Source organism: Theropithecus gelada, chromosome 7a, assembly GCF_003255815.1.
Source record: "Theropithecus gelada isolate Dixy chromosome 7a, Tgel_1.0, whole genome shotgun sequence".
In the NCBI taxonomy this organism is placed as follows: Eukaryota; Metazoa; Chordata; class Mammalia; order Primates; family Cercopithecidae; genus Theropithecus; species Theropithecus gelada.
Window position 1 is genome coordinate 39,428,550 of NC_037674.1, and position 110,742 is coordinate 39,539,291.

The 110,742-nt window shown below is 45.5% G+C and overlaps 5 protein-coding genes across 18 annotated transcripts in view; 2 read left to right on the top strand and 3 right to left on the bottom strand.

Moving 5' to 3' along the window:
* Positions 1-6,907: 6,907 nt before the first annotated feature.
* CIAO2A (cytosolic iron-sulfur assembly component 2A) lies at positions 6,908-29,785 on the bottom strand. 2 transcript variants are annotated; one of them, XM_025390143.1, is made up of 5 exons: positions 29,425-29,785; positions 24,204-24,368; positions 15,924-15,973; positions 10,166-10,211; positions 6,908-7,367 (listed from the first exon to the last, which is right to left on the bottom strand). In XM_025390143.1, the coding sequence occupies exons 1-5, from the start codon at positions 29,546-29,548 to the stop codon at positions 7,270-7,272; spliced, it is 483 nt and encodes a 160-aa protein (XP_025245928.1). In that variant the 5' UTR covers positions 29,549-29,785; the 3' UTR covers positions 6,908-7,269. The 2 variants fall into 2 exon arrangements, with proteins under 2 accessions (XP_025245928.1, XP_025245929.1); XM_025390144.1 differs by lacking the exon at positions 15,924-15,973.
* A 1,925-nt stretch (positions 29,786-31,710) lies between these two features.
* SNX1 (sorting nexin 1) lies at positions 31,711-75,129 on the top strand. Of its 3 annotated transcripts, none has more exons than XM_025390432.1 (15): positions 31,711-31,994; positions 46,662-46,773; positions 52,547-52,674; positions 53,214-53,280; positions 57,914-57,957; positions 60,108-60,249; positions 61,188-61,266; positions 61,733-61,808; positions 63,915-64,028; positions 64,222-64,315; positions 65,679-65,884; positions 68,946-69,089; positions 70,938-71,018; positions 71,402-71,473; positions 72,584-75,129. In XM_025390432.1, exons 1-15 carry the CDS (start codon positions 31,836-31,838, stop codon positions 72,737-72,739), a joined length of 1,674 nt encoding a protein of 557 aa, XP_025246217.1. In that variant the 5' UTR covers positions 31,711-31,835; the 3' UTR covers positions 72,740-75,129. The 3 variants fall into 3 exon arrangements, with proteins under 3 accessions (XP_025246217.1, XP_025246218.1, XP_025246219.1); XM_025390433.1 differs by lacking the exon at positions 72,584-75,129 and adding an exon at positions 72,111-72,551; XM_025390434.1 differs by lacking the exons at positions 52,547-52,674; positions 53,214-53,280; positions 72,584-75,129 and adding an exon at positions 72,111-72,551 and having other exon boundaries at positions 31,818-31,994.
* An 11,492-nt stretch (positions 75,130-86,621) lies between these two features.
* On the top strand, positions 86,622-89,697 carry SNX22 (sorting nexin 22). Of its 2 annotated transcripts, XM_025390440.1 has the most exons (7): positions 86,622-86,753; positions 87,146-87,229; positions 87,573-87,677; positions 88,180-88,274; positions 88,592-88,624; positions 88,875-88,942; positions 89,327-89,697. In XM_025390440.1, exons 1-7 carry the CDS (start codon positions 86,679-86,681, stop codon positions 89,446-89,448), a joined length of 582 nt encoding a protein of 193 aa, XP_025246225.1. In that variant the 5' UTR covers positions 86,622-86,678; the 3' UTR covers positions 89,449-89,697. The 2 variants fall into 2 exon arrangements, with proteins under 2 accessions (XP_025246225.1, XP_025246226.1); XM_025390441.1 differs by lacking the exons at positions 87,146-87,229; positions 89,327-89,697 and having other exon boundaries at positions 86,626-86,753; positions 88,875-89,091.
* A 716-nt stretch (positions 89,698-90,413) lies between these two features.
* PPIB (peptidylprolyl isomerase B) lies at positions 90,414-97,908 on the bottom strand. 5 transcript variants are annotated; one of them, XM_025390437.1, is made up of 5 exons: positions 97,559-97,908; positions 96,749-96,862; positions 95,001-95,094; positions 91,339-91,523; positions 90,414-90,744 (listed from the first exon to the last, which is right to left on the bottom strand). In XM_025390437.1, exons 1-5 carry the CDS (start codon positions 97,691-97,693, stop codon positions 90,622-90,624), a joined length of 651 nt encoding a protein of 216 aa, XP_025246222.1. In that variant the 5' UTR covers positions 97,694-97,908; the 3' UTR covers positions 90,414-90,621. The 5 variants fall into 5 exon arrangements, with proteins under 5 accessions (XP_025246222.1, XP_025246223.1, XP_025246221.1 ...); XM_025390438.1 differs by having other exon boundaries at positions 90,414-90,741; positions 91,335-91,523; XM_025390436.1 differs by having other exon boundaries at positions 90,414-91,523.
* A 3,190-nt stretch (positions 97,909-101,098) lies between these two features.
* The window catches only part of CSNK1G1 (casein kinase 1 gamma 1), a 230,780-nt gene continuing 221,136 nt past the window's right edge, over positions 101,099-110,742 (bottom strand). For 4 of the 6 annotated variants that reach the window (XM_025389538.1, XM_025389539.1, XM_025389535.1 and 1 more), the window contains one exon: positions 104,938-107,692. In XM_025389538.1, coding sequence (XP_025245323.1) covers positions 107,638-107,692 — 55 coding nt within the window. In that variant the 3' untranslated portion in view covers positions 104,938-107,637. Of the gene's footprint in view, positions 101,444-104,937; positions 107,693-110,742 lie in introns of those variants that run through there. The other 2 variants (XM_025389534.1, XM_025389537.1) reach the window with 1 other exon arrangement.

The window sequence follows — 110,742 nt, forward strand, 5'->3', positions numbered from 1 at the left end:
AAAAAAAAAAAAAAAAAAAAAAAAAAAAAAAAAAAAAAACCCAAAAAACAAATACACAAAAATTAGTTGGGTATGGTGGCTTGCACTTGTAGTCCCAGCTATTCAGGAAGCTGAGACAGGAGGATTGCTTGAGCCCAAGAGTTAGAGGCTGCAGTGAGCTATTATCTTGCCACTGCACCCAGCCTGGGCAACAGAGCGAGATCCTGGTATCTTAAACAAACAAAAAACCTGAATAGGGTTAAGTTTACACAACAAGAAAATAGGAAATATATTTGAAAGTATATGTGACAGAAAATGCTAATATTTGTATTGTATAATTAGCTTTTTAAAACATGAACATTCCAGTAGAGGCCAGGCACAGTGGCTCACACATGTTATCCCAGCGCTTTGGGAGGCTGAGGCTGGAGGATGGCTTGAGCCTAGGAGTCTGAGGCTGTAGTGAGTATGAAAGCACCACTGCACTCCAGCCTGGATGACAGAGCAAGACTCTTATCTCAAAAAAATTTCTACATGTTTAACCTTACAAATAGATGCTAACGAAAAACCTTTTTAAAATCCTCCACCTTGGGCAATTTTGTTTAAATAATAATACCCAATATTAGTGTAGGGCAGGAACACCTACCCAACTCTTGGTTGGGTATCAATCGGTACAATTTCTCCAGAGGCCAATTCAACAATATGTATCAAAGCCTCAAAATCATTCACAATCTTTGGCAAAGTAGTTCCACATCTAAGAAAGTCATCAATGATTGGCCACACGTGGAGGCTCACGCCTATAATCCCAGGACTTTGGGAGGCTGAGGCAGGCGGATCACTAGGTCAGGAGATCAAGACCATCCTGGCTAACACGGTGAAACCCCGTCTCTGTTAAAAACACAAAAAATTGGCCGGGCGTGGTGGCTTATGCCTGTAATCCCAGCACTTTGGGAGGCTGAGGCGGGCAGATCACGAGGTTGGGAGATCAAGACCATCCTGGCGAACATGATGAAACCCCGTCTCTACTAAAAATACAAAAAAATTAGCCGGGCGTGGTGGCGGGCGCCTGTGGTCCCAGCTTCTAGGGAGGCTGAGGCAGGAGAATGACGTGAACCTGGGAGGCGGCAGAGCTTGCAGTGAGCCGAGATTGCGCCACTGCACTCCAGCCTGGGCGACAGAGAGAGACTCCGTCTTAAAAAAAAAAAAAAAAAAAAAAATTAGCCGAGCATGATGGCGTGCACCTGTGATCCCAGCTACTCAGGAGGCTAAGGCAGGAGAATCAGTTGAACCTGGGAGGTGAAGGTTGCAGTGAGCTGAGATTATGCCACTGCACTCCAGCCAGGGTGACAGAGCAAGACTCCCTCTCGGAAAAAAAAAAAAAAGTCTTCAGTGATAATCACCCCGGTCAGAACAAAGGTGCAGGCTGCAATGAGTCCATGGTAGTCTGGTACCATTTAGCAGAGCCTGGTTAGAGCGGAAGTGAGTGTGCCCTCAGGGTCTTTGGGAAAACCCAGGGCAGCTGATGCAAAGTGGGGATGCTCTATCACCAGAAAATAATGCTTTGCTGCCATCTGGTGTTCTCCCAGGTCATCGCACCAACCCCAGAAGAAAAACTCTCCAAGTTAACTTAGCACCAAGCAGCCCTTTCCTCTATTCTTTCCTACCCCGGAAGTCGGGGGCCTCGCTCTGTCACCCAGGAGGGGGAGTGAGTGGCACGATCAGAGTTTACCGTGCCTCAATATCCTGGCTTTAAGCGATGCTCCCATCTCAGCCCCCCAAGCAGCTGGAACTACAGGCGTGCAACACCACGCCGTGCTAATTTTTTGATTTTTTGTAGAGACAGGGTCCTGCTATGTTGCCTAGGCTGGTCTCAAACTCTTGAGCTCAAGCCATCCGCCCACCTTGGCCTCCCAAACGTTGGGATTACAGGCGTGAGTCACTGCATCTGGCCTTCTCTATTTTTAACAAACCCTAATAAAGCATTTACTAGGTTCCAGGCATTGTGCTCAGCACTTTACAAGCATTCCTTTTTAGTTATCATAAGGGCCCCATGAAATAGGTTAATTTTATCATCCCCATTTTACAAATGAGGGAACTAAAATATAGAGAGGCTAAGTAACTTGCCCAAAGTCACACAGCTACTAAGTGACTGAGTATTGGATTAGAACAAGATGGCATTTTGGCACCAGTTTCTGTGCTCTTGACCGCAGCCTTTGTGAAGAGGATCCAGAGTCTGTGTGCTGCTAACAGCACTTGGAGAGAACCTCACCGCCCATACAGCAGCATCCTCTCCACATCCAGTACATCTGCCCCAAATAAGTCCACACCAGAACTGGGTTCACCCATGCCCTATAGGCAGTCTAACCTGAGTCATGGACAACCACCAGTTCAGGCTAAATCCAATGGAGTTTTTTGGAAAAATCTTTATTTGTATTTCATATATACAAAAAGATATCAGAAATAATGTGGCTGAGCGCAGTGACTCATGCCTTTAATCCCAGCACTTTGGGAGACCGAAGTGGGAGGATCACTTGAGCCCAGGAGTTTGAGACCCCCTAGGCAATATAGTGAGACCTCATCTCTACAAGAAATTTAAAAATTAGCTAGCTTTAGTGGTGTGCATCTGTAGTCCCAGCTACCCGGGAGGTTAGGGTGGGGTGATAGCTTGAGCCTGGGAGATACAGCCATGATCGTGTCACTGCACTCCAGCCCCGGTGACAGAGTGAGACTGTGTCTCAAAAAAAAAAGTATTAACAGTAGTGGTGCATCAGTAATGAGTTTGAACCCCAACAGTTCACTGGCTTGTTTTCTACCATGGTATTAACACATATGTGGAAAACCACCTGGGATATGAGTGCAATGAGACTTTTATAGCAATCCTGCCCCTTCCTAGTAAACTGTCCCCCACTAACTATAGTTAATTGTGTCCTGCTGGACCCATCTACAGTTTTGGTAGCAGTTGCTTCATAGTGGAGCTGAGAAAGCTGCCTTTTTTTTTTTTTTTTTTTCTGAGATGGCGTCTCGCTCTGTCGCCAAGACTGGAGTGCAGTGACACAATCTTGGCTCACTGCAACTGCCACACCCTAGGTTTAAGCAATTCTCTGCCTCAGCCTCCCGAGTAGCTGGGATTACAGGTACGTGCCACCATGCTCAGCTAATTTTTGTATTTTTAGTAGAGATGGGGGTTTCACCATCTTGGCCAGGCTGGTCTTGAACTCCTGACCTTGTGATCCACCCACCTTGGCCTCCCAAAGTGCTTGGATTACAGGCATGAGCCGCCATACCCAGCCTAAGCCACCAGGCCCAGCCATAAGCTTCTTATTTGTAATGGTCTAAGAAAGTAGTTGATAAGGCCGGGCGCGGTGGCTCAAGCCTGTAATCCCAGCACTTTGGGAGGCCAAGACGGGCGGATCACGAGGTCGGGAGATCGAGACCATCCTGGCTAACACGGTGAAACCCCGTCTCTACTAAAATACAAAAAAAAAAATTAGCCGGGCGAGGTGGCGGGCGCCTGTACTCCCAGCTACTTGGGAGGCTGAGGCAGGAGAATGGCGTGAACCCGGGAGGCAGGGCTTGCAGTGAGCTGAGATCCAGCCACTGCACTCCAGCCTGGGCAACAGAGGCAGACTCTGTCTCAAAAAAAAAAGAGAAAGTAGTTGATAAATAATTAGCTGAGCCTGGTAGCTCTCATCTGTAGTCCCAGCTTCTTGGGAGGCTGAGGTGGGACAATTGCTTGAGCCCAGTAGTTTGAGGCTGCAGTGAGCCCTGATGGTGCCTTTGCACTCCAGCAAGGGTGACAGAGAGAGACCCTGTCTCAAAAACAAAAACAAGAAGGTAGTGGCTCCTACTGGGGCTCAGAAAGCAATAATCCAAAATATGGCTCCTTGGCGTGCCATGAATTAAAGGAGAATAGAAAGCCTCAGAAGCAGCATCAAAAGCAAAGACTCTCTCTCACCATATCCTGCCCTCCTGTCTCCTGCCCCTTCCTCCTCCAAAGGGAGTCACAGAAAACAGAATCTCCCTTCCTCAAGGGAGGTAACAGAAACCAGAACCTCTTTCCAAAGCAAGCCATGCCAGTCTGGGAAACATGGGAGAATCCCATCCCTACAAAAAAAAAAAAAAAAAAAAAATTAGCTGGGCATGGTGGCATGCACCTGTGATCCCAGCTACTTGGGAAGTTGGGGTGGGAGGATCACTTGAGCCTGAGAGGTTGGGGCTGCAGTGAGCCGTGATTGTGCCACTGCACTCCAGCCTGGGCAACAGAGCAAGACCGTCTCAAAAACAAAAACAATGATGACAACAAAAAGCAAGTCATAAAACCTAGAAATATTACTCTAAATTACCCCCGCCTTTCTGTGCATGAGCTGGCCATAAAGAAATTCTCTGGGCCGGGCGCGGTGGCTCAACCCTGTAATCCCAGCACTTTGGGAGGCCGAGGCGGGTGGATCACGAGGTCAGGAGATCGAGACCATCCTGGCTAACATGGTGAAACCCCGTCTCTACTAAAAATACAAAAAACTAGCCGGGCGTGGTGGCGGGCGCCTGTAGTCCCAGCTACTCGGAGGCTGAGGCAGGAGAATGGCGTAAACCCGGGAGGCGGAGCTTGCAGTGAGCCGAGATCGCGCCACTGCACTCCAGCCTGGGTGACAGAGCGAGACTCCGTCTCAAAAAAAAAAAAAAAAAAAAAAAGAAATTCTCTGACCTACCTTATCTAACAATGGGTCGGTCATAAGACTGCTCCATACCCAGGAGGGAGGAATGCTACATAGAAAGGCCAAGAAGAATCTGAAGAGACAGGCCTTGCTGGGTTTCCCCACTTAGTCCATTACCATTAGATCACACTCTTTTTGTCCAATCACATTTCTACACAATTGTCCACTCTTCATCCAACGTAAGCAGAAAAACAAGGCAGTTTTCCCTGGGTCTTTGGATTCTTCCTATCTGAAGCCTGCTGTGTCACATAAAACTTGGATTGACTACATTTGTTATGCTTTTCTCTTGTTATCCTGTCTTTTGTCACGGGGGTGTTGGTCATGACCTTTATGATGGGTGAGGAAAGGTATCACACCTTTCTGCTCCTACACTCCCAGCCAAAGCTGTGAACCCGCAGGGCTCTGAGGGGTTATTAAAGGAGGGGGAAGCCCAGTGACCAGCTAGCATTACTTGTAAAGCAGAGTTATTAACCCGGATCCACTGGCTCCTTAGCAGTCTGTGAATGTCCTGGAGTCACATGCAGAGTTTCATGTGAGTGCCTTTTTCCCCCTACGGACAGGGCCCATTCCACATCTTTTATGTGATTTTCCAATTGGTCTGACTTTCCAGAAAGGATAATCATTCTTGTAAATCAGGAGTTTGCTAATGGCACACAGGCCAAATCCAGCCCAATGTTGGAATTTTGTGCGACTCACAAGCTAATATTGTTTTTATATTTTTAAACGGTTGAAAAAATCAAAAGGAAAATAGTAATTCATGGCACATGAAAATTATATGAAATTCAAATTTGTGTCCATAAAGTTTTCTTGGAGTGCAATCACGCTTATTTGTTCACAGACTATCGGCTGCTTATGTGCTACAAGGGCAGAGTTGAATAGTTACAACAGAGCATATGGCTTAAAAAGTCTAAAATATTGCCTATGTGGCCCTTTTCCAAAAATATTTCCTAACCCTTGCCAAAGATGGACTATTAATGCAATAGACATTAGTTTTTTGATCCCTGTCACTCTACTATAGAATTCCCACCATGTGAGTCTTTCTAGGGGGACAGAGTCCACCTCTCCACACCAAAGGTCAGATTTTCTTTTCTCCTACCTCCTTGGCAGCCAGGACATGGACATGTGACTTGAGATCAACCAACTAGAGATCTCACCCAGGACTAGCAAGCTGGAGTGAGTCACACAAAAATGAGAAATCATTCTGGCAGTAGCAGAGACAACAGAAGTCACATCTAGCTTCCAGGAGCAGCAGGACCAGCAGCTCAGGTGACTCCTGTAGCAATAATCCACTTGGAGTTGCATGTCAGTAGCGTCCTCACCAGACAGTCCCTAAGGCATGGTTTTGTCTTTGGACCTGCTGCCTGGCTTCTGTTTCTACTTGGCCAGGGCTAACTCAGGCACCAGATAAGACTGAGCCTGAATCACTCACTGCCTAGAACAGAGAGAAGCTGAAGGTATAGGTTGATAAGTATGAACTCCAGGGCAGACAATGGCTGATTTATCTTTGTGTCCCTGGCACCCAAGACAGTGCCTGGGTCCAGACTTTGGGAGCCAGGCAGTTCTGGCTCAGGAGTTCACTCACATGGTTTGCAAACTGGCGCTGGTTGTTGCTGGGAGACTTCAGTTGCACTCCACGTGGAACTCTCCACAGGGTGGTTTGAGTTCTCTGACATAGTAGCTGGATTCCCACAGAATGAGCAATCCAACAGACTAAGGTGAAAACAGCAATACCTTTTATGATCTAGCCTCAGAAGTCACCCACTGTCACTTCTGTTATTCTGTATTAGTCACACCCATCAGCTCTAATTCAATATGGAAGGAAACTATACAAGGGCATGAATACCAGCAAGTGAGGATCATGGGGGCCATGTTCGAGGCTACTATACGTCACATAACCATTAACCCCTAAAACAAACCAAATGAAGTACAAATAAAGTGCAGACCATACATTTAGGTTGGTTTAATCAAAACTTCTTTGGTGGACTTCTTGATCTTCAAAACTGTGTATGCCATCTAGCCTTCTCCACATTTGTTCCTTATCTATGAAGGGGTCCAGGACTCTCCTTGGAAGGAAGGTAGGCCCAATCTTAAGGGTTCCTTTTGGTTCTCACATCTCTGATTCTACAAAATAATCAGCAAAAATAAACCTTTGAAGATATCTTTTAGGAGTTGACATTTACACTGGAATTTACAATCCAATAAAAACAGTGAGTCGTTACAAGAATCATCTGTTTATTTTACAGAGTAATGATTTAAATTGAGTACATTTGCGCACAGTAGATATTTGACACGAAAAGTAGTTGTATCAGAATGAGCATCAGAAAAATAGCAACTCATCTTACACATAATAACTAGAAAATATTATTCTGTCTGATCATTTAAGTGTTACAAATCCTGAGAATGTTATACATTGAACAAATTAGATACTACCTTATAATTAAATCTGGCTTGGAAAGAATCCTTTAAAAAAATGCTCTGAGGTACAAATCACCTATGTATTAAACATGAGTCTTTGACATTATACAAAGAGTTTAAACAAATATATCAAACAATTACAGGCCAATGGCTCTTAAAACAGCTATCAGTCAGGTTCAAGGACACACTGTTCCACAATTTCCCGTAAGTTGGGGTTTTCCATTGCAGCTGCCACTCGCTCTTTGTCATTTATCTGCTTATTGACTGAAAAATACACAGACAAAAGTTAGCAGAAGAACTGTGTCAATATACAGCGCCAGACAGTATTTTTATTAGTCTGCTGAAACAAAAACTTGAACTCCTTGAGAACTTAAAGCTGTCTTTGGCTAATTACTCATAATGTAATTTCCCATCTAGAAGGCAGACTTAAGAGAAAAATATCTACTAGAATTCTACTACTTACCACATCTATTTTTTTCTTTCTAGTCTTTGTCCATACATATATTTTTATACAGTTATATTCAGAGTAAATACAATTTTGAAAATTGCTATTTTTCATCCCTTAAGCCTGTATTTTAAACTGCAGGGTTATTTAACATGGTAAAAGTCTTTTTTTTTTTTTTTTTTTTTGAGACGGAGTCTCGCTCTGTCGCCCAGGCTGGAGTGCAGTGGCCGGATCTCAGCTCACTGCAAGCTCCGCCTCCCGGGTTCACGCCATTCTCCTGCCTCAGCCTCCCGAGTAGCTGGGACTACAGGCGCCCGCCACCTCGCCCGGCTAGTTTTTTGTATTTTTTTTAGTAGAGACGGGGTTTCACCGTGTTAGCCAGGATGGTCTCGATCTCCTGACCTCGTGATCCGCCCGTCTCGGCCTCCCAAAGTGCTGGGATTACAGGCTTGAGCCACCGCGCCCGGCCAACATGGTAAAAGTCTTAAGTGTTCTAAAGTAATTATGAACACTATGCTACAATGAATACCTTTAAACATATAGCCTTCTTTTTGGAAATATTCTCAAAAATGGGATTTTTTTAAGAGTATGAATATTTTTATGGTGTGATTCATATCAATGATTTACTTCCCAAAATTACTCACCAATTTATATTGTCAACACCAATACATGAGCTATCAGTTTGGCAGCAATACCTGGTAGTATTATCATTCTTATTATTATCCTTTGAGACAGGGTCCTGCTCTGTCATCCAGGCTTGAGTGCAGTGGTGCAATCATAGCTCACTGTAACTTCCCACTCCTGGGCTCAAGAGATCCTCCTGCCTCAGCCTCCCACAGGCATGAGCCACCACACGTGGCTAATTTTCAAATTTTTTTGTAGAGACAGGGTCTCACTATGTTGCCCAGGCTACTCTTGAAATCCTGGCCTCAAATTCTGGCCTCAAGGCATTCTCTCGCCTTGGCCTCCCAAAGTGCTAGGGTTACAGGTGTGAACCACCATGCCCGGGCAATAGCTGGTATTATTTAATAAAAACAAATACACACATATACATACATAAAACAGGAGGTAGAAAACGGCTCAATGTTATTGTTATAATTTGCATTTCCTTGACTAATAGGAATATAGAACATTTTCCATGTGCATATATTAATTCTTCTTGCATGAATTTCCTGTTCATGTCTCTTTCTGTTAATCTACTAGATCTTTTTTTAAAATTAGTTTGAATGGATCTTCATATAATAAAGGTATTGGCCCATTACGTTTTCTGTAATTAGCTAACAGCACTCTTAACAGAAGAGTTCAAAAGAGAGACAACTATATTCTTAATGTGGATTGAGTTTTCTGGGATGCTGCTAAAATGTCTCATGTAGAATACACACAAACATACACATATTCCTGTGAAAATATTTTCAATTTAGTTTCTTCCTACTACAATGTAGGCTCCACAAAGGCAGGAATGCATCTCAAAGGCTGAACTGTACCCACACATAGAAGGCACTTAGTAAATATTTACTAAATGTAAAACAAGAATCATAAGGTTTAATATTATTGCTGTTGTAAAATCTCATCATTCAAGGAATTTCAAAAGGATAACCTGAGTGGATTTACGGTACCTAAATTCTTATTTTCTAAATCAGAGGTAGAAGCCCTCAGCTCATGGGGTTTAAAGAAATTCAAGTCACAAAGAGTATAATAATCTACATGTCTAGAACTATAGATAGGACATGGTTTTTAATAGTTTTCATGACAGTACCTAAAAAGTTTCCTGGATGGGCTGTTCCTCTGGAAGCAGCAGGCTTCCCTCTCTAGAGCTCTCTTTTATGTAGGAGATTTTGTGTGTCTCTCTCCAGCCCTGTGCATGCCTTTCTGAGTCTTCTGGGTATCTATCTCACTGTCGCCCTTCCTCTATTATCTCTTTCTTCCATTCCTCTGCTATTTCTTCCCACCTTCTCAATTTACTTAGTGATGAAACTTAAGTATAATGTGCCTTTTAAATGTATTTCTCATTATTTGCACTCTATCATTTGTAGATTAAAAACATTAAAATTCTGTTTTTAAGGTAACACATGGCTCATACAGAACATTTTGTCTTTTGCTTTTCCCAAACCCCACTTCTGCTATTTTTAAGTAGCTACTGATTGATTTCTCTCTGTAGGCCAGAGGTCCTCTATATAAAACCCACTCCCATTCTAATATACTAACCCAGAGAGACAGCACCTACCCCAAGATTCACTAAAGCTCTACTTGCTAGACTTTCAATTTCAAGTACACAGCTCTTTCTATCCTGCCACCAAAGAAAAGAAGCCTACTTAGAGCTCGTAAGTCATGGTCCCTAGCGCTGGATATTCTTTACAGATGTGTAGCCACTGGCCCAAATCAGTCAACATCCATGGGCTCCAGCGCACTCAAGAGTCCACTGCAAAAATTACTACTTTGAAATGCCTAGGTTTCCTCACCTAGGAAGGAAGAGCTAATAACTAATTATGTACTTTTTTAAAAGTAACCCAGTAGATACTTGGCTGGCGGAAGAATCCAATATCCAAGATATTGGATCCAAATACTATCTGAAGTTGTTTTTCAATTATTTTTCAATTATGTTTTAACATTTACTTACTGTCTTCTTCTGTTGAATGGGTTCCTTCAGAAATGTAGATTTCCAACTGGAAAGGGAAAAAAAAGTAAAAGAAAAAACATTAGCGCATTCTAAGATAAGAGAGTGAAGTGGAATGTACAGTAAATTCACACATCTAGGGATGAGGGCCCAAATCCTGTTTTTTTGTTTTTTGTTTTTTTTTCTTTTTGAGATGGAGTCTCACTCTGTTGCCCAAGCTGGAGTGCAGTGGCGTGATCTTGGCTCACTGCAACCTCCACCTCCTGGGTTCAAGCGATTCTCCTACCTCAGCCTCCCAAGTAGCTAGAATTACAGGCGCATGCCACCACACCCAGCTAATTTTTTTTTTTTTTTTTAAGTAGAGATGGGGTTTTGCCATGTTGGCCAGACTGGTCTCAAACTCCTGACCTCAGGTGATCCACCTGCCTCGGCTTCCCAAAGTGTTGAGATTACAGGCATGAGCCACTGTGCCCAGCAGCCCCAAATCTTGTTTCTAACATCAGAGACTTAGGGACAAGCCTCCCACATCCTTCTCTAAAAAAAAAGGACCAAAATGAGTAGGATTTTTTATTTTGGTCACCTGGGAAAGGCCTGCCAGTGGTACTTCCATTAATTTTTTTATGAATACACAAAAATACCATTTTACACAAATGAGATCTCATATATGTTGTTTTACTTAAGAATATCCCTCTTTGCACTCTACTTCTTCCCAACTCGGTATCTAAACTTCCTGCTGCCCTGCGACTGACCCAGGAAATCTACAATAATGATCTAGTGTGGTTTCTTCCATATTCTTCTCTATACCCACATAATCTTACACAGATTTTACATACACACACACACACACACACACACACACACACACACACACCAGGGTTGGATGTTTCTTCACATTGCTTGTTTTACAAAAATGGGATCACAATATACAGTTTTCAGCATCCTTCTTTTCTCATTCATTATTATCTTGCTAAATTTATTCTCAAGTATAATACTGGTTAAGCTATCCCTCCTGGCCCTGCTGCACCCATAGACATGAGCTACCCTCCAAGACCCAGAGCTTCTGAGACAACCTACAAAATTATTGCAAATCCTGTGGTAAAGACAGTATGCTGGAATAAAGACATCTACTTTCCAGAGAACACTGGAACAGATGAACTAATTTTTATTTACTTATTTACTACTGAGATATTTCTCATGAGTGAGAAAAATCATAACTTATTATAGTTAAAAGGGACCTTAAAGGTCATCTAGGTCAATCTTTTTTTTTTTTTTTTTTTTGAGACAGGTCTTACTCTGTCACCCAGGCTGGAGTGCAGTGGCGCGATCATGTCTCACTACAGCCTCGACTTCCTGGGCTCAGGTGATCCTCCCACCTCAGCTCCCACACTCCCTCCCCTCTCCTCCCTCGTCTCCATTTTTTTTTGTAGAGATAGGGTTTCGCCATATTGCCCAAGCTGGTCTTGAATTCCTGAGCTCAAGTAATCTGCTCACCTAGGTCTCCCAAAGTATAGAGATTACAGGCGTGAGCCACTGCACCTGGCCCCAATCTCCTTAAAAAAACAAAACAGGCCGGGCGCGGTGGTTCACGCCTGTAATCCCAGCACTTTGGGAGGCCGAGGCAGGTGAATCACGAGGTCAGGAGATCGAGACCATCCTGGCTAACATAGTAAAACCCTGTCTTTACTAAAAATACAAAAAATTAGCCAGGCCTGGTGGCATGCGCCTGTAGTCCCAGCTACTCGGGAGGCTGAGGCAGGAGAATCCCTTGAACCTGGAAGGCGGAGGTTGCAGTAAGCTGAGATTGTGCCACTGCACTTCAGCCTGGGTGAGAGAGCAAGACTTTGTCTCAAAAAAAACAAAACGAAACAAAACAAAACACCTTTCTCCTACTCTTATTCTAGACCGCAAAGCAACAGGTATAGAATCACTCTATACCGATTTACTTCAGTATAAATTTATGCAGGACTCATTATTCTAAAAATGATAAAGGGGAAGAGGCAGCATTTATGCAGCTATTCCTATATGAACTATATTTTGGGGTAACTAAACAATTGATGAGGGGAGCTGTCACCAATAATGGAACAAACTGAATTTATAGGCCTCTGATGTGATGCAATGAGAACACATTTATTCAGTATTCTTGCCAAAAATGCATAAACTGAATCTAACCGTAAAATGCAATTTATGCATTTCAATGCATAAATTGAAAACTCAATTTGAGGGACAATCTATAAAATACCTGGTTTACATTCTTCAGAACTATCAAGATCATGAAACAAAGGCTAAGGAACTACTCCAAAATAAATGAGACTAAAAGACATGACAACTAATGCAATGTGTGATGGGTAGAGGACCAGAGCCAGGAGGAGGGACCACCATGAAGGATGTTACCAGACAACAGGGGAAATTTGAATATATGCTGTAGATTAGATGACAGTACTGTATCAATGTGCTGGTTTTGAAATTTATACTGTGGTAATGTAAGAGAATGTCTTTGTTTTCAGGAAATACATCCTATGGTATTCAGAGTAACGGGGCATTACATCTGCACTCAAACATTTCCAAAAACTGTGTGTGTGTGTGTGTGTACATATATAGACAGAAATTAATGATAAACCAAATGTGGCAAAATGTTAACAATTAGTGAATCTGAATCTGGGTGAAGGATATATGTAATTTCTTTGTACTATTCTTCACTATTTTATTTCTTTTCTTTCATTATTTTAATTCCAAATAAAAAGTTAAACACTGTAATTAAAACAGTTAAAAATGCAAAGTAAAATAAAATTCACAGGGCATCATAAACCACTAGTATTATAATTTATTAATTTACTCAATTTAAGACATATTTATTGAGCTGCTAATATGTATAAGATCATAGCAGGAACACAGAGATGTATCATTTATGAATCTTGACTTCAAGAAGCTGACAGCTGGTCAGGTGTGGTGGCTCATGACTGTGATCCCAGCACTTTGGGAGGTTGAGGCAGGTGTATCACCTGAAGTCAGGAGTTCGAGACCAAACTGGCCAACATGGCGAAACCCTGGCTCTACTAAAAATACAAAAATTTGGCTGGGTGTGGTGGTGTGCGCCTGTAATCCCAGCTATTTGGGAGGCTGAGGCAGGATAATCGCTTGAACCCAGGAGACAGAGGCTGCACTGAGCCTAGATCGTACCACTGCATTCTAGCCTGGGCAACAGAGCGAGATTCCATCACAAAAAAAAAAAAAAAAAGCAGCAGCAGCTGACAGTCCAGGAGGGAAGATGAAAATTAAACAGTTAGAACACAAGTTAGAAAATAACACTCTCTACATCAGAAGACAAAGAAAGAGCCATGGGGCCAGGTGCAGTGGCTCATGCCTATAATCCCAAACACTTTGGGAGACTGAGGTGGGAGGACTGCCTGAGCCCAGGAGTTCGAGACCAGCTTGGGTAACATAGTGAGACTCTGTCACCATAAAATTAGCTGGGCATGGTGGCATATGCCTGTGGTTCCAGCTACTTGGGAGGGTAAGGAGGGAGGCTCACTTGAACCCAGGAGATCAAAGGTTCGGTGAGCTGTAATCATACCACTGTACTCCAGCTTGGGCAACAGGGTGAGACTCTGTCTTTAAAAAGAAAGAAAAAAGAAAGAGCTATGGCAATTCAAAAAAAGAAATAGGTTTAGTTATGGAAATCAGGACTAGTAGTATGGAAAGGTGAATACAAAAAAATTTAAAAAAAAATTAAAGATAAAAAAAGAAAGAAATTTAAAAAGATAAATAAAAATTCATTTTAAAAAAGAGAAGAAATCAGGACTGACATCATGGAAAATAAAAAAAGTATTTCACTGGGCCTTAAAATGTGGGTAGGATTTGGCCAGGCCAGTGGTTCATGCCTATAATCCCAACATTTTGGGAGGCCAAGGCAAGATGATCACTTGAGCCCTGGAGTTTGAGATTAGCTTGGGCAACAAAGAGAGACCTCATCTCTACCAAAAATTAAGAAAAAATTAGCCAGGCATGGCGGTACATGCCTATAGTCCTAGCTACTTGGGAGGCTGAGGTGGGAGAATCACTTGAGCCTGGGAGATAGAGGCTGCAGTAAGCAGTGATCACACCACTGCACTCCAGCCTGGGAGACAGAGCAAGACGCTGTCTCAATAGCAAACAAAAAAGATGTGTAGGATTTGAACATATGAGATGGGAGGAAAGGAACTCCAAGTTAGACAGGGTACTCTGTGTAAAGGCTTGGCAGCAGCAAGATAGAGAAGGCATAATTGCCCAGCAATTACAAAAGGCAGTAAGAGACAAGCCTGAATCATTCATGAGTTATAACCAATTACTATGAATTAACTGTGATATCCATATTCTTGCTCAATAGTAGGGTTAAAAACATTTTCCTCAGATATCACACCAAAAGCACAAGTAAAAAAATTAAAAACGAATGAGACTTTATCAAAATGTAAAGCTTTTGTACTGTAAAGGACACCTTCAAGAAACTGAAAAGACGACACAGAGAATGGGAGAACATATTTGCCAATCATATCTGATAAGGGATTTGTATTTAGAATATATAAAGAACTCTTATAATTCAATAATAAAAACACATCCTTATTTTAAAATGGGCAAAGGATCTGAATAGACAGCTCTCCAAAGATATACAAATGGCCAAAAAGCACATGAAAAGGTTCTCAACATTATTAGCCACCAGAGAAGTAAAAATCACAACCACCATGACAGCAGGGTGTGGTGGCTCATGCCTGTAATCCCAGCACTTTGGGAGGCCGAGGCAGTGGATTACTTGAGGCCAAGAGTTCAAGACCAGCCTGGCCAACATGGTGAAACCCTGTCTCTACTAAAAATAAAAAAAAATTAGCCGGGAATGGTGGTACATGCTTATAATCCCGGCTGTCTGGGAGGCTGAAGCATGAGAATCACTTGAACCCTGGAGGAGGAGGTTACAGTGAGTCGAGATTGCGCCACTGTACTCCAGCCTGGCAACAGAGCGAGACTGTCTCAAAAACAAAAACAAGGCTGGGTGTGGTGGCTCACCCCTGTAATCCCAGCACTTTGGGAGGCCGAGGCGGGTGGATCACGAGGTCAGGAGTTGGAGACCAGCCTGGCCAATATAGTGAAACCCCGTCTCTACTAAAAATACAAAAAATTAGCCAGGCGTGGTAGCGGGCGCCTGTAGTCCCAGCTACTCAGGAGGCTGAGGCAGCAGAATCGCTTGAACCCAGGAGGCAGAGGTTGCAGTGAGCTAAGATGGCACCACTGCACTCCAGCCTGGGTGACAGAGTGAGACTCCGACTCAAACAAAAACAAAAACAAAACAAAAAACCATCACTTCATACTCACTAGAATGGCTATAATCAAAGATAATAATAAATGTTAGCAAGGATGTAGAGAAGTGGGAACCCTCATACAGTGTTGGTGGGACTGCAGAATGCTGCAGCCACTGTGGAAAACAAACAATTCCTCAAAATGTTAACCACAGAGTTACCATAGGACTGGGCGATTCCACTCACAGGTGGAAAAGAAATGAAAACATATGCCTACACAAAAACTTATACATGAATGTTCATAGCAGCATTACTTATAATAGACAAAAAGTAGAAACAACCTAAATGTCCATCAACTGAATAACAGATAAGCAAATGAGTAACAGACAAGCAAAAACCACTGAAATGGTACACTATAAATACGTGAATTGTGTGGTATGTGAATTATATCTCAACAAAGCTGTTTTACAACAACAACAAAAACACATCTTTCTTACCTTATGTTTAAATGGTAAACATCGCTGAAGTTTTACTCTTAAGCACAGCCCTGTGGAGGGAAAAAAATACCTCCAGTAATCTCTTTATTGCTTCTTATTGGTTCTTGAAAAAGCATATAGCTTCGTTTATGTGCCCCCATACAACATAGTCGCTGAAAACAGCTTTGGCTCAATCCAGAGCAGAGCTCCTTTGAGTCTGGCACCACACAAGGACATTTACTATATAATCTTACATATTCCTTAGGATAATCCAATAAACTATTACTAACCCCCTTCTACAAATTTTTAAACCAAGGTCACAATGTAACTTCCTCAAGGTCACTGAGTTACAATAGTGGCAGAATTGGGATTGGAACCTATGACCACTAGAAAGCCCAGGCCATTTTTACTACATTAGTTGGCCTTCCAGCAAAAGTCAATTAACTCATTAAGCTTTTTTTTTTTTTTTTTTTGAGATGGAGTCTCACACTGTCACCCAGGCTGGAGTGCAGGAGTGCGATCTCGGCTCACTGCAACCTCTGCCTCTCGGTTCAAGCAATTCTCCTGCCTCAGCCTCCTGAGTAGCTGGGATTACAGGTGCATGCCACCACACCCAGCTAATTATGTATATTTTTGGTAGAGATGGGGTTTTGCCTTGTTGGCCAGGCTGGTCTCAAACTCCTTACCTCAAGTGATCCACGTGCCTCAGCCTCCCAAAGCGCTGGGATTACAGGCATGAGCCACCCCACCTGGCCAATTCAATTAACTTTTTAAAATGCCCCACAACAGGCCAGGCCACACAAAAAAATAAAACCAAGTCAAAGCCATTTTAAAAGGGCCATATAAAAGCTCTCAAATTTGTAATCCTTTATGCCTGCAAGGTACAAATACAGTAACTTCTTTAAAAAAAGTTCCACTGAAGTTCAGTTTATCATCCCATGCTAAGACACATCAACAAAACCTCAAACCATACAGCAATACAGCAAGATATAATTGTTAGACTACTTATCTTTTAGGGAGGTAATAACTTGGTTTTGGTTTTCTAAGTACCATTTCGTTTTCTAAGAGAATTTTTTTAAAAATCCCTGGCCGGGCGCGGTGGCTCAAGCCTGTAATCCCAGCACTTTGGGAGGCTGAGACGGGCGGATCACAAGGTCAGGAGATCGAGACCATCCTGGCTAACATGGTGAAACCCCGTCTCTACTAAAAATACAAAAAACTAGCCGGGCGAGGTGGCGGGCGCCTGTAGTCCCAGCTACTCGGGAGGCTGAGGCAGGAGAATGGCATAAACCCGGGAGGCAGAGCTTGCAGTGAGCTGAGATCCGGCCACTGCACTCCAGCCTGGGCGACAGAGCGAGACTCCGTCTCAAAAAAAAAAAAAAAAATTCCCAAAACAGGGAAAAGGAGTAGATGAGATATAATGAGGTGGTGCTTGCCACGGGGTCTTTATTTACTTATTTATTTTTTTTGAGACAGAGTCTTGCTCTGTCGCCCAGGCTGGAGTGCAGTGGCAAGATCTCAGCTCACTGCAACCTTCATCTCCCGGGTTCAAGAGATTCTCCTGTCTCAGTCTCCCGAGTAGCTGGGACTACAGAAGCAAACCACCACACCCACTAATTTTTGTATTTTTAGTAGAGACGAGGTTTCATCATGTTGGCCAGGCTGGTCTCGAACTCCTGACCTCAAGTGATCTGCCCGCCTCGGCCTCCCAAAGTGCTGGTATTACAGGCGTGAGCCACTGCACCTGGCCTCTTACAGTCTTGAATACAGTAGTTCTATAATAAATATTAGAGAATTCTAAAGAAAATATATCATTTCCTTAAGAGGGTGTCTCTTCAGAGGATCTGCCTTAAAGCATATTTGGGAGAGTTCCTCTTCGCCTGGCCCCACCATTGTCTCCTTAATTTGTTATCTGTGTACTGTCTGAATATCCTCATGTATTTTAGTCACTGTTGGTAGGTGTTTTACAATTCACAAAGCACTTTTTTGAGCATCATTATCCTCAAGAGAAGTAGTACAGCATAATTGAGATACTTTAGGTTTCAAAAGTAGCTTCACTACAGACTCGCTATGATCCTGCATAAGTTACTTAACCTCTCTGAGCTTCAGTTTCCTTATCTGTAAAACAGGTATTATAGTATCAGCTGGGCAAGGTGGCTCATGCCTGTAATCCCAGCACTTTGGGAAGCCAAGGCAGGAGGATTGCTTGAGCCCAGGAGTTCAAGACCAGCCTGGGCAATATAGCAAGACCCCATCTCTAAAAGTAATAATAATAATAATAATAATAATATTAAAAAATATAATAATATCACAATATATAGGGTTGCTATGAGGAATAACTTGTTATATAATGTGTTTAAAACAGTACCTGACACACAAGTGTACAATAATAGTATAAAAACAGCTAATACTATTTTATACTATTTTATAATTTTCATTTTACAGCCAAGAACCCAAGGTAAGTGATTTGTTTAACATTAATTAGTTAACAAGTGGCAGAGGTAGAACCCAAACCTACACCTTCTGACCTCCAAACCCTATGACCCTTCCCATTGGACCACAGCTGCCTTCAGCCATTCTTATCTGGAATAAGTCACCACAAATGATTATCAACTTGTTTCCCTGCTTTACCCCTCTTGTTCCCTTGGAGTCTTGTCAATCACATACCAAGGTAACACTGAATAGGTGATACTCTTACTCAGGCACCTTTCCGGGCTAGGACTACCAGCTCGGGAGGAGTATCTCTTAACACATCAGAGACAAAGGGCTCTCTCAAGTTTTCCAGCTGTGTTGACTGAACATAACTACTATGACACACTATTATACAATTCTCTAAAAAGTCAATAGGCTGGGCGTGGTAGCTCACACCTGTAATCCCAGCACTTTGGGAGGCCAAGGCGGGTGGATTACTTGAGGCCAGGAGTTTGCATGGGGAAACCCCGTCTCTATTGAAAATACAAAAAATTAGTTGGGCATGGTAGCACGTGCCTGTAATCCCAGCTACTTGGAGGCAGAGGCACGAGAATTGCTCGAACCCAGGAGGCGGAGGTTGCAGTGAGCCAAGATAGCACCACTGCATTCCAACCTGGGCAACAGAGCAAGACTCTGTCTCAAAATAAATAAATAAATAAATAAAAATAAAAAGCCAATGGTCTTAGCTGAAATCCATAACAAAAGGGCTAAGACAAAACTTTCTTCAGGAATTGTACATATCTGAAATACCAACCATAATCTCATGTTAGCACCCTTACAGAACAGTTATTTTTATTTCATGCACTCTCCTGATATTTCTATAACTGCAATCATGATGCAATTTGTACTTATTCAAATTTTTTTCATGTTTTTTTTTTTTCTTTTTTAGAGATTGCTGGTTTCAAACTCCTAGGCTCCAGTGATCCTCTCACCTCAGCCTCCCAAAGTGTTACAATTACAGGTGTGGGCCACCACGTCTGGTGAATATTTTCTTCTATAAAATTATTTCCTTAACTCCTGCATCAAAGAGTATAAACTTCCAAATAGGGATTTACCAATATATACCATAAGGCTTCAAAATACGTACATAATCTAACCCAATTATTCCACGTATAGGAATTTATCCTGAGGCAATAATGAGATATATAAAAATATTTATACAAGGCCAGGCACGGTGGCTCACCCCTATAATTCCAGCACTTTGGGAGGCCGAGGTGGGCAGATCACCTGAGGTTGCGAGTTTGAGACCAGCCTGACCAACATGGAGAAACCACATCTTTTTTTTTTTTTTTTGAGACGGTGTCTCACTCTGTCGCCCAGGCTGGAGTGTGGTGGCGCGATTTCGGCTCACTGCAAGCTCTGCCTCCTGGGTTCATGCCATTCTCCTGCCTTAGCCTCCCGAGTAGCTGGGACTACAGGCGCCTGCCACCTCGCCCGGCTAATTTTTTGTATTTTTAGTAGAGATGGGGTTTCACCGTGTTAGCCAGGATGGTCTCGATCTCCTGACCTCGTGATCCACCCGTCTTGGCCTCCCAAATTGCTGGGATTACAGGCGTGAGCCACCGCGCTCGGCCTGAGAAACCACATCTCTATTTTAAAAATACAAAATTAGCTGGGTGTGGTGGCACATGTCTGTAATCCCAGCTGCTCAGGAGGCTGAGGCAGGAGAATTGCTTGAACCTGGGAAGTGGAGGTTGTGGTGAGCCAAGATCGTGCCATTGCACTCCAGCCTGGGCGACAGAGCAAGACTCTGTCTCAAAAAAATTAAAAAAAAAAAAAAAAAATTTATACATAAAGTTGTCCGGTCAGGCGCGATGGCTCACACCTGTAATCCCAGCACTTTGGTAGGCCGAAGCGGGCATATCACTTGAGGTCAGGAGCTCGAGACCAGGCTGGCCAACATGGTGAAACCCCATCTCTACTAAAAATACAAAAATTAGCTGGGAATGGTGGAGGATGCCTGTAATACTAGCTACTTGGGAGGCTGAGGCAGGAGAATCACTTGAACCTGGGAGGTGGAAGCTCCAGTGAGCCAAGATTGCACCACTACACTCCAGCCTGGGCGATAAAGTGAGACTCCATCTCAAAAAATAAAATAAAATAAAGTTGCTCATCACAGTATTATTTATAATTGCAAAAGGCTAGAAGTAGTCCAAATGGTTACAAAACTTACGATGTATCAATATGATTAGCATGTAACCTATAACTATATAATTAAATAATATTTAATGATGGCCGGGTATGGTGGCTCATGTCTGTAATCCCAGCACTTGGGGAGGCTGAGGCATGTGTATTGCTTGAGCCCAGGAATTTGAGACCAGCCCGGGCAACATGGCAAAACTAGCCAGGCATGGTGGCGCCTGCCTGAAGTTCTAACTTTTCAGGAGACTGAGGAGGGAGGATCACTTGAGCCCGGGAGGTGGAGGCTGCCTGCAGTGAGCCGAGATCATGTCATTGCATTCCAGCCTGGGCGAGAGTGAGACCCAGTCTCAACAACAAAAGTTTAAAAAAAGAAATATTTAATGAGAAAAATAATTCAGATATTTCATGTTATTACTTAACTCTTACAACTCTACAGATATCCTTATTATTCCTATTTTACAGATAAGGAAACTGGGTCTTAGAAAGGTCAAGTAACTTGCCCAAGCCCACAATACAGGACAGCCAATAGATCTGGAATTTTAGCCCAGAGCATATATTCTTTTTTTTTTTTTGAGACGGAGTCTCACACTGTTGCCTGGGCTGGAGTGCAGTGGCATGATCTCGGCTTCCTCCGCCTCCCGGGTTCAAGCGATTCTCCTGCCTCAGCCTCCCACATAGGAGTCCAGCCACATTCTTTCATAATAGCTAATTTTTTTCTTTATGTTTTTGTGGGGTATCAAAATTACTGCCAATAAACATGTTACTTGTATAACTGAAATAAATGTTAATTTAACAAATGAATTTGCTGGCTGGGCATGGTGGCTCATGCCTGTAATCCCAGCACTTTGGGAGGCTGAGGCGGGTGGATCACCTGATATCGTAAGTTCGAGACCAGCCTGGCCAAAATAGTGAAACCCCATCTCTACTAAAAATACAAAAAATTTAGCCAAGCGTGGTGGCAGGCGCCTGTAATTCCACCTACTTGGGAGGCTGAGGCAGAAGAATCGCTTGAACTCTGTAGGTGGAGGTTGCAGTGAGCCAAGATCACACAACTGCACTCCAGCCTGGGCGACAAGAGTCAAACTCCATCTCAAAAAATAAATAAATAAATAAATTTGCTATAGGTTCTTGAACTCTCTATTTAAGAACTCTTGCTCATATGTCAAAATATTTTAAGACACCCCCTCCACAACACCCACAGCAGTACTTTCAGTATCTGCTCATTCACAAATTGTCCAATGACCAAAAATAATCATGCATTCAACATTTAGTAATGTTTTTTTCTAGCAATGAGATTTTTTTTTTTTTTTTTTGAGACAGAGTCTTGCTCTGTTACTTAGGCTGGAGTGCAGTGGCGCAATCTCAGCTCACTGCAACCTCCACCTCCCATGTTCAAGCGATTCTCCTGCCTCAGCCTCCTGAGTAGCTGGGATTACAGGTGCGTGCCACCATGCCCAGCTAATTTTTGTATTTTTAGTAGAGATGGGGTTTCACCATGTTGGCCAGGCTGGTCTTGAACTTCGGACCTCAAGTGATCTGCTGCCTCAGCCTTCCAAAGTGCTGAGATTATAGGCGTGAGCCGCCATGCCAACGGGAATTTTTTTTTTTGAGATGAAGTTTTTGCTCTTGTTGCCCAGGCTGGTGTGCAATGGCATGATCTCAGCTCACTGAAACCTCTGCCTCCCAGGTTCAAGTGATTTTCCTGCCTCAGCCTCTCAAGTAGCTGGGATTACAGGTGTGAGTCATCATGCCCGGCTAATTTTTTTTTTTTTTTTTTTTGAGATGGAGTCTCACTCTGATGCCCAGGCTGGAGTGCAGTGGCGCAATCTCAGCTCACTGCAAACTCCGCTTTCCGGGTTCATGCCATTCTCCTGCCTCAACCTCCCGAGTAGCTGGGACTACAGGTACCCACCACTATGCCCAGCTAATTTTTTGTAGTTTTAGTAGAGACAGGGTTTCACCGTGTTACCCATCTCCTGACCTCATGATCTGTCCGCCTTGGCCTCCCAAAGTGCTGGGATTACAGGTGTGAGCCACCACACCCGGCCTAATTTTGTATTTTTTTTAGTAGAGACAGGGTTTCACCATGTTGGTCAGGCTGGTCTCGAACTCCTGACCTCAAGTGATCGACCCACCTTGGCCTCCCAAAGTGCTGGGATTACAGGTGTGAGCCACCAAGTGCAGTCAGCAATGGGATTTTAATAACCACAATAATACCTATGGATTCACAGACCTCAAGATGTGGCCTATACGGTGGAAACCACTAATAGAGGGAACCCAGGTCAACCAGTGAGAAAAGACAGAAATCACAATAGTGGAAATAATAATGAAATAGTGACCTTTTCAATATTTTTTATAAACTTGTTGATTTTTAATAGGTGAGATAGTCCCATGGTTCAAAAATGTAAAAACATAAAATGGTATAAAGTCTCCCTCCCACCCTTTCCCCCATCTGCCCGGCTCCCACCACCACTATTACCCGCTAACACCCTTATAGCTATTCATTTATGTATTAATATTATTCAGGCATATGCAATCAAATACAAATGTATATTTTTGCTTTTACACAAATGATAGCAAAATGATACTTGCTTTTATTTCTTCTTCTTTTTTTTTTTTTTCTTTTTTTTCTTTTTTCTTTTTCTTTTTTTTTTTTTTTTTTGAGACAGAGTCTCGCTTAGTCGCTCAGGCTGGAGTGCAGTGGCGCGATCTCGGCTCACTGCAAGCTCCGCCTCCCGGGTTCACGCCATTCTCCTGCCTCAGCCTCCCGAGTAGCTGGGACTACAGGCGCCCGCCGCCTCGCCCGGCTAATTTTTTGCATTTTTAGTAGAGACAGGGTTTCACCATGTTAGCCAGGATGGTCTCGACCTCCTGACCTTGTGATCCGCCCGCCTCGGCCTCCCAAAGTGCTGGGATTACAGGCGTGAGCCACCGCGCCCGGCCGCTTTTATTTCTTAACAGTATGTCACAGAGATCTCTCCATATCAGTACATGCAGAGCTTCTTCATTCTTTATAGCTGCATAGTATTCCACTGTTTACATTCACTATCACTGATTATTTAATCAATCCCCTACTCATGAACATTTGGTTTGAAATAAAATCCCTTTATAACAAAGCATATGTTTAAAGACACTTACTGTACCTGCTAACAAGTCCAAAATACTGGGAATCCAGCCTCCTAACAGGACTTCTGCCCATACTATGTAGAAGGCAGAAGAGTCACTGAAAGGAGATGGTGATGGCAGCAATGTTAGTCTGACACCACCGACTCCAACCTCCACAACTGAGGAAAAGCACTGGCCCATATGCACTCTCCATTAATTGTGAGCATGTATACCTGGGAGGGGCAACCTGACATAACTAAAGGAGAAGCAGATTTGGAGTCAGGAAATCTGGGTATGAGCCTTAGTTTCACCATTTCCTGGCTACCTGATTCTGTGCAAGTCACTTAAACTCTCTGAGCTTCAGGTTCCTCATCTGCAAAATGAAGATAATAATATTTTAACTCAACAAGCTAATTGTGAGGACTACAGAAGATGAATACACAAAAATACTCTGTAAACCATAAATGTAATACATACACTGTATGATTTTTCAACAATGACACAAATTGTTATTATGGGTCAATATCAGCAAGAATAATTTACAATTTATATAAATATACATGTATGCACATAAAAACTTACCAATAAGAGTCGCCAAAGAGCAATGAGGTACTGTTGGCGTGAACCTGATAATAACCAGATATTCTTCTTCATTTATCTCCTGAACTTCCACACAACTTTCCGAGACCACTTCCAGTTCTTCTAAAGTATTGGGCTTTTCTGGGTCCCGGATAGTTCTAATCAAATCTAAAGAATCATCAGAGATAAGATATTCTATTAAAAATGACTATTCTAAATAAAGATGATTTTGCCAGGCCTAATTTAAGCACTGACTTCTCTTACATTTAAGCCAATACTACAGCAACTCCCAGGTTTCTGACAGAAATTTTCACTACTGGTTTCCTCTTGAGAAAACTGTTTTCTTGGATTACTATAAGACCATATCCAGTTTCTCTAATTGGACATTGCAGAGAAAACATAGTAAGAATGGAAACAGTGTCATGGAAGCTCAAGAGGAAGAAATAACTTTCAGCTTGAAATAATGTGGTATCAGGCTTCATAGGAGTGGAATCTGAATAAAACCTTGAAAAATAGGTAACATTATATTTGACATTTAAAGTGAAGGAAAGTAGCTGGGCATGGTGGCTCACACCTGTAAACCAAACACTTTGAGAGGCAAAGGCAGGAAGATCACTTGAACTCAGAAGTTCGAGACCAGCCTCAGCAACATAGTGAGACCCCCCCCCCATCTCTACAAAAAATACACACAAAAATTAGCTGGGTGTGGTGGTACAGGCCTGTGGTCCCAGCTACTCAGGAGGATCGCTTGAGCCTAGGAGGCGGAGGTTGCAGTGAGAGCAGAGATCATGTCACTGCACTCTAGTCTGGGCAACAGAGCGAGACCCTGTCTCAAAAAAAAAAAAAGAAAAAAAAAAGGCTGGGTGTGGTGGCTCATGCATGTAATCCCAGCACTTTGGGTGGATCACAAGGTCAGGAGATCGAGACCATCCTGGCTAACACGGTGAAACCCTGTCTCTACTAAAAATACAAAAACAAAATTAGCCAGGCATGGTGGCGGATGCCTGTAGTCCCAGCTACTCAGGAGGCTGAGGCAGGAGAATGGCGTGAACCAAGGAGGCGGAGCTTGCAGTAAGCCGAGATCTAGCCACTGCTCTCCAGCCTGGGCGACAAGAGTGAGACTCCATCTCAAAAAAAAAAAAAAAAAAGAAAAGAAGTGAAGGAAAGTAAAGAAGAAGAACCCTAGTTTGCCTGGAAGTAGGCATAAGTGAAAGGAGTATTAGAGTATGAGATTTGGGTCTGACCATCAAGTGTCTTTTACAGCCAGCTACTGGCAATAGGGAGTCCTCAAGAGGTTAGAGACAAGTGACATGGACAACACTGTGCTGTCAGTTGGTAACTCATCATCAGCTGCTAGACTCAGACTAAAAAGCAGAACCAATGATACCAGCTAAAAACACCAGGCCTAAAATAGCACCTAGGAGAACACTGGCAGAATTAAAAGAAACAGAACAAGGGAGACATCTGGGTGGGGCATAGGGCAAATGAGTTCAATTTCATACAGAATGATTTTGAGGTGCTTAAGGGGTTATCCAGTGGAGTTTTCTAGCAAGCGGTGAACTGTAGCATAGGGTTTAAAACAGCACCAAAGCTAGAGTGGTTGTTAAATCCACAGGATTCACAAACAATAAGCAGAACCTTGGCTGAACATTGGAATTACCAAGAATGTTTCAAAACAAACAACAAGGCCCGGTGCAGTGGCTCAGGCCTGTAATCCTAGCACTTTGGGAGGCTGAGGCTGGTGGATCACCTTAGGTCAAGAGTTCGAGACCAGCCTGGTGAACATGCTGAAACCTCGTCTCTACTAAAAATACAAAAATTACTCAGGCGTGGTGCTGGGCACCCGTAATCCCAGCTACTTGGGAGACTGAGGCAGGAGAATCACTTGAACCCAGAAGGCAGAGGTTGCAGTGAGCCGAGATCCCGTCATTGCACTCCAACCTGGGCAACAGAGCAAAAACTCCGTCTAAAAAACAAAAACAAACAAACAAACAAAAACTGATGCTGGGCCCCAATTCCAGAGACTCTGATTTAATTGGTTTGCTGGCCTTGAGTTTTAAAAATTCCTCAGGTTGTTCTTAGGTACAACCCAGTCTGAGAATCAGTGGTATAAAGAAAAAAGAGACCCAACAGATCCATGCGAAGCACCTAATTTAGGGATCAGAATGAGAAATAAAAGCAAAAAGAACTAGAGAAAGAAAGACAGGGATGGTTAATAACATTAAATGCTGCAGAAAAATTCAGGCTGATGAGAGCTAAAACAGGTCTTTCATTTGTCACCCCAGTCAGCTGTAAGAAAGCAGTTTCAGTAGAGAGGGGGTAGGCTGAAGCTGGATTGCAAAAGGGGAAGCAAGCAGGAACTGAAAATGTCTTCCTAGGGCCTTAGCTGGGAAAGGAGGGACAGGAAAAGGACAGTGACTTTATAAGGAAGCTAGAACAATGACAAGTATAAGGGCAACTTTGAGAAGAGAAATTGAAAATATAAGTGGGGAGGAAGGGAGACTGGTAAAATAAGCAGAAGGGAATGGGATCAAAAATTCAGGAGTCTGGGTTGGCCTTGGAAAAGACAAGATTTCTTTCTTACTCTGAGGCTGGAGAAAAAGATGAAGGAAAGGAGAACAATAAGGAGAAATGGTGAGGTAGAAAGGAAAGAAGCAGAACTTTACATAGAACATGCTTGAGGTTCTCAAATCTGAAGTTTTGCTCTATTATTTATCACACAAAATTATATGTAATCAGAAATGCAACTGGGAAAAACAAGAACAAACTATTTTCTCTTTAAGTTGCTCCTGGGCTTGTCACTTGATTAGAAACAGAATTTTGCCAAGCATGATGGCTCATGCCTGTAATCCCAGCACTTTGGGAGGCTGAGGCAAGTGGACCACCCACCTGAGTTCAGGAGTTCAAGACCAGCCTGGCCAACACGGCAAAAACCCGTCTCTACTAAAAATATAAAAATTAGCCAGGTGTAGTGGCATGTGCCTGTAATCACAGCTACTCAGGAGGATGAGGTAGGAGAATCACTTGAACCCAGGAGGCTGAGGCTGCAGTGAGCCAAAATTGTGTCACTGCACTCCAGCCTGGGTGACAGGATAAAAAAAAAAAAAAAAAAAAAAGAAACAGAATTGGAAAATACAGGAAAGAAAGTGGATAAAGTTTCTCTTTCACAGAGCTGTGTTATCATGGGACTTAGGGAAACAGAGTTTTCTGAAAAGGAATTTTCTGCCTCTCATACTAGGCTTTCTCCCCATAAGGCTCATTTAACTGTATTATATTCTTTATATGCCACTAAACCCTGAAATTAAATCTCATCCTTATTACATTTCTCTAGTTTTCTAGTTTCTAGATTTGAGAGGTTTGGCTTTATTTCTTTAAAAAGAAAGAAGGGTCGGGTGTGGTGGCTCATGCCTGTCATCCCAGCCTTTGGGAGGCCGAGACAGGCAGATCACTTGAGCTCAGGAGTCCAAGACCAGCCTGGGTAACATAGCAAAACCTCATCTCTACAAAAAAACACGAAAATCAGCTGGGCATGGTGGTGCATGCCTATAGTCCCAGTGAGTCAGGAGGCTGAAGTGGGAGGATGGCTTGAGCCTCGGAGGTCAAGGCTGCAGTGAGCTGTGATTGCACCACTGCACTCCAGCCTGGGCACCAGAGTGAGACCCTGTCTCAAAAAAAAAAAAAAAAAAAAAAATTAAAAGAAAGCTCTCCTCATACTCCCCAGACTAACATTCTTCCACAGCCCTGCACTGATATTAAAATTCTTCATTTATATTTAAAACCTTCAGTATCCAATTGTATCCCACTACCTAAAACAATATTCAACCACATCTCCACCTTTAACCACAAACCCTATCCTATAGCCCCATCTATCTGTCATTTCCTATCTTCTTATCTCCATACTTTTAAGTTTCCTCTTAGTATGCCCTCTGACCCTCTACATATCTAGATCCTAATTATTCTTTGAGGCCCAACTCAAGTGACTCCTCTTTATTTCAAAGTCTTTCCAGATTCCCTCAGTCAGAGACTAGTATCTCCCCTTCTCTGAATTTCTGTATCTCTTTTTCAGTCTACGGCCTTCTATTACATACTCTATTTTTGCATAAATAGGTTTCCTTCAGTATCAGTTTGAAGACTAGAGTCACTCTCTTCCAAAGTTGTATCTCCACTGCCCTACCATCCCTAGATTATGTGGACAGAGATCTGGCACGACAGGGATGTGGTCTGTCTGCTTTGTGGAGATCATTTCACTCATAATTATCATCTGCCTGGGGGTTGATTAGGTAAGTCCTGCCTCCATTAAGAGAGGTCAACCAGATTAGCTCCCAAAGTATTCCCTAACCCTGGCGTCCTTCTACTGGCCTATAATCCTTACTTGAATTATATTTGTATTCTATGTTTAGATCTCTCAATATTATATCCAGTCTTTTCGGTTTTCAAAAACAATACAACATAATTTAAAAAACAAAAAACAGTTGTAAGTCAGTCGTGAATGGTGGAAAGTGCATTAAGTTTAGAGCCAGAAGGCACAGTCTTCGCTTTTTTGCGCTGCTCCTTACTGGCAGTGTGACCTCCAGGTAGTTCTTTAAACCTTCGTTTCCTTGTTTGTACAATAAAGATGGCCCCAAGGGTTAAACAGAAAATATTTAATATACAATATGTAAGAGTGTGTATGTGTGTGATGTGTGTGTATACAAGGCCTCGCTACATGAAGCCAATCTCGTTCTCTTCTTTCGGGGACCTCTGCTTACTGACTTTGCCGGAGAGAGAGACTGTGACCTTGGGCCAGTCCCCAACTCGACTGTCACCTATAAGTGCCCTCAGCGGTAGCAAAAGTGTGTGTCCAGGAGTCAGAGAACGAGGCTCTAGTAGTGCAATCAGGCCAGTTTTGCTTCCTAACCAAGCACCCTAGACTTGTGCTCTTCCCACAAGTCTTGGAATGGTCACTAAGACGTAGGCCACACGTGGAGAATGAAGCTCTTAAGACCTCCGGAGTCGGCTTGCCCCAGGTTTACTTTCAGAGTCCAGTTCCCAGAAAGACCCACACTCCCACGTGACTTAGGACCCCGAAGAAAGTGCCTGCTACGCCCCGGACAAGAGCTGGCCAGAAAAAAAAAAAAAAAACTGGTCTCCCCTCCCAGCCCTCAGGTGAGGCCATCATCCCCGCACCCCTCAGCTCTGGCCTGCACCTATAACGCCAAATGCTGAGCCGGGTAAAATTAATTACCATAAACCTCTAGCGCTTTCTCTTCCATGATCCGGGGCTGCCGGGCAGCTCCCGGCTCAGAGAGGCCCGAGAGCCACAGGACTCTGCTCAGCGTCCAGGAGAGCAGCCCGGACACCCGCTGCATCCTCACGCTCAGCCATCCCTGGCGACTGTCCCACTCGCGCCACCGTCTCTCAGCAGCCTCGGGATTGATCAACTTCCTGGTCTTCAAATGGGCCGAGATGAGCCTAAAGGTTCAGGAGAGCAGAGAATAGGCGGGGCCGGACGGAGTAGCTTGAAGGACCTAAGGAAGGGGCCTCAAGGACTACAAGTTCCAGCGTGCTTTGCTCGGTTTCGGCGGGACAAAAACAATCTTCGCTGCCTCGTTAGCGCATTGCATGCTGGGATGCGTGAGCTATTTTCTTCGGAAGGCAGCGAACTGTATTCTGGGTCTTGTAGTGTCTGCCGGGTAGACGTGGATGTAACGGTCTGTTAACCGCGACTATCTCACTCAGTATCCATGATAAGTTAAAGATGAATCCCGAAGAGGTAGGGGAAAGGAGATCTTGAGTTCTAGTGTTGGAGGAGGTTTCCAGCACGGGGACTCTTTACAGTTATTTCTCCGCGGGAGCCGCTAACAGCCAAAATCTTTCTTACTTCCTGATCGGACAGGAAGTGGGTTTCAGTTGCTGTGAAAAGGGACGTCAGGGGAAGCCAGTAAGGTCGTCAGGCATGGCATGGGGAAGGCTTTTTGGCTTTCTCGTCTCCTAAGGAACTCAGTCCCGCCCAGCACAGCTTCCCACCTTCGAACGAATATTTCTTCTAATGGCCTCCAAAGACAACTTAGAACAGGAGAACTTTTCCTGTGTCTAATGTGTACAGTGGTGACATAATGGAGATCGTCATCCTTAAAAGTGTATCTTGGCCCGGCCCAGTGGCTCACGCCTGTAATCCCAGCACTTTGGGAGGCCGAGGCGGGCGGATCACCTGAGACCAGGAGTTCGAGACCAGCCTGGCCAACATGGGCAAACCCCGTCTCTACTAAGAAATACAAAAATTAGCCAGGCGTGGTGGCAGGGACCTTAATCCCAGCTACTTGGAAGGCAGAGGCAGGAGAATCGTTTGAACTCGGGAGGCGGAGGTTGCAGTGAGCAGAGATCGAGCCATTGCACTCAAGCCTGGGGGAGAAAAGCGAGACTTCTCTCGAAGGAAAAAAAAAAAGTGTATCTTAAGCCCTCTGGTGTTCGTGGGTGTAATGGATGCCAGTAACAAAATCGATTTTATTTCATCCATCCCTCCGATTAAATTTATAGGTACTAATTTGTCATAGGTGATCCATAGGCATGGAAGATACAAAGATAAAACGCTGCCCCTGCCTTCAAACAGCTCACTTGACCTGTGAGGGAGTCCATCCCTGAATTTGCAGTTACAACCAAACTAACTAAACTTCTAGTCAAAGATGGTGACAAATGTCATCTCTATTGAGAAGACAGGATTATCTTGCAGAATTGTCCCATGCTAACATGCCCATTTATCTTTAAACTCCAGTCCTGTTTGTCTAGTTAATATAGGCTTTAGGATCACCAGACAATGAATTGCTTAGGTCCCAGGGAAATTTTGATCAGGGTCTAATAATTTCCCTGCTGTCTATGCCACTCCACTTACTCCACAGCAATTGAGAGGATAATCCTAACATTTTTCCAGCCAAATCTAGGACACTGAGGTCTAACTTCCTCTGTGAGGCCTCCCGACTTCTCCAAGTAGAATTGATAATCTCTTTCCCTGTGCTCCCACAGCACACCATAGCATTGAACATGTTGAACTGTCGATTAAATGCCTTCCTTATTTCTGTATCTGAAACTCAGCAAGTTGCCAGTAGATGCTCAATATCTGTATTTCTTAATGAATTAACTGAATGTTGCTCAAGGAATAAATGGTGAAGCTTTCTTCCAGTCTTGTTCAGATACCTCAATCGAAATATTTATTTTTGGGGTCGAGGAATCTAAGGCCAATTCGTGCTGACTTCTGTGAGGGCATTGTGCTCGGCATGGGTAGATGGCATGTAGAGGTTTTCAAACATTTTAGTTACACTCCTTCATTCAGACGAACTCTTAGAAGCCTGTTGGATAAAGCTATCCAGAGCACAAAGGGCCCTAGGAACCAGAGCAGCCCCTAACTCCTACTTTTCTGCCCCTTTGGCCCCACTCATTAATATCTCAGCATCGCGATCCAGGCCTCGGATTTGCCGGGCAGCCTCAGCTGGCCGGGTGCCGCCCCGCCCCCGGCGCCTAGGCCCCGCCCCTGCGCCTCCGCCCCTTGGATCCCACGGGTCCCTTGCGGCCCTCCCACTCCTCGCACCGTTGGATCGCTTTGCTCACGGCGCTATCTCTCGATAAAGTTGTTGTTGCGGCTTCCGCCGCGGGTGGAGGAAGATGGCGTCGGGTGGTGGTGGCTGTAGCGCTTCGGAGAGACTCCCTCCGCCTTTCCCCGGCCTGGAGCCGGAGTCCGAGGGGGCGGCCGGGGGGTCAGAACCCGAGGCTGGGGACAGCGACACCGAGGGGGAGGACATTTTCACCGGCGCCGCGGTGGTCGTGAGTTCGCATCCCTCGGGGTAGCAGGCGGGAGGGCACCCCGAAAGGGAAGAGAAGCTAAGCGAGAATCGGGGAGGTTGGGCAGAGTGGGCCTGGTGAGACCTTGCCTCGGTGTCAGCAGTGCGGGCCCGGGGACCCTGGATGTGCTCAGAGCGGTAGGCTTGGCTTCCCGGCCCCTAGGCGGGAAGAGTAAAGAATGAGGGTTGTGGTGCCTTCCGCGGCTAGGTCCCTAACAGCGGAGAGCCGCCGACGCCGTCCTTTGACCCTGCAGTATGGTGACTCCACGGATCCACGGGGTTATTTTGCAGGTCGTGTCCTGCCAAGGCTGATTTAGTAGGACCGAATAAGCAAATGGGATGCAAACCTTTCCCCCGTCTTACTGCTTCTAAGATGAATAGCGTTGTGTAGAGTAGCTGGGGTGGTGACCCGCCCACCAATTCTTTCTTTAGCGCAGCATTTACTGATAATAACCAAAGGCCCTTTCTGGATCTTAGTTTACAAAAGTTATGTTGATTCATCTGATCTTCAGGAAAATAAGGCCAGAGGCTGATGGAGAGAAGGCACTGCCAGATAAATCACTACATAGATCAGAAAGCTTTCTCCTTTTTAAAGGGATGCGTTCAAGTGCCCAAGTACCTACCTTACTGGAAGCAAATCTGAAATGTGAGGAGGAAATGGTGTTTCCCGTAATGTTACCGGTAGGAGGCCCTTGAGTGTAAGTTGTCGAGGTTCTTGGCATTTTGAACAAATAATTGGACAAAACGCACAAAATAACAAAGGAATGAAACACAAACGAAGCAGCGAAAGCAGGAATTTATTAAAGCGAGAAAGCACCCCACAGGGTGGGAGTGGCCCGGAGCAGGGGGCTCAAGAGCCCACTTACAAAGTTTTCTGGGTTTTGAGTGCTCCTTTTGTGGTTCCTATGGGTTACCCCTTATCTGGATGAAGGATTTGGTCTGTGGCTAATTAAAGGCCGAGGTGAACTGGTGTCCTGTACAGATGAACGATGGTCCCTGCTTGGCCTGTGGCCAGGCTAAGGCACTCTCCCTTTCCATCTGAGATGTGGAAGGGGAGGGTTGCAGGGATAGTAGCCTTTGATCCTTTGCCACTCCAGCGTGGGGAGATGGGGTTTTTCCTTTTGGTTTAGCTTTAGGAAGTTGGCCTTAATTGGCCCTAGGTTCCCTGCCCCTAGACCCAGGGGGTTCCTTTTGGGAATTCAGCTTTGGGAAGTCAGCACGAATTGGCCTTAGATTCCTTGCCCCCAGACCTTGGTGTTTTCTCTTTTAGAAAGTTAACATAAATTGACCTCAGATTCCCTGCCCCCAAACCTTGGTGTTTTTCCTTGATTCAGCATGAATTGCCCTTAAGTTCCCTGCCTGCTGACCCTATTCTTCTGCCTCAATAATAAATATCCGGGTCTCAAAAAAAAAAAAAAAAAAAAAAAAAAAAGAGGTATTGGAAAAAACTAATCTTTGTGATGTGGAAATCAGTAATCAGTTATTGGAACCAGTGGAGGTGTTTTGGGCTGTTTGATGAGAATATTTACTCATACCACTTGGTATAGGTTATTCCAGGCTGTAAAATTCATTGCTGGGTCTGTGAATTTATCTATTTGGATGCTTCTCATGATAGTACTCAATGTGTAACCAACGAAATAAAGCAGCTGTAAATTCGTTATGCAACATGTGGTCTGAAAAAGTTTGAGGCTTTCCTCATTTATGTCAGATTTTCCCTGTCCTGTATTCAGAAATTGAGTCTGTAATCTCAGCTCATAAGATGCTTGATAATTCTAATATAACAACTAAAACTGTCAAATGAAGTCTGTTATTCTGAGAAATAATAAATCTTTGTGACTGTCACAAAACAGGAAAAACTTTTTGTTTGTTTTTAGAGACATAGTCTCCCTGTATTGCCCAGGCTTGTCTTGAACTTTTGGGCTCAATAGATCCTCCCTTCCTCCTAAGTAGCTGGGATTGCAGGTGAATTCCTGAGAAATAATTCTTGCTGCTAATTTAGTCTTTCTGTTGTTATTTAAAATAAATATTTAGTCTATTCCTTTAGTAATTCTCCTATAAGTCATGGAAGACAGCCACTGTTGGCAACTGCTGGAATGATATACAGACTGAGAATATGAAAACAGAAACTCTGACACTGAAAGTGATTGGTCACGTAGGCAAATGTTGATTTATTTTCCAAAAAGGAACCTGGAAGGGTGAGGAGTTACTTTCTAGAGTTACCTAAAGCAGTGGCCAGGTGCCGTGGCTCACACCTGTAATCCCAGCACTTTGGGAGGCCGAAGCCGGAGGATCACTTGAGGCTAGGAGTTTGAGACCAGCCTGGCCAACATGGCAAAACCTCGTCTCTACTAAAAATACAGATATTATGCGAGCATGGTGGCACGTGCCTGTAATCCCAGCTAGGGAGGCTGAGGCACAAGAATCACTTGAACCCGGGAGGCAGAGGTTGCAGTGAGCCGAGATTGTGCCACTGTGCTCTACCCAGGTAACAGAGCAAGACTCTGTCTCAAAAAAAAAAAAAAAAAAAATAGAAATTTATAAAATAAATGTAAGAGGCTTCAGTTTGATTCATCTTACCATACTTTATGGAGTTATCAATACCTCTTTTTTGTAAGACTGTAAAAATCCTTTGCCTAATTTCCAGCCAAAAGGGGGGTGAGGAGGTCAGAATGACCTTGTTCTACCGCAGAAAGCATAATTATTTTTATTTAGGTATGACCTAGGAAAATTGAGTTGCTAAAGAAACTAAAATGCCACCTGTAAGCCATTTTTCAAGCTGCCCATCCTGATGTTAATCTTCGGGATGCCAAGACCCCAAGATAACTCACTAGTTTAACTGTCTTGTTAAACAACCATAAAGAACAAATTGTAATCCAATAAATACTTTAGTTGTGAGCCAAAGAAGATAGAGGATTGTAGCACTTGTGGTATTTTAAAGAACAACATTGAAGAACAAAGTAAGAGTGTGGGCTTTGAAGTCTGTTTTAAATCTAGGCTCTACGGCAGGCTAGCTTATCCCTGGACATGGTACTTAATTACTCTCTACAGTTTCCTCACCTGTAAAAAGTGAGTAATACTAGTATTCACCTCTACCACTATTGTGAAGATTAAATTAAAGTGCCGTAAAGTGCTTAGAAGAGTTCCCTCCATAATAAACGTTTAAAGAGTGCTTACTTTTTGAGGGCATGAGATGTATTTGTTGGTGAGCATTTTGTAAACTGGAATTACTCAAAAAAACCCCACAACATCTAATAGTGGATTAGAAAAGTTAACCTTAAAAATGGGTAACACAGTTGATCAAAGTCAAAACTATTAATAACCTGGCATGGTGGCGTAAGTCTGTAGTCCCACCTACTTGTGAGGCTGAGGTGGGAGGATCACTTGAGCCCAGGAGCTTGAAGCTGTAGTGAGGCAGAATTGCACCACTGCACTCTAGCCTGGGCGAAAAAGTGAAGCCCCATCTCAAAACAACAACAAAACTGGTAACATTTATTTGATTAGCTAAAAGCCATCAAATAGACACTTAATGACTTCATTTTTCTGAGACGGAGTCTCACTCTTTTTGTTCAGGCTGAAGTGCAGTGGTACAATCTCAGCTCACTGCAGCCTCTACCTCCTGGGTTCAAGCGATTCTCCTACCTCAGCCTCCTGAGTAGCTGGGGTTACAGGCACGCACTACCATGCCTGGCCAACTTTTGTATTTTTAATAGAGACAGGGTTTTACCATGTTGGCCAGGCTGGTCAGGAACTCCTGACATCAAGGGATCTGCCCGCCTTGGCATCCCAAGTGCTGGGATTACAGGCGTGAGCCACCATGCCCGGCCGACTTCAATAGCATTTTACTAATTTAAGTTAATCTTCATCTTTTATTTTGTTGCATGTTGGAGACAGAGAGGAGCATTGAAGAATTTTGAAGTTGAGGCATGTAAAGTTAAAACTAATTTATGGTATGCCCGTAATTTCCTGGGCATTGATACAACAACTGCTGCTGTTAATCATCCCATCTGCTCTTTTTTACAGCCCAAGAGGCTTTGTTAGTTCAGTAATTAAAATGTGGTTTCATTATAATTGAAAGAGCAGCCTTAGACATGCATCTCAGAATCTATAAACCAGTTACTTCAATTGGAGAGACTTGACCAGGCGCAGTGGCTCATGCTTATTATCCCAGCATTTTGACAGGCTGAGGCAGGCAGATCACAAGGTCAGGAGTTCTAGACCAGCCTGGCCAAAATGGTGAAACCCTGTTTCTACTAAAAACACAGAAATTAGCCTGGCGTGGTGGCACATGCCTGTAATCCTAGCTGCTGGGAAGGCTGAGGCAAGAGAATCGCTTGGCTTGAACCTGGGAGTTGGAGCTTGCAGTGAGCCGAGATCATGCCAGGGCACTCCAGCCTAGGCAACAGAGCAAAACTCCATCTCAAAAAAAAAAAAAAAAAAAAAGAGAGACTCAAAAAAATTGCTGAAATAAATTTGAAGTCATTGCTTTAAAACTACAAATAGTTTAGAGAGTTATATAAGTTATGTATTAGCGTTTAGGCAGGAAAGGACATGGTCTTTTCAGAAACTACTCCTAAATCTGTGATCACTGTAACATCTTGCGAGAGGAGGCGAAAGCTTTTTATTTGTTGATAAATACAAGGTTTTTGTCTGTCTCCCAGGCTAGAGTGCAGTGGTGCAATCATGGCTCCCTGCAGCCTCTACCTCTTGGGCTAAGTGATCCTCTCACCTCAGCCTCCTGAGTAGCATGTGCCAGCATGCCCAGCTAATTTTTCATTTATTTATTTTTTTGTAGAGATGGTGTCTCCCTATGTTGCCCAGACTGGTCTCTTAACTACTGGGCTCAAGTGATCCTCCCACCTTGGCCTCCCAAAGTGCTCGAATTATAGGCGTGAATCACCACGCTTGGCCCAAAAAAAAATCTTTTTGAAAAAATTGAGGTAGAATTCACATAACAAAATTTACCCTCTTAATCATTTTTAAGTGTATAGTTTAGCAGCGCTAAGTATATTCACATTATTGTGAAACAGAGATCCAGAACTTCCTCATTTTGCAAATTTGAAACTCTATACTTATTAACAGCTCCCACAGTCCCTGGTAATCCATCACCATTCTGACTTTGTTTCTGTCAATTTGTATGTTTTCGATACCTCATATAAGTTGGAGTCAGACAGTATTTGTTTTGTGACTGGCTTATTTTACTTAGCACAGTGTCCTCAAGGTTCATCCGTGTTATAACATGTGACAAGATTTTCCTCTTTTTAAGGCTGAATAATATTGCATTGAATGTATATAGCACATTTTATTTTTCTGCCAGTGGACATTTGAGTTTGCTTCCTCCTCTTGGCGATTGTAGATAGTGCTGATGTCAATATGAGCGTGCAAATATCTCCTCAAAATCCTGCTTTTAAATCTTTTGGATATATACCCAGAAGTGCAATTCCTGGATCTTGTGGTAGTTCTATTCTCAATTGTTTGAAGAACTTCCATACTGCTTTGCATGGTAGCTGCACCATTTTATGGTCCCACCTCAGCTTTTTAAAACCTGTTTAATTTTGTATCCTAATCAACCTCTGGTAACAGATACCAAATTACCGCTAGATAAGAGAAATGAGCTCTCTTGTTCTGTAGCACTGTAGAGTGAATGTGGTTAACTATATTTATTGTATATTTTCAAAAAGCTGAAAGAGAGGATTTTGAATGTTTACAGCACGAAGAAATGATAAATGTTTGAGGTGTTAGATACACTCATTATCCTGATTTGATCATTGTACATTGTATGCATATATTGAAATATCACTCAGAATCCCATAAACATGTACAATTTTCAACTAAACATAAAAATAAAAAAAAAATTTTAAGAATGATGCTTGTTAAAGATTTTTTGTAGATATCACGTTTTTTAAAAAAGTTTCCTTCTGTTGCTGTTTTGATAAGAATTATAAAATATCGAATTTTATTATTTTTTGACATCCCTTGGTTATGGGGTTTCTGTCTTAAATCTGTTATACCGTGAGCTGCTTTACTGGAATGGACTCAACATGATTATGGTATATTGTCTTTTTTGTATTTTTTATTGATATCTTTTTATTGTACATGTTTTTGGGATACACATGGTATTTTGATACCTGTATACAATGTGTAATGATCAAATCAAGGTATTTGGGATATTCATCACCTCAAGCATTTATCTTTTTGTTGAGAACATTAGAATTCTTCTCTTCTAGCTCTTGAAATATACGATAAATTATTGCTAACTATAATCTTCTTACTATGCTATCAAATACTAGAACTTATTCCTTCTGTCTAACTGTATTTTTGTACCTATTAACCAACTTCTCCTCATCCTGCCCTGCCTTCTCTTCTCAGCTTCTGGTAGTCACCATTGTACCCTCTATCTCCATGAGGTCCATGATTTTGGCTCCCACAGATGAGTGAGAACACTTGACATTTGTCTTTTTGTGCCTGGCTTCTTTCACTTAATGAATGACCTCCAGTTCCATCCATTTTGCTGTAAATAACAGGAGTTCATTCTTTTTTATGCCTGAATAATAATCCATTTTGTATATATACCACATGTTCTTTTTTTTTTTTTTTTGGCACAGGTTCTTGCTCTGTCTCCTAGGCTGGAGTGCAGCGGCGCAATCATGGCCCACTTCAGCCTTGACCTCCTGTGCTCCGGTGATCCTCCCACCATAGCCTCCCAAGTAGCTGGGGTTACAGGTGCATGTCACTATGCCCAGCTAATTTTTGTATTTTTTGTAGAGACGGGGTTTTGCCACATTGCCCAGGCTGGTCTCAAACTCCTGGGCTCAAGTGATGCGCCCTCCTTGGCCTCCCAAAGTGTTGGGATTACGGGTGTGAGCCACCATGCCTAGCCTATACCACATATTCTTTATCCATTCATCCACTCATGGACACTTAGGTTGATTCCATATCTTGACTGTTGTGAATAGTGTGCTGCAATAAACATGAGCATGCAGAAGAAATATATATACTTTGATATATTTCCTTTCTTTTGGATACATACCTAGTAGTGGGGTTGCTGGATGCTATGGTAGTTCTATTTTTAGTTATTTTAGTAATCTCCATACTGTTTTCCATAATGGCTGTGCTACTTCACATTCCCACCCACAGTGTATGAGTGTTCCCCTTTCTCCATTTCCTTGCCAGCATTTGTTGTTTTTTGCACTTTTAATAATATATTGTCTTTGCTGGGTTTGGATTGCTGTTATATATTCTTTTATATCTATGTTCATAAGATAAACCTATAGTTTCTTTCACATGAAAATTGTATGGTTTGAGGAATTAAGATTATATGGTACTCTTTCTATTTCAAGAATGTTTATATGACTGGAATGATCTGTTTCTTAAAAATTGGTGGTACTCACCTGTAAAACTGTTTGGGCTTGGTATTTTTCTTTATGCTTTATGGAAAGATTGTTAACTATAAACAGTTTATTTCTTTTTGAGTGTTTACAGGATAACTTCTTTAGATCTGGACAGTTTGGTAGTTTTATTAAAAGCCATAAGAAAATTGATGGGTCAGCTTTCTCTGTTCTGTGAAACATGCATGGTGGTTGTTCCCAAATATGTAACACATCCTCATTAAGTTTCTTGATATTAGCCCTTCTCTGGTCTTAATCAGACTTCTGAAAGTGAATCTATGTAACAGTATCTTTAAACAAAGGTGTATCACTTAGTTTGTTTCCTTACTAGTTTAGTCACTTACAGCTAATATTAGTAAAAAAGTCTAGTGTGTAGTGTTTTCTACAGGGATATTGCCTCAAACACTTGTTTTTGGAGTTAACATTACATCAAGTGGTCAGATCTGGTCAAATGATCAGAAGTTGAAATTCTACCATATGGTAAATATATTCTTAAAAAAAGTAATAGGTATATGCAGAGACTCAGTGCTCAGCTCAAATAGTAAAGTTTTACTCTTCATAAGTTTAGATTTCCCAGAAGTACATAAACTCATTAATTTCTTGATCATTTTGTTGTACTAGCAGTTAACTTAGCTTTCAGAATTATGGAGGAGAAGCTAATAAAAGTAATTATAAAACACTACTTTTGGAGTAAAGGGAGAAGACTTTTAAAGATGGCTAATAAGCCAGGTGCTGTGGCTCATGTCTGTGATCCCAGCACTTTGGGAGGCCGAGGCAGGTGGATCACCTGAGGTCGGGAGTTCAAGACCAGCCTGGCCAACATAGTGAAACCCCGTGTCTACTAAAAATACAAAAATTAGCTAGGCGTGACGACGCACGTCTGTAATCCCAGCTACTTGGAAGGCTGAGACAGGAGAATCCCTTGAACCCGGGAGGCAGAGGTTGCAGTGAGCCAAGATTGTGTCACTGTACTCCAACCTGGGTGACAGAGCAAGACTCGGTCTTAAAAAAAAAAAAATGGCTAATAACAACCTGACTTAAAATTTATTTAAAATTAGGGTTTGGTGCCGGGCGCGGTGGCTCATGCCTGTAATCCCAGCACTTTGGGAGGCTGAGGTGGCTGGATCACCTGAGGTCAGGAGTTCGAGACCAGCCTGGCCAACATGGCGAAACCCTGTCTCTACTAAAAATATAAAAATTAGCCGGGTGTGGTGGTGTGTGCCTGTAATCCCAGCTACTCAGGAGGCTGAGGCAGGAGAATCATTTGAACCTGGGAAGCAGAGGTTGCACCGCTGCACTCCAGCCTGGGGGATACAGCGAGACTTTGTCTCAAAAAAAAAAAAAAAAAATTAGGGTTTGGGGCTTATGAGAGAAACAATAAAGGTTGCAGTCAGACTTCCGGTTTCTGTAAGGGGTTGCCAACCCTTCGTTTACTTAGGCGGTAAGGCCACTCTGACAACTTAGCCATTTGCAGTTCATTAGGTTGGACTGGAGAAAAGAAAAAAAAAATCTGATATCTCTTCCTTGGTCCTCAAACTTCTCAGCACTCTTAAGTAACTTTTGACATAAATAAATCATGAGTAGTTGGTAGTTACTAGAGCAAGTAGCCATAAGTATCTCATCTCCAGGAAAAGCTGTTGCTCAACTTTTTCTGGCTTATTCTTGTGCTTCGTCACATGGACAGCTGGAGCTTCATTCTGCTTTCACAGCAGATTTGAACTGGGTTTGCTTTTTCAATTTAGAAGGTAATCCACCCATTAGTACTGTGACTCTTCTGCAGTTTTCTGGGCCCTTCTAAGTTTTGTTAGGTTGAGACCCAAAAAGTTTAGTTGGGAAATTAAACCAGAGAATTCAGTAGAATGTGAGGCTAAATTTGGGGGCTCATGAGGTCTCTAATGGCCTTGCTTATGGTTTTCCTTAACTAGCTCAGTGGTCAGCTTCATGCTATTTTCCCCATCCTTCCAGCTGTCCCTTTTCCATTTTCATTAGTCCCTCTACTCTGTGTCTCAGAAGTTCTTTACCTTATTTGTGCTGTGGGCCAATTGGCAGGCGAGTAAAGCCTGTGGACACATCTCCAGAATAATGTTTTTAAATGTATAAAATAAAATACATTAAATTATGAAGGAAACCAATTATATTGAAATACAATTTTAATACATTAAAACAATTTTACATTAATAATGTACTTAAATAGAGATGAGCATAAATGAGATTTTGAGATCTATAAAAACCATAATCTCATGTAAAAATACCTAATATCAGTTACAGTCTCACGTACTGCTATTACTATTATGATTTGTTGACTGTGATTATTGGAAATGCCAAATTTCAGTTCAAGGTTAATGAAAATGAAATTATAATAATTTTATTCCCATCCAAGTTCATAGATTACCCCCTGAAGTATGTGGCTAATGGACCCCAAGATAACCCCTAGTTTAACTCTTTAAGCTATGGAGTTAAACTCTAATTTGTAGAGTTAGATACACCCTATTCTGAAGTCCAGTGGACATTGAATGTCCATTCTCCCAAGCACAAATACTTGTGCATCTGTGCCAGTTTTGAAACGTGGTGGGAGAGGAGTCACTGTCTGCTGTAGGCTGAATAATGCTCCCTGTCCTTTTCCCAAAGAAGTCCACATCTTTTTTTTTTTTTTTTTTGAGATGGAGTCTTGCCCTGTTGCCCAGGCTGGAGTGCAGTGGCGTGATCTTGGATCACTGCAACCTCTGCCTCCCGGGTTCAAGCGATTCTCCTGCCCCAGCCTCCCGAGTAGCTGGGATTACAGGTGCACGCCACCATGCCCAGCTAATTTTTGCATTTTTAGTAGAGATGGGATTTCACCATGTTGGTCAGGCTGGTCTCGAACTTCTGACTTCCTGATCCACCCGCCTCGGCCTCCCAAAGTGCTGGGATTACAGGCGTGAGCCACTGCACCTGGCTGAAGTCCACATCTTAATCCTGGAACCAGTGAGTATGTTAGGTTATGTAGCAAGCGGGAGTTAAGGTTGAAGATGGAATTAAGATTGCTAATCAGCTGATCTTAAGATATGGAAGTTACCCTGGATTATCTGGGCGGGACAGTGTAATCACAAGGATCATTAAAAATGTAAGACAGGCTATGAAAGATGATATGGAAGAGACACAAAGAGATGCAGTGTTGCTGGCTTTGAAGATGGAAGAAGTGGTCCGTGAGCTAAAGAACCCTAGAAGCCAGAAAGGGCAAGGAAACAGATTGTTTCCTAGAACCTCCAGAAAGGAACACAGCCCGACTGACACCTTGATTTTAACTCATCAAAACCCACTGGACTTTTTCAGAACTGTAAGATAATTTGCATTGTTTAAACTGTTAAATTTGTGATAATTTGTTGCAGCAACAATAAAAACTAATAGGCTGTCCCGCCTCACTCATTTCTTCCTAGAAGTAAAGGTGGCAAAACCAACAGTATTTCATGCTAAGTTCTTCCAGGGTAATTTTTAAAGACTCCATGGCTGCTCCCTTATCATCTGGCTTTAGCTCCTGGGACAGACTTACTCCTAATTGTTCTTGTCTTATTACGTTAGTGTGATCACACAAACTCCTTAACTCTATCTTGCCTTACTATAAAGTATACTAATTTTCCCTCCAAAAATTAGTTACCTCATCCTCCAAGAGCCGTGTTACCTTACCATTTAATTTGGATTTGACCTCTAAATACAGTTGAGTTTTAACAGTACCTCCCCTTTTGAGATCCTTTGACTGTAATGTAAGGGTTCTGTGTGAGCAGAGAGCAGTTAAGCAACATGAGGAAGAATCACAACTGGACAACCTAAAGGGAAGTTGCCCAGAATCACAGCAGTACTTCAAATAGTGAATGGCTTCGTCAGCTCTGAGGGGCAACAAGCCCATATCTGTCCTTCTCTGAGTTAAGAAAATGGTGCTAGTGGCCTAGAATGGCTTGAGGCTGGTAATTGTGGAGAAATACCTGCTCTTAACAAAAGTGCTCTCTCTTTCTGGCATACCTTTCTAGTACCTCTCTGCCAAGACCACACCACTACACAATTTTTAAAAAGAAAAAGAAAAATGCACACCTAACTAAGTAATGCCAGCTTAGCATAGAAAAATAGGTGAAGAACATCAAGACAAGTCATAGGTTCAAATGACCAGCAAAATGAGTGGAAAGAAATTTTCACTACTCAATCTAGTGAAGATTTTTTTTTTTTTTTTTTTTTTGAGATGGAGTCTCACTGTGTCATCCAGGCTGGAGTGCAGTGGCTCGATAGCTCACTGCAACCTCTGCTTCCTGGATTCAAGCAATTCTCCCTGCCTCACCCTCCCAAGTAGCTGGGATTACAGGCACCTGCCACCACACCCAGCTAATTTTTGTATTTTTAGTAGAGACAGGGTTTCACCATGTTGACCAGGCTGGTCTCAAACTCCTGACCTCAGGTTATGTGGGCGCCTCTGCCTCCCAAAGGTTATTTGCTCACCTCTGCTTCCCAGAGTGCTGGGATTACAGGTGTGAGCCACCGTGCCCAGTGCAAAGATTTTTTAAAAGAATGCTTAGTGTTGCTGTGGATGCCTCACTCATACTCGCTTCTGGGGGAATGTAAATTGTTGGTCTTTCTGGAAGGGAGTGTAGCAGAGCCTTTGAAACTTTTATGTCCAACAATTCTACTTAAGAATCTATCCCAAGAAAATAATCAGATGTGGATTTATATATAGGATGGGACTTACAGTAGTATTTGGTGGAACCTGGAAACTGTCCAGCCTTAGGGGAATGATTATGTCGTATATCCATATAATGGAGAGTTAAATAACTAAAAGTGGGATTTTTGTACACTTTTTAATGACATGAGAAAATGCTCAGGTAGTAGAGGGGAAAAAACAGGATACAGAGTTTTACATAGGTAGATTAATTTTGTAAGAGAACTATAGAAAAAAGATTAGGATAGTAAGTATGGTCATGTCTATTCAGCTCTCTTAGAACTCAGCCATGTGTGATTTTTGGGATGGAGTCCCAGAGGATATCTGAGAGCAGTTTTCTGTTCTCACAGGTAGTTGTTATCTAGCTTACTAAGGGAACATAAGTCTGTTTTAATTACAGTTCGGGTTTGTTTTGTTTTTGAGACGGGGTCTTGCTCTATCACCCAGACTGGAGTGCAGTGGTGTGATCATGGCTCACTGCAACCTTGACTTCCTGGGCTCAAGTGATCCTCCCACCTCAGCCTCCAGAGTAGCTGGGGCTACAGGTGCACACCGTCAGGCTAGGCTACTTTTTAAAAAAATTTTTTCTAGGGACAGGGCCTCACTGTGTTGCTCAGGCTGGTCTCCAACTCCTGGGCTCAAGCAATCCTCTCACCTTGGCCTCCCAAAGTGGTAGGTTTATAGGTGTGAGCCACCACATGTGGCCACAGTTTGGGCTTTTGAAAAGGGTTAGGTGAAGGAAAAGAGGTATTAGTACTCTAGTTTTCACTGCAGTATCCCATTCGTGTGAGTCTGTCTCTTGAGGGAAAGATAGACTACTGTTCTAACACTGCTCCAGAAAATATTCGTAGTCATTAACCTTCCAAGTTAAATGGTGGATCAGAAATGGAAAGTTGGCTTTATTCATATTCATATCACAGGAATGGGTCCTTCTAGGCATTTTTTAAATGACTATATTCTAACCTATGCCTTTTTCTGTTGTTTTAGTCTCCCCCGTGAGCTACTAGTAAATTACATTTGTATACATGTATCCTTAATGTATACTGGATTTTAATCTCTCATAGATCTCCATTTGGAGATGACTGGTGTCAGTGGGAAGTGAATGAAATCAGGTGGCTTCATATAAGATCTATGTACTGTACAAGAGTGTAGGAAGGAAGTAGTTGTGGAAGAAGGTGGATGGTGATTGGTGATGTGTGAAGCAAAAGGGAAATGCTGCTTTTGTATTTATCCTGTCTGTCTTTCTGCAGTGATTTTTTAGTTTTGTTTTTAAGATGGTTAAAGCAGCTAGAGGACAGGACCACTGTCTCTAACAGACTTGGAATAACTTTTAAGCTTATACAACTAAGTGTTCGTGAAGCTTCATTAGCAGGGAATAGTTCCAGGAGAAGGATTGTTTGCTCATATAGGTCTAAATATTGGTACGTTTCTTTTCTTTTTCTTTTCTTTTTCTCAAAAAAAGATTTTTTTTTAAGACTAGTCAAGTGCAGTAGCGAGAAGTGGGGAAATAACAAACAAGGGTTTCGATCTGTAACTGACTGTTAACAGTTAATTGAGATAACTCACTAGCTTCAGACCAGCTAACAGTTTATTTTCTGAAAGGTGTCCCCAATATTTAGATGAAGCTGTTTGCAAATTTAGAGTACCCAAATAGATCTGTCGTTTCACTTTGTTCCTTTGGGTCAGAAAAGGTCTGTCTCCAAGGAACAAACTCTCTCAGATTTGTTAAGGAAATGTTTCATAAAAGGTTCCTTAAGCCAGGTCTTTTAACTGATTTGCCCTTAGGGTCTGACTTCAAAACCCTGCAGTACCATGCCACAGCTTTTGAAGCCAGATTCTCAACTTTCAGTTCATGTTCTGCACAATCCAGCTTTGTTCACTCTGGTACCGGTCTGGGGACTCACTCCACCCTTGTTTGCAACTGATCACTGAGCTTTGAATAAAGGCCATGGACTGACTGTATTTTCACCATGTGCCCACTAGGCTAAGCATGATTAGTTTTTATTCTCCTAGCTTAAAACAGAATGTTATTGAAAATTGTATTTGTGTGAGTTAAGGATGAAAAGATAAATTATACTTTTAAACAGCATTAAAACGTAGTGTTATACCTTCCTTTGCGTGTTAGATGGGTCAGTAATATCCACACAACTGGGCTTCAGTTAACAGTTTAGCTGAGGCTACAAAGTGTCAAAGCTTGAATTTTGGACTCCAGTGCTGTATCCTGGTCACTAGAATGTGCACAGTCAGCATTTGAAAGAATAAAGGTCATCAGCAGAGAAAGAGAAATACATTTGGACAGGTTCTTTTGAAAATTATCTGTGTGTACACATACCCATGTTGGTATCATGTGCTTTGGGGCAGGGCATTTTAGCAAGGTCATGTTGTTAGAAATTAACCCTAAAATGTATGGACTTCTTTTTGCTCTGTCATTACTTGGGCAGCACTTACTTTACTAATAATGATTTGCTGCTTATTGAACTGGCTGACTGGTGGCAACTGAGGGAGGCATTAAAAGCTGCTTTCTAGGCAAGTTGGGTTTGTTTTTCATGGTGATGTTTTATTCAGAGTATCTCTTTGTTTTCAGAGTAAGCACCAGTCTCCAAAGAGAACTACATCCCTTCTTCCCATCAACAATGGCTCCAAAGAAAATGGGATCCATGAAGAGCAAGACCAAGAGCCACAGGATCTCTTTGCAGGCAAGTTTGGACTCAAGAGTTGTTCTAGGAACCTCCTAAATGGCTTTGTTAAGTTGCTGAGTTAAAGTCAAAACCAAAGGGGAAAAAAAAAATATTGGGAACATAACTTTATGTAAAATACTTTTGTGGAGGATTCCAAAGTACATGAAATACAGGCCCTGCCATCAAGATTCTTTCAGATTTAGGGAGTAAGATATAAATACACAGTTGTTTAAGAAGGTGAGTTAAACTGTTGAAACACTAACAGAAATGCAGCTGGAGGAATGATAGAAATACTAAGTCACAGGAGCTCAGAGGAGTGTGAGACCAGTGTCTAAAGCAGTGCCTGTAGCCTTGTGTGACCAAGACTAGGAGTAAGAAATGCATTTGGTGTCATAATCCAAAATATGTGCATACTGGTACAAAACAAACAAAAGTTTTATTAAATTACTTGCCCTTACTACTTCTAATACAGCCTGAAACTTTTTCTGTTGTTTCCTTTTTCAGTGCTCTTTGCAACACATTGAATTGATTTCAAATCCACCAACAAGCTGTAACCTCCAGTTTGAAAAACACTGGTATAGGACAGTTTCTCAACCTTGGCACTGTTAACATTTGGGGCTGGATAATTCTTTGTTCAGGGGTGCTACACCGTTCTCAACAGAGAGGGTGCTTTTGCCCCCCAGAAGACATTTGGAAATGGTTGGAGACATTTTTGGTTGTCACAGCTGAGAGTGCTGATGTTATCTAGTGGGTAGAGGCCATGGATTCTGCTAAACACTCTATACACAGGACAGGCCCTCACAACAAGGAATTATTTAGCCCAAAATGTCAGTAGTGCTATTGTTGAAAAACCCTGTCTAAAGTGATCTTGGGCCGGGCACAGTGGCTCACACCTGTAATCCTAGCACTTTGGGTGGCCAAGGTGGGTGGATCACTTGAGGTCAGGAGTTTGAGACCAGCCTGGCCAACATAGTGAAACCCTGTCTCTACTAAAAATACAAAAAATTAGCTGGGTGCTGTGGCGTGCACCTGTGCTCCCAGCTACTCAGGAGGCTGAGGCAGGAGAATTGCTTGAACCCTGGAGGTGGAGGTTGCAGTGAGCTGAGATCGTGCCACTGTACTCCAGCCTGGGTGACAGAGCAAGACCCCATCTCAAAAAAATAAATAAATAAAGTGATCTTGGAAGAAGCAGGATTTATGTAGGAGAAAAGGAAAAAAGGGCCCCATGGTTGGGCAGGAAGTGTAAGGTATGTTTGAGCGGCAGTCAGTAAAGTTGGTGGACCATAGCAGGACATTCTTGGAGAAGTCATGGAAGATAAGGCTGGAAATGTAATTTGGAAAGAGATTTGGGAGGACCTTACACATTAATAATTCGAGTCTGGATTTTCATCTTAATGCCAATTAAAAGCCATTGGCAGCTTTGTGTAAGGGATGTGATATGGGCAAAGTAATGTTTTAGGAAGACTGACCTACTGGAATTGGAATTATATTAAATTAATTGCAGTGGGCAGAGACCAGATAATATTTTAGAAGGCAGTCACAAATTAGTTCAAGAATGAAATGGCAAAGACTGAACATAAGGTAATAAAAGCAGGAAAGGAAAGGCGAAAACTTTTCAAAAGGGAAGTCCACAAAATCTGATTTTAGTGATCAAATATAACGGGTATCAAAAAAAAATGCGGATTGAAGACCAAGTCAGAGGTTTCAAGTCCAAGGATTGAGAAGAAAATGGCATCATTATAGAACCCCATTCTAAAGAAAAAATTGTCTTTGGGGAAAAAGTTAGCTTTGGTTTTAGATACTTTAAATTTGAAATGCAAAGGGAAATACCCAGGAGGTGACTTGAACTTTTCTTTCCTACCTGAGGAAAGACAAGAACTGGACATACGGGAATCATCTTTCTAGAGGTGGTAGTTGAAACTTCCATGTGAACGAGATCCTCAAAAGAGTGAATGATGAGGAGGGAGAAAGATGAGGGTGGAGGGTAAGATCTTGGGACAACTCTTACGTTAGAACTGGTAGGAAATTGAAAAGACATACAAGGAAAGGAGATTAGAAGAAGGAATATAAAAATTGAGATTTTCCACTTCCCTTCATCCCTGAAATTTGAATATACAGTATTTATTCTGGTACTGATTATTTTTTGGATAAAATTTCTGGAGGAGGCCAGGCACGGTGGCTCAGGCCTGTAATCCCAGCACTTTGGGAGGCCAAGGTGGAAGGATTCCTTGAGCCCAGGATTTAAGACCAGCCTGGGCAACATAGCAAAACCTCATCTCTATTAAAAAATGAAAATATAAATAAATTTCTGGAGGAGAAGTGATATGAAGGCAAATAATGAATTTTCTTTGGTTATATGGAAGATTGAAAAGAAAGTGAATTTTCTATCTCTGGGACCTTAACATTTATATGATCTTTCATTGTAAGAAGACCTGACCTAACAGTTTAGTGTGATAGTTACCCAGTGATTGAGTTTTATACACATGAACTTGTAGATCTTTATTAAGGACATACTTGTTCATAGTGAGGATTCTGATTTACTTCATTCCCCTACTAGTTTTATAAGTAGCCAATACCTGCTTCACTTCTAATAAAGGAACATAAGATATCTCGAAAATGGAATGTCTGCAATGAGACGTTTAGTTTAGGACTTGAATAGCTTCCCAGTTGTTTTAGATATTTGACTGTGGAAACTTAAATGTTCTGATATCATTTTTAAATAATAAATCTAGTGATGATCAGAGTCTCTGATGGAGCCTGAATGCTTTTCCATTACTCTTAACAGGAGTTCAAAGAAAAAAGCATGTTTTAATATAAGTTTTGGCATCTTTATCACGTGAATTTCAGTAGAAGATACACAGTTCTTCAAAAGGCTGTTTTTTGTTTTGTTTTGTTTTTTGTTTTTTGTTTTTTGTTTTCCCCAAGGCTGGAGTGCAGTGGTGTGTGGTCATGGCTCACTGCAGCCTTGACCTCCCAGGCTCAAGTGATCCTCCCACCTCAACCTCCTGAGTAGCTAGGACCGCAGGCGGGCACCACCACGCCTGGTTAATATTTGTGTATTTGTTTTGTTTTATTTTTTATAGAGACAGGCTTTTGTCATGTTGCCCAAACTGGCAAAAGGTTTTTAGTAGCATTCTAATAAGTCAAATATTTTAGATGAGCGATACTTCTTGTTTCATTTCCAAACATGTTTGTTAACTGAATTATTTGTGTGGGACCTGCATGATGTGAATATCCAATGCATATTTCAACTGGTTGCTTGTTTCAGAGACTCCTAATATCCTAACATGTTCATGATATGTATGGTTAATCCTCGAACAATGCAGGCGCAGCCAAAAATTTGTTTATAACTTCCCCAAAACTTTTCTAATAGCCTACTAGTGACCTACTGTTGACTGGAAGTCTTACTGATAAGATAATCAATTAGCTAATCAGTTAACATATCTTTTGTATGTTACATGTATTATATACTGTATTCTTACAATAAAGTAAGCTAGAGAAAAGAAAATGTTATTAAGAAAATCATAGGAAGTGAAATGTATGTACCTTTCATTTAAATGGAAGTGGTTCGTCATAAAGGTTTTCATTGTTGCATCCTCACATTGAGTAAGTAGGCTGAGGCAGAGGAGCGGTTGGTCTTGCTGCCTCAGGGTGGCAGAGGCAGAGGAAAATTCATGTATAAACGGACCCGTGCAGTTCAAACCTGTGTTGTTCAAGAGTCAGCTGTACTTTTTTGCTTGTTTGTTTTATACTCCCACCCCAGAGTCAGATTATGTTACCACCTTTCTAGCTTTCCTGATAGGGATCAGATTTCATTTCTAACAGTGTGGCAACCCTGTTTGCATACTTGATTCACATTTAATGATTAGAATACTGATCTGGGACTTGATTATGCTATAGGCATATATGCGTAAACCATAATCTCTGCTTTTGTTTAGCTCCAAATGAAAAAAGAAGAAGAAACAGCATTCTTTGAATTTCCTAAGATTAAAATAGAATACCTACTGATCAGACCAAACCCAAATAGATATTTATGTTTTCTGTTACTAAAAAAGAAAAAAAGTTTGTACTGTTTAGGCTTAGAGCATCTAGTTCCATTGCTCCAAGTTGAAAGTGCATTCTTTTTATTTGCATGAAAAATTTTGGTGCCTAAAAATGGTACATAATGCTATTTTTAAAGTCCCTTCTCTGGAACACTGAGGGAATGAGTCGTTCTGTTCAACTGAGTTCTTTCCGGATACACAAAGGCAGCCCTTAAGCACTGGTTTTTAAACTGTTTTGAATAGAAAGATTTTCAGATATTACATCTCTTTCTTCGCAAATTGGATAGCATATATTAAGTATATAATTTAACCTTTACAAGGAGATCTAAACCATTAGGAAAAATTCTTAAATTATGCTAAAATAACCGTGCTGTCATCAGGTGTGGAAAACTTCCCTTTCCCAAATGTTACTGTGTTTGTGTCTTGGCTCCATGTTTTTCTAGCTTATGGTTTTCCTGACTCTTCCTTTGATGTCATTTTTTTCCTGTCAGTATGCCTGCCTCTTCTATCATATTGGTGTGTAAAGCGAATATCTGAACTTCTTTTACAAACAATTTTTTTTTTTTTTTTTTGGGAGATGGGGTCTCCCTCTGTCGCCCAGACAGGAGTGCAGTGGTGTGATCTCGGCTCACTGCAACCTCCGCCTCCGGGGTTCAAGCAATTCTCCTGCCTCAGCCTCCCAGTAGCTAGGACTACAGGCTCAGGCCGTCACACCCGGCTACTGTTTTTTTGTATTTTTAGTAGAGATGGGTTTTCACCATGTTGCCCAGGCTGGTTTCAAACTTCTGAGCTCAGGCAATCTGCCCACCTTGGTCTCCCAAAGTGCTAGGATCACAGGCATGAGCCACCGCATCCGGCCCTTTACAAGTAATTATAATAAATAGGGCTCATATGATGTTCTAAAAGGAATACTCCTAAGATTAAAATTGACAAATAAATTAGCCAGGCACAGTGGTATGCACCTGTAGTACCAGCTATTCAGGATGCTGAGGTAGGAGAATCACTTGAATCCTCAAGGTGGAGGTTGCAGTGAGCCCAGATCGTGCCCTGCTATACTCCAACCTGGGCAACAGAGTGAGACTCTGTCTAAAAAATAAATAAGATTTAAAACATAAAATTAATAAAGTTATTTTGGCTGTGTTGTCTTTTTGCTTATCCTTGGTTCTTGCCTAAATTCTAGGTAGGAGAGGGTAGCCAAGTGATTGTACTTGGAAAGGAGAAGGAGAGGTTGTTCTGCTAAGCCTGTGCTAGAAGAACACTTCCCTTACCTTCCTCCCCTTTTCTCCTTGTAAACATTTTTATGACTCTTAGTCTGAGAGGCTCTGTGTATTGAGAGTGCTTGCTATTGTTCTTGTAAGTTCTTTTTTTTTTTTTTTTTTTTTTTTGAGACGGAGTCTCGCTCTGTCGCCCGGGCTGGAGTGCAGTGGCCGGATCTCAGCTCACTGCAAGCTCCGCCTCCCGGGTTTACGCCATTCTCCTGCCTCAGCCTCCCGAGTGGCTGGGACTACAGGCGCCCGCCACCTCGCCCGGCTAGTTTTTTTTTGTATTTTTAGTAGAGACGGGGTTTCACGGTATTAGCCAGGATGGTCTCGATCTCCTGACCTCATGATCCGCCCGTCTCGGCCTCCCAAAGTGCTGGGATTACAGGCTTGAGCCACCGCGCCCGGCCGTAAGTTCTTAGCCTATACAAGTTTAGCCTTCGAAGACCCACTACTGACCTTCATTTTAAAATATCAACTTCATTTTAGATGCCACAGTGGAGCTATCCTTGGACAACACACAAAATAATCAGAAGAAGGTGCCAGCCAAAACACTCATTTCTCTTCCTCCGCAGGAAGCCCCAAATTCTTCGAAGCACCAGCCAACCTATGAGGAGGTGAGAATCTGCGCTGTTAGTCTCACCACTTTTAGGTATTTAGGACTGTGTACTGCCAGTCTGAAGTGTGGTTGAGTATAAACCCTGAGAACATAGTTATGACTCTTGAAGGAGATCTTTATGCTTAATGGACAGCCAGAATCCAATACAGGAGTCTTTCTTGGGCAGGGTGTCTATTGCCCAGAGCACAAAGCTTTCAATGATTACTCAAGATACTTGGTGTGTGAAGCCTCCATATTCAGGAGTATAGTTTCTCCTCACTCCCTTCCTAGCCTGCAAGAGGCAAGTCTTTCTAAATCTGGCAGTTATTCATTGTCATCAAAATAAGATTTTAAGAGGATAGATGTAACAAAGACTTGTAAGCTGGCTCCTAATTTAAAATTTTGAAAGTTGGTTCATTGGGATTGTTGGGAATGGACAAAGGCTGAACACTGAAGGATACATCTTGATTTTATTAGATTGATATAAGGTTATTAACAGGGTAAAATTAATAGCTTTTTTTCATATCAACTCTCATGATTTGTCTTTTCTTGAAAAAGCTAGAGGAAGAAGAACAGGAGGATCAATTTGATTTGACAGTCGGTATAACTGATCCTGAGAAGATAGGTAAGTGGTTCTTAGGACTCCTTGTGATGTTAGGATGTGGCTGTGGAAAGCATAGGTAGCTAGTTTCAGGATGGCTACCCTCAGAGTTGAACTACCCAATGTGAAGTACTTCATTAGTATCTTTTCTGTAAAAGTAGAACCCTTGCTATGTTTCTAAGGCCAGAGACTGCAGTTACTCAATGCATTAGTCAGTCTTTTCTTGGCTTTAGGAAGAAAAATCAGAATCATCAAATACTACTAGAATCCCTTTTTATTTTTATTCTTTTTGTTTTTTGTTTTTTAGAGACAGGGTCTCATTTTGTCACCCAGAATGGAGCGCAGTAGCACTATCATAGCTCACTATCACCTCCAGCTCCTGGACTCAAGCAATCCTCTTACCTCAGCCACCCAAGTAGCTGGGACTACAGGCCTGTGCTACCATGCCGACTAATTTTTTTTTTTTTTAAGAGATGGGGTCTTGCTATGTTGCCCAGGCTGGTCTTAAACTCCTGGCCTCAAGTGATCCTCCTACCTTAGCCTCTTAAAGCACTAAGATTACAGGCATGTGCCACTGCACCCAGCTAGATTCTCTTTTTAAAAACCCAAACAGGCTGGCCGTGGTGGCTCACACCTGTAATGCCAGCACTTTGGGAGGCCAAGGCAGGCAGATCACTTGAGGTCAGGAGTTTGAGAACAGCCAGGCTAACATGGTGAAACCCCGTCTATACTAAAAATGCAAAAATTAGCCAGTTGTGGTGGTGTGCACCTATAATTGCACCTACTCAGGAGGCTGAGGCCAGAGAATTGCTTGAACCCAGGAGGTGGAGGCTGCAGTGAGCTGAGATCATGCCACTGCGCTCCATCCTGGGCGACAGAGCAAGACTGTGTCTCAAAAACAAACAAAAAAAAACAACAAAAAAAAACCCAAACATCATCTTCTTCAGAGTTGATAAGACCCTTTTTTTTTTAAGATAGTAAATTCCATGTGAGCACCCTAAAAAATACATGTTCTCAAATTGAGAGACATTGAACTTATTTTTCCCTCAAGAAGTTTGAAACTCTCATTTATACACATACTTTTGATAACCTTATGAGGTGGGGAAGTCCGTCTGTGGGGTCCAGGTTAAATTGTACTCAAATTGAAGTTAGATCTTCAAAAAGCATAACACTTAACTTTGTCTGAACTTGGATTTTTATGATGGCTTTCCCCTCTCCCAAGCTTGCAAGAGTTATCCCTGAGTGGAGAACAATAGGCCTCGTCTTTCCTTGTTCTAGCTGTAGTCCCTTACAGAAGAGGCTATACAGAGCCTGTCTTCCTAAACAGGAGTGTTTATACAGTTAAGAGGACAAATGTAATTCTCAACCCTCGGTCTATTTGAAACTAGGGACAGGAACTTGTTAGACTTTATGCCAAAATGGTTGTCTTTTTTTTTTTTTTTTGAAACAGGGTCTCACTCTGTCACCCAGGCTGGAGTGCAGTGGTACAATCACAGCTCACTGCAGCCTCCACCTCCCCGAGCTCAGATGATCCTTCCACCTCAGCCTCCTGAGTAGCTAGGACTACGGGTATGCATCACCATGCCTAGCTAATTTTTTTGTATTTTTTGTAGAGACAGGGTTTCACTATGTTGCCTACCCTGGTCTCCGGCCAAAATGGTTGTCATTAAACTGTTGATTTTAGGCCAGGTGCAGTGGCTCACATATGTAATCCCAGCACTTTGGAAGGCCAAGGCAGGAGGATCACTTGAACCCAGGAGTTCAGGACCAGCCTGCCCAACATGGCAAGACCACGACTCTACAAAAAGTAAAAAATTTGCCCTGTCTCTACAAAAATATAAAAAATTATAGAGGCATGGCGGTACATGCCTGTAGTCCCAGGTACTTGGGAGGCTGAGGTGGGAGGATCACTTGAGCCTGGAAGGTCAAGGCTGCAGTGAGACAAGATAACGCTACTACACTCTAGCTTGGGTGACAGAGTGAGATCCTGTCTCAAAAAAAAAAAAAATTTTTTTTATTTGAACTGTTGAGATTTGCTTTTCCCAGACTGTTGCACTGGTAGGATGTTTTTGAGGTTCTTATACAGTTCTGTCATTTAACAGAAAAGGAAATTGAGGACCAAAAAGGAAGTAGCTTTCCTGTTAGGGCACAGTGTGGCCCATGGTAGAGCCTGGGCCAGGATTTTGGATTATATGTCTAGATTCTCTCTTGCTTCTCTAATATTTATGGATATTCTATAAACACATTAATTTTAAGCTAGTTATTCACTGCTTTAAATCCTTGGTGGAATAAGATGAATGAATGGCACTAATTCTCTTAAAATGTAATAAGTCATGATGTCTGAACCAGGAGAGGGAACATACTGGTCTCCTAAGGCTGCTGTAGCAAAGTACCACAAACTGGTTAAAACAACAGACATTTCTCGCAGTTTTGGAGGCCAGAAATCTCAAATCCTGGTGTCAGCAGGCCATTCTCCCTGTGAAGACGCTAGGGAAGGACTGTTCATGCCTCTCTCCCAGCTTCTGGCAGCCTCAGGCCTTCCTCGGCTTGTTGATGCATCACTTCAGTCTCTGCCTTTGCTGTCATGTGGCATTCTTCCTAAGAGTCTCCACATTGCCTTCCCTCTATGCATGTCTATCTCTGTGCACACATTCCTTCTTTAACAAATAAGGACACCAACCTGAGTGGAGTAGGGCCCACCCTAATGTCTTCATTTTAACTTGATTGCATCTATAAAGATGCTGTTACTAAATAAGATCACATTCTGAGGAACTGGGAGTTAGAATTTAAAATGCACCTATTTTGAAGGGGGCACAATTTATCCCATTACAGAGAGGAAATTAAACAGTCCATGGATCAGATGTATTTAAACACAAATCACTCTTGGTGATAAGTTTTCATCTCCTTGCACTGTAGTCTAGATTCTTAGTCATGTTGATGCCAAGAAACCAGCTAATTAAAATATTTTCATATTCAAGGCCTGATCTTTGTAACAACACATTCTGTTTGTGTGGGCTGTTTATTCAACATGTGCTTCTTGTTCCTGCACACATCTAAATAATCTAGAATTTAACTTTTACCAGGATATGCTTTTTAGAGCCTTGGTAATTTGCATGTGTTATCTTCAACTCTGAAATTATTCTGGAAATTTACGTAAATTTAAAACCTTGTATTACTAGCTCATTTGCAGATCTGTGTGCTCTCTACGTACATGCAGTATGTCTCTTTTCATGTTCATTGCCTAAGTAAAAGCAGCTGAGAAACAAAATATCTGAAGATCCTGCTTTTCTTTTTTCTCTGTGTTTGCATTTAGACTTTCTTAATTGCAGGCACTAAATTATGGGATTGACTTCTTGGACATTTGACCATAACTATTCTGCTGTGAATGAAATTTTGATATTACTTCTATAAAGTAAACTTAAATTTCTTTTTTTTTTTCTTTTATCAGTAGTAAACATCCTTAGTAGTATTGGGTAATGTTAATAAGGTGGTTTAGAAGAGTACTAAAGTTGGTAATCAGTATAAAGTAATTTTTAAAGTTTAGCTTATGGGTTCTGTTTTATATACACCCTTTTGGTAGGGGCTGGGGAAGTACAGCAGACAAGCCCTCTGTTCCTGTGTAATCTTCAAATTCTTGGTACATTTTGCAAAAAGCAGGCATTTCCAGCCATCTTACTGAAACCAAGTTGTAATGTGTGACCCTGCTGATCCAGTAGTGCCTACTTTTCCTTCCCTTGGCCCCTCACCCGTCCCCCCAGAACCAGTTCAGGGGCCTAAGCAGCTGGTAACTGTTGACCTAGGTTTTCCTGTTTGATGTGGGAAGGAATCAAGGGTGGGGGAGGCAGGGGACAAAACCAACCCCAAACACCATAGTCCAGCACTGGAGCTGTGTCTGTTTGGATTCTAGAATATGTCTTTTCAGTGCTCAGGGTATCAATGGCATCTTTATCTCCTTAAGTGGTCCAGGTCAGGACATCGCCACAGAGAAAAACAATAGCTTGAATCCCAAATTATTTAACAGTCAAAGGCTTTTTCATAAAAAATAATTGCTCCAGGAAAGGGAGATTTGTGTGACATTAGGCAGCCCAAGTGTCTTCCTGCCAGACCCTTTGCTCTTGGTGAACATGCTAGATCAGAGAGGTCAGTGTCCCCCCCAGCACCAGTGGAGGGGGTTGCGACGATATTTCTGAAAGAGCAAATCAAGCCCAGAGCTACCCTAGGGTAGAACTACTTGTTTCCTTTTACATCAGTTGCTTCCTTCTCCTCCTGCTTTATACAGCAAGAGAATTGTTTGGTTTCGGACAGATGTGTGTAACCAGACCAAATATTGGCATGGTAACAACTGATGGATTGTCAGTATCCAGTGCTGCTTTGTGGAGGGTATAAATGGAGCCTGGCTTTGAAACAGAGGGCTGACTCTCTTGTGTAACTCAAACTGGGACCCAGCCAGCATCCATGGGGGCTTGCTATGTGCCACAGAGGCCCTGAGGCAAAGTAGGAACTGGATTCTAAGATTGCATATAAAGCTTGGAGATGAAACAAGTGTCCCTTCTTATCCAGGGTTCCTATGGCTTATGATTCCTGGTTAAATGTTAGTTGGATTGGCACTGCTTTGGTTTATAAGATAATCTTCTCCTGCTTTCTTGTTCTCCCACAGGGGATGGTATGAATGCATATGTAGCCTACAAAGTTACAACACAGGTGAGTCCAGGTGACCCTGCTGAAGACCATCTTCATAGACTTTGGTGCTTATACCAAGGTCATCATTCAGATTATTTCTGGGTATCTCCGTTGTTTCTTTGCCAACATCTTCATGTTTACTCAAGATGGAGCAACCCTGCATCCCCTTGATAATCTCATCTGGGTACTCCAGACTGAGTCTTTTTAATACTCTTCTAGAAAGCTAACATTTCAGTGTGATTCTGTGAAGTCATGTGGTACATCTGATACAGCTCTGTCCCTTTTAGAGAACCATGTGGTGTGGAGCTAGATTCACAGATTGCCTTAAACTATCTTTTAAAATCTTCAATGCTTCTGAGGTTTCAGAGAGCTCCTTGTAATACTTAACCTTTTGCCCCTCTGGTCGGGTCTTCTTTCGTATATAATATTAATGCATAGAAAATGTACACAATGTGGTATACAAGTTATGAAACATAATGAATGAAGCTCTAAATTACCACTAGTCTTGAGTACCACTGAATCCACTTACGTGTTTTTCCATCATATCCTCTGCCTCACACCGTAGAGGCGCCCTTTCTCCTGAGTTGTCTCTCATTTCTTTTATAAGAAATCTTTACACACACACACACACACACACACATATATATATATGACTGTTTTGCTTTGTTTTGAGTTTCATAAAAATAATATCATGCTGATAATTGTGCTTGCTTTATTTAGTATTGTTTCTTTCACCCATCCTTGATGGTCATAGCTGTAGTTAGTTCATATACCACAAAATATTTGTGTTTTCCTGTTGTGAACATTTTCTCCTGGTAACATGTTTCTGGTTTTTGTAACTGGGAACTTTCTTGCATGTCTCTAGGGCACATGTGGAAGGGTTTCTCTAGAGTATGTAACCAGGAGTAATTCCCGTGGGTCATAGGTACTGCAAATATTGGACACAAGGAATACAAACTGTTTTTTAAAGTCTTTGTACCAATTTATACCCCATCAGCAGTGTATAAAAGTTCCCATTGATTCACTTCCTTGCCAGCAATTGGTGAGGCCAACCTCCTTAAATTTTGCCTATCTGGTGAGTATAAAGTGAACTCTCATCATGATGTAGGCCTAACCTTTTTTGGTAGAAATCTGCTTTGTATTGTATCTCTACTACTTGTTGGCCTGTGTCCTGTGAACTCTAGATTATGATACTTTAGAGGTTACTGTCTACAGCTTAGACATTTCATCCAATTCCCACCCTGCTCCTCACCTGCTTCCCCTTCTTAGAAGCACTTTTTGTCTGTCTTTAGTTTGGCTGCTATAATTCCAGCAGCTTATACCCTTAAATAAGTCAATGAGGCCTGGCGCAGTGGCTCACACCTGTAATCCCAGCACTTTGGGAGGCTGAGGCAGGTGGATCAACTGAGGTCAGGAGTTCAAGACCAGCCTGGCCAACATGGTGAAACCCCATCTCTACTAGAAAACTAGAAAAATTAGCCAGGCGTGGTGGCAGGAGCCTGTAATCCCAGCCACTTGGGTGGCTGGGACAAGAGAATTGCTTGAACCCGGGAGGCGGAGGTTGCAGTGAGCCGAGATTGTGCCACTGCACTCCAGCCGGGCAAGGTAACATGTGCCTGTATTCCTAGCTACTTGGGAGGCTGAGGCAGGAGGATCGCTTAAGCCCGGGAGTTTGAGGCTGCAGTGAGCTGTGATCGCACCATTGCATTCCAGCCTGGGCAACAAAGTGAGATCCTGTATCAAAAAAAAAAAAGCCAATAAAAGATGAATGGGTTACTGTAGAATTCTAGCTTTAAACTAGAACTGAACATTTCTTTCTTTAGAACAAGAGTTCTTAACCTGGGAATGAAACTATATTTGAATTTTTATTTCCTCAAAGGTCACCATGGCTTCAGATGTATTTGAATTTAATTGATTGCCTTTATAATCCTATATATTTTTTGCATTTAAAATCATTATTGTGAGAAGAGCTCCTTAGGCTCCCAGACTGCCAAAGGGGGAACTATGGTTTTAAAAAGTTTAAAGACTCTCTGCCTTGGAGAAAGTTATTTACCAGGTGACTGAAGGGCAGGGATCTGGGAAATGGGTTTCTTTAATGTCAATTGGATGGCTTTCAAGACACCATCTCCTGTTTGGAATGAAATTGCCTTGTGTTTTTCCCCATCCCCAAGACGAGCTTACCATTGTTCAGAAGCAAACAGTTTGCAGTAAAAAGAAGATTTAGTGACTTTCTGGGTCTTTATGAGAAGCTTTCCGAGAAGCACTCTCAGAATGGCTTCATTGTCCCGCCTCCACCGGAGAAGAGCCTCATAGGTAAGTAAGCCTGTGGTCTTCCGTTCCACTCGGATTGTTTTCCTTTGCATTCTCTGCAAAATTCACTTACTGTTTAGTATATGAGACTACTTCTATTAACAGTCTTGTGGTGAGAAAAGAGACATTTCCAGTGTTTTCCAACCCTGGAGGTCTAGAGAAAAATAGAGTATTTTGGCATGTTCTCTTCTTGGGTGCAGTAGGAGCTCTGGGTTTAGCCTCCAGAGTTGTTATGTTCGTTTGTTTTCTAGTGGTCTTTAGGAGTCTTAAATGATTGCGGTTCCCTCCAAATTGAAATAGACTACACTGGATTGGGGTCAGAGGGTCAGAGGAAGGAACCTCTTCATTTTTTTTGTTTTTTTTGTTTTTGTTTTTTGGTGTTTGTTTTTGAGGTGAAGTCTTGCTCTGTCACCAGGCTGGAGTGCAGTGGCGTGATCCCAGCTCACTGCAAGCTCTGCCTCCCAGGTTCAAGTGATTCTCCTGCCTCAGCCTCCTGCATAGCTGGGACTACAGGCGCCCACCACCATGCCCAGCTAAGTTTTGTATTTTTAGTAGAGATGGGGTTTCACCATGTTGGCCAGGCTGGTCTTGATCTCTCGACCTCATGATCCGCCTGCCTTGGCCTCCCAAAGTGCTGGGATTACAGGTGTGCACCACTGCACCCGGCCAGGAGCCTCTTCATTAACATCAGTTGATGTTTGTACTCAGGGTTCCATGGCCGCCTTTTTAAGAAAATGTATTATCTGCAAATCCTAGAGTTTAGAACCTTCAGCACTTAGAGACTAGTTTTCAAAAATGGCTCTCAAGTAAAGAACCTTTTGTTCATCCCTGCACATGACATAGAAGTGGCTTAGGTTGTATGCATTGCCTTTCCTCCTGCTGACACTTGAAAAAAAAGAAAGATGATTTATGGTTATTTTGCTTTTTAAATTCCATTCTAGGGATGACAAAAGTGAAAGTTGGGAAGGAAGATTCTTCTTCTGCAGAATTTCTTGAAAAACGGAGGGCTGCTTTAGAAAGGTAAGTTCCATACAGCCATTTTCCTGAATAATGTGAGGACAAATGAGAAGCTGAAAAGTGAGTCTAAATGATGAGACAGCCCATTGAGTTAGAGATGAAATGTGAATGAATTGAAGTTCCTCACCTCCATATTATCTCTCAACTTTTCCTGAGTTGCCTATTTTCCCACCTTGGGAATAGGCCATCTTCTGTTTTTTTCCCATCCCGAGTGAGCAGGCAGTCATATTCTTAGACAATCAAATATGAATGGCTCTGAGGTTTCTTTCTGACCAGTTATTTTTCTCTCCCTTTTTGGAAATGTCAGGAATGTGAACTTGAATATGCTTACAAGGAGAGTCCTACTTAAGTACCTTATCTCAGGGTACTTTAAGTAACAGAAGACGTGGTATCACTGCTAGCGCCGTGTGACGCCCAGAGCCTTCTGAGGCCAGCTCAACTAACCAGATGGTAACTGCTTACCTTGTAGGTACCTTCAGAGGATTGTGAATCATCCTACCATGTTACAGGACCCTGACGTCAGAGAGTTCTTGGAGAAAGAAGAGGTTAGTATTCAGTGCAAACTGAATTTCATAATTTGTGTCTGCTCCTAGTGAAATGAAACTAGTTCATTCCAAAAATATGTGAGCACTTAACATGACTAGTACCAGACTGTATCCTAGTTTTGGGTGAACCCCTGAGAGTGACAAGTATTTTTCAGCCTTTGAAATAAAAGAAGCTCTGCCTGAAGTCAAAAGTAGTTGGTCGTAGGGGTCAAATGGCAGCCTAGTATTGTCTTATTGGATCAACACAGTGATCTATTTGGCAGGTCCTTGGCATGTTGTAGGTTACTTCTTGGCTCAGATTGAATGCATATTTTATGCCAGGCGGGGCATTGGTTAAAAACCAGTTACCACAAACCACAGAACTGCTATGTAGGAAAAGTGTTGATTGAAGTAGACAGTCTTTTTTACAGGCCATGTGTAGGCTAGTCATGATTGTCAAAAATTGAAAACAGCTCAATTGCTAACAGTGGAAGAATTAAGTAAAATATATCAATATAACCAAATATTTGATTCTCATCATAAACAAAGTATACAGAAATGTTAGTACATGGACGTGTATGTTAAAAGAATTATAAAATGTGAAACATGAAATAGCATGTAAATACAGCTGTAGAAACATGTGAGTCATTAAGGATCAAAAGAAACACTTGAGTGAAATGTTTTATCTCACAGGAAAGCAAACTAGAAGGAAGGAAGTGACTGCATAGGGCTATCATTTTGCTTTAATTTTTATTTTTAAATGTTTCTTTCATTTGTATATAGTATGTGTTATTCCAGTGAAGAAAATGATAATAAATGAGGAGTTTTTTTCTCTGAAATGAAATGTTTTAATTAAAAATTCCCTGTCAAATGCTTCAGATCTTTTAGTCTTCTCTTGTGAATATTCTTAAATCCCTTCTTCCTTTTCACCCTCTCATCTTTACTCCATACCCCTAAGCAGGGTATGTCTGTAGCAGCACTGTGGACCCTTTGGGTAAGATAGTTGTTTGTCGTAGGGATTGTCCTCTGCATTGCAGGGGGTTTTAGCAGCATGCCTGGTACCTACCCACTAGATCCAGGTAGCACCCCCTCCCCAGTTATAACAACCACAGTCATTTCCAGACATTGCCAAATGTCCCCTAGGACGCAAAGTGGCCCCAAGTTCAGAACTACTGCCAGGCCGAGCACGGTGGCTCACGCCTGTAATCCCAGCACTTTGGGAGGCTGAGACAGGAGGTTCACCTGAAGCCAGGAGTGCGAGACCAGCCTGGCCAACATGGCAAAACCCCATCTCTACTAAAAATACAAAAATTAGCTGGGCGTGGTGACGGGTACCTATAATCCCAGCTACTTGGGAGGCTGAGGCAGGAGAATCACTTGAACCGTGGAGGCAGAGGTTGCAGTGAGCTGAGATCGTGCCACTGCACTCCAGCCTGAGCGACAAGAGCAAGACTCCATCTCAAAAAAAAGAGCTACTGCCATAGAGTCCTGAACACTAAAATCTGACTTTTTAGCATAGTATGCTGTATATGCTATAGATTTTTCAGCATCCTTTCCATGCCCTAGGAGAGTAATGGGGAGACTGAACAGCAATCAGATTGTTTCTAAATATTTGGCATGCTTGGCTACTAGGTCATCCCTGAAAGTAGCCTTGATCTGAATCAATAATTCTCTTGTCCTTGGATATTTGTTCGCTGAAGAAAATTCGAGGACAGCAAGATTTTAGTGTCTTAAGACTTTTAAGTCCAGTTGTGTACCAAGTATGCTAATCCAAGGGAACTTTTGACTTTTGTTTAACAAGAGTGTGCTTGATACTGAGGCAGTTCATGCCTGGGTAGGCAGACAATCTCAATTTGAGGTCACCTGACTGCGTAACACCCCAGTCTACTTTTTTTCTGTATAAAATATCAAAAGCTGAAAATATTGGCTGATTCTTTTTAATGTGGTTCTTTGATTTTTCTTTACGGACGTGTTGTGGATTCCTCAGACTGCCTTTGAAAAAACAATTTACAGTTCACATAATTTGTCTGGCAAGTTTTGGGCTTGCCATCTGACGGATACTAATTCTTCTGAACCTAAAATAGGGGCAACAGATAACTTGCCATCCCTGCCTTCTTGGTCTTGTAGCTGCCACGTGCCGTGGGTACCCAGACATTGAGTGGTGCTGGTCTCCTCAAGATGTTCAACAAAGCCACAGATGCCGTCAGCAAAATGACCATCAAGATGAATGAATCAGACATTGTGAGTAGCCTTGTGCCTCTTACCTTCACCTACACCTCAGGCTTATAGGTTAGAACCCCTAAGGAGTCCTGAGATTTCTGAGATTAGAAAGTTTTTTATAATTTAGTCCCTTTTTGAAAAACAACTGCTAAAGAAAGACTGCACTGCACCTATAGAAGTAATCTCATTAAAGCTCTGGGCTTTTGTGTTTCAGTGGTTTGAAGAGAAGCTCCAGGAGGTAGAGTGTGAGGAGCAGCGCTTACGGAAACTGCATGCTGTTGTAGAAACTCTAGTCAACCATAGGAAAGGTAACAAGCTCTGAAATGCACTTGGAGCTAGGGGAAATTATTGTCTCTAGTGAACTGGAGATGGGAGGGCATGCTGTTCCAGTCCTCTCAGCCATCCAAGTTGAAATTCTCAGCCCACCAGGTCCTTGATGTTCTGATAAAAAAAAGGGATGCCCTGCATCTCCTGGCAGAAAACATGGTTCAACCACTGTGGGCATTGTACTTTCTACCTGGGAGGGGTGCAGGGAAGCTGTCCCAGATACAGCATGACCTGGGATGCCGGCTTCTGTTGATTTTGAGTTGATGGCTTATATCCAAAATGATGTCATACATGCTTTAGCTACGTGGTCAAACCAGCAATGCGTAAATGCAAGGAAACCACCTGTCTCCTAATCCTTCTGCGTCTCTCTTTAGTGAAATTTGCTTACAAGCTAGTGAAATTTTCCCAGTTTGAATCTTTTCCCTCTCTGCCTTAAACATGCTGATAATTAGAAATCTAAACAGATAGAAGATCCACAGCATAAGGCCAGTGTAAGTAAGGGTTGGCAAACTATAATCTGGCCCATGGGCCAAATCTGACCCTTGTTCCTATTGCCATGAGCTACAAATTTAGGTTTTTACTTTTTTAAAGGAATGAATGGGAGGAGAAAAGAATCTCTAGCAGACTATGTGTAGCCTGCAAACCCTAAAAAAATTATCAGCTGGGCACGGTGGCTCACACCTGTAATCCCAGCACTTTGGGAGGCCAAGGCGGGTGGATCACGAGGTCAGGAGTTCAAGACCAGCCTGGTCAAGATGGTGAAACCCTGTCTCTACTAAAAATACAAAAACTTAGCCAGGTGTGGTGGTAGGCATCTGTAATCCTATCTACTTGGGAGGCCAAGGCAGAGAATTGCTTGAACCTGGGAGGCGGAGGTTGCAGTGAGCTGACATCGTGCCACTGCGCTCCTTTACAAAGATTTTGCCCTACTCTAGAACATTCAAGACTATATGGTGTGCACATATATTCATTCTTCTCTCTTGTACAGAGAGACTACCACTCATGAGCTTTAACAAAAATATAAGAATAGTTTATTTGGCCTGTTTGTTATTTAATAAGTGGGCTTTGGTTCTTCAGGGATATTGGAGCTGCTTCCTTCAGGTAGGCCTAACCAAGTGAAACTCAGGACAAGCTGGTGCCTCTCCCTCCTGCTTCTGTGACCAGGCCACATTCTCTTTACTCTCAGAATACAGTTAACCGTGGTGTAAGTGACTGGGTTGTGGAACCCTCGTTTCCCAGATACACAGTGGGCGGCATTGCTAAGACATGCCATGCGGTGTCAGCTGATTTGTCCCTTTTCCTTGTGAGATCAGAGAGGCCTCTGCTGTCTTTTCCTCCTTCCAGAGCTAGCGCTGAACACAGCCCAGTTTGCAAAGAGTCTAGCCATGCTTGGGAGCTCTGAGGACAACACGGCATTGTCACGGGCACTCTCCCAGCTGGCTGAGGTGGAAGAAAAAATTGAGCAGCTCCACCAGGAACAGGCCAACAATGACTTCTTCCTCCTTGCTGAGCTCCTGAGTGACTACATTCGCCTCCTGGCCATAGTCCGGGTAAGCTTCTGTTTCCTTTTCTCCTCCTTCCCTTGATTTGATTTGTTTTTCTTTTGCTGGTCCTCTTCCCAAGACAGTTTCATCCCATTATAGCTTGTAAATAGGTGTCACTTTTTCTACTTTTAAGAGGAAAGGTATCCTATAAACCAAGCAATCTGTTCACCTGTTAGCTAGTTATCACTGACTCATTTTGAGCCCCACAACCAAGATTCCTAGATGGCATTTGGAGAAAAGATCACTCTTGAATCTCCAAATAGGTTGCCCTTCATTGTTGAGGCTGGACGGTGTCCTCTGTGGTCCTTTCTTTCTTTTTTTTTTTTTTTTGTTGAGATGGAGTCTCGCTGTGTCTCCCAGACTGGAGTGCAGTGGCGCAATCTCAGCTCACTGCAAGCTCCGCCTCCCGGGTTCACACCATTCTCCTGCCTCAGCCTCCCGAGTAGCTGGGACTACAGGTGCCCGCCACCACACCTGGCTAATTTTTTGTATTTTTAGTAGATATGGTGTTTCATGGTGTTAGCCAGGATGGTCTCGATCTCCTGACCTCATGATCCGCCTCCCAAAGTGCTGGGATTACAGGCGTGAGCCACCGCGCCCGGCCTGTGGTCCTTTCTTGCAGGAACGTTGCTTGCAGACCTGATCTCTTGGCCCCCTGGAGCAGTGACTTCCTCAGTCCTTTGATCTTTGCCTCCTTAACAGTAACTGGTGGCTTTGGTGGCTTCCACTTGTCCTTCCAGTATGGGCAGTCAGGTAACTACATGGAACTGGCTTGGCATTGCATGGAGGAGTGTGGCCAGGGGACTGAGAGAGCTCGTCACCAGAGCCTTCCTGTGCTGTGCCACCCCCACTGATAACATTCCAGCCTGCCCCTCATCAAGCACCTCACTCTCTCCTGGTGATCTAGCAGTGTGATTTCCCCATGAGCACTCCCAGGGGTTTAGGTTAAGGAATTGTGACAGTGGTATTAGCTCTCGCATGGCCTCCCTAAGACAGAGGAAAGAACCAAGAGGAAGCCTGGCGCCTACACTCTAAGGGCTTAAGTCTGTCCCTGATTCGGATTGGGATCAGGATGTGTTGAGCCTCAGAGTTAGAACAGTGCCACCCCTCGGTCCCCGTCCCCAACATATCTCCCATTAGGGAGCTTGCGCGTTGTGTCAGGAGCTGAGCTGCTCCCAGGCTGTCGCTTCCTCCGTGGTGGAGTTGCCTCATAGAGCCTGGGAGGTTACTCATTGTCCTCTCCCACTGCTATTTGGTTTGCTGCTAACTCCAGAGTGATAAGAGGTTTTAAAAATAACCTGCTATGTAATTCTTAGAACTGGTCAGGCTACTTAGACTGGAGAGCAAGCCGCAGGAAGGGCACTCTCTGGGGGAAGCTTTCTATGAGGAGCGTTGTTTGGGATCTCTGGGGAGCACAGTTCTTGGATATGGCGCCCAGGCACAGTGAGCTTGTACCACAGGGATGAGGGCCTTGCCTAGAGCTCCATGGGCTGGGGCTGGGGAAGGATGCCTCACGGCACAGAACTGCGAATGGTCTTTTCTCAGAGACCCTCCATCTGCCTGCCTCATGCTTATGAGCCTGGTGGTGGGATTGGAGAGAACAAAGGTTTCTTTTCTGCTCTTCTCTGAGCATGGAGCCGGACCACTGTTAGGCCAGTGGGTTGGGCTTGAGTCTGACTCGGATATGAGGTCACCCTTTACCTCATCTTTTGACATTGAGGTGTTAAGATGCTGCAGGGGTACAGCAGTGACAATAGTGGGGCAGGTGAATTTGGTGGCATTGCATTCCCTAAGGTTCAAGTTTTGGCATAAACCTATGCTAAGGAGTCATAAACAATATTCAGGGAAGGCCAGGCGCGGTGGCTCATGCCTGTAATCCTAGCACTTTGGGAGGCTGAGGCAGGTGGATCACCTGAGGTCAGGAGTTTGAGACCAGCCTGGCCAATGTGGCAAAACCCCATCTCTACTAAAAATACAAAAATTATCTGGGCATGGTGGTGGTCGCCTGTAGTCCCAGCTACTCAGGAGACTGAGGCAGGAGAATCGCTTGAACCCAAGAGGTGGAGGTTGCAGTGAGCCGAGATCGCTCCATTGCATTACAGCCTGGGTGACGAGCGTGAAACTCCGTCTAAAAAAAAAGAAAATATTCAGGGAACTTTTGCAGGACAGCGAGGGAGCCGATGGAACCTGGCTGGGTGGCTGGCCCCAGGCACAGATCGTTGATCCAGGCTGCTGCTTGTGGCCTATTAAGCAAGTCCGGGCAGGTGTGGGTTAGTCAGGCCAGCAGCTTCCTTCCCTGGAAATGTTGATTGTGGTCAAGAAACTGGAAACAAGGAAAACTAGCAAATAGATTTTGGGGAGCTTCTTGGAGGCCTTGGTAGCCTAGAGCAGGTGAGTGTGTGGTTGGGAAAAAGCAGTGTGGCCCTATGGTGGGTTTAGGTGTTGATTTAAAGATTTGTTAAGCTAACCTTGTAGATTATTTGGGTGTCAGTTTAAAGGTTGCGTCCTTAGGGTGGACTTCCCTGACATCTTTCCCAGGCTAAGCTAGGCCCCTGGTTTCATGTTATAGTACCGTGCTGCATTCCCAGTAGTCTGCATACTTGTAATTATCTATTTTAATTGCGAATGTAATGTTGGCCTTTTCCATTAGATGACAAATTTCATGAAAATGGGACCATGAGTTTCATCCACTGTATTCTTAGCTCCTGGCACATGGCAGGCACTCAGGGAAAGTATGTAGCCTTATGAACTGACTGATCTGAGGGAGGTACTTTTGTAAGCCATAGTATTGGTCACTGGCATAAGGCCACCTACTGGCTCCCTGCCATCCAGCCCTGGGAGTAGCATGAAGCAGCATGGCACTGGCCTCCTGGAAGCTTGGAGAGAAGTATTACCCAAGCTTTGCTCCTAGACATTAAACTTCCCAGCTGGGCACTAACATGCGGCTGCAGAACCTGCCCTTGCTCAGTCTGTCCCTGGCGCAGCTGCTGGGAGAGCCTGCCCCGAGGAAGAGCCAGCAGAGCTCTTGAAGAGCTGGTTGTGGTCCTCCTCAACCCCAACCCCACAGGCTGCCTTCGACCAGCGCATGAAGACATGGCAGCGCTGGCAGGATGCCCAAGCCACACTGCAGAAGAAGCGGGAGGCCGAGGCTCGGCTGCTGTGGGCCAACAAGCCTGATAAGCTTCAGCAGGCCAAGGACGAGATCCTTGAGGTGAGTCCCCTGAGGCAGCCCAGCCAGGGGTGTTCTGCTGGTGCCAAATGAACCCAGGTCCCATCCCACCCAGAGGCTTGGAACCCCACAGTGGGCAAGAGTGCTGATGGAGTCTAAAGGGCCGTGGCTGCTGAGGAAGCCTCTGAGAATGACTCCAGGCCTTCCTGAGGCCTAGTCCCCCTGTTCTCTTCCTACTCTACCCAGACTTGTCAAATCAGAATCTCTGGCCCGGCACGGTGGCTCACACCTGTAATCCTAGCACTTTGGGAGGCCAAGGTGGGCAGATCACTTGAGGTCAGAGTTTTTTTTTTTTTTTTTGAGAAAGAGTCTCGCTCTGTGGCCCAGGCTGGAGTGCAGTGGCGTGATCTCGGCTCACTGCAAGCTCCGCCTCCCGGGTTCACACCATTCTCCTCCCTCAGCCTTCCTAGTAGCTGGGATTACAGGCGCCCGCCACCACGCCTGGCTAATTTTTTATATTTTTAGTAGAGATGGGGTTTCACCATGTTAGCCAGGATAGTCTCAATCTCCTGACCTCGTGATCTGCCCACCTCGGCCTTCCAAAGTGCTGGGATTACAGGCGTGAGCCACCACGCCCGGCTTTTTTTTTCTTTTTCTTTTTTCTTTTTTAGATGGAGTCTTGCTCTGTCGCCCAGGCTGGAGTACAGTGGCATGATCTCAGCTCACTGCAAGCTCTGCCTCCTGGGTTGATGCCATTCTCCTGCCTCAGCCTCCCAAGTAGCTGGGACTACAGGCTCCCGCCACCTTGCCTGGCTAATTTTTTGTATTTTTAGTAGAGACAGGATTTCACCGTGTTAGTAGCCAAGATGGTCTCGATCTCTTGACCTCGTGATCCACCTGCCTCAGGCTCCCAAAGTGCTGGGATTATAGGTGTGAGCCACCGTGCCCGGCCGAGGTCAGGAGTTCTAGACCAGCCTGACTAACATGGTGAAACCCTGTCTCTGCTAGAAACACAAAAATTAGCCGAGGCCGGGCGTGGCAGCTCACACCTGTAATCCCAGCACTTTGGGAGGCCAAGGCGGGCGCATCACGAGGTCAAGAGATTGAGACCATCTTGGCTAACATAATAAAACCCTGTCTCTACTAAAAAAAATACAAAAATTAGCTGGGCATGGTAGCACCCGCCTATAGTCCCAGATACTCGGGAGGCTGAGGCAGGAGAATCGCTTGAACCTGGGAGGCAGAGGTTGCAGTGAGCTGAGATCACACCACTGCACTCCAGTCTGGCGACAGAGCAAGACTCTATCTCAAAAAAAATTAGCCAGGTGTGGTGGCACACGTCTGTAGTCCTAGCTACTCAGGAGGCTGAGGCACGAGAATCACTTGAACCCGAGAGGCAGAGGTTGCAGTGAGCCGAGATCATGCCACTACACTCCAGCCTGGATGACAGAGCGAGACTCCATCTCAAAAAAAAAAAAAAAAAAAAAAAAGAATCTTGGCAGGAGGGGTCCTGGCTGGGTCTTTGAAAACCTACGTAGCTGGTTCAGATATGCCTTCTCATGAGAACTAAATTAAGTTTTCCAGGCCTTCCAACCCTGCTGGTGAGTACCTAAACTGGAGGCTGCTGGAGTATCAGAGCCTTCTTGAAGGACCACACTTGGTCCCAAATGCCTGAAATACAGGCATCTCTTTTCCAATCAGCCCCTAAAGTTGCCTTCTGCTGGACTCTGACTTACATGCGAAATCCTCTGTGACACCTCATCTTACCCACAGGGACAGACAGACATGATGATCAATTGAGGCCTCATATGTAAAATTGATGTCCAAATGTGAAGGCTTAGTAATGATGCCATAATATGAGGTGATCCTTTCTTTCCTCTTTCTTCCCAGTGGGAGTCTCGGGTGACTCAATATGAAAGGGACTTCGAGAGGATTTCAACAGTGGTCCGAAAAGAAGTGATGCGGTTTGAGGTAAGATAGAAGATCCTACTTCTCACTTAGCATGCAGTGCATGTTTTAGAATGCTCATGGCCTTCTTTGGGGAGTGTGTGTTTGTTCCTAGGCACAGTGGCAGCCTTACATTTGTGGCTGGACCAGAGCAATTAAACACAAAGCTTGCAGCTGCCACATAACCTCGGCCCCCAGTCCTTTCTTCTCCACTCTCCTCCATCTCCTGCCCTCCCACAAAGCCTTTCAAGGCCTTGGCAGACCCTCTTTGGTTGGAAATTACAGCTATTCCACCTGCTGCCTCTACTTTCTGAGACTGTGTTTGGCCTTGGTCAGCAATAAACACCACTGTCCCATCGAAAGGGAAAGCGAAAACTGGATGGTCAGTGTAGAATCTTGTCTCCTAGAAAGAGAAATCCAAGGACTTCAAGAACCACGTGATCAAGTACCTTGAGACACTCCTTTACTCACAGCAGCAGGTATGTAAGTTGTGTGTGGCCTTCGTCCTCTACTGTCCACTCCAAAGGCCAGCTGCCTCCTTGGGGCTTCTATGACAAGATGTGCAGGCCCTGCTTCTGAGGGGCTGTGCCCTCCTCTAGTCGATCATTGAAAATAGGCCCTGTTGCTCTGACATGGAGCATCCAACAGGGTCTTTTACTAAGCAGGAGGGCCAGGCTCTGCTGCCCTCATTCTGAGGTGAGTTAGTTTTTGAGGACAAACCCCATCTCCCTGTAACTGCTTACCCTTCGAGGAGCCACCCCATGGTACCACCTGGCCTTCCTGAGACTGAGGCCTCATCAGTATGTGAAACAGTGGCCCCACTGTGAGGAGCTAACCGAGCCAGGCAAAGCTGTGGCCAGCACAGGGGTGCTCCCTCTCGGGTGGAGCCAAGACTGTCTTCAGAGACTGGCCTTGCACTTGGGGCCCAGGAACTGCTGCCTTCCCTGTCGAGAGGGAGGTGTGAGGGTCGTGTGGCCTGTGCAGCTGCTCGGAGCCTGCCTTTGTGGGGCAGAGGCGCTTGGCGAGAGCCAGGGTACTGTGCTTGATTCCTCCCAGGCTGGCTTAGGCTCTGCCACTAGGTGGGGGCACTTGCTTACTGTCCCCACTTCTTTGCAGCTGGCAAAGTACTGGGAAGCCTTCCTTCCTGAGGCAAAGGCCATTTCCTAATGGACCAAGGACCCCAGAGCCCACCTGTGTGACGCTGCCTTTTTATACACTGTCCTCCTCCACCTTGATGGACCCCGGTGATGCATCCTGCCTAGGCTGGACTTAACCCCTTCCTCCCTGTCCCCACGACCAACTGTCCCCAGTTACTCTAACCGTTATTTCATTTAGCTTCCATATATATTTTCTTACCTAAGAGAATAGTTTCCTGCTTTAAGCAAAAGACCTACAATAGGTGGTGGAATTATGGGATGGGGTGGAGTATTGATATAAATATATAAATACAAATGTATATTTTTCAGGATGTGGTGTAGGAACTGGGAATAACGTTTTCTGTTACTCCTGATGGTGCCATGAAAAGGTTATGTAATAAAATATTTTAAAATCAGGTCACATGACTCAGAATGTTGGTGGTTTTTGCTTAGGCTGGGGAGCAGTTGGGAATCAGGTCTGGAATACTCCTAACGAAGAAGTTGCCCAGGTATAGTAAGTTTTTCTCTGCCGTTCATGAGTGTTTTGCTGCTGCTTCCCTCTGGAAGTGGGGTTTCTTTCTCTCTGCCTACCTCAGCTACCTGTTCTGAGGGTCTCAATCTGTTTCATATTCCCACTTCTTCAGGGAAGGAGTTTTAAAACATCTCTTAAAATAAGAGGGGCAAAATCTATTAAAACCTATTCTCCTGCAAAGGAGGCAGAGACTTTCTCACTCTTCTTCTTTTTTTTTTTTTTTTTGTATCCCCATCATTAAGCAAGAGCCTTTCTCTTTTGTTCTTCCTGTTTCCCTAAGCTGCTCAGGGTTCTCTGAGTCTTGCCCTCCAATGGCAAGTCTTATTTATAACTAAACCTATTTTTGTCACCCATCAGAACACATCCTCAGTAGACTGTGTGAAGGTCTGATAAGGACTTGATGCTTTATCTCCATAGACATGAAAGCCATGCCCTCTGCCTCTAGATAGGGTGATCCAAGAGCTCCTGAACCTTAGGAGGTTCAAAGAAGCTCTACTGTCTGTGCCCAGGAGGTAGCCTGCCAGCAAGAGCCCCCAGGAGTTGCACGCACAGCCAAAGGGTGTTCACACAGATCTCTGCCGGTCTAGCCAGGGGACGCCAGAGTCTCAGGTCAGTCAAGGCTGGGCTTCCCCCTTAGCTGTGTCCACAGCTGCTCAAGCTGTACTGGTCAGAGTGGGCTTTGAAGCTCCTTTGTTAGCTCGAGCTGCTGACTGCCGCTGTGGGAGCCTTGCGACCTCCAACTCCTCCAACCCAAAGACACTCCTGCCACTGGGGCCCCAGGTCCTGCTCTATCAGTTCTCTTTGGTGGGGGGCTAGGGTTTGGGGTGAGGCAACCTGAGGCAAGACAAGGCAGTAAACATTCTGATTCCCTGTACACTGACGCAGCAGCAGGGGAAGAGCCAGTGCTGCAAGTATTTTTTTTTAACAGGTGAATTTTTTGGAAAAAGTCACTCTCCCTACCCCTCAGTATCCTTATCATCAACTTTGGTTTTATCCTTCCAGTCTTTATTATATGCTTGCTTTTACGTAGTTGTAATAATATACACATACAATATTTTGTATCCTGCTTTTATCATTCAACATTGTACATGTTATAAGCATTTTTCTATATTGTTATATATCTTCACAAAGTTGATTTGTAAAGCTGTGTAATTTGAAGGCCTCCATAGGGTGACTGTACCATAATTTTGATTGATCCCTTGTTGTTGGATTCTTGGTCGGGGGTTGTTTGTTTTGTTTTGTTGGTAATCTTAAAATTTTTAATATAATTTCAGATTTACAGAAAAGTCACAGGAATATCACAAAGAACTCCTATATATCTTTTATCCAGATTTACTGAGTGTTTACATTTTATCCCATTTGCCTTATCTACTTCATGTCGTATTTTCTTAATCATTTGAGAGTAATTTGCACAGATGCCCCATTATGCCCAAAGCGGTATGCATTTCCGTAACAACAGGACATTCTCTTCTAAGAGAAGAAGAGAATTGTTTTAAGTATTATTCAGTATTTTTTTAAGTATTATTGTCAAAATCAGGAAGTTTAACAGTGATTTAATACTGTTATCTAACCCATGATTCATATTTAAATTTTGTCAGTTATCCCAATAATGTCTTTTGTAGCCATTCGTGCAGGATCGTGTGTTACATTTGTAAACGTGTTTCTTAATACTGCAGATTCCTCAGCCTTCTTTTGTCTTTCATTACCATGACATTTTTGAAGAATACAGACTATTTTGTTGAATGTGCCTCAGTTTGGATTTGTGTGATGGTTCTGCATGGCTAGGTGAGGGTTTTGCATTCTGGGCAGGAACATCACAGAAGCAATGTGTCCTCAGTGCATCATGATCAGCATATAATGTCAGCTGGTCCCATTGATGTTGTTAACTCTGTTCCCCGGTTAGGTTGGTGTCTGCCAGATTGCATTTTAAATTTACGATTTCCCCTTTGTAATTTACAAGTAATTTGTGGGGAGATACTTTGAGATTATTTAAGTATCTCGTTCCTCATTCATGAGTTATATAGTATCAGTTGATTAGTCTTGTCGGAGTTATTACTGTCATGATTGACCAACATGATTTCCTAACTCCGTAATGCCTTGTACATTTATTGGCTGGCATTCTACTATAAAGAAAAACATCCTTTCTCACCATTTATTTTTTCACTTGTTTATCAAGATGGATGCAGGGATTCCTATTTTACTCAGAGTTGCAAACCATTGCTTTGATTTTATCTTGATTCTCAAATTGTCCCAGATCTATAGCAGCCTCTTGTGTGTTTTTAGCTTGCCCCCATCATGTTTTGAGTACTTTCTTACCTTCTGGCATAACAAGATGTTCCAGGCTAATCTTGAATGTTCCCTGCCCCAGCCCTGGAATCAGCCATTTCTCCAGGGAGTCTTGGTTCCTTATAATGGAGAATGGTATTTATTTATTTTTATTTGATTTGATTATTATTACTATTTTTGAGACAGAGTCTCGCTCTTGTCACCCAGGCTGGATTGCAATGGCACAATCTCAGCTCACTGCAACCTCCACCTACCGGGTTCAAGCAGTTCTCCTCCCTCAGCCTTCCAAGTAGCTGGGATTACAGGTGCCTGCCCCCGCACCTGGCTAATTTTTGCATTTTTGGTAGAAACAGGGTTTTACCATGTTGGCGAGGCAGGTCTTGAACTCCTGACCTCAGGTGATCTGCCCACCTCAGCCTCCCAAAGTGCCGGGATTACAGGTGTGAGCCACCGTACCTGGCCAGAGAATGTTATTTAGAAACCAAGATCTGGGTGCCAAATGTGCTTCTTGTTACTGGAATGTCATTGCCTCTAGGCTCTCACCATACAGTGCAAAGATACATATATAGAGATAGATAGATTTATAGAAACAAGATAGGGTAGAGATACCTGACATAAATAGATATTAAAAATCATGAATTCACACTGATGCTTTGAGTGCGGACCTGTAGGTTTATTCCAGTCTGCCCCTGCCCCCTTTTCCATGTTGTTAACTGTTTCCCCCAGAGAGACAAAGATTTCGGGCTGCTTTGTTAAGTTCCATCTGATGATCATTCTGACTTAAGTCTTATTTTTTTTCTTATTTCCTTGGAATGATGTCTCCTCTGGTTTCAGAACTTCCTCCTCTGCTTCCTGTATCTTGAGGCTGGCGGGGCCAGTTGTCTTTAGGGCTTGTGCATTTTTGTAAAGAGCTTGCACGTGTGGAAATCCAGTAGGCCAGTAGTGGGTTAGGGGTACTGAGCCAGAAGCCTCTACAAGGAATAATAGGAGCACAAAGGAAGAAGGTGGTATTCCAGCTGGGGACCCAGCGGGGAGAACTTTGTGGAGAACCTGATGCTTGAACTGAGTCTAAAAGGTGTAAAAGTGTTTGTTGCTTCTACCTCCCTGTCTGTCTGGCAGTGTGAGGTAGGCGCCTCTAGGGAAATGTGGTTTGGTGTGGGTGAAGTCAGTGAGGCCCATGGAGAAAAATGAGCAGGAGCCACATCACAGGGGTGCCTGATAGGACCAGGGCGGCACTTTCCACATTACCATTGTCGCTTCGTGATCTGGACACACCAGAAGGCGGGAGACTGGAGGCAGGAAGAGCAGGCAGGCTCATCCCTACCCTCAGGAGAGCTGAGAAGGGCAGGTACAGTGGGGCCAGAGCTCAGGAGAGTTTCGGAACCACTGAGATCCGGTCCCTGATTTGATGAGAGGCCTGAGGGGAGAGGGAGGTAGCTAGCATGCCCCGCAGCCTTCTGGCTCAGACACTGGGTAGACAGTGAAGCCCTTTGTAACACATGAGGCAATAGGTTTGGGGCAGATGGGAGGGAAGCAGTGGTGGGGGCAGTGAGTGCTGAAGGTGTTTAAGAAGCGGCTCTGGGCCAGGCACAGTGGCTTACGCCTGTATTCCTAGCATTTTGGGAGGCCAAGGTGGGAGGATCACTTGAGCCCAAGAATTTGAGACCAGCCTGGGGAATATAGTGAGACCCTGTCTCTACAAAAATAAAAACAACTAGCTGGGTGTGTGGTGGTGCATGCCTGTAGCCCTAGCTACGCAGGAACATCGCCTGAGCCCAGGAGGTTGAGGCTGCAGTGAGCTACGATTGTGCAACTGCACTCCAGCCTAGGTGACAGAGCAAGATCTTGTCACCAAAAAAAAAAAAAAAAAAAAAACCGCTCTGGACTGGAAGGGAGGCCAGTTGCTTTAAGTAGGGGAGATAGAGTAAAAGGAGGCTTTGATTTATTTAAAGGTGGGGCAAACTTAAGCATGTTAATAAAATTCAGAGAAGAGAAAGAGAATGACTATCAGAGCCATGTTTGGAAGAAAATGCAGTCCAGAGCACAGGAAGGGGACCTGTGTTCAGAGGGTGCCTCACTGCTGAGGCCACAGGAAAGAATCTGTAGGTGGAGGGGAGGCTGAAGAGGGGAAGTTTCATGCTTGATTATTAAAATTTTCTGAGATAGGAATGTCGTATTTACCTATTTAAGCCAAGTGGTTTAGATAAAAGGTATGGAGACAAGTCGACATTTCCCTGCTTTCCCCTTGGCTAGTTCAGCATTTGGGCTCCAGAGTGCTGAAGATGAGGACTGGACTTCGAGCTGGTGTGATCCCAGTATTCGCTGTCAGTACTCAGTGACAGAATAAATGAGAGAAATGGGAATAAGACAGAATTGTCGCTTATACAAAAATGTTAGCAACTGTTAGCTCTTCCCAGAAGATTTTCATTCTGAATGCTTCTGAAGCTGAGAACCCTAAAAAAAAAAAAAAAGTATTTGAAGCAACTCAAGTTTTAAAAAAGGAGAGGAACTCATGGAAATCTCAGGATGGGGCCAAGATGTGGCTGGAGAGTGCGTGGTGCTGGAGGGCATGTCCTTTGCTGAGCACACTCAGGGCCCACGGGAAGCCCATAGACTTCAGGGACGTGAAGGCCCAAGGTGGTGGGATTTTCCCCAGCAGTACTTGGCAGCCTAGCAGGAAGGGGAGGGCGGGAGAAGATGATGGGGATCCCCGGCTCCAAGCATAGGAAGACACATCTGTGCTACAGCGTGCATATGCCTGGATATACACTCTGTCTTTGGAGACACTGGCTAAGATTCTCTGTTCCGTGTTTGGACGGGGTCATGCCTGATCTGAGATAAATGGACAAGAACAACTGAACCTGTCTTCTGGTGCACGTGTCACCTGCCGATACGGCATCTTGTGATAAAGTTGGGTGATGTACAGTCTCCACCAAATGGTAAACTCTGGGGTCTTACGCCTTTATAACTTCATGGCCCCGGCAAAGGTTCAGGCTCAGAACAGGTATCAAATAGATAACTGTCAAATGATGGTTCCCTAGTCACAGGCTCTGCCACCTGGCATTCATACTGTCTGTGAGAGGACCCAGGTCACCCTTCCCTCTTTATCTCCCAGTGCCGACACCTCATGGAAACTGGTTGCAAATGTGCTACTTCTCAGTTCTGTGTGGCCCGAGGAGGCTGGGTTAATGCTGGGCTTGGTACCTTAAGCACCCTTTCTCCCTTCCCCATCTTCAGTCTCAGAATTACACCTGGCTGAAGCAGGCATTTTCCAATGCCCTAGATGAGAGTATAGGTGTAAGGAGATGGGGCGCATTTGCCTGTGTGTCAGAGCATTCACCGAGGATCCTCACAGGCGCTTCTAGAAACCAAATCCTTGAAGATGACTAACCAGAAATGCCCATCATAGCACTGTTTACAGTTGCAAAAACCGAAGCCAATTAAAATGTCCATCAGGAGGGGATTAAATGAATTATGGTACAGTTACACCGTTGAATATTTTACAGCCATAGCTCTATTCATTGACAAGGAAAACTCATTTTTGAGTGAAAAAAGCAGGTTATAGAATTGCATGATATTCACATTTATATAAAACTTTATGGGAAGGATGTTGATTGAATTGTTAATAAATATGGTCACCTCTAGAGATGGAAGTTTGCATTACCTTTAATTTTTAATACCATTTTGTATTGCTTAAAATTTCTATGTATTATCGTTAAAATGAGAAAAATCAAATAAAGCTATTTTCATTATGGGAAAACAATCCAGTGCATCCTTTGAGGCCTGCGTGACATACCTCTTCTTCGGGCAGCTTCCCCTGACCCGCCCCTCTGCCCTACCCTGACTGGCGGTGGGCCCCGTGTCCATCGTCCTCTTCAGCCTCTGGTTTTCCTCTCCTGTGTGGTGTCAGCTCTGAGGCGGTCTCCCTGGGGTCCTGGACTGCACTGTCTCTGCCCATCCCGGTGTCCTCCTCCACCTGCAGAGGAGCCTCCGGGGCAATGGCGGCTCCTCAGCTCAAGATCATTGCCGTAGAAGCCTGTGGGCCACTGAGGCCAGATCTGGGAATTTTTCAAGAGATCTGGAAATCTGGCCTAATTTGAGGTTTAATAGGCCTCACCATGGGTGGTAAGACTGGTGCTCAGTGCCCTGGGGAAGCCTGCAGGCCCCACAAGGCTTGCCCCAGACAGGCCTTTCACTCCTTTGGCCCTTGTCTGTTGTGGAAATGCTCCTCTGGCTCTGATGACCAGACCTCGGGTTTTCACCCACCCAAGGCTGCTCAGAGGAAGCCAGCTGCTCGCCCTCCACAGGATGCTCTTTGTCTGGGTCCAGAAAAGAAACAGAAAAACCCTGTCCAATCCGAGACAGGACCTTTCCATAAAGAGATCTGACTGTTTCCAAATGACTGCCCCCTCGGGGCTTCAGAGCTCGCTGCTTCCTCTTCCATTATGAGCGGCAGTGGCAATGGCCACAAGGGCCCAACCCGCAGGTTTCCCCTTAGGGGAGCACCAGCAGCCTCTCAAGAAAAATAGACGAGGCTCCTGCGGCCAGAAGCATGTTCCGGAGCAGGGGACAGACTGCCCATGACCGCCCCTTCCCACTCTCGGGCCTAATTATTAACTATAGTAAGAACTGCCTCTGGGTCCTGAGATAGCTCAAATCCAGTGCTGTCACCCTGCAGGGTATACTCATGACCCACACTAAGGACAGGTTCAGGGAGCTGAAGCAGCTGGCCGTGGTCACACCCCGGAGCTAAGACGAACTCAAGCTCTTCTCATGGCCTCTCTGCCACACCCTATCCCACACAGTCTAGGTATCTAGATGGGGACAGACAAGAGGAACCTGGAAATCAACCCGCTGTTTGTTTTGTTTTTTTTTTTTTTTTTTTTGAGACGGAGTCTCACTCTGTCTTCCAGGCTGGAGTGCAGTGGCGCATCTCAGCTCACTGCAAGCTCCGCCTCCCAGGTTTACGCCATTCTGCCTCAGCCTCCCGAGTAGCTGGGACTACAGGCACCCGCCACCATGCCCAGCTAATTTTTTATATTTTTAGTAGAGACAGGGTTTCACTGTGTTAGCCAGGATAGTCTCGATCTCCTGACCTCATGATTCACCCGCCTTGGCCTCCCAAAGTGCTGGGATTACAGGTGTGAGCCACCACGCCCGGCCCTCAACCTGCTAAGTTTTTTTGTTGTTGTTTTGTTTTGTTTTTGTTTTTGTTTTGAGGCAGAGTTTTGCTCTTGTTGCCCAGGCTGGAGTGCAATGGCACAATCTCAGCTCACTGCAACCTCCGCCTCCTGGGTTCAAGCGATTCTCCTGACTCAGCCTCCCGAGTAGCTGAGATTACAGGCACATGCCACCATGCCTGGCAAATTTTGTATTTTTATAGAGACGGGGGTTTCTCTATTTTGGCCAGGCTGGTCTCGAACTCCCCACTTCAGGTGATCTGCCCGCCTCAGCCTCCCAAAGTGCTGGGATTACAGGCATGAGCCACCATACCCGGCCCTAGGTTGTTTTCTTAAAGACCTGAAGGCATCCACACAGTAGGCCTGTTAAGGACAAGTCCCATTTGTGTACACACCTGAGCTGGTAAGCATTGGAGCTTTTCTGACACCTGTGAGACACTCTTTTCCCCAGATGGGCAGGGGTTGCCCAGTGGAGTAGTAGCAGAGGCTGGAAGACAGAAGCAGCTTTGGTGAGTAGCTGGGGAGCTTAATGGCAGACATGAAAAACTCTACTTGCTGAGAGGGCACCGGCAGCACCCTGGGGACGGCTAGCGTATGAGGCAGGGCCGCCTCCCTTCCAGACCTCGAGGCCTGGAGTTCCTGCCCCTCCTGGCTTCTGCCTGTTGTCCCCAGTTCTTGGTCCCTCAGCTGTCTTCACAATGAGCCCCTATTACTTGAGGGACCCGAGTATGTCTTTGTTTCTTGAACCGCAGTGCTTGGCACACCAGAGGGCCCGCTTGGTTGATTGGCTGACAGGGCTCTGAAAGGCACTGGGAGTTGCTGTATCGCCACACGCAGCCTGGAGAGCTGTGCCGTCAAAGTGCTGGGGTGGCCTCTGCCAGCTCTCCCTGTGCCAGACCTGAGTCGTGTTGTCTGAAGCAGCTGAGCTGCTGCTGTCCTATCTGGGCAGGGGATAGGAGACTTCTAGAAGTGACATTGCTGGCTGGAGTCCCGGGTCTGGGGCCTGCCTGTCCTGGGCCAAGCTTTGCTCTAAGGACTTGGACAAGACATGCTTGTCAGAGGTGCCGTCTAACACAGCCGCTTCCAGTACCCCACCCCCTCATGCCTCGCTTCCCCCTGTTGACAGAAATGAAGACTTTTGACTAACTCAGTAACAATGCTTTTTAGTAGCACTCTTTTTAAAGGACACGTTCCACCAAAATCTAATAAACATAATGATGTTTTTAAATGTTCTATTTTATTATTTTGTAGCAGGACGAGCCGCAGACAAAACTCCTCAGACACCGAAATGAAGGAAGGGGTTTATTCGGCTGGGGGCATCGGAAAGACTCTTGTCTCAAGAGCCGAACTCCCCGAGTGAGCAATTCCTGTCCCTTTTAAGGGCTCACAACTCTAAGGGGGTGCGTGTGAGAGGGTCGTGATCGATTGAGCAAGCAGGGGGTACATGACTGGGGGCTGCATGCACCGGTAATTAGATCGGAACAAAACAGGGATTTTCACAGTGCGTTTCTATACAGTGTCTGTAATCTATAGATAACGGAACCGATTAGGTCAGGGGTTGATCTTGAACTGCCAGGCCCAGGGTGCGGCGCCGGGCTGTCTGCCTGTGGATTTCATTTCTGCCTTTTAGTTTTTACTTCTTCTTTCTTTGGAGGCAGAAATTGGGCATAAGACAATATGAGGGGTGGTCTCCTCCCTTAATTTCAATTTATAAAATGTACTTATTAACAAGGTAATCAGTAGGAACTCTGAGGCTGTTCTGATGAACAGCATAGTTGGTGATTTATATCAACCTCTGCTTCCAGTTTATTTCTTTACTATTTTTGGTTGCACAATATGGAGGAAATCAGAAAAATCCTTATTGCAGTGTTAGTAGTTGAAATTGTTAATTTTTTTTTATGCTGACCTTGCCGTCTCAGGGTACGGAAGAAATAGGAGAATCTGCTTTTGTTGTCAGTGAGTCAGTATCCATCAGGATGAACCATGTCATTGGTAAGACCCTGCCGTTTTTTGCCTACGAAAACAGCAAATTCACATAATTCAGTCAATAATAGCTAACATCTCTCTGCTGTGTGCTGGGCCCCATGCCAAACGCTGTGGAAGCTGCTGTCATTTAATCCACACACCACTCTTGTGTGAGGACCCTGGATAAGGACAGATAAGAACCCTGCACCTCAGGGGGGTTTGTCCAAGGTGATACTGGTGACCTGAGCTGGGCTGGGGTGGAGCAGGCAAGGTCCACCGTGGCTCAGACAGCCCCCAGTGGCTGGGCCCCTCCTGGCCAGTCCACCTCTCCGCTGCCACCCGCCTAGCCCGGGCCCAGAGAAGAATCCCACCTCTGTACCCCGTGGCGCCCACAAGCTCGTGGTCCAGGGGTTGTTTGTTTTCCTAACGAGGTTAACCAAACCTCCCGAGCAGCCTCTGTGGCGCAACAGAAGCCTTGCCGGTGAAAGGGGGCTTTGTGTGACTGCAGTGGGAGCCAGGGCCTGAGCTAAGGCAGGGGCTGTGGGCCAGCCTACCCGTGTGCAGGAATGGGGCAAGTCGGGGGACATCTTCACTCCCCAGCCCTTCCTGCCCTCTGCTCAGGCCTTGGTTCTATTTCCAAGTGGTAAACTGCCAGCTCCCTGCCTGCATAGAGGAGTGAGTGGATCCCGGCCCCCGGCGGGGCTGCTGCAGCCCTCAGGAGACCGGTGCTTGCTTAGTGTGATCTCCAACCAGGAGCTTCAGCGCCACCAGGGAGCTTGTTGAAGATGACCGCTTCAGGCTCCACCCCAGCCCAGGAATTAGAAAATCCAGGGCCAGGGCACTCAAATCTGAGATGTCATAGCCCTACAGGTGGTGAAGATTGCTAAAGTCTGATAACTACTATAATCTAATATGGAAATACAATCCACGTGCTAGATCGTGGTGGAGAAAAGACAAAAGCTTGTATCGTAAAACAGCTCATTCTAAAAACAGAAGTTACTTTGAGGTCTGCACACCCGTCACATAGAGTCTGGAATATGCTGTTCATATGCTGAGCTGGCCAGCGCTGAAAGTGTACAGAAAGCAAACTTTCTTTGATTGTAATAACTGCTATGGTATTTACATCATGTCATGTGTTCCTCTTTATAGGAAAATATTTGGCCGGGCACGGTGGCTCACACCTATAATCCCAGCACTTTGGGAGGCCCAGGCAGGAGGATCAGTTGAGCCCAGGACTTGGAGACTAGCTTGGACAGCATTGTGAGACCCTGTCTCTACAAAACAAAACAAAACAAAAATTAGCCAGGCTTAATAGTGCATACCTGTAGTCCCAGCTACTCGGGAGGCTGAGCGCTTGAGCCTGGCATGTCAAGACTGTAGTGAGCCACGATTGTGCCACTGCACTCCAGCCTCAAAAAAAGAGTGAGACCTTGTCTCAATAAATGAATACATCATTTATTTTTAAAAATTGGAAAACATTCTCCAGACCTTGTTTTATCTCCCCAAAGACATCTGAAATGCCTCCGTGTCAAGGATCTTGTTTTTCTTCGTTTGTACCTGCACTCTTGTGCCGTGGAACACTGTGCAATTAGGAGCTGCAGGTTCACTGTCACATGTTTGACAAGTCAGCTGCATGGAATCTCTTTCCACAACTGGTGATGAAAATCCACTGATCTGAGGCTTCCTGGAACACCTGAAAATTAAGTGAATGGATAAAGTAGAGAACGATCTGCCAAGAGAGAAGAGAGGAGAGGTGTGTTTAACTCTGGAGGTGGGAAAAAGATTCTTGTTGTCCCATCTTGCAGGCAGCCTTTAACCCTTCAGCAGCCCCTGCTCCTTCCCCTCCCTAGTTTTTTCTCAACATACCCCTACTGCCCATTCATTCATACAGTCTTTCAGTCACAAATATTCACATAGTCTTTCAACCCAAATGTTTTTGAGACACACAGTAACCAAACAGTAATTGCAGACTGTAATAAGTGCATAGAAAGGGTCATATGATAGGAGTCAAGAAGGAAGCCTTGGTCAGGTGTGGTGGCTCACGCCTGTTATCCCAACACTTCGGGAGGTCAAGGTGGGTGGATAGCTTTAGCCCAGGAGTTCGAGACCAGCCTGGCCAACATGGCCAAACTCTGTCTCTACAAAAATTAGCTGGGTGTGGTGGTGCGCACCTGTAGTCCCAGTTACTCAGGAGGCTGAGGTGGGAAAATCACCTAAGCTGCAGTGAGCCCCTTGATTGTATCACTGCACTCCAGCCTGGGCGACTGGAGTGAGGCCCTGTCTGAAAAAAAAAAAAAGTCTTTTTGAGTTGAGTTTTAGGCTAAGAATTGGAGGATGAGTCCAATCCTTGAAGAGTCAAGGAAGAGTGTCCCCAGGTGGAGCAAACAGCCTAATGCAAAGGCCCTGAGGCAGGAAAGAGCTTGTCAGGTTGGAAGAGCCTGGTGCATGATGGGGAGAGGAGAGGAATGAGGTGGAAGATGGAGACTGGGCTGGGTGGTTTACAGCTTTGTGGATTGCACAGGGAGAGTGGGTTTTATTCTAAGTGCAGTGGGAAACATTGGAAGGTTTTAAGCACATGCCTTGGTAACAGTTTGTGCTGTAGGGTAGAGAATGGACGTTCTATTGGGGATGAAGGCAGGAAAAAATGGAGACCCAGAGACAGAGGGGCAGACAGTCATTAGGATTGGGGACCAAGAAATCTGAGGATCCCAGGAGAGGCCTCCCTGGACAGCGGCAGTTGGGGAGGCCCTGTAGGCCAGGGAAAGCTGGGTCCCTGAATGATGGGGCCCTAGGGAGGAAATGAAAGCACAGCACTTCTCCTCACTCTGGGCTGCTTTTCTTCTAGAGGACCCCACTAGAATCTGGGAAGTTTCAGCTTCCTGATTCTGTGGTCCTTGTGTGATGCAATTTGGAAAAAGAGAGTGTGGTACATGGTATTGGTGAGATCTGTTTGCCCCATTTTGGAGTCGTCATCTCAGCCCTTTTCTGGGGACAGGGCTGGGGATGGAGGTTTTTGCTCCAGCTCAGAGGCATCTCTGCAGGAGCAGGGGAGGGGTGAGTCCCCTCAACCCCAGCCCTGAAGACAGGCACTCTGCTTCCTCCTGCCCACCGCAAGACCTCCCACTACGTATGAGCTTTGGAAGGCAGGGCCTCCCCTCTTCGCATGTCACCGGGCCTTTGTAGGGGAAGTCAGTGGAGTAGAAGACCCGCCATGCTGCTGCTGATGATAACTCTCCCGACAGCTGGAGGGCGCAGGGCTGAGAGGTGGGAACAGAGGCCCTTTCCAGCACATGGCCTGAAAAGAGTTCTGGATCAAAATCCTGTCACATATCCAGGAAGAACCTGCCCAGAGGGGTGGACAAGAGCAACCCGGTGCCATCCCCCAGAGTCCTCTTCCCGTCCACTGCCCTGTGCCCACTAATCCTAGTCATCCAGGACAAGCCCACAGTCAAGCTGCTACTCAGTGCTTCTGTTAAGGGCCTAACACAAATCATCTCACTTTTTTTTAGACAGAGTCTTGCTGTCGCCCAGTCTGGAGTGCAATGGCTTGATCTCGTCTCACTGCAGCCTCTGCCTCTCAGGTTCAAGCGATTCTCCCGCCTCAGCCTCCTGAGTAGCTGGGATTACAGGCATGTGCCACCACACCCGGCTGATTTTTGTATTTTTAGTAGAGACAGGGTTTCACCATGTTGGTCAGGCTGGTCTCGAACTCCTGACCTCAGGTGATCTGCCTGCCTTGGCCTCCCAAAGTGCTGGCATTACAGGCGTGAGCCACCGTGCCCCGCCAAATCATCTCACTTTATACACTCGCCTGAAGGAGTCACGTTATCCCTATTTTGCAGATGAGCAAAGGTCTACAGAGCTCCTGAAATCTAGGCTGTCTGACCCCCAAATCGGAGCTTAGGTCCCTAAACTGCCTCTTCCCCACAAACAGCCTGGAGACCCTTAGGGTTGGAAGATAGGAGTGAATGGATGGATGAAAACAATGAATGAATGTGTGTGGGGGGGGCGTGGGGGTGTGCTGTGGATGCTGGAGAAGGGGGCATCAAAGCTGGATTGGGTTTAAGCCTTGCTCAGGTGTGGCCTCAGCCGGGGACTCCATATCACAATCCCAGGGAGCAAGCTTAAAGGAGGGAAAGGCTTGGGAAGGGACTGAGGAACACAATACAGGTCCCTGGTTGGCCCCAGGACCGGCGCTGAGGCCCGGGTCCCGCCTCCGGCCACGCCAGGAGCCACAGGCCGGTCCTTAGTTCATAGCAGGCGCTTAACTCAGGATGGGTGACATTTTTGCTCCCCAGTTCCTGGCATCAGTGAGGGCTCCGTCAATGTTTGACAAACGGGTGACTCCACTGCCCCGCGCTGCGGGCGCACTAGACCTGGGTGGCGGCGTCCGGGTCCCGCTTAATCTTCTAGGCTCAGGACCCGCGGCGCAAGGGAACGCCCGGGGCGGGGTCGCCTGGGGCGGGGCCTGGGGTGGGGCCTGCGGGCCGAGGGGGCGGGGCCGGCCGCGCCGGGGTCCTCCGTCAGCTCCCGGAGAGTTAGGGCTCCGAGCCGAGCGCGCGGAGCGGCCGGGGCCGGGGCGCGGATGCTGGAAGTTCACATCCCGTCGGTGGGGCCTGAGGCCGAGGGGCCCAGGCAGAGCCCGGAGAAAGGCCACATGGTGAGCGCGGCCCCTGGATGGGGAGGGGCGCCGGTACCCGCAGGATTTGTCCGCGCTGCACTCAGTGGGGACCCGGAGCCCGGGCCCAGGTGAACAAACGCTGCGGGCTGGACCGTCGGGGGAAACCTTGTCGAGGGTTTGGGGGCCGCTTGGATTTGCCAGCCTCGCGGACCGTGGTTCGAGCTCTTGAGGGACCCCAGGGCGCCGAGGGGAGGGTCCGCCAGCCCGTTCTTCCAGGTGTGCGGGAGCGAAGCGTCCCCGAGGAGCCGCGGTGCCGCAAGGCCGCTTTGTGCCTTTGAGCGCGGGAGGGTGGGCGCGTCGCCGGGCGCAGGTTCTGCTGTGTCCTCCCGCGGGGCCTCACGCGTACCCCCGCTGCCCGCCCGCGCCGCCAGGTGTTCCAAGTGGAGGTGCTGTGCAGCGGGCGCAGACACACGGTGCCGAGGCGCTACAGCGAGTTCCACGCGCTGCACAAGCGGGTGAGGCGGCGCCGACCTCCCACCGGCCCCGGCCCCGGCCCCGGCCCCAGCCCCGGCCCAGCCTCCGTCCAGCCCCTGCCCAGGCCCTGTGAGGCCGGCAGGCGAGCTCCAGCCCCAGCCTCCGCCACCCCTATTACTGCCTCAGTCCCTGCGAGGCCGGTCAGCCCTCGGGCGTCTGTGGGTGGGTTGGAGCCTTCCTTGCCCTCCGCCTGTCCACCACTCACCAGGGTCTGTCCCAGGGTACAGCCCGAAGGCGGGGGCGCGGGAGGGTTTCCGGCTCGGGCGAAGAGGGCTTGAGGGCTCAGTCGGGATGCTGTGATTGCACGCGGTAAACCTCCAGTAGATCAAGAAGCTGTACAAAGTGCCCGACTTCCCCTCGAAACGCCTGCCCAACTGGAGGACCAGAGGGTTGGAACAGCGCCGGCAGGGCTTGGAGGCCTACATCCAGGTATGCGAGGGCACACTTGGTTGCCCCCCAGCCTGCTGTGCCAGGGGTGTGGCCCAGACAGAGAGGTGTGAGGGCATGGCAGGGAGTGAACTCACGACTTGGGGTTGTTATTCGCCACCTCAAGCATCAATCTTCTGAAGAGTAATATAAGTCCAAACACCCACCTCTGGACTGTTGAAAGGACTGAATGAGGTAATGGACACAGGTAGTCCCAGCTCCATGAAAGCCAGGTCCTGTCCCCTCCAGGGTGAGGTCCTGTGCTGCCCTCCCGATGGGATGTAGGGTGAGGTCCTTCCCCCAACAGCGAAGTTATGCCACATCATGGGGTACAACCTGTGCCTACAGGGCCCAGCGCTCAGAAGGGCCCTGAGCCTGGTTCAATGCTCTGCTGTCATTGTCGTGAAATTCTTTTTTTGGAACAAAGAGCCCTGCGTTTTCATTGGCACTGTGCTATGCAAATTAGTAGCTGGGTCCGATTGCAAGTCTCCTCTGTCCTCTCCAGGGCATCCTGTACCTGAACCAGGAGGTGCCCAAGGAGTTACTGGAATTCCTGAGACTTCGGCACTTCCCCACAGATCCCAAGGCTAGCAACTGGGGGTAAGGGGGGCCGGTGGCGGGGGCCAGGGGCTGTCGGCAGTGAACAGGTGAGGAAAGGTGTTGGAGGGCAAGCCTTTTCGTCTCACATCTGCCAGGATCCAGCTTGACATGACCACCGTCACCAGCCTTCTTGACCTGGGTGGAGGGGCTTTTCTTTGGACAGCCTTGGTTACCCCAGCCACCTCCGGAACTGGGGCTTGTTACAAATAGAAGCAGTGGTCCCCTGGGAGGCGCAGTTCTGGGCTCTGGTGTCTCCACCCCTTCCTCACGCTCCCCGGGCATCCCCAGGCAGCTTACAGTGTTTCTCTTCTCTTCAGCGCCCTGGGGGAGTTCCTGCCTGGCGAGAGCAGGCAAGTCAAAGCCCTAGCCCGAGCCTGGCCCCTGCCGCCCCCTAGTGGCCATATGCTAGGAGGCGGGCCTGCTCCCTGGGCCTGTCTGGCCTGGGCCCTGAAGCCTGTTTTCCCTTTGGTGCCTCCTGAGCCCATTTCCCACTCATCTTTTCCTTCATGGGTCCCTGGTGATCTCAGCCCCGTCTCCACCCCTCTGTGGGATTCTGCCCTGCCTCCTGCACCCATGGTTTATGACCCTCTTTCCTCCCAGCTCCCAGCAGCACCAGCGGCCTGTCCTGAGCTTCCATATGGATCCCTATGTTTGCACCCCCTCCCCAGGTGAGGAGGTGCCTAGATACCGGGCTACAGGGGTAGGGTATGGGCTTGGCATTTCTCAGCTCCTGGGACCGTCAGGCAGCATCACCTTCCTGCTGCCCACCTCTGGAGCCACTATCTCCTGCTCCTGTTCCCTGGAGCCTGCTTTGTAGACACAAGGAAAACAAGTTTGGCTTCCCTGGTTTCCATTTCCTCAGCAACCTGACTTCTTTACCAAGCTGATATGAACAGAATGTGACCTGGGAATGCTGAGGCTTCATTTGGGGTGGACAGCTGCTGTCTGCTACCTTGGCAAGGGCTCCTACTCCCAAGTGGGGGCTGAGCCCATGAGCAGGAGCTCAAGGAGCTGCAGGCCTGAGGCCAGACCTGTTTAATTCTATCCCACAGAGCTGCTGCCCAACGTGGTGGTGAATGGTGTGCTCCAGGGCCTCTACAGCTTCAGCATCAGCCCAGATAAAGCCCAGCCAAAGGCGGCCTGTCACCCTGCTCCTCTGCCACCGATGCCCTGATCAGTCCAGAGGCCTTTGGCTGCCTCCTAAGAAAGTCATGTGCCTCTGTCCTATGAACTCCATGTAAGGCTAGGTCCTCCCTTGGCCTGGAGCCAGGTCTTAACTACCCAGTGTCCAGTTGTGCTACATTCCCACTCAAGGCTCAGAACTTGGCTTGCATTGGTAGCTGGAGGTAGTAGAATCTGCATGCTCTTACAGCCCAAGAACCAAGGCAGGGTCAAGAAGATAAGTAATAAAGGAAGAAGTCAGCCAGGCGCGGTGGCTCACGCTGGCAATCCCAGCACTTTGGGGGCCAAGGTGGGTGGATCACCTGAGGTCAGGAGTTCGAGACCAGCCTGACCACCATGGAGAAACCCCGTCTCTACTAAAAATACAAGATTAGCCAGGCATTGTGGTGGTGCATGCCTATAATCCCAGCTACTCAGGAGGTTGAGGCAGGAGAATCGCTTGAACCCGGCAGGCAGAAGTCGTGGTGAGCCGAGATTGCGCCACTGCACTCCAGCCTGGACAACAAGAGCGAAACTCCGTCTCAAAAAATAAATAAATAAATAATAAAGGAAGAAGTCAGCTGGGTCCAGAGGCTCATGCCTGTAATCCCAACACTTTGGGAGGCCAACGCAGGAGGATGCTTGAGTCTGGAAGTTTCAGACAAGCCTGCACAACATAGAGACCTGTCTCCATGAAAAAAAAAAAAGTCAATTTAGAGGTAGGCTATGAAAAAGTACAGGTATATTCCTTAACATAGACTGGAGGGTGGTGGCAAGGGGAGCAAACGTGGAGGCCCAGTAGCTGGCAAAGTTTAGAAGCAGGGGGCAAAAGCTCCTGCCTGACTTTTCCTGGGTAGCTCCTGGGTCAAAGTTTCAGGCAGGATCCCAGGGAAGGGGCAGGCACAGCAGAGCCGCAGGCATGTTGGGATGTAGGCCTAGGGGAAGCGCTGCAGGCTCAAGAACCAGGCCCACACATTATATATATATAAAAAAAAAACCCACATTTTTTTTTATTTGTCAGTGTTGGTAGGAGTCTGTTACAAAACTGAGTCCATGGGCCTGTGGAATGTGAGGGGAATGGGTCCGCTCCACCAGATGCCAGCACTGGGGCCAGTGCAGCTCAGGGCCCTGTGGCAGACTACAAGGCCTGCACAGATGGTCACTCAAAGAAAGAGGTCCCTGGGTCCTACTCCTTGGCGATGGCAAAGGGCTTCTCCACCTCGATCTTGCCGCAGTCTGCGATGATCACATCCTTCAGGGGTTTATCCCGGCTGTCTGTCTTGGTACTCTCCACCTTCCGCACCACCTCCTGGAAAAGAAAGGTGGAAGTAGGAGGGCACGGTGGGTCAGGAGGTCCAGCGCTCAGGAGAAAGACCCCAGCATATGACTCAGGAGGGCTGAGACCCACAAGTCATCAACAGCACACAAAACTGGAGGCACCAAAATTCTAACGGACTCCTGGCCAGAGCAGAGAGAATGCAGAGTTGACAAGGGGATGCAGGAATTGTATTCCTTTGAAGACCCAGGTTTGGCCAAGGGCAAGGAGGAGGAAGAGGAGGAAGAGAGTGAGCAGGAAATGTGGCTTCTCAGGGACATTGTGTTCAGCCGCACTCTGTACACCTCAGGAGTGGGACCAGCACATCCCTGGGTGAATGAGGGGAGGGAGGCTCCAGCAGTTGTGCAGCCTTAACAAGGCTTCCTGGCTGGGCTCTGAAGGGGCTGGAAGAATGTAGAACGTTGGAGGCATGGAGGTACAGGGTTTATTCTGGACAGGAGCACTGGGCCGCATCTGTGGGTTAGGTCCTTTTGGGAAAGGGATGGACACATGGAGCTCCTGCCCTGGGGTCTGTGTTGAATCCCCAGTGAGGACAGCCCAGTAGTAGCCCTTGCTTCCAGAACTCACCATGCCCTCTAGCACTTTGCCAAACACCACATGCTTGCCATCTAGCCAGGCCGTCTTGACTGTTGTGATGAAGAACTGGGAGCCGTTGGTGTCTTTGCCTGCGTTGGCCATGCTCACCCAGCCGGGCCCGTAGTGCTTCAGCTTGAAGTTCTCATCGGGGAAGCGCTCACCATAGATGCTCTTTCCTGGGAAAAAAGAGCAGGTCGGGGGCACTGGATTGGGCCAAACCAAGCAGACATTCGGGGCCAGGACTGATGGGGCTTAACCTGTCCTCTGTGCCAGGCTGGGCTTGAGTGGAGTACAAGGACATAAAAGCTGCACCCTTGCTATCTTCTGGACTCAGAGCCAAGCCACGCTGACTGAGGCCAAGTGGGGCATCAGGCCAGGCTGATGTGGTGGACAGCTCACAGAAGGATCACTTCGAGAGGATAGTTTTGTGGCTTTTAAATAAAGTGCATGTTATCAGCTTCCCTTGGCTATGTGGCCCAGGCCTGCCGCGGAGGGACTTTGGTGGAGGGAGGTGCTGTGCAGGATGCAGGGGCGTCAACAGGGTTGGAACTCTCCAGAAAAGAAGGACTGCTGTGGCTGACCAGCCTGTTTTCCTATGAGCACAAAAGACACAGGCATAGCTGCAAAGGAGAAAGCAGCCAGAGATGGGTGGGGAGGGGCAGAAAAGAGGGGCTGCCCCTGGGGTTCTGAAGAGTCAAAGCCTCTTAACAAGGAATGAACAGGAATAAAAGACAGCTGTGAGTGTGTGTGGTGCATCTGTCCAGTGGGGCTTGGGGATATGACGAGGGCAATCCGGGGTGATCTCTACGCCGTTTCGGAGATCCTAGTTCCAAAGCTGCTTCCAGAAGTAACACTGAAACGCTTCTTTTTCCCTGTCACCCCTTGGAGACTGACACTGTGCCTTAGGCCCCAAGAAACTCGGCCGAAAATGGGGTCGTTTTCATTTTGTTTTATCTAACACTTTTCAAACGTATTTGCATGCAAAACCCTGTTTTCCTTCTCACTGCACCTACCTTCATCCTGTGGTTCCACAGAATGGAACTGAGCTGGGAAACTGTCCTAGAGCGATGCCAACCAGGAAGGTATTTCTGACTGGGCAGCAAGTAAGATGACTGAAAACCAAAAATGACCAGACTCTGGCTGGTGGGGACAGGGGTGCTTGTGCCTGTGCTCCACCTCTCACCCCCACGCTGGGGAGACTGAACTCTGCCACATGTGCAGTGAGTCCTGGCTGGAGTGCTGGCTAAAAGCCTCCCCCATTTGAGCCAACTGTGGGATTTTGATTATAGTTGTTATCCAGAAAACCCCCAAATCTCTGTCCTTAGCTCCAACCACTCTCCCAAGATACAGGGGTTCCAAACCCAAATGGACATTTCTATTTAAACTCAACATACCTTGTCATCTTTCTCTCCAGACCTCAGTTATTCTTTTGATCCCGTTTCCTCTGCACGTGGCTCAGGCTGTCCCTAGCCACTTCCCATGTACTTACTCTTTCTTTCCATTCCCGCGACCACCGCTGCAGTAGGCGAGTGCTTAGGGCGCTAACAGTGTGTGCCACAGACTGTTCCAAGCATCTTACATATTTAACAATCCACTGTATGAGGAGGAGCTAACTCCACTTCAAAGATGAAGAAACTGAGGCACAGAGAATAAAAGGAGCCCCAACAAAGCAGCAGCAGAGCTAGAGTTCAGACTAAGGTGGTCTGCTCTCGAATCTCTGCTCTTAGCCACCTCAGGATCAGGCCCAAATCTCCCTGCCCAGGGTCAGCTGCACCAGTGCCCCCAGCAGCCTGCCTGCCCTGGCCTCCACATTCTGGATCTGCCACCACACGACTCCCCTGGCACCCCAAGCGAGGGGTCATCCTCTTACTCAGCTCCATGGCCCTGACTCCCTGCAGGCCGAAGCCCAGGCTGCAGGCCATCACCCACCTCTCTGCACTCTGGGTACAGATGCCCTCACCCCACCTTTGGCCAAGCTCCTGCCACAGAACAGAACCGGGCTCATGCCCTAACCCTGCTTCTTTTCTGCCCATTCAAATTCTCCTCATTCAGGACCCCACTGAAATCTTCCCTCACATCCGCAAGGCCATTCCCTGTTCCCTGGCCTGAGAGGATTCCTCTGCTTGTCAGCACTTCAACAGTGGCTGACTTACTAAGCACTCACTGCATGCCAGGCACTTCACATTCCAGACCTAGCCCAATCCTCATGGCCCCACAACTCTCTCCACCCTCACTGTACAGAACAGGAAACTGAAGCTCCAAGGACTCACTTGCCTGAGGTCACAAAACAAGAAGGTGGCAGATGCTGGATCCAGCCCAACTGCGTCTGACTCCACAAATACAGTTCTTCGGTCTACTTTGTGAGCTCAAGTCCTAAATGCTGCATCATGCCCCACTTGTACATTTTCAGTTGTTGGAAGTAAAAGGGAACCACTGCCCCATAGGTCTTTACATCCTCAACCCCCCCACACAGAGCCCCACAGACACTCATCGAGGAGTGAGCTGTGTTCTAAGGTGCAGCAGGCTGTACCTGAGCTCACTGAGACTCACGCAGGGGTCCGGGGATCTTTCTTTTTTTTTTTTTTTGAGACGGAGTCTCGCTCTGTCACCCAGGCTGGAGTGCAGTGGCCGGATCTCAGCTCACTGCAAGCTCCGCCTCCCGGGTTTACGCCATTCTCCGGCCTCAGCCTCCCAAGTAGCTGGGACTACAGGCGCCCGCCATCTCGCCCGGCTAGTTTTTTGTATTTCTTAATAGAGACGGGGTTTCACCGTGTTAGCCAGGATGGTCTCGATCTCCTGACCTCGTGATCCGCCCGTCTCGGCCTCCCAAAGTGCTGGGATTGCAGGCTTGAGCCACCGCGCCCGGCCCCGGGGATCTTTCTGTCCTCCTTGTGCAAGTTAATGCCGAGGTGAGGGTCGGCCCTCACAGAGTGGTCTCTGGTAAAAGACTGTCAAGGAAAGCAACTGCTCCCGCTCTTTTTTTTTTTTGAGATGGAGTCTCGCTCTGTCGCTCAGGCTGGAGTACAGTGGCACGATCTCGGCTCACTGCAACCTCCACCTCCTGGATTCAAGCAATTCTCCTGCCTCAGCCTTCACAGTAACTGGAATTATAGGTGCCTGCGACCACGCCCGGCTAATCTTTTATATTTTTAGTAGAGATGGGGTTTCAACATGTTGGCCAGGCTGGTCTTGAACTCCTGGCCTCAAGTGATCCAGCCACCTTGGCCTCCCAAAGTGCTGGGATTACAGAGTCACCACGCCTGGCCCTCCCACTCTCGCTGGGGCTTCCAGGGCAGCCTGGACAGGCTTTGGGCGCTTGACCTAGAATCACGTACCCACATGTCTTCACTTTGCTTCCACATGCCTCTCTCCCCAATCCCCACTCTGAAGAGGTATCAGGAAAGGTCACCAGGCTATAGGCCTGGATCAACAGGACAGCCACCTGGGAGAGATCCTCTTAGGTTTACCATCAGGTCCACCCCATTATTCCCTCTCCTTTGTACTGGGTTCCTCTCCAAAGAAGGGTGCCACTGGTCTCCAAGTAGGTAGGTAATAAGTAGGACTGCCTCTAGAGCTGGGGAAGAAAGAGGCCTTGTCTCCCCACTGTGGAGGCTACACTGACATACTCCTTGGCCCAGAGGACCTGTGGTTACCTCCTGTGCCATCTCCCCTGGTGAAGTCTCCGCCCTGGATCATGAAGTCCTTGATTACACGATGGAATTTGCTGTTTTTGTAGCCAAATCCTTTCTAGAAAAAGGGAAGAGAAGGTAAGGAGGTGGTAAGGCGCAGCAGGAAGACATTACATTTAATAGGCCCCGCAGGAACAAGCACACAACCCCTGCTCGCAGAAGAGACACCACTGCTGACCACTTTCACTGTTCAATGTGCTCAGTGAGCGGGCAGGCACCATAGGACAGGCATGGCACACACAGATGTGGAAATTCGTCTGCCTCCATACAATTCCCAGGCTTTATACAATTCTACATCGCATAACGCCTTTCCCCTCATTTCTTCCAATCATAAGAACACATACAAGAAAACTGAGAAGAAAGGTCACCTGCTGGCTCAATGGAAAGTTAATATAAACTGAAATAGGGCACTGTTGTTTCCTTAAAACCCATGACCCTCACCCTAGGTGAAGTCTTCCCAGGAAGCTCTGGACCCCTTACTCTTTTTTATCTTATTTTTAAAATTTATTTATTTATTTATTTTTTGAGACAGAGTTTCTCTCTTGTCGCCTAAGCTGGAGTGCAATGGCACAATCTCCGCTCACTGCAACCTCCGCCTCCCAGGTTCAAGCAATTCTCCAGCCTCAGCCTCCTGAGTAGCTGGGATTACAGGCATGTGCCACCACAATGCCCAGCTAATTTCTGTATTTTCAGTAGAGATGAGGTTTCACCATGTTGCCCAGGCTGCTCTTGAACTCCTGACCTCAGGTGATCCACCCTCCTCAGCCTCCCAAAGTGCTGGGATTACAGGCGTGAGCCACCACACCCGGCCTATTTTTTTATTTTTTATTTTTATTTTTGATATGGAGTTCCCTCTTGTTGCCCAGGCTAGAGTGCAGTGGGCAATCTTGGCCTGGCCTCCCAAAGTGCTGGGATTACAGGTGTGAGTTACTGCACCCAGCCTTTTATTTAAAAAAAATTTTTTTGAGACAGGGTCTCACTGTATTGCCCAGGCTGGAGTGCAGTGGTGTGATCATGGCTCACTGCAGCCTCCATTTCACTTCAGCCTCCTGAGTAGCTGTAGCTGGGACCACAGGTGCACCCCGTCACACCCAGCTAATTAAAAATAATTTTTTTTTGGCCGGGTACAGTGGCTCACGCCTCTAATCCCAGCACTTTGGGAGGCCAAGGCAGGCGGATCACCTGAGGTCAGGAGTTCGAGACTAGCCTGGCCAACATGGTGAAACCCTGTCACTACTAAAAATACAAAATTAGCTAGGCGTGGTGGCGCATGCCTGTAATTCCAGCTACTCGGGAGGCTGAGGCAGGAGAATCACTTGAACTCAGGAGGCGGAGGTTGCAATGAGCTTAGGCCGCACCATTGCACTCCAGCCTGGGCAACAAGAGTGAAACTCTGTCTCAAAAAAAAAAATTCTGGGGGGGTAGAGACAGGGTCTTGCTATGTTACCCAGGTTGGTCTTGAATTCCTGGGCCCAAGCAATCCTTCTACCTTGGCCTCCAAAAGTGCTTGGATTATAAGTGTGAGCCACTGTGCCTGGTCAGGGCCCCCTTACTCTTAAGAAAGGACAATACTGTGTTCTCAGGGCAACAGGCAGTCGGTGCTCAGTGAGGTCCACGATACAGATGGGCTGAACTCTGCAGGTCAGTTTGCTGCCATCCCCAGTGCCAGCTTCACTTCATTTGAGTTGACTACCCCTGCTCCAGCCACTTACCTCTCCTGTAGCTAAGGCCACAAAATTATCCACTGTTTTTGGAACAGTCTTTCCGAAGAGACCAAAGATCACCCGGCCTACATCTTCATCTCCAATTCGCAGGTCAAAATACACCTGAGGAAAGAGACCATTGCCAACTTAGCTTCTTTAAAGGGGCGTTGGTAGGGGAGGGAAGGTACAAGAAGCTACCCTGAGGATGGGAGAGAGAATAGAGCCATATTTTTAGAGAAGTGGTTCTGAATCTGATTTTGGTGAAGGTCAAAATCCTGGGAATCTAATGAAAGCTCTAGACCCTTTTCTTGGAAAACATGCTTATCTACACCCTCCTTGAACTACAGGATAACAACATTTGCTCTAAACAGCTAATGGACCCAGATTCTAAAAATTAACATTTAAAAACCCATAAGGAGGGGGAGTCTAAGTTCACCACTTAAGTTTGAACTCTACATACTGTGCTTTGTAATTGGAAGTGGCTAAAATTTGGCTTAAGGAGAGAAAGGATTCGGAATCTGGCAGGCGTGATCTTTCACCATCTCCCCAGCACTGAGGGGTGTTTGCAAAAAGGCTGCCCTGAGGCTGCCAGTGCCAGCCCCAGATGGGTATCCGCGGATCCAACCAACTCCCTGGGTCAGGGCAGGGGCTGGGGGTGTCGGGGTGGGTCCGGGTCGTTCTCTGGACTGAATGGGCAGGACGGCCCAGACGCCACGAGGCCACAGACAGAAGCCGAGGGAGGAGGGGCTGAGCCAAGGCCAAGCCAAGGCCGCCCGGGCCCGAGCTCCGGCACCGTAAATGCCGCGGACTCCACCGGACCTTGACGGTGACTTTGGGCCCCTTCTTCTTCTCATCGGCCGCAGAAGGTCCCGGCAGCAGCAGGAAGAAGACGGACCCCGCGATGAGGGCGGCAGCAAGGAGCACCTTCATGTTGCGTTCAGAGAGGCGCAGCATCCACAGGCGGTGGCAAGCGCGGCCCGGACAGCCGAGGCCGGAAGAGGGTGGGGCCGCGGCGGCTAGGGAGCCGGCGCCGCCACGCGCGGGTGGGGGGGGACTGGGGCTGCTCGCCGGCTCCGGGCGGGCGGCGGGCGCCGTTTCCCCCCTCCGGCTCGGCGCCGGATAGTAGGTCCCCCTGCGGGGCGGGCACCGACGCGGGCTCGTGGGTGGTTGCCACGTTATTGCTCCCTCATTGGGCTCCCGGCCGCCCTCTCCCACCCACAGGAAGGCCACCGGCGGAAGGCGGCCCCACCGAGCACGGGCCCGGGCTCCGAGAAGACCACAAGCCCCGGCATGCTCCGCGGCCCGCCTCTCCGCCCTGCCCGGAGCGCCGTTCCACTGGCCTGCGGTTGCTGGCGCTTGAGGTTAGCAAATACGTGGGCCTGGACCGGGGCACGGGACGTTTGTCACTGTTTTGAGCCCGTCAAGTGTTTGTCACCGCCAGATTGGCTCTAAACGTTGTGGCTTCCAAACACTCCAGGGACATTTATTCTTACCAAGCGTGACCTTGTACGGCTCCTTCCACTTGTTTTGCAAAACTTGCTGCACAACCCACTTCCTTTTTTACTGAGGCCAAGTTACTACCCATTTTTTTCTCCCTTCTGTAATCTTGCTGTGCTTACTGATGTATGTATCAATGGACGTCTTATTGTATACGCTGTTCTTAACTTCCTTTACCTATTTGTTTTCCCCAATAGACTACATTTTTTTTTCTGCGCGAGGGACTGTGTTGCATTTACTCTGTCCACAGCTCCCTCACAGCGCTGCAATACGGAGTGTCCACCAAGTCCTGGTTGGGACAGCTTCACATCCGCACTGACATGAGAAATAATTTATGTCATGGCCTGAGAGTACAATGCCTTTTTTTTTTTTTTTTTTTTTTGAGATGGAGTCTCGCTCTGTCGCCCAGGCTGGAGTGCAGTGGCCGGATCTCAGTTCACTGCAACCTCCGCCTCCCGGGTTCACGCCATTCTCCTGCCTCAGCCTCCCGAGTAGCTGGGACTACAGGCGCCCGCCACCTCGCCCGGCTAATTTTTTGTATTTTTTAGTAGAGGCGGGGTTTCACCGTGTTAGCCAGGATGGTCTTGATCTCCTGACCTCGTGATCCGCCCGTCTCGGCCTCCCAAAGTGTTGGGATTACAGGCTTGAGTCACCGCGCCCGGCCTACAATGCCTTTTTTCCAGAGGTCAGGGATATTACTAGATGTCCCCACAGGGCTGTTTTCGGCCTTCACACACTTAGTGTTGTCCCACTCTACAACATAGATACTTTGGTACTGGGAGTCTTACACACCAAAACAAACCAAAACACCAACTTCCAAAATTTGGACCTATGGCGTTAAAACGTCTTTAAAACTAATTTTCAAAGATTAACTTCGTAGAAATTTCAGGTCGGCACAGCACAGATTATAGGCAGGGCTCCATTTCCATAAACTATGCAATGTAGTCTTCATGAGGCGCTGACCTGAGACTGACCTTATGCAAGGCCACTGGCATTAACTTTGTCCTTCATTACAGCGGCCATGCACAGGTTGTGGAGCTTCAAGTAGAGCTTCAAGAAAATTCTCTTTATTTCCCGTCCTCGCACCTCAATTCAGACACCAATCAGGTGGAAGTTTTAAACGTTGTTATATTGACACAGATGATCTTCCAGATCCATCTCTCATCCCCTCTTTTTTTTTGTCCTATTTTGTTAAGCCTCTTTCCTCACTAGCTGGTCTCAGGCTGCCATAGCCAGAGAAAAATGTTTACTAAATCCTGTTTTCAAAGTAGCCTCCGGCTGGGCACAGTAGCTCCTATCTGTAATCCCAGCACTTTGAGAGGCTGTGGCAGGCAGATGGCTTGAGTCCAGGAGTTTGAGCCTGGGCAACATGGTGAAACCTGTCTCTACAAAAAATACAAAAATTAGCAGGGCGTGGTGGTGCGCATCTGTAGTTGCAGCTACCCCAGAGGCTGAGGTTGGGGGATCACCTGAGCCCAGGAGGTCAAGGCTGCAAGTGTACCGTGATCGTGCCACTGCACTCAAGCCTGTCTCAAAAACAAGGAAACACTCAAAAAACCCAAGTAGCCTCCTGCACACGAGGAGCTAAGGCTAAAATGGCATTACAGCAGCCTTTCTCCCATTCCCACTTTCACAAGAAATCAGGTTGATGGATAAAATGCTCTCAAACTTGAAACTTTTCTCTCATGATTCTTCGGCTACTTGCCTGTGAAAAAGTAATTGAAGAGCAGTAACAAACTGGAAGGAGTCAATCATGCCCAGATTGACAGTTGTTCTGTTGGCTACACATGCAGTATGGTTTTACATTGCTCATCACAGTTCTATCTTCTGTCTGGACACATATTCCGCATTTGTAGAGCAGAATTACAAAGCTACTAAAAGTTGTGCCACAGAACAGATCCTGATTTCCTGTGTTCTACCACCTGAGAACAACAGGGACACAGGAACTAACATGTGAGTGATAATGTCCAAATTCTTCCAGGAATATTTATTTGAGACGGAGTCTTGCTCTGATGCCCATGCTGGAGTGCAGTGGTGCGATCTTGACTCACCACAAACCGCACCTCCCTGGTTCAAGCAATTGGCCCGCCTCAGCCTCCTGAGTAGCTGGGATTATAGGTGTGCACCACCATGCCCAAGTAATTTTTGCATTTTTAGTAGAGACAGGGTTTCACCATGTTGGCCAGGCTGGTCTCGAACTCTTGACCTCAAGTGATCCACCCGCCTTGGCCTCCCAGAGTGCTGGGATTAGAGGCGTGAGCCACCGTGCCCGGCCAATATATTTTTTTTTAATTAAAAAATAATTTTCTTCTTCAGGATACAGCAATATTTATTTTTGAAGTGACTCAAGGGAGAAGACAATGTTTAGTCCAAGGAATGAAACAAGAAGCCAAATTATCAGGCATTTATTTTTGTTCACAGGAGACTTGAATCGCATCAAAGTGAGTCCTAGCTAGATTGTTAATTACAAATGAGCCGAGGGAGATTAAAAACAGACAAACCAGGCCGGGCGCGGTGGCTCACGCCTGTAATCCCAACACTTTGGGAGGCTGAGGTGGGCGGATCATGAGATCAGGAGATAGAGACCATCCTGGCTAACACGGTGAAACCCTGTCTCTACTAAAAATGCAAAAAATTAGCCGGGTGTGGCAGCGGGCGCCTGTAGTCCCAGCTACTTGGGAGGCTGAGGCAGGAGAATGGCATGAACCCAGGAGATGGAGCTTGCAGTGAGCCGAGGTCGCGCCACTGCACTCCAGCCTGGGTGACTGAGCGAGACTCTGTCTCAAAAAACAAAACAAAACAAAACAAAACAAAACAAAACAAAAACCAGACAAACCAATCAACCAACCAAACAAGCAGAAGTAGCCAAGAAAGGTAAGACATTTTATTTTACATACAAAAAGGGTGCAAACTGAGTCCTTTCCTCCCCAAACTGAGGAAGAGGTATACTTAAATATCACATTTGTGTTTTCCATGGTGCCCTAGGAAATGGGCTACTCTGAGATAACATATCAGAACCCATTTTCCATTTTCTCCAAAGGCTACTTCCTCTGCAGAGAAGATTTTCCTAATGGTGCACAAGTATCTCTCCTGCAGGAACCATTTCAAATACACTTGAAATTGACATTCATGTTTAAAAATACTACAAATTTCATTTTCACAGCTGAGCTTTGTGACCAGTGCCAGGGTTTATGAAACATTATACATCTAAAAAAAAAAAAAGTAAAAAAAGAGGCATTTAACAATAATCAGACACATCCACACATTAAAACTGATTTCCACAGCTGATTTATACATTATCAAGTTGTTTAAAAATCGCAATCAACATCCCAACATCTTTTTAAGAGTACAATGGGCAAAGATCAAAGACAGACAAATAATAATATAATAAATTAGAGCATGTAATACATCCGATGGGAATTGCTGAATCAACATTATTTTCCATTGGGGGTATATATTTTTGGTTTATCTTTATCTTTTCTGCTGTTATTTTTCTCTGCTTGATAAATAGGGCTCATTCCTAAAGCCAGCTTGCTGAGACACTAATTTCAGAAGCTCACTTGTCACTTGTTTACCTCTGAGAATACTCAGGAACACATGGTTCCGAGCAGCTTGGGCTGGATCTTTATGGAAGTGAAATGCACATAGATGAACGCACGCACTCAACGTGCGCACACACACCACACACACACAGACACGCAATCACACACTTCCATCTGTAAATATATTTCTCCCCAAAGAAATGGCTCATCTTTCCTGAGACATTCCTAATAGACTGATAAGCCTTCTAAAAAAGGCTTTTGGTGCAAGGGCAGGCCTGGGATTTGGTCTGGAGCTCATGAACTGAAAATGTTTCACCTGTACTGAAAGGAGGGTGGGTGGGGACATTCAGAACAGCTGCCCTCTTGTGGGTGTTACTGGAATGGCTGCACCGCACCCCCACTTATTACCGTGAATAATGCTCTGCTGTGAGACCTTAAAGGTGGTGATGGCACCGGGAAAGTGATTGTGAGGAGTAAAAGAAGAAAAATAAAAGAAATTCTGTCTACAGAACTGAGGTTTCTTTGTAACATCAAGTCTGGTAATCAAACTAGAAATACATGGAATACATGTTCACTTCTTCCTTTGAAAGGTGATTTACAAATACTGGAAGTGGGTTTTCTGGTTGTGTTTTGAGAACATGTCAACTACCATTGTGTATTATCCAGGGAACCTACTCACTATTTCGAATACAATGAGAAACCTATTTTTTTTTTTTTGTACTTAGTCACCTGCAAAAGCAGTTAGGAAAAACATTTTTAAGACTGCTTGCTGGATAAAAGACTTTCAAGATTCCTTACTTGTGGCTAAAACACTGCTCAAAACTTTATAAACCCACGTTAAGGGCCATGGTTGCCTCTTCTTTTTCTTATTCAGAAACAAAATCACCCCCCATACACCAAAAAACAAATTGAAAAAAACAAAAAACACCAAAACCCCAAGCCAAAGGAATCCCTATTTACTTCCTGTCAACCCCTCATGGGAAAGACTAGGAGTCTCTGCCATCGACCTCTAGATAGGACTTCCCTGCAGTCTGCAAAAGCAAGAACCCGAGAGATAAGTGCCTGCCACTCACGTGGTCAATTCAGATGGGGTGCCTAATTGCCCTGGCTCCCTGAGGGTTTCTAGAATTCATCTGCCCACGATAGGGCAATACTGGGGATGGTGGCAGTGGCGTGGCAAAGGCAATGTTGGCTGTATGGTGTTGCAGGCTCCCAATCTGAGAAACGAACCCTAATACGGTTCTGACACTGGAGACAATGTTGTTAGGGCAACTCAATGGGAATGGAGAGCTGGTTTAAATGTGAAAATGGAAGAGGTGGCTGGGACACAGGAGGCATGTGGGCTTGGGAGATGCATCAAACAAAAGCTCCTGTGAGAAGACGTTTTCTTGGCTGCCATGGAAGTTCTCATTTATGAGAAATGTAAGCCATGCTTGCTCACTGGGAGGAGGAATGGATTTTATCTTTTACATAAAAAAGTTAAGGCTATAATCTTTTTTTTTTTTTTTTTTTGAGACGGAGTCTTGCTCTGTCACCCAGGCTAGAGTGCAGTGGCGAGATCTCAGCTCACTGCAAGCTCCGCCTCCCGGGTTCACACCATTCTCCTGCCTCAGCCTCCTGAGTAGCTGGGACTACAGGCGCCTGCCACCACGCCCAGCTATTTTTTTTATTTTTTTATTTTTTTTATTTTTAGTAGAGACAGGGTTTTGGGGTTTCAATGTGTTAGCCAAGATGATCTCGATCTCCTGACCTCGTGATCCGTCCGCCTCAGCCTCCCAAAGTGCTGGGATTACAGGCGTGAGCCACCGCGCCCAGCCAAGGCTATAATCTTTAGTAACCACTTTGACATTACATTATCATTGTTACGTATTTCTGGCACTGAAAGTGGTTACTAGCACTGAAAATCAACACTGAATATGCACTACCAGCATATCTTTCCACTGCACTAAGTTTGGAAATTAGGGGTGATGGTCACCTTTACTGGCTAATAGGCAGGGATTGTTTTCTAAGTACTTGGAGTTCATTTAGAAAAAAGAAACGATCAACACTTCTAGAAACCTCAGGATTTCTGCTGTCATCTGTAGCTCATGCATTCCAATGTAAAATGGGATTTTAACTGGAAGCTAACCTTGTACCTTCCTAGACCCTGTTTATTGCCAGACAGGCCCCATAATAGCAGAAGAATGTTAAGGCAGTCATGAGTGCAAACTGGCTGTCAGGATGCTCTCTCCACCCTTGGGGGCAGTCTGGAGTGAGATCTGGGGAAAGCGCCAAGGTGCATAGAGCAACTTGACCAACTGTTACTGCAAAGACACAAGTGATACCCTGGTCAAAAGGGAGTAGGGGAGACCATTTATGCCTTGGTGGAGTCTTGGCCTGTGTGCCTCAATCTGTTTAGGATGCAATGTCTGAGGGACTGTAGAGCTTGGGAAAACTCCTAATGTATAATATTAAGGGTTTTTATGAACAGATGCTGAGTTAGTTTTCAGGAAAAACAATTGCATCAATCCCAAATAAAAAGATCCTGAGGCACCATAGTTGTGAAATGGAGAAAGCTCAGAAACTACAGAGCAAGTGGATGGGTGGGGACAGTCAGCGAGTGCATGCCCTAACCCCAAGGATCTCGCTGAGGCATACAGCTAAGCAACTGTAGCAATAGGGCCGAGGAGGGAGCCCTGATGTGTTGAGGGCTGAAGCGATGGCCAATTGCGTCTAGGGTACTCAGGTTTTTTGCTTAATTTTAAGGAAGATCACATCAGAATCTCCCAGGTCTGGGACCACTTTGAAGTGCCAATGGCCCTAGAGGGATCACCATTACCCTGCATGCTAAAGGGACCTGGGATTCTTTACCTTTGCTATGAAAACCAAGTATCTAGTAAGAGATTTGTGGAGGTTGGAAGGTGAGAAGAGTATATTAGGAAAGACACTCCCCTACAACTGATCCAGTAAAAATTTTAAGACCAAAAAAAAAAAAAAAGTCGCAAATCCAGCTGCAAGGAAGCTTGCCTTAAGCCAAGCTGGTCACTGCCTTTGCTTTTGTGTGTGTGGAAGCAGGGTGAGGGGCTGAAGGGAGGCACTCAGTAGGGTATAGAGTGCCAGGATGCTCCAGGCATTGCCAACATTTCCCTCTGCCCTTTTCTTTTTTCTTTTTTTTTTTTAAGACAGAGTCTCACTCTGTTGCCCAGGCTGGAATGCAGTGGTGCGATCTTGGCTCACTGCGACTTCTGCCTCCCAGGCTCAAGTGATTCTCCTCCCTCAGCCTCCCGAGTAGCTGGGACTACGGGTGCATGCCACCACGCCCGACTAATTTTTGTATTTTTTGTAGAGATGGGGTTTTACCACGTTGGCCAGGCTGGTCTCGAACTCCTGACCTCATGTGATCCACTCACCTCGGCCTCCCAAAGCGCTGGGATTACAGGCATGAGCCACTGCGCCTGGCCCCCTTCTGCCCTCTCTTGAGAGGCAAGGCATTTTCTATACAGGGGTGAGGAAAAGTTAAACTTTCTATACAGTAAGTTAGCATTGCCGAAATCCCAACTGAGAAATGATGTAAATCTTAGTGACATGGCTGTAACCACTAGGTAATGGCAAGGACATAAATCCCAATATTCACAGTCCTTGTGGGGAAGGGGTGTGATACTGCATCTCCCTGCCACTCTATGTTCCATATATAGAAACATTTATAGAAATGACATATTACCATCTTTCCATAAGCTAAGCAGGTTTGATGCAAGTGAAATGATATTCCCTAGCCAAGATCCAACGGAACAGATGAAGCCCAGTACCTCTGATACTGTTAATGCTATTTCTGCTCTGTGCAAGGTACATCAAGGGAATTTTTCAAGAAATGGCAACTACCAGAAAATATCCCCACACCCTCCAGTCCAAAAGATAGCCCTACACCTCAAGCTAGAGGCGAAGACTTCTATGCTCCACAAACCATCAGACTAAGTCACCCACCAGCCACTGTGCTCCATGGTTGGCTCTCTACTCCCAGATACAAGACCTCTTTCCTGATGTAAATGACCCTTTCTCTTCTGTCACCTCTGGAATGGGCAGTCATTGTTTGGTTAAGCTACTAAATTCAAATGAAAATTGGGTATGAGAAGAGTAACTTCCCACATGAAAGACTTGTCAAACAGTGAATGAGGAACCAAGATCCTTCACAGTAGTACCTCCTATGAAAACACCACGGGGGGAGGCCGAGGGCATACTGGGGAAAACATGCTTAGAGGCATGGCCACCTTTCTGGAAGGAGTCTATGTCCAGTTGAGAAGATAATTTCAGACCTTTCACTCCAGTTTCCTTTTCCCTGGAATATTCCAGCACCAATCAATCTTTCCCTCCTTTTAAATGCAGCCCCATATACTGCATCCTAAGCTTACTGCTACGGACCTGCTGGGAGAAGATCTTCATAAGCTTGGTTTCCGATAAGGCAGGCCAGCCCAAATGCTACAGCTCAGCTATTGGGGGAGATAGGATACACTGATTTTCTTTTCCTGGCCCTATAATGCCATACCCCGAGGTCCCTCTGGCAGGTGGAAGGTAGGTTCACTGTCCTCCTCTTTTTTTTCCACTAATGGCAATATGGTGGTGGCTGTTTCATCACTAATTTGTCCCCCAAGTCACCAGGAAATCACATGGCTATCTAGTTGGAAGTCCCTGGCAGCAGAAGAAACAATTTCATTATTATTATTTTTTTTTTGTTAAGCATCTCCTTCTCTGGGATGAGCTGTTTCCTGGTCACAGTCTGGTTCGGCTGGCTCATCTCATGTGCTGGAGAGCTAGGTTTCCAAACTGTAAGCTGATTAGGTCAAGATGCTCTGGTAGGGACATTCTTCAGCTGCTGAGAAGATGAATGAAAATTCAAGTATGTTTTCTTGCCAACCTGAGTGTTCACTCAGAATGACACCGAGTTTGGCTTCTCTTCTGGGTGGTGCAGATCAAACTCTTTCCACTGAGAATGTCCTCTGGACCCATGTTCTCTCTGAATGGCTTGGCTGGCCCCATCCCCCTCAAAACAGGTAAAAGTGAAACCCCCAATATAACCAGACACAATATGCATCTGCCATGTTTTTGTTTTTGTTTTTTTTAAAAAAAACTAAAAGTGCAACAAAGTCAGTTTTCTTTCCTTTGCTCAGAACAATTTTCATTGTCCTACTACCGCCTGGAAAAAAGAGTTTGTCAAAAAAGCTAAGAACGCCAACACACAGGGACAGTAGACTGCAGATTGCTCACAGCTTGTGTCCTACAGTGTAACTTCACAGGAGGGAGGGAAGAAGGAACCTGAACCCCATGGCCAGCTGGGATGAATGCTGCACAGGCACAGAGGAAGAGGAAACCATACTGCCAGGCACACCTGGGACACGGAGAAGGTTCTTCTCCAGCCCAGGTCTCCATTTTCCTCCTACCTTCTTGGCCTTACCCCCAGCCTCTTGATCTCCTTCTGCAAATAAAGTCTTTAGCTCACTAGGTTTTATGCTGGAGAGGGTTGAGGGTGGGGTAAAAACCAGGAGTAAACTAAGGGGAGGAAGGAGAATAGTAGTCCTTGAGTTTTTGTGAATGACACCTTCACTGTAAACAATGGGAAGGAGAGTCAACCAGGCAGCCCTATGGGCAAGCAGTGGAGGAACAGCAGCTCTGGGACCTGCTCAGAGCCTTAGGCAGGCGGGGATGGCCAATGACCCACTAGGCCCTGGCTGCCCACACTGGCTCCTTCTGGGGGCATCTGTTTTCTTCTTTTTGGTTTGGATATCCACCCTCCCCCAAAGAGGAGTCCCTTCCAATGAGAAATGGCAGGAGCTGCAGGTACAATTGAGTCAGAGTCCCCAGGGCCTGAGGACTCCTGGGAGGCACTGGTCACTTGTGGCGCTGAGCAGTCTTCTTCCTTTTCCTCTTAAAGAAACAGCAGCACCTGGAGCACAAGGAACATTGCAAGTCAGTGCGGGAGGCCTGCAGCTTCCAGCAGACTTCTGCCTGCTTCTGCTTACTGAAGGGGGTGGAATTTTCCCCCTGGCACCCACCCATAGGGACCACCCACCATCTACAGTGCACGCACTGGAGGCAGTGGGCAGTGTCTGCCAGAAAAGCCAAAGGAAATAGCTGCTTGATTTCAATCTGCAGTCATCCTACCTAATTATAAGATGGTGCAGGCTAGGCAGGGCTGAAATAGGCATTACTGGAAGGAGGATGAAGAAGGTTCATACTTTAGCACCCAACCCAGATGCCTCACCTTATCAAGAGCCAAGACTGGGGATCCTCAGGGCTGCATAAAAATAGTCTACATTGTCTACTCCTTGATACTGAGGGCACAATTATTTAATGCAACTCACTGGCCAGAGGGCAGGGAGGCTAAATTAAGGCAAACAAATCCCGTGATAAGTATGATGTCTGGAACTCTAGGAGGATCTCAGGATGTTACCAATGAAGGATTAAGGATTCTCTCTATCCCCCTCTCTGCCCTCACCCAAGTACCTGAAGTAGGCAGGAGAGGCCCTGACTCTAATAATGACTGTGAGCCACATCTCCTGACTGACATCAGTACAGCTCCCCCTTTTCATCTGGAGGGGACCACTGTCACAGCCCAGGAGCTGACCATCGGGATGCTCTCACTCCCCAATTTAGGGAGTGAGATACAGGGCACTCCCCAGTTTAGCTTCCTGAGATTGCTGCTGTGCCAGATGGGGTTTATGAACTGGCCCTGTTTGAGATGGAGGTGGGGTTGGCTCCTTTATGAGTCCTCCAAGTTCTGCTCCCTGGGGACTAGCCACAGTTCTGGCACATCCCTAAGTCTGAGTATCCCCCCTCCTCACTCCTGTCTTTAGAACAGGAAGTATCACTCTTGCTCAGGCAGTCCAGAAGCGGGTAATGAGTACTGTGGCAAGGTGCACAAGATATGTCCTTTCCAGGGAGCTGACACATGGGGAATGAGAATGAAAGGGACAGAAGGTGGTGGATGAGTCAAAGATGCAGGATGATGGAGGGCAGTAAAGTTGGAAGCATAGCTCAGACTTGCTAGACCCTTGAAAGAAAAGCTTTTCTGAGAAAACTATCTTTGAGTCTCTTGCCTAATCATTGCAGGTGTAATGCCAGCATTTTTCATATGGAAATAAAGGCTGTTACTTACTTCCCATACCCCTAGGCATTTCACTGTAGCCAAGATCCCCTCTTTTTAGTTAGACTCCTTGGTATTCCTACATCCAAGGTTATCAAAAACTGGAGAAAGTTTCTAAGAATGCAGAAACAAACATTTACACAGACCATGATGGGCTGTAATCACATCTGAATGAATCAAACATGAACATTTTAGAAATAGGAGATTTTTTTTTTTTTTTTTTTTTGAGACAAAGTCTTGCACTGTTGCCCAGGCTAGAGTGCAGTGGCACGATCTCGGCTCACTGCAAGCTCCACCTCCTGGGTTCACACCATTCTTCTGCCTCAGCCTCCCGAGTAGCTGGGACTATAGGCGCCCGCCACCACGCCCGGCTAATTTTTTGTACTTTTAGTAGAGACGGGGTTTCACCGTGTTAGCCAGGATGGTCTTGATCTCCTGACCTCGTGATCCGCCCACCTCGGCCTCCCAAAGTGCTGGGATTACAGGCATGAGCCACCACGCCCGGCCTGAAATAGGAGATTCTTAAGAGGGTCTTTGGAAAGATTTTCTCTGAAAGTATCAATGACATTTGTGAGGTACTATTAATGGGTGCAAATATAATCACTAAGCAAAGTGTAATATGTATTTGGAAACTAAATTCTTTTAAATAAAAGTGACCAACATTTTTGACTGTTAAAAATAATCCTCAATGGAAACCCTGGATAAGAATTCAAGAACAAATGGTTTTTTTTGTTTCTTTTCTTTTTTCTTTTTTCTTTTTTTTTTGAGACGGAGTCTCGCTCTGTCGCCCAGGCTGGAGTGCAGTGGCCGGATCTCAGCTCACTGCAAGTTCCGCCTCCCAGGTTTACGCCATTCTACCGCCTCAGCCTCCCGAGCAGCTGGGACTACAGGTGTTGCCACTATGCCCAGCTAATTTTTTGTATTTTTAGTAGAGACGGGGTTTCACCGTGTTAGCCAGGATGGTCTCCATCTCCTGACCTCGTGATCCGCCCGTCTCGGCCTCCCAAAGTGCTGGGATTACAGGCTTGAGTCACCACGCCTGGCCTCTTTTTTTTTTTTTTTGAGACTGAGTTTCACTCTGTCGCCCAGGCTGGAATACAGTGGTGCTCACTGCAACCTCCACCTACCGGGCTCAAGTGATTCTCCTGCCTCAGCCTCCCGAATTGCTGGGATTACAGGTGCCCACAGCACGCCCGGCTAATTTTTGTATTTTTAATAGAGACAGGGTTTCACCATGTTGGCCGGGCTGGTCTTGAACTCCTGACCTCAAATGATCCACCTGCCTCGGCCTCCCAAAGTGCTGGGATTACAGGTGTAAGCCACTATGCCTGGCCCAAATGGCATTTTTCTATATGTATACTTTAGAAATGGACATTTTCCAAGTTGAATGTCCTGAAATTAATAATAAAAGAGGCAAATTAAATCTCTATTTCTTTTTTTTTTTTTTTTTTGAGACGGAGTCTTGCTCTGTCGCCCAGGCTGGAGTGCTGTGGCCGGATCTCAGCTCACTGCAAGCTCCGCCTCCCGGGTTCCCGCCATTCTCCTGCCTCAGCCTCCCGAGTAGCTGGGACTACAGGCGCCCGCCACCTCGCCCGGCTAGTTTTTTGTATTTTTTAGTAGAGACGGGGTTTCACCGTGTTAGCCAGGATGGTCTCGATCTCCTGACCTCGTGATCCGCCCGTCTCGGCCTCCCAAAGTGCTGGGATTACAGGCTTGAGCCACCGCGCCCGGCCTAAATCTCTATTTCAATAGACTTACCTCTTTTCTTCTGAACCATGATTTTCAGAGGCATTACTAACTTTTAAGTCAACCTCTATTCTTTTTTTTTTTTTTTTTTTTTTTTTTTTTTT

Bases quoted from the DNA above. Each gene is read 5' to 3' on its own strand.
- CIAO2A (XM_025390143.1), bottom strand. From the start codon at position 29,548: ATGCAGCGGGTGTCCGGGCTGCTCTCCTGGACGCTGAGCAGAGTCCTG. The intron at 24,369-29,424 runs GTAATTAATTTT...ATGATTCTTTAG, and splicing joins GAAAGCGCTAGAGGTTTATG to ATTTGATTAGAACTATCCGG. The intron at 7,368-10,165 runs GTAAGTAAATGT...TGTATTTTTCAG, and splicing joins CCATTCAACAGAAGAAGACA to TCAATAAGCAGATAAATGAC.
- SNX1 (XM_025390432.1), top strand. From the start codon at position 31,836: ATGGCGTCGGGTGGTGGTGGCTGTAGCGCTTCGGAGAGACTCCCTCCG. The intron at 53,281-57,913 runs GTAAGTGGTTCT...GTTCTCCCACAG, and splicing joins AACTGATCCTGAGAAGATAG to GGGATGGTATGAATGCATAT. The intron at 60,250-61,187 runs GTAAGTAAGCCT...ATTCCATTCTAG, and splicing joins ACCGGAGAAGAGCCTCATAG to GGATGACAAAAGTGAAAGTT.
- SNX22 (XM_025390440.1), top strand. From the start codon at position 86,679: ATGCTGGAAGTTCACATCCCGTCGGTGGGGCCTGAGGCCGAGGGGCCC. The intron at 86,754-87,145 runs GTGAGCGCGGCC...CCGCGCCGCCAG, and splicing joins GCCCGGAGAAAGGCCACATG to GTGTTCCAAGTGGAGGTGCT. The intron at 87,230-87,572 runs GTGAGGCGGCGC...AACCTCCAGTAG, and splicing joins TCCACGCGCTGCACAAGCGG to ATCAAGAAGCTGTACAAAGT.
- PPIB (XM_025390435.1), bottom strand. From the start codon at position 97,693: ATGCTGCGCCTCTCTGAACGCAACATGAAGGTGCTCCTTGCTGCCGCC. The intron at 96,863-97,558 runs GTCCGGTGGAGT...CTCTTTCCTCAG, and splicing joins GGCCCAAAGTCACCGTCAAG to GTGTATTTTGACCTGCGAAT. The intron at 91,517-94,990 runs GTCCTCTGGGCC...CCCAGGAAAGAG, and splicing joins GGCACAGGAGGTAACCACAG to CATCTATGGTGAGCGCTTCC.